Below are 117,103 nucleotides of genomic sequence, written 5' to 3'. Positions count from 1 at the left end.
GTAGCCTTGCATTTCATTGTTCACCTTGTTAAAAATGACATTATGCACAAATGAGTGTAATAATATACACTGAATGTTGTGGACTTTGGGGAAACAACGGTGGTCACCAGGTTAACCTTCCCATTGTAGATTTTCATGCAGTAGTGTATACAATAATTACTTTTGGGACATTATTATAAAAACAGCATCACTAACATAAATAAGTAGATGGCTTATATAAATACAACTTAACTAAAGTGCAATTTAAAACTTGTATGTAAAAAAACAACGCAGCCAACAGTGTCATTGTAAGCAGACAAAATCAAAATGTCGTCATAAACAAACAGAAACATCACAACTATCGTCCCCGTCTTCATCATCACCATCATCATCATCACTGTCACCATCCTCATCATCAAAGAACAACACCATCATCATCAAATGAGATTTGGGAGACATCTTTTACAGAATACTGATTGAGGTCAGAGACTTATGATACAACCACTGCCACTACTAATAATTATAATAACCATCACGGTCATCAACATCATTAACATGACCAATGTTTCTTAATTGCACAACTTGTTGCAAAGTGCATGCTTGTAAGATAAAAGTTCAAAGTAAATGCTACTATATAAACACTGTCTTTGCTTAATTAGCTTTTTTTTATAATTGTGAGCTGATAAAGCCCAAAAAATAACATAACTGCTTAACCAACTGAAGCTATGGGTAGTGTTTTTTTTTTCTACCTTGTTCATCAGCTACCACATTGGTACTGGGAGCAAAAAAAGATAACGTAGGGTGTTCTAAGTCAGCACTGATGGATACATTCTCTCATCCTGACCACCATGACATTACTTACAAGGTAACATATAAAAAATAATGCAGTGTAACAGTTGTCTTGCAAATGCCTGGTACAATGAGGGAAGAGCTGTGCAGTCCACAGCTTTACTTCAAATGAGCCTGAAAGTGAAATAAATATATAAATCTCAGAATCAATTTTCTTCAGAAGTGTGTGTCACAGTTCATCATGCTCCATCATTGACTTCAGAAATTGAAGTGAGTGAGCCACTTACAAATGTGACAAGTGTGTAAGACCAGCCTTTTTATGTCTCTTCTTGAAACTGTATTATACTGTGTATCAGTTGTGTGTCTGTAACCATGTGTATACTGCACATCGATCATTTCCCACATTTGGCAAGTTTTTCCCATGCACATTCAGGACATTTTGAAGCATACAACATCAGTATGCTTCCCTGAGACAAAATAAATGTGTAATGCAGTTGTACCTTTCATTTTTACAGCCATTGAGGCTGATTGCTTTGTGTAGTGCCTGGCAGTGATTTTATCAGAGATGTGGAAATCTTCCTCTTTGAGCCTGTAGCCCATTTTGCAGAGTAAAAACCTGATCCTACTTTCTTTTTTTTGGTGCAGCTGGAAGTTGCTTTGTCTGCATTTTGCCACTTTTAGGTCACTTCAAGGAGTCAGGTCAATTCCCCTTTTATGCTGGCTGTTGTAATGATACCAGGGCTCTCAACCATCTTTGATGAAGCTGCAGTTTGTCTGAATAGTGACTGATGAAGATCTGTTACTCACAAAAATCAGTGATGGATAGACTAGACTTAATAGCTAGAGCTTTATTGCGTGGATCACAGCACATCTGGTTCGAAACAATATAGTAACAACACAGCAGCAGAGTGATAATGACATACATGTACTGTAGTAGTAAATAGTGCTACAATTGTATATTATTAAAATAACTGGTATGTCATCTTTATCACTGTATTGGGTTGTAAAGGTCTTCAGGGGAATACTGCATCTATATCCTGCGTGTACTATAGAACATAACCACACAGAAAGGATGATAGTACATCTAACCTCTAAATTGTCTCTTGCAAATCCTGCAGAGAACTCATGTCAAGCCGTATCTCTGACAGTTAGAGCAGCAAATAGCTTGGTATTTCCCCTCACACTTTCCGTATACACTGAATCTGTAAAAAAAAATGTAACTGGGCTAGTCTCCCGGCACACGGCGCTCCAGAAATACCTGCAGGTGATAACTAGCTGAGGTTTTGTAGCAGGTGTCCTGTCACCTTCACCATTATGTATGCATCATACCTGTGGGTGGAGGTGGTAATTAACTGTTGCTTTGTCTTTTTTAGAACGTTGCCATGACAGCTCTCTCTGTGCTCTCTTTCTTCTCACCTTTATTTTCTCAACTGTCATCTACTTCCAGTGCTGTTTTCCCCCGTGTGTAATTACATTTATTTCTCTTTCTATTGTCTTTAATTTAGTATATTTTGCATGTAGTGATTCTGTAACATAATAGGAAGGAAGTCAACACAGAATCCTCTCACCTCACATACCAGTGCATGTGTTTGTGTGTGTATTCATGAGTTTGGGGTCGTCCTCCTGACAGACAGCACCTTCCATCATGGTCAGATCAGGTCACAGGCTCTGCCCATTAGGCTGTGGCCTGCATGTAGCAGCACAGTGTCTCAGCTGTCATCCATCTACAGAATGTCAGTGTGACAAGCGCTGTCCACTTCGGCAGCCTATAGCCCAGGTCTGTGGCTGATTATTTTCTTGTCTTGTCAGTCAGCACTTTTTTTTTTGTTTGAGTTTGTGCCACAGTGTATGTATTCAGCATTTTTTGAGTTTTTGTCACAGTGAGTTTTTGTCACAGTGAGTTTTTACTTACCATAAAATACAATGTTTTATGGTAATAAAGAGGCATGGTTTACATCATAGGCTGTGTACTTGCACATCTGGGTCACATAACAGTGATATATAACAAAAGATGTTTCCTGGGATTCATTTAAACTTTGTTTGAAAAAGTAATAAATAAAGAAAATTTTATTATTTGACTAAAAGAGACAATTATATTGTTAATCGCAATTATTTCCAGCAAAATGTTTAATTGTTACAGGCCTACTTAAGTGTTGTTCCAATTGTCTGAAAAACTGAAGTGATCTTTGTGAGATCGACCCTTGGAGGGCTGAAGGAGCGAATAAATGATGGTTGCTCCAGTGGTGGATATCACCCACAGTGCATTGCAGTTATGCATTTGGTGCAAGAAAATATGTACAACCGCTAAAACTCCTGCTGCTGACCACCAAAGAAGGAGAAGATGAATATATAGATTTTTTACTTTTTTTATGTTAGCTTGATATTTTACTGAAACATGTAATATAACTTATGTCAATTAATATTTACTTTATACGTTTTATTTACTAGATAGTTGTATGTGTGATTTCCAGAGATGGGAGTAAGTCACACATGGGCAAGTCACAAGCAAGTCTCAAGTCTTAACCTTCAAGTCTCGAGCAAGTCCAAGTCATTTTTTGTGACAATCAAGCAAGTCACAAGTCAAGTCATACAAAAGTTTCCATTTTTAAACAAGCTAAAGACAGTGGTTATGAACTGCTGGAGTTTTATTTGCATTTTTTCCTACTCAATATTCAACAGACGTTGCGTCCAAGCCACAACATCCATCCATCCATCTTCTTCCGCTTATCCGGTATCGGGTCGCGGGGGTAGCAGCTCCAGCAGGGGACCCCAAACTTCCCTTTCCCGAGCCACATTAACCAGCTCCGACTGGGGGATCCCGAGGCGTTCCCAGGCCAGGTTGGAGATATAATCCCTCCACCTAGTCCTGGGTCTTCCCCGAGGCCTCCTCCCAGCTGGACGTGCCTGGAACAGCTCCCTAGGGAGGCGCCCAGGGGGCATCCTTACCAGCTGCCCGAACCACCTCAACTGGCTCCTTTCGACGCGAAGGAGCAGCGGCTCTACTCTGAGCTCCTCACGGATGACTGAGCTTCTCACCCTATCTCTAAGGGAGACGCCAGCCACCCTCCTGAGGAAACCCATTTCGGCCGCTTGTACCCTGGATCTTGTTCTTTCGGTCATGACCCAGCCTTCATGACCATAGGTGAGGGTAGGAACGAAAACTGACCGGTAGATCGAGAGCTTTGCCTTCTGGCTCAGCTCTCTTTTCGTCACAACGGTGCGATAAATTGAGTGTAATACCGCACCCGCTGCGCCGATTCTCCGACCAATCTCCCGCTCCATTGTCCCCTCACTCGCGAACAATACCCCAAGGTACTTGAACTCCTTCACTTGGGGTAAAGACTCATTCCCTACCTGGAGAAGGCACTCCATCGGTTTCCTGCTGAGAACCATGGCCTCAGATTTAGAGGTGCTGATCCTCATCCCAAGCCACAACAGTTTAAATGTATACAGATAAAAGCACAGCCTAAAACTGATATTAGGCCAACAATAAATCAACATACATATTTGTTCAATATGCCTCAAACATGACATCAAATCATGAAATTCATTCAAACAATTCAAGTATAATGGTTTCTACGTCAAATAATATTCTTCAAACATGCCTCACTTTTATGGGACAGAAACACATCCTTTAATCTTTCCTTCTCTTAAAGAAAAAAAAAACATATTATTTAAGAGTAGCTGAATCCCACCACCTTTGCGTAATTTGGAGAGATTGACTGAGTGTATTTATCACATGGAATGAATAGTATATGTTAATATTTGTCAGTGTATTTGTGAGTGAATGTGTGCGTGTTTGAGAGAGTGAGTGAAAAGTTATTAATATTGTGTGTGTGTGTGTGTGTGTGTGTGTGTGTGTGTGTGTGTGTGTGTGTGTGTGTGTGTGTGTGTGTGTGTGTGTGAGAAAGAAAGAGAGTGCAGTTTGTGTTGTGTGTGTGTATGTATGTATGTGTGTACCTAGTTTTATTCGCTCTTACCGCCACCTTGAATAAAGAGGGGAGGGTGTGCTTATTCATGGCCCAAAACTGAAGGGAGTTCTGTCCATCATAAACGTCAAAATAGTGGTTCAGCTGAATATGGGGACTGGAACCTGAATCTCTCCCGATTTGAAGTGTCTGATGAAATTCGACGTCGTGGTGGTTGACGTCGGACAATTTTGTACTGCAGACCTTGCAAACTGCCGTTTGTTTCTTCTTTGCCTGGTCAGATGTGTAATCCTTATAGCCAAACTTTATTATTTTCGGTGCAGAGGGATCCATGACGTTAAGTTACTAGCCGTAGCCAGTCTCGTTTATTGCAGGTCTGCTGCTGCGTGCCGCGTCATCATATCAACGGGTTCCGCACATGTAACAGCACTAAAATCGTAAAGTTAACTCCTCCTCAATATCAGAGGGGAAAAAATATATATTTATTAAACAGAAAGTCAAGTCATTTCAAGTCATTTGACTCAAGTCTAAGTTAAGTCTCAAGTCATGAATATCAAGTCAAAGTCAAGTCGAGTCTTTAATGAATGTTTATCAAGCAAGTCTCAAGTCCTAAAATTTGCGACTCGAGTCTAACTTGAGTCAAGTCATGTGACTCAAGTTCCCCATGTCTGGTGATTTCTTTATTTACAACATTATTTGTAAATGCATGGAAGAAATTCAGTTTTTGCGAGATGTAAGCATTAATATCAAATATATATAACAAATAACAAATTTCTAAATCTGAAACTCCTGCAGCTGGTTACCAAGTCTCATTGAAATAAGTTTGTAGGTATTTATGAAAAAAGCAGTAATAATACTTTTTATAAAGAATATTTGTATGCGCCTTTAATATAAGAAATAGGCCTATACTGTACAACAGGGACGTCGTTAGGCCTATTTTAGGGGGGCTGAAGCTACCCCAAAATGTTCCTAAGCCCCCCCAAATAATAAGAAAAATAATAATTAGATTTTATCTAGAATCAATCTTCCTTCACCATTCATCTGTTGGTGTCACCGTGCACTGCAGTCTGTTTTATTTTTATTTCACGAACTGTCAACTGGTCGAATTGGCAGAGTTTTAGAGAGAGGCTCACGAGCGGCCGCTTGCACGGTAACGGTATGTGGACGAGCGAGGTAGAGAGCTACTGAAGAGAGAGAGCGCCAGGCAGCATTAAAACAAAGCAGTAAATCAGAGAAATAAAATGTTGTTTTCGCCGATTTATCACTCGAAATGCAACTGTAGCAAGTATCTCACTATCATTAACGTTATCCAAATTCATAATTAGAAACAACAAATAATATATCCAGCTACAAAAAAGCCGGAAAGTCGAAAGTTAGACAGAAGTACAAAGAGTCAATGGCTATGAAGATGATATACCGTCTTGTCTCTTCTCATTGGTTTAAACTGGCAGCTTTCGGAATGCTGCAGACCGCTGTGTTGCAAGTAGCTGCAGGATTTATTTTGTCTCGTCGCAAATCTTTGGTCTGGACTCGCTACCCCACACACAGTGAGTGATACAGAGTGAAATTGTAATTTGTTGTTAATGACTTTTACTTGCTTAACTTTAGCTACATTTACTTGAGGTAAAGATAAAGGAATATTTTAGTTGGCTATAGAAAACATTAGTCTAGCTAGTGTAAACGAGTGAAATACAAGAAATAGCTCGCCTAGTAAGGTATCCGAAGCTCTCTATTCTTTACCATTAATATAGTCTGCTATCTCTATAGTATTAAAAACAATATCAGTCCCTAAATATCATAGTGTCACTGTTAATGCTATTGTACCAGTATATCCTTCAATTTATTGAACAAATGGATACTGGAAGATATTTTAGGAGAGAGAGAGAGCCTAAACTAAATTATTTCATGATATTTATTATATATGCTTGATTCTGACCAACTTAACTTTCTGCATTCCTTTGCTGTAATAAATTAAACAAGTATGTAGATGTTGCCTTAATGCAGGCTATATATGAGCATACATACATACATACAAACATACTAGAACTTTTATTCATCTCGCCATCAGGTTATTGAATTCAGACATACTTTAAATCCTTGTCAACCATCTTGCAACGAGCTAGTTCAGCGTATCATGCCTGACTGGAGTAGTGTGTTTTTCTTTAGTGGGAAGTGGGAAGGGCAGACAGCATGTTGCCTGTTTCGTCATTTGGGCTGCCTTGTTGAGTGCAGCGGCACTGAGAACATTATATTTCACACAATTGAAGCTCTTTTTTTAAAAATGAAATAGGATTAGTCCAACGAATCGTTCGGTTTGTAATGCGCACCTAACCGAAAGCCTCGTACCGAACAGTTCAATACGAATACGTGTATCGTTACACCCCTAGTAATTAAATAGTCTTATAATGACCTGCAACTTATCTAATAGAGAGAGGAATTAGGTATGGTATTACTTTACCACACATTTACACAGGCAGATAGAGAGTGGTTAAGTCTTAGCCTAAAGAAGAACTCAGCAGGAGCACAGTCTGGCCTAAGTAAATCTCCCCATGCAGCTTTGATGTATTTAAAAGCTAACTTTAGAGTTTGTAAGTAAGATTTTGCAAGGGAAAGTTTTGCATAGCCTGGGGGCTAAGCCCCCCCTGTCTTTCAATCCTAGTGAGTGACGTCCCTGCTGTACAATAAGGAAATTGCATGACATAAGCAGACATAGAATGAACATAAAAACGGGGATAGAATGCGATAATTAGTAGAAAATAAATAAAACGCATTTGAAGCAGTAGCGATAAGCCTAGGCCTACAACTGGCGGTCGATCTGTATAGTTTGGGCTGAAAGTGAACGAGGGCAGGTGTGTTCCATTTCACTCCACCGCTCCTGCCCTGCCCATTTTCCCTCTGCTCTCCAAGTGGCCTCCGTGCGACGTATGCTATGATGTCATACCAAGGGCTGAGGGGATGTGAAGGAGGACATGTTGAAAAATACTAATACTAAAACTAAAACTATTGAAAAGCAGCCTTAGATTCTGTTTTCACTACAAACTAAACCACACTATTTATTAATTAATTAATCAGCAAATTATTCACTGATAAAAATCATTATTTGCAGCAATAATATTCAATGTCTATCAGTCCAAGCTAACCACTGACACATGCTATTGTTTTTGTCAATGTACAGTACATGTCATGCACACTATAAAAGTTACAATTTTAAAATAAACATTAAACAACTAGTAGCCCTACTTTTACTTGTGTTTTTCTTTGTTGAGAGAAAATATATTTTAGACCCAGGCCACCCAATTTGGGGCCCTCGGGGCTAGAAGGGGGGCACGGGGTGGCACTGGCCGCCCCTGAAATATAATTTCATATATTTCATAATCTGCATATCAAATATAATATCAAGATTAAAGGGCAGTGTTATTATTTTTGAAATTGTATTTTTGCATAATAAATGTAAATTTTCGTTAAAATATAATACATTTTCACATAACATCAACATTTATTTGTGGCCCATGGCCTTCCATCCAGATACATTTTTAGCCCTTTATATGAAAGATTTTGGGCACCTCTGTTTTAGACCATAGTTTGTTGTTTTGTATTGCTTTTTTCAATAAGATGAAATCAGGCACAACAATACCACAAGCACAGCCTCAGAAATTAACCTGCACAATACCTGTCTTACATAGTCTGAAAAGCAAACATAATAGTCTTTACATAATTTGTTTCAGTGCTATTGTGTTAGATTGCCTAACATTATGTGTCTGTCGCCTGTACGTATCAAGTATAATTTGTCACATTAAAATGATGATTCCCCTCCCTAGTCCACTGCCACTATTTCCTGACAAAGTAATAAAAGGAAATGGCTGCCCGTGGTGAACAATTTAATAACCAGGAGAGCAAATATTAATGTTTGAAAGTAGAAGTGAGATATCGTCAAAAGGTGAGCGTTAGTTTAAGAGGGAGGTGACGTTTGAGTGATGATATCTGAGGTCTGTGAAAGCTCTTCTGTGTCTGTTATTGCACTTCAAATGGAGAACAGAGTGGATGTAGACCAGACATGCCAACATTAACATGCTCCTGGAAATCACTCATGGTTCCTTTTTTTTAGGTCCATTTTGATGATTGCCGGTAAGGCTCAATCACTTGTTATCGATAAAGATTTTCAACACCTTACAATATGTGATTGTTTCGTCCATATTTAACCGTCAAGAAGTTGCTTAGAACTGATTTGGATTTGATTTTACAATCATATATCGTGCTAAATTGCAGAGCGATCCAACACAAGGCCAGCTCCGATGTCAGAAGAATGATATAACAGCATACAAATGGTGGCTGCACAGGACATAAGCCTGTAGTGTGATAAATCTACAGGACCATTAGACAGATAGCCAATCTAAATGTTACAAGGCTGTGAGGGCATGAGTTGATCAACTTTGCCCTCATAGATGTTTTATTGAATTTTGCACACAACACCTCTACAACTACACAATAAGCCACACACCTCACATCATACCGACTCTCAATTCTGCTTCCTCAAAAAAGGCAGATGTGTTTTCAGTGGAGCTGAAACAGATGGGTCGATTGACAGAACATGTTGATACTATTAATAATACTATATATTTCAATATGTCACCTTGGGCTTGTGGAATTTGTGATGGGCATTTCTACTATTGTCTGTTTTTAAATCAATTAATTGAGTAATCTTCAGGTAAATTGCTAATTCAAATATTTCCTAGTTTCAGCCTTAGTTTCTCAGTGATTTCTAGACAAAAACTCTTTGTTGACTTAAACAAGTATTATTTATTATTATATTATGTTATTATTAAATAAACTAAATGTTGTTGATTTTTTTTAATTATTATTATTATTATTATTATTATTATTACTACTACATTGGCCAACTTAATTAATTCCTAGAGGGAAACTAGTGTGGTCACCCATGCACAGTAACAAATAGCAAAAGATACAGAAGTCACAGTCACAGCAGACAACATATGCAAGAAAAAAGTCTGTTGATGAGCCATGGTCCCTCCAGCTAAAAGCATCACAGAAACTTTATTGTATTATTAACAAAATACGTTCCTCCAAGCTCTGTGACAAATATATAATCAACTTTCCTGCTATTGACATATAAACTTCACTAAATCAAACTGACAAAAAGTACACACTTCTTAGAGAAGAAGTCTAAAAGTCTTCGAAAAATTAGTCCCAAAATCACCTAGTCTCCTGCAAGACCAGTACGTTTTTGTTTTACAGTCTGAAATTGCAAATGAAAATAAAGGCCACTTAATTGAGAACAGAGTTGTGCCAGTGTTTTGGAGGACCAATTTTGGATGTAATATACACATGTGATGGGCAGACCAGCTATCAGGGATTTGCCCATATCACAGGCAGGATTAGAGCAGTAGCCTATTATGTTTTCATTGATGTCCCCAAAGATTCAATAACAGATAAGGCGCCCATATTCAAAGCAGTGCTTGCTCACCTTCTTCTGTGTCCTTGGCATAGGCTAATTCTCACTCATTGTGGCATGTTTATGGTGTGAAGCACAGGTTGACTGCCAGGTTACAGAATTCATCTTTTACTTTGGAATTATGTGTGTGAGGGGGCACTTTGCACTAGAGTTGTCATAGAGATTACTCACTTACTTTCTTTCTTTTGTTCTTTTGTTTTTTTTATCTCCGAAGGAGAGCAGCAGTACACAAACAAAAAACACTGAACAAAGACTAGTGCAGCAATCTATCAAAATCAAAAACAAAAATAATCAAATATCAAAACACAAGTACTAATAAGAGTTTAAAAAAAGTATGCCCTTTGAACATGCATGCATACAGTGTGCAGATTCAGTGTGCCAAATGGAGGTTATTATAAATTATATGTACAAAAGATAAATTGCACTTTGCCAGAGTTACAGAGAATGTAAGTGTGAGTCCAGTTACAGTGAGTGCAGAATGACCTCAGCAGCCTCCAAGTCTTGGGACAATATATACTATGAGGCCACAAACATTTGTCAGAGATTTTGACCTTATTGTTTACTGTGGCAACTATCCCGTTAATGTATTTGGGTGTATTCAGTCATTGTGGGCAATGTTAATTGAATACATAGCCCAGCTAGCAGTGTGGCTGTATGGATCATAGCATTGGTCGGTCTACCGCTTTGGTTCAGACTAGAATATCAACAACTATTTGATGGAATTTGGTACAAATATGCATGATGCCCAGAGAATGATTTTTTATGACCAGCCTCATAGAGCTTCTAGCATGGCTATAGACTCTTAGTCTTGTAAATTGATGTATATTGAATATACAGGATTAGGCAAATAAATATATTCCTCTGATTATTTAATACATAATTTCATACGTCAGTTTTTAATTGATTTTAAAGAATCTAAATTAATAAAATTCAATTTTATTTATAGTATCAAATCATAACAAGAGTTATCTCAAGACACTTTACAGATAGAGTAGGTCTAGACCACACTCTATAATTACAAAGACCCAACAATTCCAATAATTCCCCCAAGAGCAAACATTTACTGATATACATCACAATATACTGTACTGGTAAATTATATTTAAAATTGTATATACTGCAACAGAGGATTATGCCCATACTTTTTACATTTTTAAAAGAATACAGTAAAAGTGCAAAAGCGTGCACACGGACCAGCAGCCACCACAGTATACTTACAGTCATAACATAAGCCCTTCTCACTGCACAGTTACAGCTTAATTACAAACTCTCACTGCTTCTTGATGGAGATCTGCAGTACAGTCAGTCAGTAGCTGGTGAACTACTCCATGACCCATTATCATCTCTGTAGTTGTGCATAACTCTCAAATACAAGTACGGCCACACCATATACTGATCATGACAGCATGGCATACCCCCCGACAGCTGTTCTGCTGCAGCGGATGTCATGTTAGAACTGGTAGCTTCTCTGTTTTGATGAATTAGTCTGCTGCATAATTTCAAATATCTTTATTGGTCTCCTGATATCACTGCAGCTCACTTCAGGCAAACAGCTCACACTACTCACATAGGCTCCTGAGCATATAAGAAGGCAATAACATTAGATGAGCGTGCAATGGTGAGTTGTTGACAACAATCTATCTTTGAATTCACCCTAAAATATGTCAACAATCAATGACTAATTTCCTGTTGAGATCTTACTAACTAGCATTTTATGGTGTGCTATAGGAAAATAAATATGTATTAGGCCCACGTTTACTCTCAGTAGATCACTAGGTGTCTGACTCCGTCTCTCTCTCTCTCTCTCTCTCTCTCTCTCTCTCTCTCTCTCTCTCTCTCATGTCTTGATGTCTCATTAGTGGTGTGCTCTAGGGTTATTGATCCCTGGGAGACGTTAATTACATTATCAAAGCTTGAGTTGTATCTTTCGATAGTAAACACAGGAAATGAGGATCTGAGGCTTATTATGTTTACTGTTTTGAATCATGTACTGGCTTGAGCCTCTGTCTGAACCCTGAGTACGATTTCTTAGAAAATACTAATCGATTAGTCTACAGGCAGTATTAAAAGCTCACTGCATCTCATTTTATGACCATTTTCACAAAAGGAATAGCTTTTGCTTCCTAACTTCCTCTATATTATTTCCATTATATTACTGCGTGTAAAAAGTTACCTTCTTTTTCAACAAATGTGACAATCATTTTTTTTGATTTCTCGTTCAGGTTATGCTCATCACAGTTTCTAAGAATGGATCACTCCAACTCTTTCTTTCCCTAAACCAATCCCAATTCCCAAACTGGATATCTGCTGATACTATGTACCTATCTAATAGTCCAAAAAGTAAACTGGGATACCACAATATGTAGACTATAGTAACATAACGCTTTAATTTAACATCGCTTCTCAATTATAAATGGGGCCGTTCATACACCCAAAGTCTTTTCAGGCTTGTAAACATAAACTATACAATTTTTGCAATGTAAAAATGCATCAACCTCAGGTTTTTAACAATATCCAGACCTGAGGGCAGACATCACATTCAGCTTTACCAAACCGAAGAATTTCATAATAAGTAACATACGAAACAACTGCTTTTATTCTGCATCGATAAATTCTGGCAGATACCCAATACATTTAATAAGGTGAGTGTGTTATGATATGTGGGGAATAGTGGATCCAACCGCAGAGAGCAGGCGAGGGAACGTTTGATCTTGAGGATTTATTTAGACAAAAATAACAAAGTACTCATCAACAAAGGGAGTCCTGAGGCCTGTACTACGAAGCAAGATTTGGCGTTAACGAGCTAACTTCAGGTTCAACCCAGGGTTTTCTGTACCACGAAGGTGGATCACTTGTTATCGGGTTCAATCGCCGTGGTAACTCATGCTGAACACCTAACCTGGTCGGGAGCAGGTTATGTTGGAGATTAGAGATCAACGGTGTAAAAGCACCGCCTACTGACCAATCAATACTCGACTGATAATGACGTCTATGGGGTGCCGAATGTAAAAGTTCAGTTAGAATTTTTTAGCTGATAAATTTTCAACATTTAGCTCACTTTCCTCACATTTAGCACATTTTCCTCACATTTGAAATAGAAATTTTATATATATATATATATATAATATCTAAATGTTAAATCTAATATGTTATATCTAAATCTAAATGTTAAATGTAAATCTAAATGTTAAATATATATCTAAATGTTAGATATATATTTAAATGTTAAATCTAAATGTTATATCTAAATGTTAGATATATATCTAAATGTTAGATATATATCTAAATGTTAAATGTTAAATCTAAATGTTATATCTAAATCTAAATGTTAAATTTATATCTAAATGTTAAATGTTAAATCTAAATGTTATATCTAAATCTAAATGTTAAATTTATATCTAAATGTTAAATGTTAAATCTAAATATTATATCTAAATCTAAATGTTAAATTTATATCTAAATGTTAAATGTTAAATCTAAATGTTATATCTAAATCTAAATGTTAAATTTATATCTAAATGTTATAACTAAATCTAAATGTTAAATTTATATCTAAATGTTAAATGTTAAATCTAAATATATCTAAATCTAAATCTTAAATATATATCTAAATGTTAAATGTTAAATCTAAATGTTATATCTGAATGTGTCGCCAAGTGTAAAGCTTCACAAGCAATCTAGCTAGCTCACACACTGCAGCCGACATGTCATCTGAACAGGCAATTCGAGACTGAACAGCAGTAGGCCTGTCACACTATAGCCACATGTAAGTAGTTTTCAATACTTTGGTGACATTACCGTATTTTATTAACCTGAATTATGTTGCTATATTAGCTTGCGAAGGAGCTATTTGTTGCTAACGCTAATTTATCTCAAAAAGCAGAAACGTTAGCTAACTACTGCCAAGATATGATTTCACTAGAGACCAGAGAGGTGTTGTAAGACTCGTCAAGTGTTGTCATGTGTTTACACTGTCTTACAATGAAACCATATCTTGGCAGTAACATTAGTTAGCTACTGCTTTTTGACATAAATTAGCTAGCTAACATTAGCGTTAGCAACGGATAGCTATTTTGCAAGCCAATAAAATATAGCCTTGGCAAACAGAATTAAGGTTAATAAAACACGATAACTAGCTATGTAACCAGTATTACAAACTTCTTACAAGTGACTGGATTGTGACATTTTAGTTGTGTTCGGATGAATATGTTGGATGCATAACTGGAATTTATCCATGCTGGGCTAATGTTAGATTGCTTGGGAAGGATGACGTTAGTCACACACGGAGATATGTAATTCAAACAACGGTATTGTGATTAACACAACTATTAATGTCTGTAATATACCGGTCGGTCAATAATATAAAATACTGTAGATCAGTGCTTTCCAATCCTTCTGGTCTGAGGTCCCCCACAGCCCTGTCATATAAACTCACATACCCCGCCCTATCAATTCCCAATGTGTTCACACTATTTATTATATTAAAGTGAATATTCTTACATTTTCATGCAATTAAACTGTAAACATTTAGGTTGGTTTGGTCAGAAATTCTACTAACTAGACCTTTTACTTGAAGTGTGGTTAATGTTTCAAAAGTCATCCATTACTTTTAGCTAATCATTTCAACTGTTAGCTAAGTCAGTGGGCCACTTTTAGCTATTTTTTTCTACCATTGATTACTTCGCTATATGTTTTAACATATGTGTTGAGCTGTTTTAGCTGATATATTGTTTTAAATCAATCATAATTCAATTATTATTTTGATTAGTTAAGCTGCTCCACAATCTTTCCAAGTATCCACTGGCTACAGCAGAGATACCCCTTGCTGGGGCATCACGGCAGGTGTTGTGTCAAAGAATGTTTCCCTGTAGATGTGTTTCCTGCTACTTGCGATCTAATTGGAGACAAACAGCCAATCAGAATTGACCTTTTGTGCAGTGCGATTTGAAGCCACTGCAGTGGGCGTGGTTTCCTTGGGGATTTGAATATTTTCTAAATATTTAGCTTTACACTTGGCGACACATTTAGATATAACATTTAGATTTAACATTTTACATTTAGATATATATTTAAGATTTAGATATAATATTTAGATATATATTTAAGATTTAGATTTAGATATAATATTTTGATTTAACATTTAACATTTAGATATAAATTTAATATTTAGATTTAGATATAACATTTAGATATAAATTTAACATTTAGATTTAGATATAACATTTAGATTTAACATTTAACATTTAGATTTAACATTTAACATTTAGATATTATATATATATAATTTCTGTCTCAAATGTGAGGAAAATGCGCTAAATGTGAGGAAAGTGAGCTAAATGTTGAAAATTTATCAGCTAAAAAATTGTAACCGAACTTTTACATTCGGCACCCCATAGGCGTCACCGTTCAAAGATCAGCTGGAGCTCGGTGCGCGGAGAGAGAGAGGTGCGCTCATAAAAGTTAAAACATTTAGAGACCGACAACCCCGCTAACATTCCCTGATGGGTATTTTTATGAAAGATATAGATTTTCAGCGGAGGGAATTGCGTATAGGCTATTTGTTGGCTTCTTGAGCCGTGTGTTGCCAATGCGCACATCGGTTTAAATTATGTTTTTATGTTGTTTTTTTTTTATTTTCTCTCACGATCGCGTACCACTGCCAGGGTTGCAACTGAAATAAAAGCCTAAAGCAACAACAGTTTATGGAAAGCAAAAGTGTAATTATATATGATCAGATCTTGTGCCTGACTGATGGGGAAGTGACCAGTTTAGTCTAATGTATTGTAGTGGGTGTACTGTACTGTATCTTGGCCAGAATCTGCCTTTGGGGGGAGGAGGGGTGCATATCATAGTGGGGGGTCTGGGTGTCCTCCCCAGGGAAGTTTTAAGCATCAACGACTTCATTTCCTGCATTCCGATACACTTTTATGCACCAATTTATGGTGAAATACCTCCATTGAGGCTGTGTGAAGAAAAAAGCACAGATGATAATTCAAAATATATCAAACATATAATGGAAAGTATGTTGTTACGTGTCATTGGGCATTTTTAAGTGGGTATATGGAAATCCTGGAGCTTACTATCACGTAGACTACACCACTGGAAGTGATATTGATAGGATAAGCGTTATGATTTACGCATAACAGCGTCAGCTTTTTTGCCAGCTTTCCTTCCTGCATTTTGCCTGTAAAACCATGTCTGTGTTCTTCATATTTATGTAGAATTATAGTTTGCTCTTCTTGTTTAAAATATGCAGCTCTGGTAGATGTTTGTGATTGGTCATGCTGCGCAAACACCGCCTCTTTTATGTGAACACGCGCACCGCTGGATTGGTAAACCCTGGGTTGATTGAACTAGTTGTTAACCACCGGCGTGACACAGGTTATGCAGGACCGCGGTTGTTAGGTTAGGTGAAGCCGGATAACTGAAATAAATCCAGGGCATGTTGATCTTGATTCGTAGTACAGGCCTCTGAGAGGAGCAGGCAAAAACTAATCTCAGAGTGTAGAAACCAAGAACAGGGAATCCAAAAAACAAAGGTAGTGCAAAAACCAGGAACTGCTGACAAAAAACTCCAAGGACAAGAAGACAGGACTGAACACGACTGGGAACTGACATGCTGACACAGTACGGAAACAACAATCTGACAACAGACAAAGGGAATGCAGAAACTAAATACACAGGGTAAATGAGAAAACAAGGAACAGGTGACACTAGGGCTGGGGAACAGGTGCAACACATTAGGAGTGGGCAGAGTAATCAAAAAAGGCGGGAAAACAGGAAGTAAAACTAGATAAGACAAGGGAGAAAAACAGACTATCAAAATAAAACAGGAAACAGAACTATAAATTAAAGCTGCAAGCAGCGATGGACGGGCCCTCGCTCCTCTGCGCGCGTCGGGGTCACCGGCGGTAGCCGCTCCTTGCGACCGTGCATTTGCGCGGCACTCAGACACCACAAATCGTCACCAATGAAAAGGGAACTCCCTGCTGCGTTCAATGATACCTCACACAAGACTCTACCTTAGATGGGTCAGCATTTATGAAAGGGGGCGTGGCTTGAACATAGGGGGCGGGCCAAACCATCACCAATGAAGAAGTAACTCTGCTGAGTTCATTGATACCTCACACAATGGTCAACCTTAAATCGTTCAAATGTTATGAAAGGGGGCGTGTCTTAAGCATAGGGGGCGGGCCAAACCATCACCAATGAAGAAGCAACTCTCTGCTGAGTTCAATGACACCTCACACAAGACCCTACCTTAAACTATTCAAATGTTATGAAAGGGGGCGTGGCTTAAGCATAGGGGGCGGGCCAAACCATCACCAATGAAGAAGCAACTCTCTGCTGAGTTCAATGACACCTCACACAAGACTCTACACCATACAGTTCATTAGCTGTGAAAGGGGGCGTGGCTTAAGCATAGGGGGCGGGCCAAACCATCACTAATGATGAAGCAACTCTCTGCTGAGTTCAATGACACCTCACACAAGACTCTACCTTAAACAGTTCAAATGTTATGAAAGGGGGCGTGGCTAAAGCATGGGGGTCGGGGCAAACCTTTACCAATAAAAAAGGAAGTCTCTGCTGAGTTCATTGATACCTCACATAAGACTCTACCATAAACGGGTCACCATGTATGAAAGTGGGCGTGGCTAAGCACAGAGGGGCGGGCCAAACAATCACCAATGAATAAGGAACTCTCTGCTGAGTTCAATGATACCTCACACAAGGGTATACCTTAAACGGTGTAAATGCTATGAAAGGGGGCGTGGCTTGAACATAGGGGGCGAGCCAAACCATCACCAATGAAGAAGGAACTCTCTGCTGAGTTCATTGATACCTCACACAATGGTCAACTTTAAATCGTTCAAATGTTATGAAAGGGGGCGTGGCTTAAGCATAGGGGGCGGGCCAAACCATCACCAATGAAGAAGCAACTCTCTGCTGAGTTCAATGACACCTCACACAAGACCCTACCTTAAACGGTTCAAATGTTATGAAAGGGGGCGTGGCTTAAGCATAGGGGGCGGGCCAAACGATCACCAATGAAGAAGGAACTCACTGCTGAGTTCAATGACACCTCACACAAGACTCTACCTTAGATGGATCAGCATTCATGAAAGGGGGCGTGGTTTAAGCATAGGGGGCGGGCCAAACCATCACCAATGAAGAAGCAACTCTCTGCTGAGTTCAATGACACCTCACACAAGACTACCTTAAACGGTACAAATGTTATGAAAGGGGGCGTGGCCTGAGTAAGTGGGCGTGGTTATATTATAGGGGCCGGCTCATTATCACATGTAGACCACACATTCTAAGTTTCATGTAAATCGGATGATGTTTGTCATATAAGGCGCATTTCCTGTTGCCAGCGGGGGGCGCTATGACCAAAAGTCAAATATGGCCTGTAGGTGTCCTCAGGCCTGGACCCTTGTCAACCGTGAGAATTTTCGGGCAGATACGACAACGTACACTCAAGTTACAACAATTTATTTGTTCATCGCTCAACACTCAAAATGGCCGCCACGCCCACACCGTCAGACGAAAAGTTTTTCTTTTAATAACTTTTCATCTTTAAGGTGTTAGGATGATAGAGACCAAGTTTGAAGTACATCGGATGAAATCTCTAGGAGGAGTTCGTTAAAGTATAGCACCTTGACTTTTAGGCCTACTTCCTGTTGCCACTAGGGGGCGCTATGACTTTAAGTAAATATCGGCCTTTATTTGTCCTCAGGGTTGGACTCTTATGAATCCTGAAAAGTTTCGAGCCAATCGGACAATGTACACTCGAGTTACACCCACTTCCTGTTTCGGCGGCGAAACGCACAAAATGGCCGCCCCGCCACGGCCATGCCCTATGACGAAAAGTTTTTCTTTTAACAACTTTTCATCTTTAATGTCTTAAGATGGCACAGACCGAATTTGAAGTTGATCGGATGAAATCTCTAGGAGGAGTTCGTTAAAGTACGACATGTGGAAATGGCCAAAATCGCACTAATTTCGAACTTTGAAATCAAAATGGCGGACTTCCTGTTGGGCTTAGGGTATGGCTTCAATGACGTTTTTTGTACATCTTGACATGCTACATATGTGTACCAAGTTTCGTGAGTCTACGTTAAACGCACTGCAGGGGCTCAATTTTTTTAACATTGTAGGGGGCGCTAGCGAGCCATTTTTGCGCGCCTATTCCCGAAACCCTTAAAATACGTAAATTTTCACCAGACTTGATGCGACCGCCAAATTTGGTGAGTTTTTGAATATGTTAAGCCCCTCAAAAAGCCAATTCATTTGCCAGGAAAATAATAATTCCTTCAGTTTCAATAGGGCCTTCGCCGCTGTCGGCGCTCGGGCCCTAATAACCCCAACAGAAATATACACAACAGGAAACAGAAATATACACCACCATAACAGAAATATACACAACAGAGAACAGAAATATACACAACCACGACAGAGTGCATCCCTAACAGTTTCCCATAATCCAAGGTGGTGTCTTCACATTGTCCATAGTCCAGAGAGATATAGAATAGAGAGATATAGAAGATATAGAATAGAGAGAAACAGCAAATAATCTTTTAGAAGCTGGAACCAGAAAATGTTTGGCATTTGTTTTAGTCATGCTAACGCTAGTGGCTCTAGAGATGGTCGGTCGGTATAATTTTGTACAGACATTCATGTCCCAAGAGGATAAAACTTAATGACTTTGGTGATCCTCCAACTTTTCCTCTAGTGCCACCAGATATATTTTGGCTTTTAGTGAAATATTTTGACAACTATTGGTTGGATTGCTGTGAAATTTAACGCAGACATTCATGGTCCCCAGAGAATTAATCCTAATGACTTTGATGATCCTCCAACTTTTCCTTAGTGCCACCAGATTAGAGCTGAACATCGTTGCCCGAACCCGATGGGTCACGATGTTCATGTTTTTTTATAAAATACTATTCTATGGCTTTTTTAAATAGTTTGACATACATTTAATGACATACTATACTATGACTTTTTATAACATACTATGACTTTTTATGACTTTTCATGACATACTATACACTAGACACTCAATTTTCAAATCTCTGACATGACTTAAAATGATTGTTTTTTTTGGAAGGAAGAGAAAAACATACATTCAGCAACGATCAATACAATGTTGCATGTGTTGGAGAATGTTCAGCGGTAATGTAAGGTGTTTATTAGGGTTTAGCATGTAAAAACACTGATTCAAGTGTTTTCCTCACTGCATCAGAATATTGGCTTCAGCTTCTTCCGTATGATCTGCACTTCATCATCAGATTATCACCAACATCGTGCCACTTTGGAGTGCACTCTGTATCAACAGCCCACTCCTGAATGAAGGTTAAATTACGTAAGTGAGCACAGATTTCTGATTATTGTTCAGTGTTGCTTGCCCCCTTGCAGCTGTTATGGGCAGAACCACTGTAGCTTGTGCTCCTGCAGTGGGTTTAAAATTACTCTGTGACTGTGTCTGAGTGAAAGTGACAAGATAACATTCACTGCCTCTTAATTGGCTGAACAAAAGAGAAATATTGACAGTTTTTTTAGGTCAAGTGTTGAGCTGTCTATCACACTTGTCGCAGAGCCAGCCAAACTCTGAGTGTTCAGCAGCAGAATTATGATGGTATTTTAGGTGGGCTGGTAGACCGGTCAGCAGTTCGATCCCTGGCCCTGCTGTACCATGTCGAAGTGTCCATGGGCAAGACACTGAACCCAGAATTGCTCCCGATGCTGCGCCGTGAATGTGTGTCAATGTTTGGATGTCGCTTTGGATAAAAACGCCAGCTAAATGAAATGTAATGTAGGTGGAGTTAAAAAAAAACAAAGCACCAACACAGACTTGTCACCATAATCACTGTAGCATTTCATTTTGAACCAACTTAACAAAATGATTGAATGTGCACACACAAAAGTATATATCTCAATAGGTTTTAAGAAAGTTGATTATGTGGACTGTTAAAAGCTATCAGGACATGTGGCATAAAAATGTCTAAAAAGAACACTTTTGTCGCACACTCCTTTGCCACTACGTAATGTCTTTAATATCAGCTCCTTTTTTCCTAAATTGACACAGTATATTGTACATTGATTTGAGACGAGTGACAAGTGAGCATGAACATGCAAAGAGAATCCCAAAGTATTTCTTGCTACATTTGTTCGTGAATGATGATGTACCAATATATAAAAAATTAAGACATGTACTGTATGAATACAGCTCCTTTTTTCTAACAGATCATACAGTACAACAATTTTATAGTAACAAAATAAATCCAAAAATCAATGTCATGCATCCATAACAAAATACTATTTAGAGATCACTGCCACACAAACATGTTTCTCTAACAAAGGCAGAGAGTATATCGCTCAGTAAATTACTAAAGCTAATTGCCCCTAATTAGAAAGCCTTGATTAAGGTGCAGCTTCTGATTTAAGAGGAAGCCAGTATTGATGATGCCTGTTTCTCTCCATTCTAATAGTTCATTTTAGTATTCATTTCCTTTTAATTGTTCCTGTCAAAAGACCTTGTGCATAAATGAAAGCCATTTGTGCAAAACTAAACCTTTCTCTGCATATTGCCAGTGGCATTACAATAATAAGAGGAATGCATTATTTTTGCTGTACTTAAGTCTTCAACATATGATTTCAAGGACCAACAGATATAAGGTTTCCTTTGTCCCTGCTGTCATTCACGTGTTAAACAGTAGATAGTATTAAACTGTTGTCTGTAGATTGCTCATTTGCACAGATAGCTTAAATTGTTTATTTGTACTTTGACCTAGACGCTGAAGAACCTCCAACTGAACCACTTTGTTAAATACAATATGTCTTGTTTTTTGTTATTATTGTGTACATCGGTGTTTATGTGTTTTGTATGAATCCAAATTTCCCTGCAACAGACAATAAATATACTTTGAACTTCTTCAAGAAAAATAACTTGAAATCTAACTTGCCACAGCTTTGATTGATTGCATGTACATTTGTTTTTAGCCTAAATTAAACCTCAGTACAGCCGCCATTAGAAATCAAAGGTTAGAAGACCCAACTGTGTGTATTTTTACAGCAGCATGCCGTGTTCCTTCACTGTGTGTGCGAAGTAAAGTTCTCAAATGGACAATTCTGCTTCTATATTGTGTAATCTGCCTCATGACGGTGACACATTGTTTTAATTTACAAAACTGTGACAATATTTGAAAAATGCTTTTAATTTCTGGCAGCAATAACTACTAGTCTTTTAGTGCTCAATTTAAACTTACAATAGTGGTGAGGAAGCATATCCGACACAACTTCCATTTCCTCACAAACTCCATAAAGTATTCAACTCTAATCATTTTGGGGTGGCCTGTTATGGAAATGCTATAATTAGATTCCAGTGCTTGAGAGGCTTGCAGGGTGTTGATCATTGTTATTTCATGAAGCATACAGGGCTGTGAAACTCATCCTTTCAGACTAACCATTTCTACTTGGAGACAACTAACCGATGTCCATACATCATTTGAGGGATTAAACATATAGTAAGGTAAGGTAGTAACTGTTATTTTTATAACTGCAACATGGTATTTTCTTAAACCACAGATTCAGTATGTTGACCTTATAATCATGTTATCCTTTACAAAGAGAGAATTGAGATGAGAGATGTTTATATCATAGGGGGAAAGTGGCATGTCTTCCACTGAACAAAAATGGAGTTACGGCACCCTCTGGCTCTCACAACATCTATTGCACATCTGTCCATCCTGGAAGAGGAATCCTTCCTCAGTTTCTCTTCTTGAGTTATTATTCCATTTTTCCATCATTAAAGAGGTTTGTTTGGGGAGTTTTCCCTTATCTGAAGCGAGGGTCGAAAAGGAAAGATGGTGTCTTATGTTGTACAGATTGTAAAGCCCCTTGAGGCAACTTTATTATATTGGGCTATACAAATCAGAATTGACTTGAGTAAATTGTCAATAATATTGCATATCATTACCAGTTGTTTTTATAATTTCTTTATGCCTGTGCAAGCATCAAACCGCAAGGTAAATTAAGCAAATCTTTTACATCTAACTGGATGTTGTGCGAAAATGCAAGTCTTCCTTTAAAACAGTCTTCAGTTGAAAGCTTATGATAATGTGTTCTTTCATTTTCCGTTCCTTTCAGATCTCTTTTCATCTCTAGGGGAAGAGGCCAGGGTCCCAGTGAGCACAAGATTCAATGAAAACCTTTAACACTGTGTCTTTCAGCCCAAGAGTGAATAGTCTTGCTTCAGTACAACTCCTTGGAAGGCTTTGTTAGCATATGTGCATGTTGGTTTTGTTGTCACAGAGAAAAACAGAAGAATAAAACACACTAACTGTGCTGTTACCTGGAAACGTCAGACTTTACTGGCCGGAAATTCAAATCAGTAGATATTCAAGAGCTCTTAAAGCTTGAGATCCAATTTGCCTGGTTCATCATGTCACTTAACACACTTATTCATGAGAGGAATAATAATAATTCAAAACAAAAGATGGGCAAAAACATATATTCACAAAGCCAAGCATCCCGACAGGTTGATTACAGTTTATGAAAAATAATGAAACACTTGGATAAGATGCGAGTTTAAAAAAGTATTTATAATATGATACAAGGATATTTTGTGCAAGAGGTTGTTGGGGCTGTGAAACCTGTACATTATCAACAAAGCACTTAAAATTCGAGAGCAACCTGAAAGCAGAACACGGCTAGTGGGCCATGAATGTGTCAAACGGCTAACTGTCAAGATACTAGCTGTAATATTCAAATGGTTTGCACCGGTATACAATGGCTGTATAGGTTTAGATTACATATTTATATAAAGTGCAAAAGATACAAAGACTTCCAGCGAAGGTCTGAAGTGCTTTGTGACTGAACCCACCACCACATGCTGAAAGCCCTCTCATCATATGGCCGGGTGGTTGGGCAAAAATCTAAAAACTTGGCAGGGCAGCATCACAAACTGTTGACAATAGTCGAGCTGCAGAATATATACTGTATTAAAAAATGTATGAAAGGGTTACCAATTTGTGCAATATATTGAATCTTACAAATATAATCCATTTGAACAGTTGTGAAAAAGTTAGCTAAAATTCCCCCTTTTACAATTATAAATAGACACTTGTTGTTTACTGCCCCTTCTACACTGAAGCATAGCACCACAGGCTTTCATTTTCCAACCTTGAAATGAAATAACCTGGAATAAATGAGGAGGTTCATTCTTATATAAGGGGATTAAGACATCTTTGAAATTAAAGATATTAGAAAATATATGCACTGTTAGTGACTAGATTACATGTTTTGTTTATAGTTCATAATTCTGGTTTGTCTCTAATGTTTTAAGGTTACAAAAAGAAAGTGAATTCAGCATCACAGTTGAGTCTCAAGAATACAGGAGAGCAAAGAGGCATCAAGCACTCCATCAAACTCTGTCCAGCACCTCTCCATGTCAAAACACCAGCAGCTGGGGTTTCTGGGGGATTATCTAGGTCTGCTGGGAACCCTGTTGAAAGACAACATAAAATGATGAATAAAAATAATTTAACATGCAATGTCAGCGTACAATGTGGATGTTATTAAAAAAAAAAATAAGCTACTAGATGTTATAGTACAGTGACTTTTCTCCTTACTGAGTTGGTTCTTTTACGTTTCCAGCAGTCTGGATTGAGTCTTTTCTGCTCCTCAGCCAGAGCCTTGGCCTCCATGGTGTACATCCTCCTCTCCTCATTCTTCATCTTCTTCCACTTGTCACCCAGGATGACACTAATGGCTCTGGAATTTAAGGTGAGAGTCAGAAGATCAAGGACTTTCATGCCATAAAAATGTTATTAAAAAAGATTTAAAAAGTCATAGTATAGTATGTCATAAAAAGTCATAGTATAGTATGTCATAACAAAAGTATGCCATAAAAAAGTGCCATTTAAAAGGTCAGTAAAGTATGCCATTACAAAAAGGTCACAGTATAGTATGTCATAAAAACTCATGAAACATATTTTTTTTATATTTTATATGGCCTTAATTGTCGCTAAATTGATTTATCAACCTTTAATACTTTTTAAGACCCTGAAAAATGACAAACGATTTGATCAATTTAGGCCTTTAGTTTAAGGCAGGGTTGCCAACCTCAAGAGCTGAAACAGGGACCTGTGGCTTTAAATGAATAATTGACCTATAAACATGTTTAATGGTCCAAAAAAATATAATTACATTGAAGACAAAGCTTGATTATACTTCTACCCTAGAATGATTTTGAAAGAAACCTAACACTAAAAAAAATAACATTGTCTTGCTGTAGCGAGAGAGATCTTCTATCTCACATGCAGTGGAAACCACACTGGCTGAGACATGATTGGCTTAAAAAATTGGTCCAAAGATGCATTGCTCATGGGCTCTTTAATGGTGGGTTTTAAAGGAGAGAGCATTACTCATTCAGTTTTGCTACCAAACAAACCAAGACCATTGCTGTGTTACTTTATCCCCAACATTGGGGTCTCATCCCTATTTTCCAGCGGGCGCGTCTGTGCTCTGTGTTAAACTACAAAGCTTCACATATAATGACATGGACTTTTAATCTGTCACTTTGGGCTTGACAGTTCTAGCCTGGTTCACTCATTAACAATCAACACAAAGAGGGTCTCTGTTTTTAAACTGTCAATACACACTGGGCCAGATGTACTCATGCTTTTGCGCCCACTTCAGGCGTATTTGTTTCGTATGATAAAAGCATGGTGAGGTATGTACAAACAGGCCACACTGAGGTAAAGCGCAGACTGCCTGTCTTAAACTGAAAATGGCAAATTGTGCTTTTCCGTGTCATGCATATCCATTCATTGGAGGGTCTAGGGGAAAGTGGGAGTTTCCCATAAAGAGATGGGAGGGGAAGCGTAAAGTGCGCCTAATTATGTATTCTGCGGTATGTACAAAAAACGCCCATGAAAGCCACAGTGGTAGACACAGTGGGCCAGATGTACGTACATTCGCAAATGTACGTACATCTGGCCCACTGTGTCTACCCTCATTCTCTAACAGTACCTCTGCTTCATAAGCTAACATGTCAACACAAAACGAGACTGTGCTGTAACAGTACGGTCATATTATACTTCCACCCTACGAATTTTACTCCCTCTCTCATTCAGGCAGGTCTCTGCTGTTTCATTGTGATCTCCAGTCAGCTCCAATGAACTTGCAGTCGGACATGTCCACGCTGGTCAAAGAAACACTAGTTTACGTTCAACTTCTGGGATTGCTCCTGTGCAGCAGGAAATTCCGCCAAATGCATGTATTTTCCGTTTCCTTCCGCTTTCTTTGTGTTGGAATTTTAAATTTGGTGGATTAATGAAGACTATTATTGACTGATCTCTGCAGGGTAAATTGACACACCTGTCCAATCTGAGTTTTCTCTTGCACGACTATTTTGCAGCGGCTCTGTGCGGAGCGCCGCCCATGACGATTCTGATTGGTTTAAAGAAATGCCAACAAACCAGAGCATGTTTTCCTCCCATCCTCGAATGCCATTTGCGCGCTTTGAAGGAGGGTCTGGCAAAGCGAGACTAAAGAAACACTGACGCAGTGTGTGCCATCATGCTATGTACATTACACAACTAGACTACAACTGTCAAAAGACTTTCATAGACTGTTTACTGTTTGTGATCGCTCTGCTAAATATTTATTTACTACACACACCTGGACCTGTGACATCACATCCTCTTTCAGGAAATTATATTGAACACAAGGCTAATGTGAGCGTACTTAAAAATGTGACATGGTAATATAGAAATTCATTAGCCTAAATTAGATAAGTCTGCGATACAAAACACTATTTATAAGTGCACTGGATCTCATTGACTTTTGCATACCTGTTGTCCTTCCCAGGATACATCTGTGTGTACTCCACTCTGTACTTCTTGGCGAAGAGCATGAAGGCATTCATTGGCCGCTTGCATTTTGTAGGCGTGGCACCACTGGCTGTCCCTGAGGTGTGGCTCCTGTTTGATTTGCCAGTCGAGGATTGTGGAGAGCTGGAACGCTCAAGTTTATCACAGTCTGGACTGACAGCACCCCCACTAGACAGGGAGGTCCTGCGCTGACGAGCCATGCTGCTGAGAACATACACTGCTGAGGAGTCTAGTGGGGTGAAGTCATAACTGCAGGAGAAAAGAGAGGCAGACATTAATATTGTGTTTTGTTAATCTATCACATTTTACTGCAATTAGTTTTTTTTCCAGTGTGTACGTGTGCTGTTTGTTACAAAATGTCACCTTGTCACTCGTCAAAAAATGTCTCAAATATACAAATACTGGATATGTAAATGATTGTAGATTTGCTATATAATGAATAACTGCAGTAACATATTTATAAACCAGTTATTTTGTTTTTAGAATACACACCATATTTTTAACTCATTTGTTTATTTTATTTAAAGCGATATAGAAATCATCTATATCTTCGCACTTCTAATCGTCTTGTACGATGATTAGACGTCCTCAAACGTCCTCAAATGCCTTGTTTTGTCCACAACTCAAATATATTCAGTTTACTGTCATAGAGGAGTAAAGAAACCAGAAAGTATTCACATTTAAGAAGGTGGAATCAAAGAATTTTGACTGAAACCGATTAATTGATTTTCAAAATAGTTGGCGATAAATTAAAAATCGGACAACTAATTGATTATTGCTTGCTTTTCTATTTAGCTTTCGGTCTGCAACTTTACTGATTTGATTAAATTCCACCGCTCTCATAGTGTCACTTTCAGCCGCAGCGGGCAGCTGTTTTCAGTGAAAAACAGCAGGAATATTGTGTTCAAATTGTGATCCCCAAGTGGCCAAAAAGGTTATTGCAGGTTCGAAGCTGAGAGGAGCTGCAGTCAGGTGACAATTCTCTGCACATGTATATTCATCACTACGAGCGACCCCTTTCAAACTGTCACATTGTCATTTTATACATTGTTATATAAATATATAAATTACAGCCACTTTAAGTTTAGTTATAGGAGTGTACCTTCTGAAAGTGTCAAAGACGACAGAGTCATCACAGTTAATGGCTTCTGGGTGGTTTGGTGGCAGGCACACATTGCCCAACTGCATCTCATAGCAAGGGATCCCATGGTGCACCACAGTAAGGCTCGGATAAAAGGAAGACCACCCTGAAAAACACAGATGGTAAATTACAGATTACTTTGATCATAAAACTGTTTATTTAAGCAAAAAATGAAGTATCTTGCATTTGGCAAACATTTGGTCAGTGGAAGCTTCTGTTGGCAAAGACCAATTTCACATATTACAAAAAAAATGTTTTTGACATTTTGCCAACAAAGCTGGAGAACACAACCTGCAGTCAATGTGCACTGATTTTGAACAGAAATCTAAGAATTCTTTTCAAAAGATTTTATTTTACCTTTATTTTTGACAAAAAATGGGTGATCCAATCGGCATTCGGCTGTTAAAAGGCCGTCATCGGGTGAACCAGGGTCAAAGGTCAGTTTAAGAACTGCCTGGCCAAAAGATAACGTCTCTTCGTGGCTCACCAACTTCAGCCCCTCTAAACCATATCTCTGTAAATGAAGCAAAATAAAAAAAAAATGGAAGAAAAGGCTTTACTCACCAGCAAGATGAGCTTGTGGACCTCACTAACAAAGAGGAATTGGTGTTTAAACTACTTGGTGCCTGATCACTTGGTTTCTATGATACTAAGAGACCACCACTGCAAATCATCAAGGATGTTTTGTTTTATTCATGCACTTAGTTACTAACTTTCTGTCCCTCCACTGTCAACCTGGCTGCCACCTTGTGGCCATTACAAGCCATTCAATTCAATTCAATTTTATTTATAGTATCAAATCATAACAAGAGTTATCTCGAGACACTTTACAGATAGAGTAGGTCTAGACCAAACTCTGTAGTTTACGAAGCCCCAACTATTACAGTGGTTGCCTCAAGAGCAAGCATTAGCAGTAGCTATTGCGACAGTGGCAAGGAAAAACTCCCTTTTTTGTTAGGAAGAAACCTCGGACAGACCCAGACTCTTGGTAGGCGGTGTCTGACGGCACCAGTTGGGGAAGTGGTGAATGGTGGCAATAATAGTCATAATAAAGATAGTGAAACAGTGATCACAATGGTAGTCATAGTAGTTCATGTCATAGTAGGGCACAGCAGGGCGTTACGGGGTGTAGTGTGGCACAGCAGCCTGGGTGGACGCGGTTGGACGCGGCAGGATTAAGTCCACTGACATCACACTGCATCATGCATTCATCTAGTCATTAATGCAGCAATACTAAACATAAGGTGTACACAGCAGTAAAGTATTCCCAAGTATAGCCGATTCTTATGAATAATTTTAAGAAATACTAAAGTCACTACCTTAAAAGAGGAGGACGATGGCATCATGGTTTCATCATCTGAGTCATCATCAGAATCCCTGAGTTCATCAGCTTCCTGCCACTCCACATTAGGACCTCGATGGAAGCGCAGGCGAGTTCCTGAATATCAACACAACAATGTGACATGATAAATAAGCAAATGTGTGTTGATAACAAGAAGAGAATGCTGGAAAATGGATGCAATACTGCGGTTTGGACACCTGAGGTCAGAATTTCTTTACAAATTTTTGCTTGTACAAATGTTTACTCATGCTCGACCTGGGGTCCGTTTCAGAAAGCAGGTTTAGTGAAAACTCTGAGTTTGTTAACCCTGAGATGAGGGAAACTCTGGGTTTTCCGTTTCAGAAAGAGAGGTAACTTAACCTCAGAGTCAGTTACTATGGTTACGGAGTCTGTGAACCTAACCTGGTCGGGAGCAGGTTTTCTTCAAGAAACCTTGAGTTTCTCTCAGTCTCCTCCCTCTGACACAGTGTCAGAGGGAGGTGACTGAGACAAACTCAAGGTTTCTTCTCTCTCATTTCCTCATTCATTCATTCAGTCTGTATCAGGTGCATTTTAATGCAGTTTGTTATCTGCATGAATAAAAACTTAATAAATAAAACTTATTGTTAGGCAGATTAAAACGTTTTTTTCTCAAACATGTCATGTCCTTTTGTCGACGATCCCGTTGATGAAAAAGCTGTATTAATTCACAGAGAGTTTACATCGGGAGATGATATGGATATATATATATATATATATATATATATATATAGGCTAATATTATAAGTTAACTGTGATTAAATATGAAATTAATACACTGTTAATGCTTACACATTGACTCAAGCAGCAATTTTCTCCCACACCAATTCTCTCTCTTTTGCAGCAGCAGCCGCTGTACTTTTTTAACGAAATACATGTTCAAACTCGCTGTTTGTGCGCATGAGTATTTCCGCCGACCCGTTTGTTTGTGGTTGTTACCATGTTACCATTCATACTGCCTTTTTATTGTGGTGGTGGTGCACGCGGGTGAACCTACTCCGAGTTGATTGAACCAACTCATATCAGCTGTTCTGAAACCGAAAACTCAGAGTTTCCCATCTCAGGGTAAATCAACTCAGACATCAGGGTTAGACTCAGAGTTTGTTAAACCTTCTACCTGAAACTGACCCCGGGTTGTAAAGAGAGGAGCTTTTTAGTGTTAAAGGTGCTCTAAGCAATGTTGGGTGACGTTACTTCTTGTTGACATTCGAAGTATTGTCAAACAAAACTGAGGCTAGCTCGCCCCTCCCTCCTCCTCATCCTGTCCCCTCCTCCTCATTCCGTCCTTCCGCGCACTAACCCCCCAACCCCCACCCCAAAAAATCCTTCTTGTCGGTTATTGGCTGGAACGCTGGAACACTGTTTGTTATGTTTCGTGGTGCCGGTTGGCACAGTTTGTTTTTGTTGCCGTTTGTGGAGCCTGAGCTGTCTACAGAGAACGCGTTTTTTTACAGTGTGTTCAGGGGACAGGCAGCTCGCGGATAGTGAGGAGATGTTTGCTGTATGTGACAAAAAATGTTGTAGCCTAAAAACGCGTGACATCGCTTAGAGCACCTTTAACAAAAGATTAGCGTCTGCACCTCTACAGCTTCAGTCCAAAACGGTCTTGATTACATGTCTGGTTATCATAAGCACACTTTGAGGGCAGAGCAGTTAAGCAACCAATCAGTACCGTTTTGACCACATTAATTACAGATCTATTCACAAACATTCCAGAAGAGTTTCCCTTAGGATAAAGAATATATAATTGTTTCTCAACTTATATTTGTTTTTGTTTTTAAATGTGTTTTACATTTGTGTTTATACATTACTGATGTAGATAGATTTAAGAAATCATGAATGAATGGCTTGTTTTCTAATGGGGAGTATGTACTTACACTAGACTGTGGATTGTGCATTTAAGTTATGAGGCATAATTCTTAAGACCATTTTTTTCTTTCAACAAATTCTTAGAAAAATGTAGGTTTCACTTCAATGTTTCACTTTAAGGTGTTAAGTGTATACTGGTGGATGCATACAGTATGTACATGGTTGTGTACATATGCACCTTTAAGGAAGCAATGCCAGGCTGTGGAGGGCCAGTTATGAGACCAGGCCATGTCTTCATCATCAGAAAAAGATGAGGACATTGAGAAAACTCCAGACTCTGATTCACTGCTAGCCTGTTGTAAATAATAAAAAACATCTTACAATGACATCAGTAAAATAAACAATTTTTGTATACATGTCATACAGAATGTTCTAGGAAATAATCACTGGGTCTGCAAAAATGGATGATTTTTAGGTTTTCAAAGGTGAAAGGTTACCCTGACACGCCTGCGCTCCCTGAGGTGGCCTCTGGACGGGTTGGGTGCACTACTGGCTAATGGGGGACGGGCGTAGGAATGTAAACTATTACTGTTGCCAAAGATGTGGACTGGAGATGATCTGGAATAAAATGACAATGTCATAAATATATATCATGGTCATATATAGTCATTGGCTACACTTTATATTTTCAAGTAAAATATAAGTGATATTTATAATCTACAGACAGCTGATTAATACGTTGTTTAGCACCAGCAGGGGTATTCAACAACACAAAGTTAGCCAGGTTTACTGTGAAAATGATTTTGCAATATCCTGGTTGTAATAACGTAAACATGTTGGGTTATTTACTTCAATAAGTGCAAAAAACTCAACAGAATTTTAGAAGATATTTCATAACATTTTATACATTATTTGGCTAATTTGCCAATCCTGCTTTGTGGAATACCCACCCTGGGGTACTACGTACTTATGTGCTAACAGGGGTTGTCAACTTCTCTTTGAGTTTATCGCTGTATGCACTCATCAGACTGTTGATTTTCATGGTAGTTGGCCTTGGTACGAACCTCTTATGTGGGACGCTCTTCAACAGGGGGCTCTGAGGACTGGTGGCAATGTTGGCGAGCTCAGTGAGCCAGTTGGTGTTGGGGGAGCAGCTGAGCTCCTGGTGAGACACCCCTGCTCCAACCTGAAATAACCCTGGAGACCTCTGGTCCTCTACCTCCTGCAACTCTGGCATGTCATCTAGGGAGAAGTCAACAATAATATCCATAATTGATGTAGAAAAGTTCAGTTTACTTAAATGTAGAATGTGAATTTTTGCTGGTTTATGATTTTACCATAATCCATGTGGCACCCAGGTGAGGAAGGCAATTCCTCGTTGCACTTGAGTGGATCGAAAGACTCGTCCATTCTCACAATGTTCTGTTGTTCCTCTATTTCTTTTAACAGGTTGCAGGTCAGTTTACTCAGCTTCCATCGTCATATTCTGCCACATCAGCTGATTTTATGCTAAACAAAAAGGGACAACCCGAGAGCTTTACAATCTATTTCCAATGCTGTTTTTAAATTAGACTTAAGCAATAACGACATTTTTTGTAATTGCATACATACGTCTGAATGGTGTTCAGCGGTTTTTTGTTGTATTCATTGACATAACGAACGGATCCATAGAGTAAAAAACATTACACATAATCCGTAAAAGGTTTAGTCCGCGGAAAATAAAAAAAAAATACCCCAGGCAGTATGTTATCATAGCAAGACATGTCATGCATTGCATGCATCAATGGAAAATGTATGAAGCTTTTAGGGATTCCTTTGTTCTGAATCGAGACAGTATACCTCTGTGACTAGTCATGTGACCCGCTGCGTGGAGGCCTTGTTTATAAACTTAAAAAAGGATCTGGCGCATGCGTACCAGAGCTCATTCATTCATAACTGCGTAGCAAAAGTGAAAATTAACAGAAATTCCGTTTTGAAAAGTAGCGTAATAGAGGCTCGAAAACACGAAGTTGAAAATGTTTTAAAGAATATCAATGACAGGGTAAAATAAAGTCTTTGTCTGATATATTTGGCGTCATGCAAAGTATTTTTTTTAAAAATATAAATATATATATATATATATATATATATATATATATATATATATATATATATATATATATATATATATATTAACCTGGGAACATAAAATGAATCAGTTCACAAGGAAGAACTAACGGTTGCTTTCTGACAACCCATCATGGTCGCTGCAAGCTCTGACAAACCGTTGCTTAAGACTTCGTAAACGCGGATATACGAATGACATAGTTAGCTAACGTTTCAAAATGATTATCAAGTATAAAAGACAGTTTGAAGCTCGGGTCTACTGTTTTCCCACTCCTCAAAATCAGCAGCAGCGTCCTTAGTTCAAACGCGGAGGCTGTCGTGTTTAGTCTTATGATCTAGCTAGCTACATTGTAAACAAAAGAATGTCAACAAGTTGAGGCATGACGCAACCTCTGCCCCGTTCAAAATGAATGACACGAAAACCCCGAGGCCTTTAAAGGACATTTTTACACGAATCGAGGCAGATTTTACCAATTGAAAGACTTGTTTTGTATGTTTTGATACACAAAACTACTGTCGGTTGGGCTTGTTACCACCAAAACAAGCGTCACAGCAGAAAAAAAAACATAGTCGAGTCATTCGACATCAAATAAATGCGTGACAACCCCGCTAAAACACCATGGTAGAACTGTAAAGACACTGATCACACAACGCTTAAGTTAAAATTGAGTTCGAACCTTTAATTTCTTCGAAAAAAAAGTAGTCAACTTCCCACTTACCAAACCTTGTCGCCATCAAGAAACTCTCTGGCATTCACTCGAAGGGTGGGAATGAATGTTTCCAGACAAAGCCTCCCATTGGTGAATAAGAACGTCAATAACAAGAATCCGGGTATTTTATTGGTCGATACTGTTGAGAAAAATATTGAAGGTGGAGCCTAGTTTGTTGATCATCGTATGATTGGATGAACGTTCATGCCTGTTACTACCCAGTAACAGCTGATTGGCAATGACAGGAACAATACATTATTTTTCTATCTTCAATGTTGATACTGTCTATGGTTGCAACTACAGCAAGAAGTACATTTTTACTCACATTGCTTTCTAGATTATTTGTCCTTTCCCTTGTACATAAAAACAATTGCTTTAACTGTTTTATTACAACATATAGTTAATGAACGACTGTAAGGAATGAATGAAAAGCTTTGAAAGTGTGCTATTCCATTATAGTAACAAATACTTATGTAACACGCAAATATAAAAAATGTTCTTTAATGACATGAAAAGTGAAACATGCCGTACTTTCGTCAGTATTATGGGTTTGCCTTAAAAATTACCAGCACTACCTGCACAAAGAGGGGAAATAAATTCAGAATGTTTAAATGTTAAACCAGCTTTAAACAGTTTAAGCTGCAGTAAACCACAGACAAAATACAGAAGACTTCAACTAATTTTTAAAAGAGAGAAGAGAGAGAGAGGAGACCCACTTTAGATTTCTGTTTAGAGGGAACATTGAAATTGTTGGCAGAGGTAGACAGCAATAATGGATATCATAATCATAATGTATGTTTCACTGACACATAAACAATATGACTTAAACTTTACATTAAAACACAGAAAAATCAATTGTTTCAAGACACTGCCTATAATGACTACAGTCTAGTGGGGCAACTAGTTAAATTAAAGCTGGGCATATATAATAACAGTAAATACTCAGTTTTTAATTGTACAGCAATGTGTTGTATATTCTTACAAAACTATCAGCTATCTTTCTGAAGTTTTTCTTTGCAAAAGCATAGTATTAGGCTAACAGCCACAAATACACACTTACCAACAATGATACAGTTTATGAACATGTATTCAAGGGATTAAATCTTATAATAAACATAAATTAATTTTGTAAAAGTATTAAAGTACTGCCAAGTCTACATTCTGTTGTGATAAAAATGTGAAATATGTCATTATATTAACTTATTTTACACATGTTTAATCCTTTCTCATGTTGGGGCAGTTTTCCTCATGCTGCGAGTGTTAGTGCTCTTGCCAAAAACAACAAGAGATTGTGACATATTTGCTTACACTTATCCAGTAAGAAATTAGTTTTGGCATCTGATTTTGACCAACAATGTAAACAAATGTGCAAACAATATTATACTGTAGGTGTAAATATAATACTGTGGAGAAAAGGTGAGGGTTAACAAAACGTCTGACACTGACAAGTTTAATGTTCGCTTACATTTTTAGGGTGAGAGTCGTGAGAAATCTAATTCAAACAAGCGTTGAGCAATTCTGCTTTGGCTTATTTTACTTTCGTCATAACACTCGGTGGCAAACTCTGTTAAAATGAATGAAATGCCTGTTATTTATCTGACACACAAATGTTGAAGTGGGTATTCACATTTGTTGTAAGAAAAGCCATTTAAGTGATTATGGGGGAAAAAACTCCATACAAGCCTCTTTTTATTTTAACCACCGATTCATGGTCCATTGGAGCTGTCTGATGCACTTTGTTGCTCAATATCAGTGCTACTTCCAAACAGGGTGACCAGCTGCTCCTCATAGTTAGCAATGTTTCTCTTCATGATGTCCATGCATGGGCCCAGCAATCTCTCGAAAGCTTTGATGTCCATGGCTGATTAAAAAAAAAAAAGAACAGAAGAGAATAATAATGAGTGGTATACTGAGAAGTCTACATGCTGGACGCAATAAATGAATAATCATAAAATTGCACAAAATATACCCAAGCATTTGACGGTTCCCACAGCATAGGCTGATGCAGCTCTGGGCTTGTTTGTGACGAGCGCCAACTCCCCAAAATACTGGCCCCTAGAGCATGTGGCAATATCCACCTCCTCATCCTCCTGGTCTTTTTTCGTCTGGCAAGAAAGAAATGCACACTTTAACATACCAGGACACGCAAACAAAGTTTTCTTTCACACTTAAAAATGAATGGTAGACTGGGCAAACATACCCTGCTTCTTTTCATGGTGATTCTAACTTGGCCAGACTCAACAATGTAGAAGCGATCTGCTAAATCACCCTGTAATACAAAGCCCAAAAAATAAGCGACTCAGTGTTTATAAATTCTCCATTGCATCAGAAAATGAAATTATCAATCCAAGAACAGATCATACAAAGAGATTCATCACCTGAGCAATAATCTGCTGTGAATCACTATACACCTTGGTGGATATTACATCCACTACCTTCATTCTCTCTGAGAGCTGTGGATGAAAGGATATTTGGTTAACAATGGTTTTACTGTAAATGCATACTGCACTTTCTTCACACTGGAGGACAAAGCTAATCTTAACCTCTAATGATGTAAGCAGTGGTAACGTTTCAATGAACGCCTCATACAGCCTCCTTTTCTTGGCATTGTTCTTCACTATAATCCTCCTGAATGTCAGACGATCCTGAAACACAGATTCAAAGAAAAGGAAAACATTCAGGTGCATGTGAGACACAGTGTTATCCTGCCTCCCTGTGTTTTTGGAGTATTTTTTGAGTATCAAATGCCCCTCTCTTTTCTCTTGCTGTAAAATGTTACTTATTGTTTGTGATGACTCATAATACACATAATGGAGAAATAATCCAGGATGCACAGAACAGAAAGTCTTGCATCACCATCATTTTTATTTGTTGTGCTTACTTTCCCTGCACCTTTTAAAAACTCAGGATGGCTGGGTGGTAATACTCATTTACATTTTGCCCACAGCTCGAGACTGTTCTGGTACCCTTTCACCTGACAATAACGCATATGAAACAACATTTGGCAGTAGGGGGTGCTGTAAACCAGTTGTTAAGTAAGCAGAGCATCTCCTGGAAACCATTACACCACTCAGGATAACTCAAGCAGTAGCATATAATGATAAACCTTTAGAAATATCTCAGTTGTATGTTATTTCAGCAGGACAATATATAATGATATATATTTTAGAATCAAATAATGCCCAGCAACATGTAGATGACAACATGCAGTGGTTAAATAGTGTACTGTAGGAAACATACAAACAAGTTCCTTCTAGCTGGGAACAAAGAATTCCCTACCAAATTACCAAACATGGCTTTAACCTTGTGATGATGTGGTCAGTAGAGTGCTAGGCCTGAGGACTTAGCGTACTGGAGCTTTAATATCCAACCAAGCTGCCACAAAGGTAACTGTATACAATTTGAATGCCAGACTTAAATCAGACTCTAATTAAAGCTCCTACTATAAACTACTGTTTGCTTAGAGGCCCTTCAGCAGCACTGTCCCTCCTCGACCTCTGGGGATCGTCGGTCGAACAGGACTGGCTGCTTGTTCACAGACTCAAACACGCACTACAACAGGGGTCAACAGGGGATACAGATGCAACCTGCCCGGTTTGCACACAGATGACATAACAAAGCTGTTACCCACAGTTTAAGGGCACGACCCTCACTGAGTCATTAATAAACAAGCTGCTTCACAGATCGAGTAGCAACTGAATATTCACAACAGCTGTTTTGGACAGAATTTATAAAGTTGTTGGATGTTGTTTAACCAAAATGCTGAAATTGGAATAACAATTAAATAAAATTAGCAATGCGGTTAATACAATTGTTTTCACCTCGACTTGTGTCTTCTCCATGATGGTGTCGACAGCCCCAGTTTTCACATTTTGAACATTTATAACATGTATAACATAACAATTACAACATTTATAACATCTTGAGTACTCATTTACATATGTTCATCTAAGGTGCTAGTACTCAGTACTTACTTCTTGTTGCATTCAGTGGGTTTTATACAGTATGTTATCTCAGTCAGACAACATGATCCCACCTACTGCATGGTGCCAGGTGCCAACACTGCCACAGACAACCTGGATATTTACTGTAAATCGTGACAGCACTGACAGCACAGCATGTTATAAAAACCTGTGCACGGAGCCAACTGTGCTCTTGCATTAGGAATCCTGGTTTACTCACTAGGCACCAAAGGGCTCCAGGCGAGGTGGCGATTATTGTGGCTGCCCTGGGGGTGTGGTACATCAATGCCAGTTCTCCAAAGCTGCCTTGATTGTCGTAGCAGCCTACAAGCTTGTCTGTGCCATCAACCTTCACGAAAATGTTAAACGTCCCACTGAATGAAAATACAAAGGAAAAATTGACAATCAGAAAAATAATAAACAGAGGGCAGCCATATTGGTGTGTCCTGAAATCTTAAGTCAGCAGGAAATATATATATATATATATATATTTCCTGCTGAATATATATATATATATATATATATATATATATATATATATATATATATTAATGTTTAATGTTTAAATTTAGTTTGTTTGTATGTATGTATGTATGCACCCAATAACCAAGGCAAATTCCATGTAGTTCCACTACTGTGGCAATAAACTGCTTTCTGTTTCTGTTTTCTGTTTCTGAACATTGATTTTACGGATTATTTCACAAATATATTATTTTTTTAAGTTATATATAACAATCAACAATCAGATTCAAAAATAATGAGCAAGCCATGTTGTGAAATCCACATGCAAGATCACCTTTCAATAACATAAAAGTTGTCCCCATCATCATCTTGATCAATGATGTGCTCCCCTTCAGTGCAGAACTTCTCAAACATGGCATCCAGCACCTGAGACATCTCTTCCTGCGATTGTGTGAAATATTAGTCAAATATATGAAATTCACGCCTTGAAACAATCATGCATCACTCAGCGAGCTGTTTTAGCTACTTGAAAATAACCATCTTTACAAATCATACATAGTGCACTGAGCTGCAGCAAAAAGCTGTTGGCCTCAGGCCATGTTCTCCTTTGTGTAATTTAAGAGATGGCAGAGCACAAACCAGAGGACTCCAGAGTGCTTATGGTATAATCCACTCACCGGATCCAAATTCTTAAACAGAAGAATATCCCAACATGCTTGCTGTAGTCTCTGTCTCTGCTCATCGGTTTTTGGATGGGTGACCTACAAATTGAAGCACAGGTTTTGTGACATGACTCTATGCTTGCCAAAACATTAACGTACACACAGAAGACTTTATAATGTTGACTCAGTTGTTGATTCAGATAAAATTCTAATTATTTGTGGTAAGAAACACAGTTTACCCTTGGCTCTTTATCCTCGTCATCTTCATCAGGATTGAACGCTTCAGCACACACTGCATGACAGAGATCAAGCGGACACTCATTACCAGAAAGCAAATTCATAAAATAATTCCAATTTCTGACAGAACCTTTGGAAACAACAACATTTTAACTCAAATGCTTAAGAATGAAGCTTCTTATTCAAGTGACCCAGCAGCAAAAGTCAAATCCAAGTGGTTATTCTGCAGTCTCATGCAATAAATCTTTCAATAAACACAACTTTTCTTGTGTGGGGCTTTGGGGGATGGGGTGACGGTGGTGGCACTCGCACCGCATTTCCTTCCTGTGTTTTAACAGCAAGATACTGTAGTAATAACATACTTTTATTTGAATAAACCTAGCTTCTTACAGGACACACAAATACTTTATATTTCAATTCATAAATGTGGGAACCTTCACTCTGATTTTGCAGAAACATAATGCTTAAACCCTTGCAACCTTGTTGATAATATATATATATATATATATATATATATATATATATATATATATATATATATATATACCCCTGTATCAGTATTTTATTAAATATTTTATTTTATATACGTACAAGTACTCTTACTTTGGTTTAATGTTTAGTCTACTATGTAGAGGATGTTAATTTTTCCATCTGAAGTGATAAAAGGTAATAAATATGCCTCAAGTGTTACTAAATACATTAACTTGCTCATACTTTCCATTCAGACTGTCAAACATGCAGATATATCAGTCCTAATACAGCAATTTTTGCTAGCCAGAATGTTACTATTATGAGGAGCAAAAGATTATTATTAGTAGTAGTACTTGTCCTCATCTCCCTACCCACGTCACTTACTGATATTATTAACCAGACTTGAGACAAAGTGGTTTAACAAACTCTAATAAATCAGCTCTACTATATAAGTTAAAGACAGTGAGAAAAGACAGATGAAAAGAAATGTCCTAAATCACTCGTATTACTGAAGCAAATCTGACGTGGCCTCAGTATTCATGTGTCAAAAAAGTTGAATATATTTCCAGCACTGACAATGTCCAGAGTTTTCCTCTTGACAGAACAGGCTTTAAACAGCCAGCAAATGACAACTTACCTGATACTCTTCTGATGAATCTGTTCATTACCGGGGCTGCAAAAACATAGAACATATTAACGTGTTGGATTTCATTATAAAGTTATCTATGTCACAGTAAGTGAATCATTACTAAAAAAGGTAAGGTTAATGCGCTGTGTTTCTGCATTAGTAGTACATGTGTAGTGGAATACATCCAGCCCTGTGCTTACTAAGGATCCATATTCATTTGGGTAAAACCTGAATAAGGACAGCTGCTTTGAAGTGTGTTTGAATCAAATTTGAATAAGAAAAATATTCAAATGTAAAACACAGCATAAATTGCCAAGCTCCAACACAATAGCCTCAGTATGTTATATCCATTAGATAGGAGGTCTCATCCATTTATAGCCTGTCAGCCAATGTTGTCTGAGGAGGCTCATTGGAATATCATTAGACAAGGCACTGGAGGTGTGATGGGGCGCAATCCTGATCCAAAAATACTACAATAGTTAGTTTATTGACTAAATATACTGTAGTAGTCCTTATGTAACCATTGCAGCCAGCCTTGCAGACCCTACCACTCATTGGGATGCTGTGTCAGAGCTCTGGGTTGCTATGCTACTTGCTGCACCTTATTGCAATACTGCACCGGCCACTGTGTTGAACATGACCACATGTGGAAGCACAAATTAATCTAGGGCGGTAAAAGTCATATTTTGCATTGCTTGCATCAAAGCAGAGGGTTAATGTTGTACCTTTATCTGCTTTGTCATATTGTTGATACACCAGGGCCCATCAGGCCTGCAACTGAAACTGAAAATATTGAAATGATCTAGAGGTGCAGGGTCTGTCTAGAAACACACAGTTCCTGCTTTACAGCTGTCCTTATTACAAAAACGTGTCTGCACAGATGAAGCCCAAGACACGTTCATTAACCGTCATTCAGCCTCCGTGACCATATATGGCAAATGACAGAGCCGTGGTGGATGCAAGGTGGCGAGCGCTGGAGCATCACAGCGCTTATTCTTATTCTCTCCCACTGAACAGAAGCCGTGCACACAGCGATACATGCTCATTGCTCTAATTAAATTAAGGACATCCACTGTCACACACCCTCCTGACATACATTGAATCTATTACCTATGAATTCCTCGTCATCGTCGTCCTCCTCCTCCTCTCCGTTTTCCGAATCGATCTGCATGGCTTCGTCAATGAAATTGACAGCTTTTCCCAGTCTTGGGGCCGAATTTTGGTCATTGCCAAATGAGGCCTCTTTGGTCTCGCTTTCCTTCAGCTGGGTGAAGTACTGTAATGCAAACTCGAGCAAATCCCTGGGCTGATTCCTCAAAACTTCCACGGTAAAGCTCTGTAACAGCTCCGTCAGTCCTTCAGGAATTTCTATACTCATTCCTATTATCAGTCTATGAATGTGGACAAAACCGGTTTGCTGCGAATTTAAAATAGGCCTAATCAAACCGATAAGATGAAATAAGCCAAAATCAGCAAACGGGTGTAGTCAGGCCACCCAGTCAGCAAGCCATCCAGAGCGAATCCTTTCTTTTCCTTTAATGAAAATGGCTCTGGATTTCGCGTCCAAGCATCTTCTGCTGCTTCTGGCTACAGGAAACCCACGCATGTGACCCAGGAATCCATGGCAACCACCTATCCAGGGATTGCGTATGAGCATCAGCAGCAACAGCGCAGAAACTGCAGTCAGTCGCAAAATACAAATGATGGGAAACCTCGTATCAGCGAGAGATCGACTTTCACCGAGAGATGAGATACATGTTGTCTAGTAGGCCTAGTAAGTTTTAAATTTCTTTTTTTTATGGCCAACAAATGTGTTTATTTTCACTGCTATCCAATGTCTCACTTAATACATAATAAATAATTCATAGTCTAATGAAAAAAGGGCATATAGCCTACAATAAAATACAGCAAGCAATAATAGCCTTACTAAATATAAAAATGTGTTATCATAGATAAATAGGACATGGGGGGGGGGGTATATAGACATATATTTGCTATAGGCCTAGGCCTAAATAATCATTAATTTACTGTACAATCGATCAGCAGGTAAACAATTAAACCGCTGCTATGTACAGGAATAACAGTAAAAAAAAAAAACAGTCTTGCATTCATACTCGCTTAATTCCAATCATTAATTATATTCATAAACTAATTAACAGCTGTAAGACAAATGCTCATTACAGAGAGACTGTAATAGCACCAGCAGTTTAGGGCCTATTTCTTGTTCCAGAGGGAGAACATTTAACCCTTGTGTTGTCCTCGAGTCAAATTTGACCCGTTTTCAAAGTTTTTATATCAGAAATATGGGTTTCTTTGAACCAAAATGCCCAAAAATAACATGGATGCATGGATGTACGTGATCTTTGCACGTAAAATTAATGATTACTTTTATTGAATTTTGGGTGTTTTATTCAATTTTATAAACATGTTTAAATGGTTTTAAAACAGTATTGTGACTAAACTTTGACATAAACCAGTCTGTGATTCACTCAACATCCTTTGATCTTAACTATTAGTCAAAATAATTCATAATTTCTGTTTTTTTAACTCAAAAATTAGGTATAATGTAATTTAAATTAGGTTTATTGATCAAGAATTTAAAAAATAAAACATTGAAAAAAGTGACAAAAACCTTTTAAAAAGTGTCAAAAGCATAAAAAAGAGCCAAAAACACTGGAAAAAGCGTAAAAAAATTCAAATTCACTTTTGACCTGGATGGACAACAAGTTCATGGTCGACGGGAAGACAACACAAGAGTTAATAAATCTGATGCATATTCTAATGTCATGGGACCTTTCAGAACATTGTGAGTCCCAGGCAACTACTGTATGCTGCCAGAAAGTTCCAATCACACCAAATACATTTCCTTGTATGTGAAACCCTACTTGGCAATAAACCTGATTCTGATCTGAAGTAAAACATGATAGTCAACACACATACATATAGTTAATCATTTACATGGAAAAGCTGTGACAAGTGATGCAGTCATTTGGGTTTTAAAACTATTGATCAGTACATCAGTAATTATGAGTTATGCTTCTGAAATGGATTAAACAGCACTTTTAAGAACCTAGACCTTCCTTTACACTTTCTCACAATAGAAGAAAACCTATTTCTGGGATATACATGTGCCCTTAAAACTGTAAACTGGTTACTCTTTCTCCAACTGTGCTCTCAAATGTAACTACTCAGGTTACTCAACTCTGAACTTTAAACACAATACAGCTAATCAGGGAGAAATAGAACAGATTGCCAAATGTGCAACAATCCTCCTTTGTGTGTGCCACATTGTAGGGATTATCATGCTGCATTGGACTTTCATGGTAGAAAGCAGAGGGCAAAGAGAGATCAAGGAATAATTTTACAGGTAAGCAGCAGGAAATCACTTGAGGAAGTAAAAACAATGTACCAAAAGAGCACAGCTATTATCTGCCATGGTTGTCTGTGGCTTGGCTATGGGACCCCTCCCCCTTCTGTGGCCCATATCTGTCGCTCTTTATTAAGAAAGCACAACATTTTCTCACTCAGGCGAACATATGGGAGCACGTCCGTGGAGTGACCTATAATGCAACGTTGCTGCAGCTGCTTAGCTGCTAGCTCCCACACTCACCATTCAAGACCTTTTACTTGGACGTGTGCGGTACGAACCCTATCACGGTACCTATACTGTAGTAAGAAGACATCAGAGACAGGTGTTAGTAGAGAACAAGCACTGTGCATCAGCACTGCTCTCTGAACCGTAGATCCTGAAGATTATTTATGCTTCTCAACAGACCAATGGAGCTTGCAGCTTTGGAATTATAACACTTCAAAATGCTAAGAACTTCTAAATCATCCTTAGGTTGCACCAAGAGTTTAGATTTTTATTTACAACGTGCAATAAAGAAAATAATGAATAGTTAAGTTTGTGGTTTACTGTACAGGAATTGGTCTCTATAGACATAAGGCTCAGTATTTACACTGTATTACAGGAGGCAGTCAATCTGTCGTATTTGAAGATTAGTTGAGAGATGTTGATGACTGATGAGAATATACACTCTGTTTATTAGGCAGTTAAAACTAATGCAATCTAAATAAACAAATCCTACCTTCATGAAGGTTATAATGCTCAGTTTTTGTTAATTCATATTTAGCCCACCTACCTTGATGTCTAAGAGGTGAACACAATTGTAAAGCCACCAGCAGTATAACACAATACAAGCTACATACAGCTTACTAAGTGACAATAAAGTTGAGTCAACACCTCTCTAAAGCACTTTCCACAAAGACTAAACAATTGAATTCTTCTGAATGTACAATACATGCTGCCATCTGCAGCTAAAGACAAGCAGTGTAGGGTGAAGCTACAATTCAAATTAAACTACAACAGAAGCTTTAAAAGCTATTTTACTCAATGTTAATGGCTCCGCATATTCTCACCAACCAAAGCTATGTATGAGTATGAGAACTACTGAGAGGTATAAAACAGATGTGACTCATGTAAAACAAATGGACAGTATCTACCATTTCCAATAGCCTCATTTTTGGTAGCAGTATGACTCGCTTAAACTAGCTTTCAGCTTTGGGTATATAAACTCTAAAAGACAGGGTGTGGGAACTCATTCATTTCAAAATGTGGGCTAGCTCTGCCAATATTTTACACATCCAAAGGAAATGTGCTGACTGGGTAATACCCACACATCTACCACATCATGCGGAGTGTTTCCTTACTTTCTCAGCAGTTAATATCTGCTATAAAGCCAAGAAAATGCAGCTCCTGATACTTATTATGGGAAAGATAATGAAGGGGATGCTTCTTCACCAGACCCCTTTAGCCTCTTCAATGATGTGAAGTGCAGTTCGTCTTAGCTTGTTTATTGTACAAACATATTAAGACATCAGACTGAACTGCTTTAAATATTTTTTTTGTGTGTGATTTATATAGTTTTTAGTGAAATATCACCTTTTTATGACCAAATAACAAATTGTAAATAAAACCTGTTCATTCACTAAACATACATTGTGACTGATAAAAAAAATATGATGTGATTAGTGACACTGAAATAGTAAAATGACTAAAATTGTGAGGTAAATGAATGATGTCTGGCTGTGATAGGTAATATGGTTCTTACTACAGTATCACTTTGAAACAAAGAGGTGTTTTCCTCACTTCTACAGTGCTAATGTTACTGTGTTTGGGACAGTGTGAAGACACATGGCTGGATACTACTCTAAAAATATAGTTTTACAGTTTCTGACTGAATGCCAAGTTTTAGCATTGCACACAATATTAAAAAATAAAATGGTCAGAAATCTTGCCTTTTAGTAACAACTGTGTAACTAACTTTAGCCTATCTGTAAACTCAGCTATCTAAAAGTGAAATATGATAAACTACAGTAAACACTGTACTAAAGCAGTCGCATACAACAGTCCTGCAATAAATCCTCCTGTCATGTAGGTTACAATGTTCAGATTTTGTTGATACTGTTTTAGAGAGGTGTAGGTTCAACTGTATGGTTATTTTGGAGGCTGCGTTTGTTTGTGTTGCCATTGAATTTCATTGCATTATACAGAGAGCTGTTTTTGTTATTTAGCCTATCCTCATTGATATAAATGGGTTGAAATGCCTGTCAGTATATCATTTCTAACCGTCATGAAGGAAGGATTTATTGCAGAACTGTTGTATTAGACTGCTGATTGACTGATTACTTTCAGCAAGGTGTACCTAATAAACTAGCAATGAGTGTAGTTGCATGCAAATGTTTTGTCTTCTTTCTTATAAACACACCCTATGGTGCCATTCATATTTTCAAGATGTGGGGGACTGTGCCATCTACTGGGCATGATCTTGTAATGCAATGTTAAATACATTACATCATATTTTCTCTTTACATCAAACAATTCTGGTGAATCATTCTGGTGTTTAGTCAGATCATCCATTAAACAATGGAAACACCTGCAGATCCATTTCCTGAAGCCCAATCACAGTGTGCTGGAAGGAACACACGTTCCATAAGAGATGCTTTGAGCACACACAATGATTAGATCCTTGCAGGGGAAAGTGGTCAACATTGTAAATATTCAGGAGATGCCAAGGTATCTCATTGTATATGTGGCATTACATTAAAACTGAAACATGAAATCATTTTAAAGTTTTTCTTTTCTTGTTAGCATTTTGCTAGCATAGGATGATAAAATTGACTGTAATTACAAGCACAATTAAGTGTATCTGGAGATGCCTGCAGGTTATATGTCACTCATTTTTAAATTGTGCAAAAATACATATTATTTAATAACAATTGTTTCCTATTGTGCTTTATTGTAGTAAAGAGGCTTTGTAAACCATAATAAACCTGGGCCCGGCTTGGGTTCATTAATGTCTTTCGAGTTTCCACAGCAGACAGCTGTTGAGATAGGCCCATACAATTTGCTCTTATCAGATTTCAGAGTCGTAACCAAACCACACAGATGCTGATAAGTCTCACCCTTTCCCTCACACCTGGTCTGTATTCAGTTTCTGCTCTCCCAGTAAGTGATTGGTTAGAGCCCTGCTGAGACATATGTGCTCCCTGATATGACCACATTTCTGCTCCCAGGCGGTGGGTGGACCGTCCTTCCAACAACTTGATTCCAACTTGGACTTGTATTTATACACCCTTTTGGTGACTGACAAACTACAATAACAGTGAAAGTATAGCACCCAACAACTCTGTCAGCAGTTGAGTGACTCCTACCTGAATAAACTGCCTCTCGATAGGTTTTGTTCACTTTCTATAATGAGAGAAAGACCATCATTGAACTGCTGTTCAATGAAGACACAGTACAGTAGGCACCCTCTGCTGTATGTAAAGCCTTACCGGTAGGATCTCTCGATTTGGAGGGGCTGTAAAGAAACCAAAGGTGATCAGCCGTGCCCAGTTGCTTACAAGTTTTAATCAAATGTTATGTATTCTGCCTTAAAATAGCAGAACACATAACAATGCAAAATAGCAATGCTGAGAAACAAGAAAACATTTCACAGCAAAACAAAATGGAATGATGACAAATGCCACCTTTTTTAAAAGTTTCTCTGCATGATTCTGCAAGTCATTAAATCATTCAACATTAAAAATGGCAAATAGCTTTCACCATAAGATTTCAAATTCATTTATTCACTTACAGTTTTGCCTTTTCTTCCTTTTGTCTTGGTTAGCATCAGGGAGACATGCACAGCAGTGTTCCAGAAGGTAGGCCAGGACAGCCAGTAGTTTGGTACCATGGGTAATATATACAGTACCACATATGCAGTACAGTAAATGTGTTGTCGGTTTAGGTCATATACAGTGGATGAAATAACAGACTGCAGTGAAGATTGTTCCATTATTTTGTTTAGTTTTAAGAAAACCTCCGAGACTATTTCTGACGACGAAAAACTAGAAATTTGAGCTCGTCGATTCAAGGTTTTCACCCTAGATGATCCATGTGAAAAACATTTTAGGTTGTGCAAGAAACTGTTTTTATCTTGTTGGAAAGACTGAGTTGATATTTTGTATTTTTCAGTATTTTGTTGGTTTCCCTTGGCATATTCAATTTTGCTAACTCAAAGTGCTGATGGACAACCGGCTCTTTGTACCTACCAAAGAATCTGCCATGCACTTATAGAAGTGCAAATTTCAGTTGTTATTCACACACACACACCACAATAATCGATCACCTTCATCCACAAAGCAATATGTTGCTTTTCCCCCCTTTTTACTTACATAAACATCTCATTTATGCTTCTAAGTCAAAGCACCTTACTTTCAGTTGCTTGTGCATTTTTAACATCAAACACATGTGTCCTTTTTCCAGGAAACATTTATTCGATCAAGAGACAGGATCGCTTCTTTCCATAAACAGGTCAGTTAAATATTAACAAATTTACAGTCATGAGGAATGTAATAAAAAAACAAAACCAAAACCAACAATGATCGCCTTTAAAAAACCCAACCTAGGGATCCCACCCAGGATAACGTCGACCACGGTGGCGCTGGAACAAGACTCAAACCCATTTCCAGCTCCATTGTTACATGCTCTTCTATTCAGTGCTTCACAGTTCATCTTTGTCTGATTTTGTCTGTAAGAAAACAAAATTAAAAGTTAGTTATGAAGAAACAGCCATAAGAACAAAATACTCCCGATTTCTTTACTTCACATCCTTAAGATGCCACAGCATGTTAAGTCCTCTCACCGTTTCTTCATCTTCGTCGTCTACAATTTCCTCTTTATCTTCAGAGTCGTCCTCTGCTGGCTCCTCCTCTGGCTCTTCTGGCTCCTCCTCTGGCTCTTCTTCAATCTGTAGAATAGTTCATCATTTTTAACACAACAGCCCCACAATCTTTATCCATCACTGAGCTGACTTAAAATGACCCGACTGGGCAACCGGAAGCAGGTAGAGAAGCCTAAAAGTTGAGGTGAAGACTAAAACTGTGCTATGCAAGCGTTTCCAAAGTAATACAGAATGTGGTAGGTGGCATCAACTTGCCTGTTCGTCCAGGGGTACATTCATGCTGAGTCGGAGCATGCGCTCTATCCTCTGTCCATAAGCCTTTGTGTCTGCAAGTTGGTAGCCTGAGCGCAGCGTGGCCGTCTCAAACAGAACCACAGCCAGATCTGACGCAGTCTGGTCCTCACTGTCTTCCTGAGGACATAACATTTTTTTTTAAATAAATAAAAATCAATTATTTGCTCAGATTGGTAAATTTTATGTCAAAATAAATGCTGCACTGAAACCAATTAATACATGTTATCATAATAGAAAATGATTATCACTAACAGAATAACTGTGTTACCATGTTAGACATGCAGCTATGTTAAACTTGTTGAAAAACTATGTTGATGTACTATATTGATGTGAATGACCTAACATTTTTCTTTTTGGTAGACAACTTTCAAAAGGCAAGTCCAGCGCCACTTTATACAAGTGGTAAGTTATTTTATAGAATTACACAATATGGAATCATTAAAATAGTACAAAGATAGAAGTGACAGTGGAGAGACTTACATTGACTCTGTTAAGCATCTGCTTGATGAGGGGATGTTTTGGGTTGATTTCTAATGTTTTCTTCTGGCTGGCGTAATAGCTGAAGGAAAGAGGAATTACCATGTAAGCTCAGTCAACAGGCAGGCCACAGCATGTTATACATTTGCATTTTACAACCATGACAATAAGCATCAACATCACTGAAAAGCACAGGGTCATTACTCACTTTGTGGAAATGTCTTTTCCTGTCTGGTAAGCCTGTGCCTTCATGATCCTCTCCATGTTTCCTGACCAGCCGTACTGGCTGGCAACCAAAGCGCAGGGTGAGTTGGTTAGCCTCTGAGAGAGGATAGCCTTCTCAATCTGTGGGAAGGACAGCATCATATTAAATCGTGTGACGATGGAATAGACGTAACTCCGCAGCTGCAGCCACGTTTTATCACGTCTGTGGCTGGTGTTTATTTCCTATGTCATGAATATTACAAAACTAATTCACTACCTTGTCCTTCAGGGCCTTGTCCTTCAGCCAAGTGGTGAGAGGTTCATACTCCTTCTCCAGGGCCTCCCTCTTCTCCTTGGTCTTATCACTCTCGTCAAATTTAACACCCTCTTTTGCAACGTTCTGGAAGCGTTTTCCATCAAACTCGGGCAGTGCCTGGATGCAGTACTCATCCACAGGCTCTGTCAGGTAGATCACCTCATAGCCCTTCTTCAGCAGCCTCTCCACAAAGGGAGAAGACTCAGCCTGCAGAGGGAAAAATAGGACAAATGATCAAAGCCAGGCTATTACATTTACACTGCGATTTACATAATTGAGCATTTTAACCTGACCAAACAACATACATGTATACAAATACATCCACTCACCTCCTTTCTGCTGGTACCAGCCATGAAGTAGATCTTGTCCTGCTTCTCCTTCATGCGCTCCACATACTGCTCCAGGCTGGCCACAGTTGTTTCACTGTTGGAGGTCTGGAAGCGCAGCAGCTTGGCCAGACGGGTCCTGTTGGAGTGATCCTCAATGACACCCAGCTTGATATTGGTTCCAAACTCCTTCCAGAACTTATCGTTGTAATGCTCCTCGGCAATCTTCTTGATCATGTCCAGAGTCTTACGCACCAGCTTCTTGCGGATAACCTGAACAGGGGGGAGATGAGCTTTACATCTTTTGTCACTTTCCCTTTGGATTTAGTTTGATATTCCTTATTCCTAACCCTCTTTATTTTATTGATTTTTTTTAACTTTGCTCTCTTCCCCTTTCTTCTTCCTGTAAAGCACTTTGACTTTTTATAATGTGCTAATCAAATAAGGTTCCTTTCCTGCTTGATATCAATAGTCTTTTTGCATCTAATTACAAAACATTTATAGACCAGTCAGTAAAGACCACATACATTATCATACAGTGTTTCCCATACATTGATCTATTTGTGGCAGCACACCACAGTATCAACTTTGACCGCCACACTGTTTTTTTTTTTTTTTTTTACTATTTAAAATGGGTTAAAAAAAAAAAAAAAAAACTTAGAGTTGTGCTCAGCACATTGACTCACTCAGCTCCTACTTGCCCTGCTCACTATTGAATGAAATGTTATAACACTAAAAAGTGATCTTTACAGATAAAGTAAAAAAAAAAAAATTGGTATTTAGATGGTGTTTTATTAATGTTAGAGGGGAAACTCACCTTAAGCAGTTTGTGTTGCTGCAGAGTCTCTCTGGACACATTCAGGGGAAGGTCATCAGAGTCGACCTAGCAAAATAAATTTCTATTATTCACAGCGCACATGCTATCACGGAAAAGACCAAACAGTTCATATTAGCACATGACTGTCTCAAGAGTTAAAAAAAAATAATAAATAAATCACTCACCACTCCCTTGACAAAGTTCAGGTACTTGGGCATCATGTCGTTGAAGTCATCTGTGATGAAAACTCTCCTCACAAACAGCTGTGATAGAAAGACAGAAACCAAGTTGAGGGTTTTCCTGAATATCATTCTATAAGCACAATACAATCCCTTAAAATGATTACTGAAGTCTGCTTGAGGAAAATACCTTGATGTAGTCGTTCTTCTTGGAGCCATACTCGTCAAACAGGCCGCGGGGGGCTGCAGTGGGCACGAACAGGATGGACTTGAAGGTAACCTCACCCTCAGCCGTGAAATGGATGTGGGCCAGAGGGTCTTCGCTGTCCTGTTAGCGGAAAACATATTTTAAATGAATCAAATTAAAACATGTTGAGCCTACAAGGAAGGCACAAAATCTACAAGTGCTACTGTTTAGGTGCCTACCTTAGAGAATGTCTTGTAGAAAGCGTTGTACTCATCCTCCTCAACCTCCTTCGCTGGTCTCTGCCAGATGGGCTTGATATCATTCATCAGTTCCCAGTCCCACACAGTCTTCTCAACCTACAACAAACGAGATAGGACATTTTCAAAAATGGCCCTTCTTTGTAAAACAAAGAGACCAAATTATTTATGTATTAAAATGACCAAATGAAATAGCATCAACTCAGGCTATGGCATAATCAAATATGTTTTACTGCCTCCATATAAATCATATTTAAAAAACACACACACACACACACACACACACACACACACACACACACACACACACACACACACACACACACACACACACACACACACACACACACACACACACACACACACACACACACACACACACCTTTTATGAACCTACCTTCTTTGTCTTAGGCTTCTCTTTGTCCTCCTCCTCTTCCTCTACCTCAGCCTCCTCTTCAGCGGCTTCTTTTTCTGGTTCCTCTGCTGTCTCAGCATCTTCTTCGATGGGCTCCTCAACTGTCTCAGTCTGGGATGTTGATGGGAAGAAATTATGTAAGGGCCATTTGTTTACTTCCACATTTTGTCAGTTTTATAACATAACTTTGCTGGGAACAAGTGAGTCAAAGTGTGGGAGGAAATGTTTCAAGTAATCACCTTGCTGGCCCAAACGTAGATGGGGAAGTTGATGAACTGAGAGTATTTCTTGACGAGGTTCTTGATGGTCTCCAGCTCCAGATAGTCTGAGGCCTCCTCTTTCAGGACAAGTCTGAGGTTAGGAAAAGATGGGGAGGATTACATTTTACAGTCAATACATTTGAGAGGTGTAAAGAGCAATATAACCAACAGCAGTTGATCATAAAGTTAAAAAAGTAGCTAAAATTGCTATAGGTTATTTTAAGATAATTAAAAACAAAACGTAAACCCACGTGATGGTGGATCCCCTGCCCAGTGTGTTCCCGCGGGGGTCCTCAATAACAGAGAACTGACTAGAGTCCGATTCCCAGATGTGCTGGGTGTCATTGTTGTGTTTGGATGTCACAATGACTTTGTCGGCAATAAGGAAAGCAGAGTAGAAACCCACACCAAACTGGCCAATCAGCTCAGAGGTTGACTGTTCCTCAGCCTGCACATCTGTCATCTTGTTGAGGAACTCACTAGTGCCGGACTTGGCAATGGTGCCCAAGTTCTTCACCAGCTCCTCTTTGGTCATTCCAATACCAGTGTCAGTGATGTGGAGCATGTTCTTCTCCTTATCAGACTGGAGATAGAAATAATACAGTTACAGACAGAGAAGACAAGAAGGACTGCAACATACAGTAAGTATACTTCTTGTGCATACTTTTATTTTGATGGTCAGCTCCTCATTGGAGGCCATTGCATCCTCATTGGTCAGAGACATCAAGCGGATCTTATCTAAAGCGTCAGAGGCGTTGGAAATCAGCTCCCTAAGGAAGATCTGAAACAGATACAAAAATCATTTGATCATTAGTTTAAGATATACAGCCATAAGGTTGATACAATAATCCTGCCCAGTCTGAGTCCAACCAGCAGACACACCGTGTCACCCCCTCCCCCAGATCTCAAACAGTGAGTGACATCAGATGACAGAGACCCACTGGTGTGACGTTAAGTTACCCAGTTTGTTTATTAAGAGGCGGCTGATAGTAACTGTTCAATATTTCAAATACAAACTGGATTCCATAAAGTTTGGTACGTGTCAGTTTAAATGTGCGCCTTGGTGGCTTTATTTTTTATTTTATTTTTTTTTTAAATGATGTTCATATTGAATTTCTTGTTCTGTACGGCCTGAAATATTTTACTGAAGTGAAATAAAAGTGGCAATTTAGTCAGATTACAGGCTAGGGTAATGATATAACTATGCTTTAATTAGTTTCATACACACTCAGTGACCATTTTACTAGGTACATCTGTAAAATCTAATGCAATAAACTCAGCCATACATTCTCTTTATAAAATATACTAAAGTTCAGTTTTACTTGACATTGTCAATGAGGTATTTATTTAACTATATGCTTATTATTGAGATGGTAGCTTGCAGTGGTGGATTTTAATGTATTAAGGTGGTTTTAATAATATGCCCACCCCATTTACAAACATGTGGGGGGAAAAAGAATATTAGATAAAAACACAATTCAATATACCACTAACTAGGGCATCAATTATAAAGATATCATTGAATTAACACCTCTCTGATACAAGTAAATCCACCAAAATCAGTTTGCAAAACTGGTGATACAGTACATCAAGATCCCATTTGTTCCTGCTCACCTCCTTGTTCTTGTAGAGGGAGTTGATAATCAGCTTCATCATACGACTGACTTCAGCCTGAAAGACATGTTTTTCTGACTTGTCTCTGATTTCCTTGATCTGAGCTGCATTCAATCCATCCAGCTGGATAGCCTCCTCCTCTCTGGGGACAGTCCGATGCACACACAGACAGGTGAGATCAGGGAGGTGCACAGCAACAAATCATAGCTGCCAACAAACAACATGCAAATTTGTTCTCCCCTCTAGGGATCTGCATCTTTAGTTAAAGCCAAGGCACACAAGATTCCGTTGTCTTAATGAGGGATGTGCCGTAAACGTTGCAAAGCTTTGCCACCACTACAATTCAAGGGTTGCTATGAGCATTTGTGTGCACAAGCTTGGTCATGTTGACCTTGTACTGTTAACTCTAGGTTTAGTCGACCTTTCCTCATAGGGACAACCACATTTCACTCAACAGGCATATTCTGAAAAGATTTGAAGTGACACTTACCTCTGCACCACCTCATCATCTGTTCTGGAGCCATCTCTGCTTTTACCTAAGTCCTCTTCTACTGCCCCATCGATGTCAAGTTCATCCTCTGCCTTTACAGCAGCTGCCAAGGGACAAAAAGTTGTTGTTTGTAAAGATTACTTACAAATTACTACAGGTGTATCTAGAGAAATATTCAGCATTTAAGAACATTTAATTTAGAATGAAGCTCTGCAAAGGCGTGATCGAAATCGCCAAATAAGTAAGGCGCAATGTTAAACAGGCTGGCTATTTCTTAGCCAGAATATGGATTTTACATGTATACAATAGCAACGACTTAAATGTGGATGTTAGCTAGCATCAAAAAAACGTTACCATACATGGTGTTCCTACTAGAAACGTCTGGAAAGGCGATAACAATAACGGATACTAGCGTTGTTACAAGAAATGTGTTGAACCAAAGTCAGCCATGCTGTCTATCATTAACAAAGAGAAAATGAAGCTTTATAACTATAAATATATGAAGACTAACGTTATTAATGAATGAGCTAAAAATAAGCACAAACGCAAGTTAACGCTAGCTTACTGGCTAATGTTAGCTAAAATGTTGGGTAATAAAAAGTGAGACGATACATCAAAATCTTTCCGATAACGTTAACGTTACTCACCAAAGGCAAAGAGTGCGAAAAGAAGACCTATCACGCACACCCGTTTCATTTTGAGGTAACGTTATTGCTTGACTGCCGATCTGCAGCTCCTGAAACAAAATCTGGGAAATAAGTGCACGCAGCACTGCCTTAACAAGAGAGACTAACAAGCTACCTCTTCCACCAAAAGAGCCCACTCTATTAAACCCGTGACAACCGACCAATGGCTGCGCACCACGCACAACCTTTGGCCAATCACAGCCGAGTCTCCTGTACATGTTGTCCAATCAGATTCATCAACATAAGTCAATACCCGAAAATCGTGGCTGGACACCATTGGCCAAGAACGAATAATCAGCACATCACTTCCTAAAATTTACTTATGGGAAAAAAATCTTTGTCAACACGTTAGTTAAACTTTGATTTTCTTATGCCATGTCACAGCCTCTGAAGCTGTAGGACAATGAGTATTATATTGACATTGACATCATTTGTCACTTACTGTAGTATTATGTCTGTGTCTGTTTCAGTCTAATTTATATAATGTGTATCTACGTATATGTATATGGTATAGTATCAATGCATTGCCATTCAAAGTGTGGATTCATTGTACTTAGATATATGCAGCAATGGAAGCATTCACTAATGATGACTACACATTATCTGCACCACTGATCTCTGTCCACAAGATGTCGCTTTTAGTGAGTTATGCAGATGATGGCAAACCGTTTTGTTTTTAGTTTTTTAGTTTTTTTTTTTTTTTTACAAATACACACTCTAAACAATTTGTGAAAATCTGAGATTGTGTCATACTAATGTCACTAATGGTTGGATGTAACATTATCATACAAATATGCACATTATTATGCTGCTTGTTCAGCCTGTCTGATGGGTGTGTACCACGGTTGTGTGAGTATAGGATAAGGTTACAGTTGCTAAATAGCAGTTATAGTTTCATTTTGTGTGTGCGTGTGTGTGTGTGTGTGTGTGTGTGTGTGTGTGTGTGTGTGTGTGTGTGTGTGTGTGTGTGTGTGTGTGTGTGTGCGCGCGTCATTGGCCCTTTGATAACACTTGAAACCAGTGCTTACATCTATGGCTGTATACACTTTCATGCACTAAATGGTTTTAACAAAGCATAATATTTTTCCAAAAGAAACCCAAACCCTTAAATATGGAAGCCAATTTCGAGATTAAGTCATAATGTAGACTTTCTATGTCAAACTTAAGACTTAGTCAAAGGTTTGTTATACAGTTTTTTACTTATCAAAACAAAAGTGATACTAGGTCAAACTTTGAACTTTAAAAGTCAAACCTATGTGATATTAAGATAATTAGAACGATTCCTCTCTAAAGATCCTAGATAATGAGCTAGAATCTCATAATTCTTTTTAATTTCTGTCAGATACAAATCTTTTTTATATATGCTATAACAATAGACTAGAACGAGGCATTTCATAAGTGTGCCAAAAAAACTAATTCATGTCCTAGTATCTGTCATAATTTTGCTTTAAAAAAGTCTAACATTTGATTAATTATCTCATTATTAGGACTAAGTATCTCATAATTTTGATTTAGTCATGAGATACTAAGTCATAATACAGACGTTCTAAGTCAATACTATGAGATTCAGTCAGAATGATGATGTCATTCCTTTTTTTTTAAGATTATTTTTTGGGGTATTTTAGGCCTTTATACGACAGCTTAGACATGAAGGGGGAGAGAGAGGAGGAATGACATGCAGCATAAGGGCCGCAGGTCGGAATTGAACATGCAGCCGCTGCAGGGAGGACTGAGCCTCTGTACATGGGGCCCACGCTGGTGAGCTATCCAGGCACCCAGAATGGTGATGTCATTCCTAACGGTTTATCTATTTTCCGGCTTCCATACGTTTAATTATTTCTGAAATAATTTTCTTATTTCAAATATCCAGAGAAAGCCTGCTGGCCGTTGCTTTACAGCAATAATAATAATAATAATAATAATAATAATAATAATAATAATAATAATAATAATAATAAGAAGAAGAAGAAGAAGAAGAAGAAGAAGAAGAAGAAGAAGAAGAAGAAGAAGAAAAAAGAAGTAGAAATTTGTATAGCACCTTTCATAGAAAAAAGGTAGCACAAAGTGATTTAATAATACAGTAGCTCGGTATAGTGGGTCCTTTCCTGGGTTGATGCATATTTAATGTATCTGGTACATAGGCTGTAAATATGATAGGCCTATTACATCATTAAATTATATCATAACATTTACAGTCTATGATCTGGTAACATATCGCTGCTGTTTGGTGGACAGTAGGAAGCAACTGAACTCCAGACAAGTCTTATAATACATCCCTGCTCTATGCTCCAGACGCACCAGCCTCTGATTCGCTGGTTGGCTGGGTCTTGTCAAACGCGGAAGTGACGTATAAAGCAGGACACTGGTATTTATTTACAGACGAGCGCGGCATCAACTGCATGCATTCATCTGTGAAAGTCCCCCGCGACACACGGGCTGCCACCCTAAAGATTAGAGTCATGGCGCCCTTGTCTTTGTCCTTGTCTCTTCTGAAGCACAAGAACTGTCTGCAGAAGGCGAATATTTTCTGTAATGTATTACAGACTTTACACCACCGGCCATTCACACCTCGCTTATGGAAACGGAATTTTGGTGCGGTAGCCCATGGAGTCGGTCAACTCCTGTCACAACAACCTAGAGCCAAAAGCTACGCAGCATCTGTTTGTAGTAGCTCTTCAGACGGTCAGGACATGCCAGAGAGGCTGTGGTCTGTTTACAATGAGACCAAAAGGCAGACTGAAGGTATGGACACTGATAAAACAGCAGCATTCCATTAATATTATACAGCACTGCGGTATATACAAAACTGTTGTTGCCTTATAAACCTGTTATGACTAATGTTTCCAGCAGATTAATGCACCGACCAGTTCTACAGCCTCACATTTAGCAGCATTTCAAACGAAAAACGCGTCCTGAACATACCGTGGGCTTGATACATTGTAGCTATAGCTACAATGTATCAAGCCCACTTGATACATACTTTATACTGTAAAACATAATGCAACTCAAGATTTACCTCCAATATCTTATTTATTATTATTTAGGGATCAACCGATACTGTTTTTTCAAGGCCGATTATTAGTAGTTAATGAAACCGATAACCGATATTTTTAACCGATATGCATTTACAGTGAAAATACAAATCTTTAAGTCAAAATTAAGATTTTTGGAATGTTACAAACTGTAACATAAAACTTTGTTTAAATGCTTTAAGCAATTATTTAATAAATTAGAAACTTTCAACATCATACACAGTAAAAGATAGTCAGATAGTTTTGTGGGACATTAAGTCAGACTCACTGGTGAGTGAAACTGAAGCAGAGGGACAGACACAGAGCTGTAGCAGAGCCAAAGTAACATACTTTTTAATTAATTAACTTTATCGGTTATCAGGCAAATAAAACGCTGATACAGATAATTTGCAGACTGCCAAAAAACGGCCAGGGCTGATAAACTGTTAATCCTGGATTATGCATATTTAATACATGCATCTGGTAACATTTCACATATTTTTAGTGGATAGTAGGAACTGAAGAGACTGAATTCCAGACGCATCATAAGTTCACACCATGAATACGCATATTCATTAGAAAGCGGTGGTACTGAGAAATAAGTAACAGTATTTGCAAAAGTCTAATGTGCAGGTACTCCATATCGTTGTTTACTGGCCTTATTCAGAAACCAAATCAAAAGCCTTTATCCACCACCTTCAAGACAGTTGTACTTCTGTCCTAAGATACACCATATTAACAAATAATGTTCCCAGATGGAAGGAAACAGCAAAATAACCTAATTCTCTCCTCTTAGGTTTGATCCCAGCCATTGCTGCCAACTCAGTTAACCCTGACACCATTTTTGCAAACAATGAGATGAGCCTGCGGGACACAGAGATCTATGGCTTCGACTATGACTACACCCTGGCGTTCTACTCCAGGAACCTCCACACCCTCATCTTCAACATAGCACGCGACATTCTCATCACTAACCACAGGGTGTGTGACCAGCGTGACCCTTTAAAACCTGGCAATTTAAACTTATTTTTCCCCCAGATACAGACAGGATCATTCTTCTCGGCTGTAATTGATTCGTAAAATAATTGAACTACACACAAAATGTAAAAATAAGAGCAGGATCCCACTTGAAAAATAGTGTCACTGTGCCATTGAGCTAGGCATTTAACCCCACAAACATTTTCAGTAGAGCTGCTAAAAAAGTAGAAACAATATGCGAGTAGAAATTTGTGTTTATGGCTGAATGGGTTGGAAGGAAAGCATACTTTATATATCCCTCGAGGGGAAATTCACACACATACTTGAGGAAATATCCCCCCACAGGACCTATGGAGAGATGTCAGAGCAAGGGGGCTGTCTCATAGGATGGCACCCCGCGCATTTGGTGGTTCAGTGCCTTGCTCAACCTTGGAAGTGCCCAGGAGGCAAACTGGCACCTCTGAAAGCTACCAGTCCACACTACATACTTCAGAGTGGCATTTGAACTGGTGGTTTCCAAGCCAAGTCACTACAGACTGAGCTACTGCCACCCCAAGTTAGAGTGCTTTAATAATAGGCAGTATAATCACCCCACATTTAAGGTTGAAACTGGGCTACAACTGTGTTGCACCATCCAGCACTGTTTTTACCTACATAGGGCCTTGTGGTGTACTCCATTGCAATCCAATTGTTTTATGATTCAGTAGATCTAATGCCCTGTTTTGTTGTCACTGCAAATCTTATACCAATTTTTGATTTTCTATTATATTAGTATCCAGAGGGTCTGCTAAATTATGAGTATATTCCTAATTTTGCTGTCAGAGGACTTCACTATGACGTTCAGAAGGTGAGAAGGTCTTTCCTTATCTAACTCAAAAACTAACAGTTTTATATTTTAGGCTTATTGCTTATTCATGATAATTTTTGTGGACATATTTAATGACTTAAAACAGGCACTGCTGATGAAGATAGATGCTTTTCACTACATCCAGTTGGGAACTGTATACAGGTATATGTGCACTGTGTTACTTCTCACATCAGGGTAGTGGGTAATAACTAATACACTGAGAACACTGTGTGAGTATAACATGCTTTTCTCATCAGGCTACAGATTTAGACAGTTAAAGGCAATCATTCAACATTTCAGACTACACATCTTACAGCTTTTCTGGAGTTTATCATCATTTTAGGAAGTTGCACATGCTACAAATGACATTAGTGTGAATTATATTAATGTCAACGGATTTGATATTTTGTGTTTCTTCTACAGGGGTCTTCATCCAGTTCCTGATGAGGAAGTAATTGCCATGTATGACGGTTGTCATGTACCTCTGGAGAACATGAGCGACTTCTATGGCAAGGTAATGAACATTTCCTATCTTATCAATGACAAGATGGACGCTACAGAAATAAAAACAACAGAATATAATGACGTTTATCACTGTCCTGCAGAGTTCCCATGGCCACACCATGAAACAGTTCATGGACATATTCTCCCTGCCTGAGATGAGCCTCTTGTCCTGTGTCAATGACTTCTTTATGAGGCACAATATCGACTATGAGCCAGTGCATCTCTACAAAGACGTAAAGGTGAAATATCTTATTATTTGTCTACCGTCTTTGATCAATGCTTTGGGAAAATGGCATACAATATTTGCAAAATCTGACAAGTTGATTCAGCATTCAGCAGCACTCACTCATTATTGTATTACCCATGGGTCAATGTGTATAGAGACATTAAATCCAGCCATATGTACATGCATGTTAATGTATTTACATGTTTGCAGTGTGCTGTGATGCTCAAGCCATTCGATCCCATCTTAATTTTAGCTCTGAAAACGGTGTCTAATTTTAGTTGAGTAAGCCCGCCTCCAGCCATCTGCGTCTGTTCTCTGGTGGCTCTGTTGCGTCAAAGGGAGAGGGGAGAGAAATCAGCGATGCGTCTCCCTTTGAGGGCAGCTGTCATGCTGGTCCTGTCTATTCTGTGTAACACTGTAGCGTGTTTGACAGATCACTGTCATTAAAAGCCCTCACATACGCTCTTATTTCCATGAGTGCCTCTTATATGTTTTCAAGGACACCCCGCTAAATCTTTTTTTCCTGCCGAGCCTGATTTATTATTCAGCATTAACCCTGTTTTTTGCTCACTTTCCTTTGACTTTTGAGTACATCAAATAATCTTTGTGTATGATAAACTTCCTTTAAATGTGCGACTTTGCAAGGGAGAGTATATTTACTCTTTTTTACTGATTCAAAAGCACAGGTTACACTTTTGAAAATGTGGTGGAAACTTACTCACTGTGTCACCAAAATAACTAAACTCCAGGGTCTGCTTTCTTCATATTGAATTTGTATTCAGAGATGCACTGTCTTTGTGCTTCCAAGTCAACAGTTTATATACAGAGCAAAGTGTTGCTACTGGAGCTGAATGCTAACATCGTGTCACTGAAGTCATGACTTCCTGGCTGAGGACTGTTTACTATTTCCTCTTCACAGGAAGCCATTAGAGATGTTCACGTTAAGGGCATTATGTACCGAGCCGTGGAGGCAGATATTGGTAATGTTCTTTGATTTATATTACTTTGTTTGAGATAAAAGCAATTGTGCTTAGTTGTTGTCAAAACATAAACAATTAATGTAGAAATAATGAGGATGTGATATAGAAATAAAAAGCAGTTTTGTCTGTGCAAATTAAATCAGCAGCACCCACCTTCCACCCTCTCTCTGTTTTCCCATTTCCCAGAGAAATACATTTGCTATGGTGAGCAAAGCCACGCCGTGCTGAAGAAGCTGTCAGAGCATGGAAAAAAGATGTTCCTCATTACCAACAGCCCATTTGACTTTGTGTAAGTGTGAGCAAACAGAGTGCAAGTAGTTGTTGCTGTGATTAGTAAAACATGTCTTTTATCAGTGTACTAATATTAAATGGGTGCCACTGTATAATGCCTTAACTTCCACACATCAAAAGGCTTTCCATCTGCAAGTATTTGTCATTCAAGTCATTGACCATGACCCTTTTTTGAAGTCAGGCTTGACTGTACAAAATGATTTGCTATGCATATCCAACCTAAAAAGGCTTCCCAGAACTCAGAAACATTAAACCTGTGTCCTTTTTACCAATGCAATGTTTCAACCTTGACGTCCTCCCGGATCTATATTAGTACTAACATAGTACGAGATGGACATTTTATTGCTGGTGAATCGCTGAGCCCTCAAGTCTTTTTTTATAGTACCTTTCTGATGAGCTTTAAAATGTTGCTGACTAAGCGGTCCTGTCACAAATCAAAGCCTAAAATGCCAAAAAAATCATCTTTAAAAAAATGTTTCTGACAATGTGAATCTTTGTCCTTCTCAGGGACCGAGGAATGAACTACATTGTTGGGAAGGACTGGCAGGACCTGTTTGATGTTGTGATCGTTCAGGCCGACAAACCTGGTTTCTTTAATGACAGGCGAAAGTAAGTGCGTCTGTGGCTTATACTACGTCCATGCTGTGTCTCTTTTATCCCACTAGGGGCCTCGCTGGGCCACACTGCCAGCAGTTACCAGTAGTGTATGTTTGTTTGGGAGCTGCCAATATTGGCTAAGATGTGTCTTGTGTATTTTTCCATAGACCTTTCAGGCGAGTGACAGACAAAGGTGCATTGCTGTGGGACAGGATTCACAAGTTGGAAAAAGGAAAGATCTACAAACAGGTGTTGTGCCATTCATGCCAGTTTAAAATTCCTGAAAAATGTCTTCTGAATACACCTTATAAAATACATGTTTCATTATTTTTTAAACATGTGTTTGATCTTTATAGGGAAACCTTTACGAGTTCCTGAGACTCACAGGCTGGACAGGATCCAAAGTGCTCTACTTTGGTGATCACATCTACAGTGACTTGGCAGTAAGCAGTATCCAGGCATATTTACAACAGATGACCCATTATAACTACACAAAACACTGTTTTATGAAAGATTAGAGGGGAACCCTGCTTTGACCATGCCCAATTTAAGATAAGTGTGTTTCTCCTGAATTTAAAGTGCTGACGCTAATCTTTATATGCAACAGTCTAAATCTTAACGTTCTGTTAGAAGAAGCACATAAGGAGATGCTGAGTAAATGATTGAAGCAAAACAAAGATACTTAAATAACTGGGTTGAGAATGTAATTCTTCATGCATTAAACCACAGTTACAGTAGCTCTGCATTGGGTTTGGTTGACAGGCATTTTAGTCAGTGCCTTGTGATATATCACACCTATCAAATCTACAGCAGTGATACACTGCACCTTTTTATACCTGTAACCTAGTAACCTGCCAACCGCCCCTCAAACTAGCATCAGTTGTTTTTACAATGAGTTATGACTTAGATATATGCATGTGTCTGACCAGCTGTAAATGATGGTAATTAAATACAGATGCCTTGCTGGTGTCAGGCAGCCAGCTATCAAACATGTCAACTTGTGTATTTAGAAAGATGGAACATGGCGTTTGTGGTTTAACCACAGCTTACAGCCAGCCTCTCTGGCTGTAGGATGAGATTGTTACTGCAAGTGGACAGAAGCATCTCTGAGTTACTAAGGACTTACAGGGGAGGAAGGGATGGAGCAATATTTTATTTCTGCTTCATGCAGTTTTATTAAAGAAACCCAAAAAATGTTCTCATTTTCCTGGATCCATTTTAGCAGTTTGTCAGTGGCCCGTCTTACATACTTCTTACTTACTGATACAAGGCTTAACTAACCTGGGCTCATAGAACGAACAAAACACAGCTACTAAAGGCTAAACTATTTTTTTTGTTAGTATTTACAAAAGTTGTGTTGTTGTGTCTAGGGCTTTGACGGTATAGTTTTTTTCTTACCGCAGTGAAGAAGCAACGTACCACTGCGGTATTGCGGGTAACCGCAACCCCCTTACGAGAGTAGCGTAAGTTAGAGCGAGAATGGCAGGGTGCCTTAAGTGAGTGACGTCAGTGCCCGTGTGGTCGCACAAGGAAAGCGAGCGGTAACGGAGAGTAGCGTATGAGTGCCGCTGTGAGTTGTGAGTTGTGTCACATGTCAGTACTTTGGCGCTAACTACATTCACTGAAAGACCTGTCGAAACACACTTCCATTTTACAGGGTTTCCGCGGGGTCTTAAAAAGCCTAAAAAAGTAAAAAAATTCCAAATAAAAAATGTAGGCCTTAAAAAGTCTTAAATTTGTATTGTGTAGGTCTTAAATAACTTTCAACAGGTCTTAATTTTCCTACGTCCATGTAACGCTACCTCTAATGCTCATTGAAATGTTCCCGCAGCACTTTAGAATGTTTTTTTTTATTCTGTGGGGTTGTAGTTCTTTCTGTCGCTAGTCCAAATATAATTTGCTGTATTACGAGTACAAATGAGACCAACATGCAACTTATTTTGCCAACAAGGAAATCTGGGAATTGTTTCAGACAATGTTTCTGGAATCTTTTTTTTTGATGTCGTGATATAGGTCTTACATTTTATTAATCATGGTCTTAAAAAGTCTTAAATTTGTCTTGATGAAACCTAGAAACCCTGGTTTTAATTATTGCTGTTTGCACTGGTACAGCCTTTACTTGAGCTTTAGGTGCATAACTGCAACCAATTTCAATAAAAAAAATCATCTTATTAGTACAACAGCATTGATTGTGTATTGGGCTATTAGCATTTCTAAATACATCTAAGTAAGCAACACTAGGCCTAGTGTGACTGTGAAGTCATACAGATCTAGTGTGGCATTGCAGTTGTGCTGCTGACATGCTGTTTGCTACATGGCCGGTATATACAAGGTTTATTTTTATAGCTGTCTCAACAGGTAATCATAAATGTATGACACAGTGGTATAACAGCAACAATACACTCAAATTCAGGCTGTACTGTATGATATGTACTTTAAGCCTGCAACTCCAGTGTATTGTTTATAGCACTCCCTTTTTATTGCTTAATTCCTGCATGTAAAAACATGATTCAGACACTAACACAAACAATTCTGGTCCGTGTTGCAGGATCTAACGCTGAAACATGGTTGGAGGACGGGCGCCATCATCCCTGAGCTGAGGAAGGAGATCAAGATCATGAACACGGAACAGTACGTGCACATGATGGCCTGGTTACAGGCACTGACTGGACTTATCGAACAGATGCAGGTTAGGAGACTCATAAAGACGTTTGTGTTTTTCCCTTTTTGCCTCTATCCTCAATCGGTGTGCTTAACTTCTTTGCACTGCTCCCAAACAGGTACATAGGGATCCAGCATCTCAAGCTGTCGTTGAGGAGTGGATCAGAGAAAGAGAAGCCATGAGGTAACGGAGATAATTACTTCAGCAATCAGGAGCAGCTTTGATCATTTATTGAGATCTTGTACAACTGATCAAACTGTATCTTGATGGTATGAATGTTTTCATGGCAGGTCACAGACAAAGGACATCTTCAACCCTCAGTTTGGGAGTCTGTTCCGGACGTACCACAACCCCACATACTTCTCACGCCGACTCTCACGCTTTGCTGACATCTACATGGCCTCCATCAGCTGCCTGCTCAACTATGACTTCCAGCACACCTTTTTCCCTCGCCGTACTCCCCTGCAGCACGAGTCCCCCTTCTGGCCTGAACACAGTCCTGCTGGTATTAGCGTCACCTCACAGCTCAGCAGGACCAAAGCAGAGTCCGATTAGAGAGAGAGAGAGAGAGAGGGTTAAAACATAAAGACTAGGATTGGATAATCTAAATTGCTGATTTAATTAGTATTTGTTAGGTTTTAAGATATGGCATTTTAGAAGATGCATGTGACATTTTAAGATATGTACAAACTGGTAATGTTTATTAAGCTTAAAACTACTTAGTTACATACTTCCTCTCAAAGAATTCAGTCCTAAAGAGGACCAGGGCACATGACTGAAAGAGCATTTCGACGTTTTAATTTAAAACATGGACACCTTGTATTTTATATTTTTATCACAAATAATTTGAATCATTGAATGCACTGATTGTTGTGAAAGTATGCAAACATGCTGCATGCTGCACAGTCTAACGAATAGGGGGCAGTCACACATCATGTCTATCATGGATCTGGTATCAATTGTACAAGATTATCTTTTCTTTTTCTATCATTTGCATCTGTAAAACAACAATAGACTGTCAGTAAAATGGGAATACTCAGATGTGACATTTACATTATAAATTCTGTTGCCTTAATGTATTTTTCACATTACTCCAATGCGTATATTTTTGTAGTAGCCTAATGTAATATATGGTAATCTAGCTTTTTTTAAATTTTGCATCTTAGTTATTTTCATTTTGAGCTGTACAATGTGATACACACTGCACATTTGTGTTCTAAGATCTTTGTAATCAATTGTCTGAACCAGTTCCACACAACACAGCCTGTATACTGAATGTCTTATTTTAGCACATGAGAAATGTCCGTTTGTCAGCAAAAAATAGAGCATTGTTGCTATATTTAGCATTTAGCAACTGTTGCTATTTGACTTTCATGGGTTTGACACTTCTGCAAAGAATGCATGAAATGTTTTCACAAGTGCTGGTCTACGAAGACTTGAGATGAATATATTTGATGTATAATCTGAAAAAAGGGAATTCTTAAATACCAGTGGCCAAAACCTCATGGTTTATTTGCATTTCTGTAGTAGTTAGTAAATATGTGTTGAAGTGTGTTCTTATTTCACTATTTATTAAAATACAAATGCTTTATGATCCGAGCCAAGTGCTTATATCATGAATTTAAAGCAAATTGATATGGTTGGATAATTGTTATGTAATAAGATTTAATTAGCAGGTACTGTATTTATTTGTTGAATGTGTAATCCATTTGCATACTATGCTATTTTTTCCTTCTCTGTCAGCTGTATTTAAACAACAAATAAAAGGAAGAAACATTTTATAATTTGAAAATTAGTTTTCAGGACTAATTCATCCCTCCTTTATACCCCTCAACTTTCCAATTACCATTATAGCAGTGGGTTTATTAGGATTAATCCATTCAAATCGTGTTACAGACCAATTTCCCATATTGCATTTGGGGCAATTGTCTATCAGGCAGGTGCACAATTTGATCCGAGCTGAGTGGTTTAACAGGGATCAGAAATGATAAGATCGATCACGCTGTGTCCTCTTGAGTGTCCATGGGTTCAGTCTGCCCTCACAGTTGTTTCACCAAAGCTGGACTTCATTTAGGCACCATGGACAGCAACAGCAGCTCTGGCTCTCATCCATCCATCTACGCCGAGGTGGTGGCTATTACGCCCACCATCTTCCCTCGGGTGGGCTACAGTATAATTTCTTTCATCATGTTCATCAACACATTGTTAACAGTTTTTAACAATTGTCTCGTCATAACTGTGATGCTGAGGAACCCGTCTCTACTCCAGCCTACGACCGTTTTCCTCAGCCTTGCGGTGTCTGACCTCATGATAGGCCTGTGCGGATCCCTGGTCGTCACCATCACTAACTACCACGGCTTTTTCTTTATTGGCGACACAGCCTGCGTGTTTCAAGGATTTGCAGTCAATTATTTTGGTAAGTGGAGTTGTGATAGAGCAGTTTATGTTGTATAGACTTTTTGAGAGCAATTTTGTTTTCTTTGTGCCTTGAGGTCTGTCATTATAAAACACAAACATAATTGTAAGTTAAAATATTGATCCTATTGTTTCACTGCACTTAATCTCAGAATGTATTGTGGCTTTACACACATTTATATAGGCCTCTGTTTGATGCTTTTTGAAAACGTCTCTTAATACTGTTATCAGATTTGGCAAATGTCATGTTTATTTCTTGGGGAAAAAATTGTTTTGCTGACTTGAAGTTTATTCTTTGGACACAAACTGTAATTCAAATTACACTTGGGTACACTACGATTTTCTCAGTTGATGGAGTTTGCTCAGTTGTTCTGGAGATATTGGAGATGCTCGCTATGACAACTGAACAAGCTCCATACCCTGAGAAAGACCATGAGATGTAGTTAAAATGTCCAGAAAAAGCTAGTAAGTGGACCTTTAGCTGACGTTTTTGTTTTGTTCATTTATTTCCCTTTCCTAGGTTTGGTGTCTCTCTGCACTCTGACCCTGCTAGCCTACGAGCGGTACAACTTGGTGTGTAAGCCGAGAGCTGGTCTAAAGCTGAGCATGCGGAGAAGCATCGCCGGGCTGCTATTTGTCTGGATCTTCTGCTTGTTTTGGGCAGTGGCTCCGTTATTCGGCTGGAGCTCCTATGGACCTGAAGGGATCCAGACCTCCTGCTCTCTGGCCTGGGAGAAGAGATCGTGGAACAACTACAGCTACCTCATCTTCTACACACTCCTATGCTTCATTTTCCCTACTATAGTCATCATTTACTGCTACTCCAAAGTGCTCACATCCATGAATAAGGTGGGCTTATGATGGCTTCTGTTTATTACACTTTCACACCATAAGAACTAGGCTAGATTTAAAATGCATACCCACCATCCTTATCTGTTTGCAATTTACCACCTACAGACTAAATAAGCTATTCGCTTTTAAAGGACAAATCCGGCGCAAAATGAACCTAGGGGTTAATTACATAGGCCTATGTGTACCGTACATTACCGTTCATGTAAACAGGCGGGCGCCGTCTTGGGAAAGCAGTCACAACCAGTCGAACGACGAACGCCGTGCTTGAGCTATGTTACTGGTTATTGGTTGAAGGTCTTTTTAATAAACTGTCTGTACACTTACAAAGTTCTCAATGCTTCGGTTTACATGTAGGGACCCTCATTATGCTACCGAGGAAGTGTGGTGCTATTTTGAGCCTTGTTAGTGGTATAAAAATTAGATACCGATTCTGATACCTGAACTTGCGTGTCGGCAGATACCGAGTTCGATCCGATACCAGTGTGTCATATATTTTATTAGGTTTTAACAACTGTATACTACTATCCCTGTATGGATGTGATATGATTTCTATCTTTGTTGTCGGCCTGGCTCACGTTAAACTCTTTGTGAAACATGAACAAACACAAACAATGAATGCCCCAGAACTTTCTTTGAAGCCATTCTGACGCTTCTACTGCCTCTGGAGCATCGCCTGTGGTCCACCGACTCATTGCTATCTGGGTACAGTTTGACAGTTATAATGGAAAAAGAATAAATAAACTACTTTAACGTAGATTTTCTTTAGGGCTTTATTACGTGGTATCGGATCGGTGCATTAACTCCAGTACTTCCCTATACCAGCATTTTAGGCAGTATCGGGGCTCATCTCTAATAGAAATAGCGATTTCTTTTTACTTTACCCTCTGCCCTGACGACTAGCGTTATAAACTAATTAGCGGTTTACGATGAAACTGGTCACATTCGATTAGCATGAAACATATCCCAGAGAACGGTCGACTCTGTACACATATGTAATTAACCCCTAGGTTCAATTTGCGGCGGATTTGTCCTTTAATGGGTGTCAAATTTCCTTTCTACTCGTAGCTGAACAGGAGTGTGGAGCTCCAGGGTGGGCGTTCCAGCCAGAAGGAGAATGATCAAGCCATCAGTATGGTCCTGACTATGATCATAGCTTATTTTGTTTGCTGGCTGCCCTACACTGCGTTGTCAGTGGTGGTAGTCGTGGATCCAGAGCTCTACATCCCTCCACTGGTCGCCACTTTGCCCATGTACTTTGCCAAGACCAGCCCTGTCTATAACCCTATCATCTACTTCCTTACCAACAAGCAGGTAAGCAGCTGAAGTGTATATCTGCTGTGAAATTGAAATGCAAAGGCTGAGTATGCACACAGATAGGCACAAGAAAAAAAGATTTGAATTGCACGTGAAATCAATGCTCATATATTTCCTAAATGTTGTGTCCAACAGTTCCGTGAAGCCGCTCTGGAGGTGCTGTCGTGCGGCCGCTATGTTCCCCATGTGCTCCACACTGCCAGTATCAACATGCGCTCCGTCAACTCGCACAGCAAGGTGTTGCCTCTGTGACTTTCTCTGGTGAAAACAAGAAGCTGCCATGGTTGTCAGTGTTTATTGGTGTCCCATCACGGACACAGTCACACAGACCTGCACATCTACAGGCCCATGTCTCTCAGAGAGGTCTTCACTGTAGCCCAGTGAGAACAGAATCGGCACAGAGACTGTTAGCTGATATTGAGGAGGTGGACAAAATAAATGCAATTCCAATCCATCCGGCAAAAAGTGCTTATTTTGTTAACTTGTTAGGATTATATAGGAGCAGGGTTGATTCATCTGAAACTGATTTGTTTTGGCATTTTATTATTTCATTATATTGCAAGGTATTCCTGTATTTATTGTCCATCCCATTTTTCTAGAACAATAAGAGTATTCAGTAAGATGGTTTTATTTCTGTGACTTGTGACTGTTACATTTTTCATGTTGATGTTTGCAGGTGTGTACTGTACAGTATGCATGTAGGAAATTACCCAACCATCCAATATTATGTAAATAAATGAAAATCAATGTCAACAATAGACAGCTCCATCATGTCATCAACACTGACAGTTAGGCCAAATAATGTACAACTCCTGCCTTTTGCCACCACCCACACTTCCCACACATATTAGATTGCTGCAGTGTATACAAATAACATGAGTATATATCAGTTCTCCAAAACCCACAAAATCAAAAACATGGGAAATGTAGGTGCACTTGTTAAGTGAGCCTGCTGCACGTCTCACCTTGTGCATTATAATGAGAAGTTAGTCAGGCAGTAAAAGACTTTTGCCTGGCCTACTCTGTGGTCTGTCAATTTCTTATTTGTATTATTATTTTTACATTTGTGAAGACATTTCAGAAAAGGATGACATAATGATAAAGTCTGAGCATGATTTAAACACAGGATGTTGTGTCTTACATGGCACACACCTGAGCTCACACTGCACAACAATGCATCACTGAATAAAGATGAAGTAAGAGGACACAATTACGAGAGAGTTGTAACTAGTTGTAGAGTTGGTGCTAGCAACTAGGATGATTCATTTTTGGCTGAGGATTTAATTCACTCTTCAATAGTTGATGATTTGATCTAAGAGTGACATTTATTGATTTACTCTATTTCATTGATATGTTTTTTAATTGGTTCATATTTGTTTAGGGGGGCAATTATTTGATTATATTTATTAAACTATGATTAATATTAATTAATGATTCTGTCACAATAAACCTTGCAATCTATCCTTATTTTTCCAAAAACTGACAAAAAAAATTCTCCCGTGCCAGTTTCCTCCAGACATGACGCTAAGAATTGATTCCAATCAGCCAACATCTTGTTTCTCAGAGTCTGTAGGAGCTTTGTTTTGCGAACTCCAAGCAGGTTGTCATGTCTTTCACTGAGGAGAGGCTTCCGTCTGGCCACTCTGCCATAAAGGCCATTTCGGTAAAGTGTCACAGTGATGGTTAGCCTTCTGGAAGATTCTCTCATCTCCCCTCTGGAGCTCAGCCAGAGTGACCATTTCGGTTCTTGGTTGGTCACCTCTCTTAACAAGGCTCTTCTTCCCCAATTGCTCAGTTTGGCCAGGCAGCCAGCGCTAGGAAAAGTCCAGGATGTTCCAAACACTCTTCCATTTAAGATTATTTTTGTGCTCGTGGGAACCGTCAATGCAGCAGAAATGTTTTTGTAGCCTTCCCCAGATATGTGCCTCGACCAGACTGTATAAAATAGGATGGAACTTTATTTCCCAAACTCACACAGACACCTTTTGTTCAATTATCGCTCTAAATTTCAACACTTCTCACTTAAGTTGCGTGTTGACTTTGGTGCATGCCCGTTTAACGTTGGTAAGCATACGGTGCTGTTAGCTGGGTGTCTTGCTCCAAGGCTAATCCCTTCTGTCTATTGCTAATTAGCGTGCAAATAATGCTAACGTTAGTTAAATAAAATATTAGCATTTCACTCAACGAAAAACGAGTGCAGACTTCTTGGAGTGTCTGTTGGTACAATTAAACGCACAACAAGCCACATCTGTGTCGGATATTTGTATGAATAATTCTGCGAAAGGCACAAAAGCAGTTGGGAGGATCAAGTGTCTCGAATTAGCTTAGCTGAAGTGACGGGGACACTGAGCAGAGCTGCAGCTATGCGGCTACCTTCCTGTCACTAGTCACCTGTCACCCGAAGTGACCACGCCCTTAATTATGCATTAATTAATTACGCATTGGCTTCATATTTCCATAGACAGTGAAGGAAATGGACACAGCAACGCCATAGACTTCAGCCAGCCTGGTTGCACAGAATTCCGTGAAATGATCACAAATTGTTAACAGCACATTACGTGGTGGTGGCACGGAATGTGTGAAAAATCCGTGTAGCCACCACGGAAAACAATGCCAATGTAAAGTCAATGAGAAGATGACGTAGCATTAAGAGCGACTAAGGTAGTGAGTACTATGTAAGGCCGAAATTCTGCATAAGAAGGTTGGTGGGGTGGTGGATGGGTCAAACAACAGGACTTTCACCCAGGAGACTGGGGTTCGTGTCCCGCATGTCAAGTTTCCTAAAGTCACTTCCTTCTTTTCCGTCCCGTTCTTCCTGCGTGTCACAGAACCGTAAGCCCATCCATGACCTTTTCCTTAACTTAAGGGGCCGTGTTTATTTAACGGAATTCTTCTGTGGGCCCATCACGGAATTTTCGACGATCTGTGTTCATTTCACGGAATTCTTCCGTGGGCCCATCACGGAATGTTTTGCGATTCCGTGAAACTGCCACAGATTTTGAGTTAACCTTCTAACACTGTTCTGGTCAAAAATGACCGATTTACACATTCCCTGTACCATAAAAATGACATTTTTCATCAGATTGCCTCAAGACCTTATGATATCCTTCACAAAAGGCATTTGAACACATAACATTCATTGTGACTACTTTCTTTGAATTTTGAGTGATTTATTCAACTTAGTCACACTTCTTTTGTTTACGGTCAAAAATGACCGCCATAGGAAATTAATGGGAAAGAGTATAATTTTTATCCAGGAGATAAAAGACATCTCCATACACACACTCCTACAACTTTCCTGTTCTTGTGTACCTAGTCACAGGTGCAAAGCTTCCATTTGCAAGGGACACTGCACCATGACTGCAATTTGCCATTTGTGCGTGTGAACCCCCAATGTTCGCACTCACATGCATACACGCACACACAGAAACACACACACCCACACACACACACACACACACACACACACACACACACACACACACACACACACACACACACACACTCTCTCACACACACACATACTTTATGTTGTCAATTTATGTTGTCATGTTGCCACTTGTGCATGTGAACCACGCACACACATGCATGCACGCACGCACAGAAACACACACACACACACACCCACACACACAGAAACACACACACACACACCCACACCCACACACACACACACACACACACACACACACACACACACACACACACACACACACACACACACATATGTACACTCACACACACACACACACACACACACACACGCACACACACAGTTCATGTTGTCATGTTGCCACTTGTGCATGTGAACCACCAATGTTCGCACACAAATACATGCACGCACACACAGAAACACACACACTCACACACCCACAAACAGACAGATATACACACACCCACACACACACACACACACACACACACACATTGTAGATGTTAATGTTCTAATAAGGTTCTTTTACAATAAATATTCTATTAAAAATACTTTTGTCAATTGTATTGGCATTTATGTTAAAATAAGAGCAGTTAAAACTGTCCGGTCAAATTTGACCGAAAACAGTAAATTAAGGGGGGTAGCAACAAACAGTGTTTAAAGGTTAAGGAGCTGTGTTCATTTCACAGAATTCTGTGAGATCAGGTTGACTTCGGCGGAGACCAGTGAAGTCAATTAGAAGCACTTTTCTGGTGATGGCTGCTGCACAGCCTCAAACTGAGCTTGACGACGTAGATGTGACATGAGCAACCTGTCTGAAAGTTGTAAGTCTTCTGGTAGCTGTGCCAAGAGAAATCTCAATCATTCCGAATCTTGCAGAGATGGAGAGCGTGAGTATAGGAGCTGTCCATGAGCGTTGGAGCAGTTTCTATTTTGTTCCGATGCTTTCATGGACTCTCTTTGGGCTTCTCCCTTGACTGTATGCCTCCACGACATGTCCCCCCGATTACCTGCGAGCTTCTCCTGACTATACGATTAATTCTCTACTGTGCGACAGAAAGTTGCGTGGTCATGACGCAAACGTTTGGCTATTTTTAAGAAAACAGCTGCTACAGGGCCATAACGTGAGATGCAAATTAATGGAGCTTTTTATACATTGTCGTGTTTCTTTAGAAATAAACAATGGACACATAGAGTCTTTAAACACTTTAGATGTAAAGTTATTCACTGTCAAAGTGTCGCCAAAATGAATATCAGTCAATGGAATGCTAACGGAAGGTGATGGCTTGTTAGCCCGAGAAACTCCCCATACGCTTTCCTGATGCTCGCTTACCCCCTTGCATATTTCACCACCAGCAACACAATCCTCTCTCTCTGAGCTGTGCAGGCAGCTTCTTCGACCTCATGGATTGGTTTTTGCTCTGATTGCATTATCAACTGTGAAACCTTAGACATCATGTCCAATCAGTTACATTTACCACAGACCAATCGCGGTGTAGAAACATCTCAAAGATGATCAAGAGAAATAGAAAGCACCTGAGCTAAATTTCAAGTGTCATAGCAGAATACTAAATTCAGTTTTTTCTTTTTAATAAATTTGCAAAAAAATCTAAAATCCTTATTTTGCTTTGTCATTATGGGGTATTGAGTGTATATTGATGAGTTAATTCATTTACACAATTTTAGCATTAGGATGCAGCATAACGAAATGTGAAAAAAGTGAAGTAGTCTGAATACTTTCTTAATGCACTGAAAGTAATTTCTATTAGGCTACTCTACATACACCTTTTGTAAATAATATGTTAGGCCTTTATCCGTCCCATGGCAATTGTTTGGCACGCTGGATGTAGGCTAAATATTATAAATGGTAATCTGTTTCTAAATAAAGCGCTTTTTCATTTGCAACTCTTTTGTCTTCTCGTTTCTATTTTAGCAAGTTGCTCATTATGTTGTCACAGTTTATGGTGTCCTAAAATATTTACAGTTGTATGTTTTGCACCAAGACGTTTGATGCATGGTTTTGTGTTTCCCCACAGTTTATTTTCCAGAACTTCTAGTTTTTACCTACATGATTTTGACAGATATTGGATCAGTCTAATATGTAGGATGGTCAGGAGGAACATGTATTATGTTGATCTAATCCCAAATTTGGCATAGTCCATAAGCCTGCACATTTGAAGCAAAGAGCATTTCACACTTTATCTTCAAACAGGATTACACAGTGTCATTCTATAATCCAGCAGCAATGCTCACTGTATTTCCTGAGCCAATTCAAGAACTCCCAAGTCATCCATCTGGCATGCTTGATGCAAAGCTTTTTTCTTTGTGAGGTACTGTATTAGATTAAATGGACAGCTGTTCACTTCACACACATACTGTGATGCATATCCTATGTATCACAATGCCATACCATCATCATTAGCCTATTGCATTTCTGCTCTGAGCCATTTGTTGGCTTTTTAAAGTTCTGAATCAGGATTGAGATAATAGTGACGTAAATACTTTTCAATTAACAACCATCCTTTTTTCCAGTTGTCTATGCTGTGAATACACTGCACAGTCTTTAATGAATGTGAACAGTGAGGACTCCCAGGTGACGTGCTGCTGCAGTGAAGTGATAATGAAAAGGGCGGATACTTGTCCAAGCTACAGGTTCACCCATTAACATTATTCACTCAGTGGAGAATCTCTTGCCAACAAGTGAAGCTAGGCTTACTGTATGTTCGGGAGGCGTAGAGAGAATGAAGATACTGAAATGAAGAACTAAACATGTTAAATCTTTGAACCTGGAGATGAGAGGCAAGCTTACACCTGCATGGGACTCTGGGAACAACACCATTTGGGAGGAATACACTGACATCGCCTTTGTTGTGGCAAACAGCTTGATTCTGTTGATCACTTCTGCTGTGGGGATTGCAGCAAATCTTTTTGTTATACTGGCAGTTCATTACCAAAAATCACTGCAAACTATGAATAATGTGCTGGTGGTGAATCTGGCAGTCATAGACATTCTGAGATGTGTAGTTGACTGCCCCATTCTCTTAACCATCGTCACGACTGTGTATCAAAGAGGATATGTGGACGAGTTGATCTGTGATACACAAGTGGCCTTTTTCTCTTTCAGCTGCTGCATCCAACTGTTGACACTGGCCTGTATAAGTGGAGAAAGGTACCAGGCCATTGCCCAACCCTCCAAAACTAGTCAAAGGCGAAGACGGATAATGGTACTGATTCCTCTCACATGGGCCTTGGCTATTCTGGTGGCTGTTTTTTGTGTGATATTTGTCAAGGACTCACCCGTGTATGAAAAATGCAAAGGATTATCAAGAGTAGCATCCTCCTCCTATGACACCTTTGGACTTTACATGTTGTTCCCACTTTGGGCAGTTTGCTTTAGTGTTATCATTGGATTCTATGCTCGCATATTTATCCTTGTGAGATCACACAATCGTAAAATATTTGACAGAGGTACTTTTCCTCTTTCAAAAACAGACAAAACAAAAGATAAGCAGAAGAAAGAAGAAACCACTGCGGTGGAAAATGGACACGGAAAATCAGAGCAAAACCAGACCCTGAGCAAAAGTGTTGTTCAGGTGGAACTAGTGACACAAGCAGAACCAAATTCATCCAAGAAAGATTCTACAGCTGCTCTACTGGCCTCAACAAAAGCTCCACAATGTGCCTCCATCAGTTCAGAGAATAAAAAAGAGTTAAAAAATACATTGGAGATAACTGACTTGGAAACAGAACAACATCACCCTCCTGCAATGCCAGCTGCAGTGCAGACTGAGGAGAAACCTTTTAAAACAGAGCAGTCCAATCCCTGTGGTGCGAACGTTGAAGCAAACTCATCAAATGGAGATGCTGCTGCTAGTGTTCAGAGCTCAACCACAAAGCCGCAGAAGGTGTCAAGCAATTTTGACATAGAAAAGCAGTCCAAAGAGAGAGTAAAAATTGACAAAACGCCCTCTGAAATGAAAGAAACCAGCCCCCATGTTCCCTCGTCTGCACAGTTAGAGAATACAGAATCCACTCCTGTTTTACTGATTGAATTAAAACAAGCTAAGAACAGCAATGGAGGAGAAAAATTGACTGTAGATGAAGTGTCTTCATTACCTCCCGTCATAAGTAATGTCCCTGAAACAGAAGCTACAAAACAAAACATGGAGGTGGAAGGTGCTGTTTGCATGATGCCTTCCAAAGCAAGTAAAGAGAGAGCGAAAAAAAAGAAGGAAAGTAAAATGGCAAAGCGTGCTGGCTATATTATTATAACCTTCATCTTATTCTGGCTACCATTGATCACAACTATCCTGATGAATGCTGTTCACAGAACACAGGTAAGTATTTGTGAGACAAGGATGCAAGTTTTTCTGGCATTTTGTATGTCAAAAAATGTAAAGTTTTTCTTTGTAGTATAACTTAAACTGTAGTGTGTAGTAGGGCCTCTCAACTGTTTCTGGCCCCTGAACTCACCTTTAGGCTCCAAAAACACACATCACGTCATAATGCCATATATACAGTATATATATATATATATATATATATATATATATATTAGCATGCATATGTGCTGCTTACAACATCAAACAAATTGTATTTTTTATATTTTATATCAAACTAATTCTCTGAACCCTAGGTTTAAAAGCTGTGTAATATACTGTATATTGATAGCCATTACACAAAGTCTTCTCTAATGTTCTCTAACACTTTTTCATTTTCTATGATTTTTTCAGATAACAATCATTCGGGACATTCAGATTCTGTCAGTCTCTATCGCCTGCATCACATCACTAAGTGACCCAATAATATATGCTGCAGTGAACCCTCAGTTTCGGACAGAGTTTTATAGGCTTAAAAACAAGTTTTTGTCCATATTCAATAAAGAATTATAATATTTCTACTTCTACCTACTTCTGAGTGGCACTAGACCAAATTACCATATTCAATATTCACTATGTAACTGAATAATAAAATGGTTAACATTTTTCTAGTCATTGTTAAAATATTAACTAAAAGAAACCCCAGACGTCAAAGTGTGAATTTTGATTTGGGTATAGGAGGTATATTATGTAATATGCCGCTGTGTTATCTTAGATTTAATGCAGGCTGACTTTGCAGCAGTTACTAAACACTGCAGAGCAGAGGTGCTGCATGCTGCTAGAAACAGCCTGGGCCGACACAATCAGCTCAGCAGGGGGACGCTGCCAGCATTTGTTGTCAAACAATCACTGAGGCCTGCTTGTCTGTCTCCAGAGACCCTGCAGGCAGGACCCACCACTGGGCCAGTCAAGTCCTCACGTGTCCTGGCAGCACCTAATTATTATTCCATCCTCTCATTGGTGATGATCTTTGAGTAATCAGGCAAAATGTTATGAGATCTACCTTATTGTGCTCTCATAAGAAACAAAAGACATGGGTCATTTAATGGATGTTTCAGTAGAGCTACAGTATTTATTCTAACCACTGCACCAAATGCACAATGTGTGATCATTTGTCCTTTTTCCTTACCTCTTATATATGTACTCCATGACAAGGTTTGCATTTCATTAAAAGCAAAGCTTTGCAGAATTTACATCATAATATACCAGTCTCGTTGTGTTTCCTTCCATCAATCTCATTTTTACTGACAAACCTCCAACAAGAAGACAGACTTTTAATAAAACAGAATTCTGCAATGACAGCATGCAAATCCTTAATTCAACCAGTTAACAGACAGAAATAGTATGCCAACAACTGTCAACTAAATCTAGAAATAAGAGGAGCCAACTTCAAATGCAGTTGATAAAGTTCTAAATGAGATATTTACAATATGAAAAATGTACAAAATGGCCCTTTAACACAGTGAAATTTACCAAGTCTCACTTATTATAATGAATATTATAATTTAAGAGCAGTGCAATGGAATTGATGTTCAATACTCTTTCATATGGTTTTCCAGGTCAATCTGTGTCCACATCAGGGTTAGTATAAGTTAAGTGTTGTGGAGAACATTCACTTAGATTTCTACCTTGTGACCTAATTAATATGTACCCTGTATTGTTCTCAATGTCCATTGTTAATTAATGACAGTGACTTTCACATAGATCCATACCAGGTTGTCAAATATGTAAGTTAACACAGATTTTGTCATTTTGACGTTCACTTGCACATTTCAGAAACATGTCAGGATGCGTTGTATTTTTTACTCATCAAGCTATGAAATCAACCAGTTAATGAGTCAGTTAATGAATATTCACAACAGTTATCCATTCCAGTGGATGCATGTTTTCTGAATTTACAACAGTGAGGGGACAATTAGAAACAGTGTAGTTGAAAGGTTTCAAAACAATCTATTTAACTGGGTGGTGATTGTTTCTAATATGTAAGTAGATGATTTAATATTCACAAAGATGGTCCTCAGTTAATGAATATGTGTGCTTTGTCATCAGAGGCTATCAAGAATGACCTTTTAACATCTGCCTTTCCTCCTTAGTATCAGAAGACAACAAATACAACTACATTACATGTTCAAAAATAAAGTTTTTTCAGTATTTTTAGGCAACAACGATAACCACGCAATACCAACACTTCCTTGCTCTGCTGTGCTTAATGGCGCAAGATGTGCTGGTTTGCTTTTATTTCCAAGGCAGCTGTCCACATCATTTTAATACCATGCAGAGTGTGACATCAGATGAGATCACTACTTCAAAAACCCAGATTTTATATTTATAATCCCTCTAAATTATGGCAGGTTGATGCTCGGTGGTCCCTCTCCTCAGCATCTGGTGCTTCTTGAGACCAGTTAGCTGATTAGATAAGCATGACATCTACAAGGCAGATACTCGGACAATGTTGCTCTGAGAGTATGCGGTGGTGGTGGTGGAGCCGTGTCCGTCCGATGAGGTTACCACCGGTACAGATAGGCTGACCATGGAAGGAGTGATGTAAGGTTTGTCACATTTCAAGGGCACAGTCTCATCAAGTTTGGCATTCAGGCTAGAACGGCTGTAAAAGAAACACAGGATGAAAGAGGATGAGAGGCTTGACCTTGTGAATGTATTACACAAGACTTTATTTCACAGAGTTCTTTATTCTTATACTGTACAGTATAAAAGCAACGATACAGAAATATTCATGTTCTTTGTACAGAGTAAAAATGTAAAGGAGCTTTGGCTTATGTTGCTCATCAGTTTTCAGTGTGAACCTCCGCAGCTTTTGTCAGTCTAAAGAGAATACTGTGGAGGACTGTGCATATAAAGGTTGATACTGACTATATACATCAAATACAACAAAAGAATCCTCACCTGTATGAAATCTTTCACACTATGGTAAATGGGCGTTAGTTCACCTAATTTATGAAGTAACAAGTTTTCTCACTTACCACTCGTGGTATCAAGAAATAATAGTTTTGGTTTTACAGCACATGCCTGTATTCTGAGATATCCAGCTCTGAGAATTATGCTGTGCCCCAATTTAATAGAGATTAACCGAATTTCATTTCAACTGCTTACAACATAAAAAAAAATACATTCAACAGCAACACCAGATACAGTGTCCTAGTTGCAGTGGATTATCCACATAACAAGCTGTTTTCACAGAGAGAAAGGACTATTTATTTGGTAAAAAGTAGTTCCACTGAAAACTGCAATGTCTGTGGATTAACAGTGATGGGACATGTTTCTATTTTTCTTTGAGCACCACAAACACAATTGAATTCACTTTTAATGTCTTTGGTTGGAAGCAGAAATCCCAGAGACAACCATAAATAAATAAAACCAAAACTATACCAATAGAGGTAGAGGTATAAGTAAAATAAATAAATAATTTGGCTGAACTTGACTATCACATGCAATGTGAAAGTGCCTCACTTATGAAACCCAACATGTCAAAAAGTCACACTTGCTTTGAACTTACATGTGGTCACTGTCCAATCAAAACATGTATCTCCAAAATGTAAACATTTCATTAAATAAGAAAAAACAGCTTTGTTTAAAGGTTCATGACAAAGCATTTTCGATCATTCAACCTAAGAACTAAGAGAAATGTCAGAATCCACAAAAGAACCTTCTGTTTACCTGAAACCCTAAAAACTAAATATGGAGATATTTTTCATTGGATAGTAACAATATGTTGTTTTTTCTTACTTCCTTATAATATATACTTGTTTATATATCTGTATAAATGAATCCATGATTTAATTTCCCAGCGAGGAGCAGCTGTGTGCATGCATATTTGTGTATTTGGTGTTTGTGAGTTGAGAGAGACAGAGATGTAGAGACAGACAAAAGAGCTAGACTGAGATACTACCTGTTGGCCACAGGCCTCTCTCTTATCTGTATGGTGCTGAGCTCCTGGTTGTTTGTGCTGGGCAGGCTGAAGCTGCTCTTTTTCCTGTGGCGCCGAGAGCAGCACGAGCTGAGGCCGTGTGGAGACGAGGACAGCGAGGACGCACGAGACCCTGACTTGTTCATCACAGAGATCTCCATGCAGTTAGCCTGAAACGTCTGCTCGTCCACAAACTCATGGTTCTGCAGAGGAAGACGGTGGAACATTTTGATTCAATGTTGCTCATGAATCACTCTATTACATCAATGATTGGCTCTGCTAAATAATGACTAAAGATGTTTCACAGTAAAGACTAAACAGACTGAACAGAATCCACAGCAAAATTGTTTAATAATTGGAAAATGAATCATCAAGGGAATAGAAATATATTGGCCCAGATGTTCTTATTAAGTGCCATCTGTGAAAACATTCACAACTGTTATGACTGTGACAAATGAGAATGACTTGAAGGTCAGGCTTCAAGTGTGTTTCAGGCTTAGCCAGCAGGTGGCAGAGTGACACTACGCAGAATCAGATGCATCGTGACTCCTTTCTTATACCTCCCCTCTGTCACTCCTGCCATCTATAAGGCACACCATGAGAGACCTAATATATTTTCTCAGACAACCAGCAAGCCTTTCACTGGGGGGGAGGATCATCTATAAGGAGGGACAATGATTTACTGCCTGTCCATGTCTCTGTGCAGGGTTTGGAGTGTAGAACTCATGTCACACCCAAGCATTAAAGAGGCTCTTACTGTATCTCAAAATTATAGATAGTGTTAAAATGAAGTATGCTGCTTTGTTTGGAGGGAATAATGTTAATGGCTGGCTGAGTCATGTTATGTTTAGCATGTAATGCTGGCGAGGGGACTCAACATTTCCCAGCCCCATTTACAGCTATTTTTAACTCATGTTGCATATAGAATAGATTGTGTACAGTTTGTGAATGGATGAAAAAACTCACTTTGTTTCAATTTGCAACACACTGTAACAGACTGTCACTAATGATGATACAGCACAGACATAAGTGATGCAATTTAACATAAAATAAACAATTTTTCACAGTGAGCTATTTCAAACTGTCTAAAGTCTGTTACCAAGATAATGAGAATGAAAGATGCCAAAGTGAGTGGCAAAGTGAGATTTAAGTTTTAGAAAAAAAAAAGATTTTACCGTGGTTTTCTCCAGGCAGTGCAGCAGGTGATTATGTTGGCTCTCAAAAGGAGGGCTGGGGGCCTTCGCCACCAAGGCTCGTCCTGCCTCCTTGGAGGCCTTGGAACACACAAAGTAAAAAACAACAACAGTGTAGATGAACAGGTTTGGATTTTACATAGAAACATAGTCTCAGGCAGCAGCTAGCTCTGTGATGTAGTGGAGAGTACGCAAAGCATTGAGGGTTGAAATGCTGATCTGTAGCACGGCAGCCAATCTACTGACAACCTAGTGAGATGGGGATGTTTTAGAGATGCATAGAGACAGTGGCTGACTACATGTTTGACTGCTGGTTTTACCATTCTTTCTCTGATTTGGTGAGAATAACCAAAAAAGTCAAATTAGAGCTCATTTCAGTGCAACAGCAGTGGCACACTTAGACACAGATCGAACAGATTGCACCAAACACATCACAGATTCTGGACCACAACAACACTACACACTTTGATGGAGCTCTGCACAGCTCTGGTATGGAAGGTATGTTATGTTAGTTACAACCTTGATGCTCTAGAAATAACACACAGAACACACAGCAGATCATAAACAGAGTTTAGAGGAGATGCGGGCCGAGCAGACAGCCACCATAGGCAACCTACTGTCCAGTAAGCCTTTGGTTCCCTCCTTCCCCTCCAAACACTGTTGGACAGACATGCCGAGCTTGGTCATGAGTTAGTGTGACTGTAATGGCTGTGCTCCGCCAGAAGGCAAGTGTGCCTGCCTGGCCCTCCTGCTGTTTGGATAGAAAGAGAGTGTTGAGGAAGCATGTCAATGCTGCAGCTAAGAGGTGTGATGTAAGAGAGAGGACAAATACACTGAAGCACTGGAATGACAGCAGTCCCTGTGTTACAGCATGAACAGCCCCCCCTCCCCAGTGTGTGGTGGCATGGCCCCCGAGCAGAGCGGCATGCAAGCGTCAGCATGGCCCCGGTCAGTCAGCCCCCAAGCCGGTGCTTGGTCCCGTTACCTCCTCCAGTGAGTTGATCAGGAGCCCATTTTGTTTGTAGCGCATATAGACATTAGTGCCTCGAATCTTCGCAGCGCGGATTTTACCAAGCCGAGCTTTCTGTTTGAAAAAACAGACCTCTGTTTTAGCCTCTGACGGTTTGTCTGTCACACTAATTGACTCTGGCAGCCACAGTATTTAGTAGGGAGAGGCCATGCTTAACTCTATGATTAGGAATTTTTGCCTTAGCAAACACTTTTAGAAAGAAATGCACATATTGCTATTGAAAAGCTGCTGACACTATACTCTGAAGATCATTTGTTCAGTCATTGTCATTCCCTCTCTTATTTCTTTCTCCCACTGAAATACATTCAAGGAAGTTGAGCCCACCCAATACACAGAAACACAATAAAAAATTAATATTCTGGAAGATAGTGTTTGCCCTGTCATTCTGTTACGTGCGGATAAGACAGGCAGAGGAAAGAGGCAGACAGAAGCAAAATAAAGAGAGATAGAGAGAACAGGGAAGAGAGAGGCAGTGGGAGGGGGAGAGTAAGTACCCTCTGGGCTCGCCGTTTCTCTGCCCGCTGGCTTTGGTGGTAGATACGGCTGAAGTTTGACACTATGACAGGGACAGGCAAGGCGATGACCAGCACCCCACTCAGAGAGCATATGGACCCAAACACCTTCCCCACGATTGTTTTTGGCACCATGTCACCATACCTGAAATACATAAAACAGACAACAGTGAGCACACTGTGTAGAAAAACAAGAAGAAAAAAAATTCCTTTGAAAGAATCCGCCCTGGAGGCTTGTTTCATCACGTTAAGTTGTTGTCTGTTTAATGTTATTTTTAATAGTCTTGAAATAGTTGAAGTGACCTTGGATTATTTCACAACTTAAAATACGAAGTCACACATTTGAAGTGGGTGAGGAATAAATAGGACTTTTCTGAAGTCTCCTCTTCCTGGCCTACTTTCTACATGCCATCGTGATGTTCCTCTTTTAAAACCCTGTTTCATATATAATTACACACCTGCTGGCACCGACTAATGCTTTCACATCATGACCAAATGCGCAACGTATCCCCTGTGACCTCTGTAAGCAAAACAGCTTGAGAAAGATACGGGGAGTAGTATCACATAAAGTCAAAGCAAAATGGGAAGGGAACAGTGTGATGCGAAACCCTGGAGAAAAGGTTTTTGAATGTGTGGGCCTCAGTAACAGGCACTCGTGTGATTTGTTCTTCTTCCCACATCAAAATGGACCTTGAATAGTGAATGCAGATATGCAGTGAAACCATCAAAACAATTATGTTCGAGATAAAGCGAAAAGCTACTCTTTGGAAATTGTGCACAAGCACAAGCACGACATTTTTCAACATTATACAAATGTTGAACAGGCTACATTCAGCATGAGCAGATTAATGGTTGTACATATGTCAGATGGGACTGAATCATCCCCATTAAATAGATTAATGTGCCTGTCTTCTATCAGGCAGTCGGACCTGTCTGCGTTCAAGGTAAAGCTAAAATCAAACTGTCTTCATGATCTTACTTTCTTTACATTTGCCGACATGTCCAGTGCTGCTTTCTAGAGGTGGAAATTACAAAACCCCTGCTTTGAATTGTTTTCGTTTATTCGTTATTTCGTGATTTCTTTCTTCACTAAGAACTTGCAATACCATTAAAATGCACTTCAGTGCGTACAACAGTAGATGAACCAATCCCTGTTCATAGTGACACAATGTTCAGCACTGATTCTGTTCAGTAGTAACATTTGTTGTATGTTGCTGGTTCAAACTTATACGTTCAGTTCAGTACAAAACTATATACAGACACTGTTAGGGTAAGGTTAATGGCTAAGCAGCCAACTACGTGAGACAATGTTATCGTATTGTGATTGTTTCTGTGGCTTTGTGGTCTTTAAATATACTAAAAGCTACTGATGTGTTTGTGACAATGGTGATTCAGTAGAGCTGGTTCAGTTTAAGTTGGTTTTGAATTTCAGTGTTTAAGATGTGTTCGTACATGTACTAAACACCTCTACCACTTACCAGCCAATACCACCAAAACTAACAAAAATAACATTGATAACATTTTGCTGCATTTAGACAATCTGTTGCCACATAGAAAGGTGATTATCATTCAACATCACAAAATAATTAGAGAATAAACCCTGACTTCTTCAAGGCACAAAACAGCAAATTATACCCACAAATCATATGAACATAACCTGCATGCTCATGAATAGCCATCTGCACACTTTAGGCCACAGGCAGCACTGGGACTTTAGAAAGAGAGTGCAAATAAATGATTTAGAGCATGTATGTTTTCCTTGTCTTCTAAACTTCCCTCTATGTGCTGCTGAGAACCTGCAATCCATATGAATCCATAGGATTGCAGGTGGGTGAGATGAATGATCGAGACCCTAATGCGCAAATGACCTGAGAAGACCATTACCTCCTGAGAGTAAGATGAATGCAGGTAGGAAAGGACATCAGCATTGCTCAGTGGCTGTGACAGCCGCGTGTCTCTCAACTGAGGCAGGGTAATGTGAATGTATCGCTACACGGGAGGTTGACTTTTTCATAAATTAAGTTGTCTAATGCCCACGGCCGTCTGCTTGAGTCATTAGCCTCAGGTTTCCATCACGTTGGGCCCAATAGCCTGGGCTTTTACAGAGCTTGGGCGGAAAGATGTAAAAGTGGACATTTTAATATCATGCTTGATGGGACTTCATGTACAACAGTTTGCTTTCGAGTTGCGTAATCTTACACAGATGTCATTTGTTTTACAGTTCATTACAGGTCAAGTAATTTTCCTATGTAATTACCGACGAAGCCTGACAGCAGGTGTCCATTATAGATTCCGGATGTACTGCTGAAAACTTATTAAGAGATCCACATAAAAAATGCAGCAAAGCTTTCTCTCACATAAAGGTGACTGCTCACATGTGTTTTATTCTAATGGGAGGAGAGGCAAGGTGCTGCTGGATGTAAAAATATGTCTGAACAGTCATCTGTGGAATGCAATAAATTGTGGTCCTTTCTTTTGAAAGCAAAGCAGTGAGCAGGTGAAAAAAGAAAGGAGCAAGCACACTCTGGAGAGAAACCCTAACAGTGATGGATTGTTCATATGGGGAAAGCTGAGATGCACAAAGCTCTGCCTCCTGGATGACGGCAAAGGCAGGAATTAGCAGCAACAAGAGATTAAAGTAATGTTGCTGCTTTGTTCTTGTTGTCTCTGACTACCAGGTACCCACGTTTGCTACCCTGAGCTGACATGGGTGAGACACAAAGATGGATGGCCAGATCCTTATCCACCCTGCAGAGGAGGAAGAGGAGTGTCGGAATGACTGAGTATCAATTCCCCAGTTCCACCCACCTGAAACCATACTGCGCTCGCACTCGCACCGATCTTAAAAACAGCGCATTCTGTACAATTGTCCTACAGTCAGATGACAGCATTGCAGATGAAGCCCGCCGCAGTGAGACAGACGGAAACTGGGGGTTCGCCTCAGACGGTGTGTGAGAAATGTCAGACTTAAAGGAATATTTGAATTCTAGAAGCGGGGGATGAATGTCCCCGCCCCGGCTCAGATAATAGACCAATCAAACATTCATGAGTCCCTGTATTAACCAGTGGCAGAGTTTGTGCGGTTGACCTTAAAAACGGTGTGGTATTCCATCAGGGGGTGCTCTGAGACAGATTTCTGTACATGACCTCACCGCCTCACAGCGAGTGGCGACACCAAAAGACATGGACACGCCTGGACACACAGGAACACACACACACACACACACTCACACACACGACGCACACACGCATGCATGCACACACACACATGTGTAGTCACAAGTAGTCACAAGAACATACGCTTGTGTGTGTGTGTGTGTGTGTGTGTGTGTGTGTGTGTGTGTGTGTGTGTGTGTGTGTGTGTGTGTGTGTGCATGCGTGTGTAAAGAGGCCTTTAATTTGACATCTAGTTAAACCAATCCCCCTTCCTAAACAAGCAATCTTGTTCCTTGATTGTATTCCAGAACCCTGTGTCTGAAATCTGACTGCCATCTGGTTAGTGGGAAGCGAGCGAAGGAGAAGGAAAAAAAAAGAAATCTGGATGACTTTACAGACACGTCATTTGTTTATTTCTCTTCTCAGAGACAGGGCAGGTTTTCTTTTTTCTTGAATCAAACAAAATGAAATGAAATATTTCCAGGAGCCTAAATTGTAAAGTCTGACCTCATCTGATAATTTGCACTGCTGCATCTGCTGCAAATAAATAAACCAACCTATCAAAGAGTTTGGGGGTTGGCAGGGGAAAGGCAACACTTACATAAAAACCCCTCTTAAGTGAGGAGAGCACAGGCCTAAGTTTCTGATGTAATCATCAAGGTCTAAACTTTGTCCTTCTGTCCCACCAACTCACACCCCAGTTGAGATGAACGCCAACAGATTAGCAGGGCTGACAATTAGAATCTAAGAAGGATTGTGGCAGATCTTTCAGCTGAGAGGGCTTTGTCACCAGCATTAAAATCCAATCATCCACTGGCACCTCTGTCATGTTACTTCTAGCTTCCACTTCCTTGGTTTTACCGTGAAATTAAGTCGCCTCTTGCAGAAGTCACTGTAGTAACGTGCAATAATAAAAGCAAAGGGAAGGAATGGCCTTGCAACATTTGATTCCACTGATGTTAGCGATGATGGTCAAAGTGTTCAAATGAAGAAAACCCTGTGATAAAGATACTGGAGCTGCTGAACTGTGTAGTGACGTTCTATTAAATCCGTCATGGTAAAGACATTGAATCTCATCAAACTGCACTTTGATCTACTCCACTTTGATATTTCAATGAGAAGCAAAGGAATGAAACTAATTTGATTAATACATTAAGCATTTTGATTCGTCAGCTGATTAGAATCAAGACGAATTAAGCACACTGTACTATCTCATGCATCATCTAGATACGTTGTTTCATGCCAATAATTGCTCAGGGGCCTGCCATCAGATAATCTGAATCTCAAATTAATTTTAATCTCACCTTCTTCCATGAGACTGATTTAAATTTGCACCTCACTCTGCGTTTGTTTCTTAGTATCTGCAAGCGAGGGAAATCGCTGTGAGGCACATTCACTGGACTCACTGGCATCTGTTGTGCCTGTTGTGTCACAGTGGACTAACTATGAAACGCTCTTTGAGATGCTAAAACAAGAAATTCATTTTAAAAAGCACTTTATTGTGGAAAAAATGTCAAGGTCAACCACTTTTAGTCTGACACGGCTTTAGCATTCTTTATCATTTCAAAAAGACAAGATTAGTGAATTCCAAACATGCTTTCTGCATCAGCATGTCTTTGATAATTCGGTGAAGGCATGATTTCTTTCCTTCACCAACCATCCAATCGCACACGAGCTCCCTATCAGTGCTTCCTGAGGTAATTCACTCACTCAGTTTCATAGTTCAATGGTTTGTACAGCACAGACAAGCCCTCCAAACCTGTGAGACCAAAACCTGTCAATTGTCCTGAAACTCCGATACTGTCACTGACTGTACCAATCAAAAGTTGATAATGACAAAGAGAGGCATTGAAAGAGTGCAGGGACAACGGGAGAGTGGCAAGGTCAGGAAGTATTGGATACCCTTCAAATTGGTGAGATGTCCTGCTGACGTGATGTAAAATGTGAAGCCACAGCAGAGGATCAAAGAGTGTCAGAGTGGACACAATATTAAAATGTTATCTGAGGACCTGACATAGAAGTGATGGAGCCCTACACTGACCAACCGAGAAAGGCTCCATTTCTTTACGAGTCATGACAAGGAGCAAATGGAGCAATGCTTCAAGACAAGACGGTTCTCTGTTCCTTCTCCACAAGGCTGAAAGAGCACAATATTCATCCTTGCTGACAGTTAAATAATAGATGTATCAAAAAAATGTAATTTTCCTCCTGAACTCCATCATGCTCATACAAGTATGAACTCAGAATCTGAAGAAAACGGATTACCCTGCCTGCATGTCAGCATGAGGCATACTAACATGAGTGACAAGAAGATATCAATTTTCTGTGGTGTATTTGTGAAGATCGCAAGATTTATGGAGTACTGAGGAGAGGTCTTGAGGGTTGTTGTGTCATATTAAGAACTCTCATAAAAAATTGAGTGTGTAAAAACAAGAAAGGAAAGGCTATATGATCGTTCTTTTCTGTGCCAATAGGCATCATGAATCTGACCACAGAGTAAGAAAAGAGAAATGCAGCAAACAGAGACTGCTGCATTTACAGATAAACAAGGGTAAGTAAAGGAAAACTTTCTCTGGTGTACCATAAATCTATATTATTGATGAAGCAAATGCAAATCTGTTTTGTGCTCTTGGTCAGCATGTTGAAATATTAAGCACATTCTGTATTTATCTATCTCCACCATAAACAGACTGTAAAATAAAATTGTGTAATGCCAGAGAGACTGGCAGCATCACTGGTGGGTATCACCCTGCAGGAATTTTTCAATGCAGTGGCACGGCTACAGTATGTACCACTGCAATACAATCCTTGGGGGAGATACACCACAAGGTTTCAAGAATCAGAAGCACAATAAATGAACATGAGCTCCAACATGATCCCTAAACACCACGTATCATTCCTGATGTTCTGCACTGCATCTCTGGCTGCAGCCTGGGAGCACAACATCCAAAACGCTACCTCTCTTGGGTTTGGACACCAAAGACTGATGGGATTAAGAGTGTGTGGGCTGATAGGACTCTGCTCTGATGCTATCCCTCAGATATACATCATTATAGAGGGGGGAATCCCACAGGCGCTGGGATTAGCCTGCTAGATTTTCACTGCAGGTGATAAGGGAATGAAGGAGAGGCTGGCAGAACTACACAACATAATGGGGAGATGGGAAAGCAGAGATAGGAGGAAGCCTATGACCGCACTGCCTGGTGTAATACGTGTGGTAGGAAAAACAGAGCACTCAAGTATGAGCAACTGCGAACAATAGCTACAGGGAAGGACAACTTTGAGATAGGTGAACATCACAAAAATGCACAGACTACAGTGCTCTGACTGGATGTTGAAATACAGTAAAATGAAGGGCAGAGCAGATGTAAGAGATTCGTTTTCATGCTTTCCCCAGTCCAACTGAGATTCAGTCTCTGAAGATTTGTGAAAGGCGATGGGTAGAGCTGAAGGTTAGCATGTGAAGTTCAAGGAAACAGCAGTGTCAATGTGGCTTTGATCTTCCAGCTGGAGGTTCATCGTGGAGTCTCAGGAACTACACAGAACCAATAAAGGCCAGTTAAATTCCTCTTTTTTTGCACACACAGATAAACCCTATAGAATAATCCCTCACGTATAGCTTTGGCAAAGGCACCTCATCTCTCTCTCGCTCACATATCAAACATGTATTCCCTCAGCCCTCCAAATCCCAGCTTAACCCTCACCCCGCGAAACCAGGCGGCTAGTTATCACCGCAGCTTTGACATTAGCATGCACGCCCTCTCTCATTTGGGAGATCTTCTTAAGAGTCAGGGATGATAAAAAGCTTTCTTCTCTACCGCTCTTCCATTCTTGACTTTGACTCACCCTTCCTCTGCCTGGACCTGTCTGCCTCTAACTATGAGATGGAGATGAAACGCTTCATTCTCTTTCTTTTTCTCCTCCTTTTCTATTATCTTGCAGTGCTAGCACAGCCCTGCTTGACATTTTTCTTTTCTTCTGCTCTTCTCCAGTCTCTCAGTCTACTGTACACCTGCTGACACTTAAGAAACAACTGCTGTCCTATGCAAAAAAACAGCCCTATTCCACTGCTATTATGTGCCAAGTCACATTTACTTCAGCTCTTCATTGTCATGATTACAACCAATTCCTTGTGGCAATTTCTTTTAATTACAAGATGAATGGCTGTTCTGTATTAATAGAAGTTTTTTACAAGGGTTAAGTATCCACATGGACCCATCAAATACTGTAGTATGCTATCCTGCACACAGTAGATGTGAGAGTAATATTTTGTGTGCGTCATAGGGAGGTCTGGATGATGCAAGTATTCAATCAGTCAGGACATGATGAAACTAGGTAAACTGAGTCAAGCATTGCTCACAGTCTAATTTGTCATTCCATGTTTAGATTTCTGCCATCCTCCTTACATTAGTTTAGAAAGCCAGGGGCTAAAAAATATATTCCCATAACGTCAGTATAATACTTTGATAATGCATTTACACTGCTTCGTGGCTGAATGGGGAGGGCAAAGGAACATGAAAGAGGGGTTGAAAGCACGAAGGGGCGCCAGAGCTATGGATTATGAGAGAACGTGATAATAAAATGAAATCATCAGACACTCAAGCGATTATGCTAATGAACTCATTCCATATTCATCATAGGTTAATCGGTACGCGGGTGAGAGAGTGGTGGCATTATCTTGAACACAGAAAGCTTTGATCAAGCAGGTGGCGAGTTACCTCACATGAGGTGGGATTAAAGGTGAAATCACTGACATTTATAGATGACCAATAAGAAAAACATCTGTGTTAATAGCAGCATTAGTTATGTATGACACCTCTCCTGAGTGAGAACATAGTCTCGTCTGTGAAAGAAGCTCATGCACGCTATAGATAAATAAAACTATAACAGTGTAAATAAAAGTATATATAAAAGTGTAACCCTTGTGTTGTCTTATGCCGTCCACCATGCACTTGTTGTTTTGCCGGTTTATGAAGCATATGGTTTAAATGATCACCCAATTCTGTGTAACATCTTCTAGCCAACTTCATTCCAATTTATCACCACTAGTTTTACCCTTATTTTTTGGAATTCATGGTCAATAAACCTCATTTATATGAAATTGTACCTAATTTTGGCACACTGCAGTAATATGTTAGGATTTGATGTGGGGATTTGATTATAGCTTTGTTTTCTGAGTCAGAGCTACTGATTGACAGCGAGGAGTGAAGTCATCACCATGTTGCAATTTAAGCTAGTTGTGAACCCAATTCTAACTTTGGGATGTTCTTACTTTTCATTCTTAAAGATGCACCTTGGCTATTTTACAAGATCAGTTTACTCGTCACAACATGCGTCCACTCTGCCAACAAAGCAGTTGATAAATGCTATTATTATTTGTCTAAAGTCTATAGCTTTAAAGGGAGATTCCTAAAGTCATCTCGATGTATACTAGGAACTACTTTTTTTATTATTATTTTGGCCATCATTTTCTCAAATATTTGAATCATCGTTTGGCCCAAAAAAGGTTATAAAAACAAAACAAACTTCATCACAGTTTCCTAAGGTCCAATGTGACTTCTTCAAATCTCAAAAATATTGAGTTTACCATAATGTTGTTTTTGTTTTGTATTCTGTTGTTGTTCCTCCTCACCATGGACCAAACTTGCCTCCTACTGGCGCATGCTGTACATAAGGATCAATGCAAATGATCAACTAGTATCAACCACATGAGATTTCACAGTGACCCCTGTGACCTTTTGTTGTGTGGTCAGGTGATGAAGGAGAGTAAAAACGTGAAAGTTCTTGCGGATTAGTGCCTCTGCATTGGAAAGGGGAACTGGTCCAGGAGCCTCATTACACTGACAGCAGATTAGTGCTCTGCAGTGCCAGAGCAGACGGTGCAAGATTAACTTTGATGTGCGATTCCACACAGAGCAGCCGCTGGATATCAGCTCCCTCCACCAAATGGCCTCTTAACTCTGAGTTTGCAGCGTGTGCATTCAGCAACAGTATCTAAAAATCTGCTTTTTTAACAGCCACAGAACAGAGTCACTGGATTCTGGACCCAGTGAATTTGTGCTCTTGGTAATATAACACCTACCGTAAAGAAACATTTACATGGTGTTTAATTCAAATGTGCCAGTTTTAGCATTTAGAGCTGTATTTACTGATTATTTTCAGTACCGATTCATCTATTGAGTGCCAATTTTAATTAAAGGGCCACTCCACCAACTTTACACATGAAGATTAGTTTCCTCATGATGAGGAGTACTCAGCTTGTAAAAAACACCATATGGTATGATGTCTTCTGTGGCTCTGGAGGAGCTTTCTCAAGACTAAGAGATATGATGCTGTCATAGTGGTGTCATCAGGGTTATCTGTGCATGGAGTCTTTAAATTTAAACCACACGTCCTGAGTTACAAACTAGAAGTGTGGAGTCTAAAGAAGTCGGTATTCACCAGTCAGGGAAGGATTTTTGTTTTTTGTCTCTCACTTGCCAACACTAAATTAAACAACTAAATTGTGGAAGTACCCCTTAAATCTGTTAACTGTTTTAAGTATTAAATGTAAATGTCATAATTGAAAATGCCCATCACCAGACCTGATGTCTGATGTCTTGACCAACAGTTCAAAAGTGAAAGGTTATTTAATTGCGAATTATAGAATCCAAAGAAAAGCAGCACTTCCTCTCATTTGAGAAGATGGAACCTGTGAATGCTTTGGTATCAAAACTACTGAGCTTGCATGCCAACAGATTAATCTGTCAGACAACTGAGCAAACTCTAAAGCTAAAAAAGCTAAAGTAGTAAGTGGACATCATATGGAATTGTTTAGTCAAACTACTATTCCCAAAGTCAAAAAATAACATGATTACTTGACTATCATTCTGCAGTCTCTGGGCAGGTCAATGTCACTATAAAAGCTTAAAAAAGACTTAAGGTAAGCAAACAAAGTAATGCCCAGCAGGCCAAATATATAGGATAATATGTTATGGGGAAAGGATCGATTTTCTTCATGCTCAACACCAGAAAACTTCTAGATTCTATTTAAGTTGCAACTTTAAATTGTCTACATCAGCTTTTTACACCAAACAGCTGCAGCCCCTCGTCTTCCTGTAAATGCAAAACTACACTCTCATGCAGGTATACAGTAATGCATCGCATGGGATACTGTACAGAAAGTAGATACAGAACTCAACACAGAAATGGCCTCAGATTATTTGTCATACCAGTGAAATATACATTTTAAATTCCTCATTCCTGTCTTTGAAACAAACACGTAGGTATAAATTCCAGCCGTTTAAAAAACAAAAAACAGCTGCAAGTTCAAAGGAACACTTCAAAATCTCACAGTGAAGCTGAGAGGAATGGCAGAGGTTGGGATGAGACAGAAAGAGTAGTGAAGCGTAAAAATGTACTGAGCGCTCTCTCAGAGAGTGTGGACAGCAGCCAGGCTGGCGACAGCAGCCAGGCTGGCGACAGCAGCGAGCCCAGATAACACCGAGTACCAGGAACCAGCGAGAACCTGTGGGGAAGTATTGGGAAGAGCAGCATCTCTGCTAACAGATGCTGACTGGCCCCTAGGGCAGAGTAGAGCTGCTAGCTGCAGCCATATCCACCATCTCCCCACCTGCACCACGCTACTTCATGGGCATGGGGACATCATTAATTTTCCCATTTCACTCCACAAGACTTCTCCTGTCAAATCAAAAAATGACACGAAAAATAATAACTCAGGGCCATGGGCGGAACAACACAACCGAAAGGTCATTTTGCCGATGAAAATTGGTCTTGCATCCACACAATCTATCAGTCATCAACATGCCTATATAGCTATGTCTACTTGCACAGCGGGGCTGGCTGAAGAAAGTATGTGCACTTAATGACATAACTTCGATTATTTATAATGTCTTCGTCACTGCAGAGGACAGGTCACCTGATGAATAATGATGTTACAGTAACACTCTGAAGTTAGGCGGTGTAAAGGCACAGCTTTGGCTCAACCACAGACAGCACATTCAAATGTACCGTTAACAATCGTGACTGAATGAAGGTTATTCATTTTAATCACACTACAGCACGCCCTCCCTCCCACTATCCCTGGGGATTGCTATATTTAAGCACTTTTTCATTTCTTCTCCTTTTTTTGGTCTTGGCTGATGGCAAGGCAATTGCTTTGTGGGATGTCTGCCCTTGAAGAATCAGACAACAGAAGGAGATATTTTTACATACTGTAGATGTGGAGTGAGAGCAAGTTGTATCAAATTCAACGCGTTCCTCTTTGACTGTGTAGTGTTAAGAAATCAAATCACAGGTGCTTTTTTCCAGCTTGCTTTCTAGCTTTTATTTCTTTCTTTTTTAAATGTGTCCCCTCTAAAACAGAATTGATGTTGGTTTTGTACTTATACTCTAAGATTAGCAGTCTTTCCTGAGGGAGAGAGAAAGAGTTGGAATGTTTGTCTCCCATCTCTCCCATTCATTCGCCCGCTTTCTAATTGGACTTCTCCATCTGTTGAGGTCTACAAATTGTCTTCTGGGGATGATAAAGCTAAAACATCCTATCAAACACACAAATACTTCAGGGACATACTTCTTGGAGTGCTGCCATACCAGGCACTGAAAGAGTAGTCTGTGTGGTGTGTGTGTGTGTGTGTGTGTGTGTGTATTTGCCTGTGTCCTGTGCCTGTAGCCTATAAACAGATGTCCAGCAGCATACAGCTTGGAGATAAGTAGATATATATGCTGAACCTTGATTTGAAGCTGGCAGGATTGGCTGCTTGGAAAATGAATCTACCAAACAGCAGATCTGTTGGTATTGAGTGACATACTTTAATAAGAATTATTTCACAAGATGACAAGGTTCCCAAAATAAAATGTCAGTAGTATCGACTATATGTCTCGTGCACATCTGATAAATGTTTCTCCTCTGCAGTCCCCAAAGACAATATTTTAAAATTTTAAAAATGGCAAGTTTTTGGATTCTCTTCCAATTCTTACTTGGAGTCGTTAATGATATGAGAAATTGTGTTCCCCACGCTTGTCTCTTTACATCCCATTGACTGGGAGTTGAATACTCAGGAGTGAGCAGTGGGACGTATGACAGTGTATTTATGGTGATGATTACAGCCCATTAACTTTGATGGATGCCATTTCATAGAAAAGACATTGGGAGGTGGAATGGCGGAGACGCAGTTTGTTTTCTCTCACCAGCACGTGTACACAAAAAGTTAACGGTAGCAAAGTCCATGCAAAATGGAATTTTGCATCTGAATGAGACTTCTTCACCTTTGGAGGTAATTGAATGTCACATTAGAGAAGCTGATCTGTCTACCAGGAAGCTCAGGCAGGATTCCCTCGTGACCAGAGGACAGCAAGGACCCGAGGATCAAACATCACCACACATGCTAACAGCATTTACATCATAGATGTACATAGTGTGTGTTTCCTTGCATGTGCAAGTAAATGAGACTAAGCTGGATCTGGAATTGACTGCAGTGCCTGGCTTTTTTAATGCTAACTGTCTGAGCTGCTTTCTTCTCTCTCAACTCGTTTGCTTGTCTTTGCCTTTCGACCCAAATGTGTGGCTTATAGTCATAATGAGACACACTCCATTTGTCTGTGGCCGTTATGTAAAGATAAAGCTATGCCAGAAATCTAACTCTTAAGCTCCGCCACAGGGATTACGCACAATTGGCTAAAGAGAAAAATACAAATAATAATCAACTGTTTACGGTTTTCCACTAATACCTTTAAAAAGAAGGGAAAATCCCCACATGGAAATGCAATCCTTAAGCAGTTGAGATACTCCTGTGTAGGACGGCTACAGACACAGGCAGGAAATCCTTTAGATGGGAGTCAAACCCACACTTCAATAACACCTCAGTGAACATATCAATCTACAGTAACCATCATCTATCCCATTCTAAATAAAGCTTTTTTGAAAAAAAATGTTGCCATTTTTAAGTCAATGAAATCCCACCATTACAGCATTAGAAGGCATTGACAGGATAAGGATTCATCATTTCAAGGCTTCAATATGCTTACCTGGTGTGACCTTGCTAGTTGGTAGCCTAACTTCCTCACTTGTAGTGTGTATTCACTACCTGCATATAGGCTTTAAAAGAAATACCTGAACCGAATACACAAATTATTTTGTTTTGGAACTTTTACATTCTCACAAGTATGGCTTGGGAGCATCTGGCCAGTACTGGAAGAAGTCTCAGGTTCTTTTCTTAAGTCAAAGTAGTAATACTTTAATAGAAAATACTCTGTACAAGTAAAAGTTAATTCAAAAGTTTGCTTCAGGGGTGACCTCTAGCTCACCCAGTAAGTGCATTCGCCCCATGTTGGCTGAGTCCTACAACGGCGCAGGGTTCAAAACTGACCTGCTGCCCTTTGCTGTGTGTTATCCCCCATCTCTCTCCCATTTTCATATCTATCTGCTTTCAAATAAATGCAATTTATTAAAAAAATAATTATTCATATTTCAGAATGTCCCCTTTCAATTTTTCATGCATTCATGTGTAAACAGTATTTTAACAATGTTGGTTAATGTGAGCCTAATTGTAACTATTGTATGTACTGCTGGGGTATTTTAATGTAGACTAGTGTATCATGTTTTATTTCTTGATCAAATGTTTTGTATGTAAAATCTAAATCTCAAAATAACTACAGCTGTCAAATAATTGTAGTGGAGTAAAAAGTCAAATATTTCCTTCTGAAATGTAGTGGGGTCAAAGTATAAAGCAACATAAATAATATAAATACTTCAAAATTGTACTTAAGTACAATTCTTGGGTAAATAGAGTATAATAATAAAATAATGTACTTTCCACCACAAGATCCTGCTGTGTGACAAAATGATAAAACTGGAAAGCTACAAAACAATGACAGCAAATTGTCCTGAACTGAGCATCTTTTAGCAGTGATATAATATGATCTGTGATAGCACACTCAAATGTGAAAGTCATCCAGTGTGATGGAAGAGCAAGACGTAGTAGGTCTTACCATTTTTAGACTTGTTGTACAGTTACCTTGACAGACTGTCACTACTACTAGTCTCTCTTTGCCAGACCATCCACACGCTGCGGAGTGGAGAAGGTTCTAGTCCACATAGCATCCTGGGATGGGAGAAAAACGTGCGAGAGAAAACTCAGATTGGACAGATAGTCTAGTTAGCTGTCTAAATTTACCCTATAGAGATCTGAGGACCATAGTCATCATAAATCCACCGTAGTTGAAGAAGCGGAAGGAAACGGACATACATGCATCTGGCGGTATTTCCTGTGGCACCGGAGCAATCCCGGAAGTGGAACATCAAGGATATAGACTACTACTACTACTACTGCTACTACTACTGACAGTCCAGCTCTGTGAGGCTGTACTCAGGCACAGGGATGCTTTGAGCTAAATGCAAGTATCAGCATTCTAACATGGTCACAATGTTAGATTGTTGATTTTAGCAGGTATAATGTTCACCATATTCACCATCTTAGTTTAGTGTGTTATCATCTAATATAAACATCTGCTAATTCGCACTAAATACAAAGTACAGGTATTTGGTCATAAACCAAAGAATTGGACAAATTAATATTTTGACCGTGATGCCACTTGATGAAACGTTAATGGAGTTCTTACAACTCATCCTGAGGGGAACATGAAGGTCTGTACAAACTTTCGAGGCAAGCCATCCAACAGTTCCAAAACTTCAAATGTCAACCTCATGGTGGCACTAGAGGAAAAGTCAGGGGATTACCAAATTCAGGCAGCGTCATCCTCTCTGAACCATAAATATCTGTACAAAATGTCATAGAAATCCATCCAATAGTTGTGGAGATATTTCAGTCTGGACCAAAGTGGTGGGCCAACCAGCCGACAGACAAACATTACCATTCATAGAACCATGCTGCTAGTGTGGCTAAAAAAAACAACTGCTGTCTGTTTATGCAGAAACCCTGAAAAATACTATGGTTTATCACCGTCATAGTAAATTACGCTGAAATACAGACAAAAGACAGACACTGATATGTGAAGTCTTCAACCTGCCTTGTGGCTGCTCTGAATTTACAGGTGGCGGGCACAATAAAAGCATCATCACCATTTCCCTTTGTGAAGATTTAATGCTCAATCCCTGTTGAGACTCTGGCAGTGAAGTGTTGATTTAATACTGTGGTAATTCTTTAAGACCATAGTTTGCGGTAATTCAGTTACATCATATGGTTGTGTGTGATTGACATTTTGAATACCTCCATAACAAGAACCAAAAGCTAAAAAAAGAGCACTTTTCACAAGCAGGTAGTTATTGCAGGGCTATTGTATTGGAATGCTTTATATTGTACAGGCTGTATTGTGTCCACCACCAATATACAGTAGCATATGATAGTAACTGTAATAATAGCAACTGATAGTTGTAATGATGATTGATAGCAGAATAATAACAGATATATATATATATATATATATATATATATATATATATATATATATATATCTACAAAGTCTATTGCACTTCATTGATCTATTGAGTGCCAATTTTAATTAAAGGGGCACTCCACCAACTTTACACATGAAGATTAGTTTCCTCATGATGAGGAGTACTCAGCTTGTAAAAAAAACATTAGCAGAAATGGTCAGCTGAACGTGTCTGAAGGTCTGAACTTGACGTAACATAATAGCACTATATGATCGCCAATTAATATGTCATGAATCCATCTGAGACCGCATGAAGACAGGTAAAGAAGAGGAAAATATCAAGAAAGGCTGATACACCTGTACATAAGAAATTACTTTGAGGTGAAAGAGAATAATATAGCCCTGGAGCACATGCCCTGTTTAGTTTCTGTTTGACCAAATGGCCTACATTAAGTGATATATTTAGCTATTTATAGAAGCTGGGGCAGACAGGAAACAGCTGCCATGCGTCAGGGTGACAGGCTGACATCCCTCATCTCAACAGGACCTCCCTGCCAGGCAGGCAGGAGGAAGCTCTTTATACCTCAACTGAAATGGGACATAGCCTCTTATCATTCAGACTGCATACAGAAACTAATATTCTATGGAGCCTGTGGCAAAGACTCAACATTGAAACTGGGTTAACAGTGGCATGTATGGGCAGCTCGACTTGAAGCCACACTTGTGTGCTTTACAGAGATCTGTATTCTGCCTTACAGTGAATGCTATGGATTTCATTCAAGTGGGATCAGTATTGATCATAAGGAGCTTTTATTGTAGTATCCTGGCGCTGTAAACTGGCACAAGATGCCTCAGCTCTGACAAAAATGAGACAATTCATCAGTGAAACCAAGCTTTAAGCTGACAAACAGGCTGAATCAATATTCATGACTTTGCTGTGAAGCTGTTCACGTTGACATATTATGAATGGGCTGTAAACCAAATTTCAATTAATGTGTTCACATCAAAGTTTCACTGCTCTCTCTGAAACTGATGGCAAGCTATGCCTTCTGTTTGTCTTTGGTGCATGAAAGTCTATATTGATTTCAACGCTCTTACAGGATACAAGAGAGTAACTGGTGTTAACATTACACACTATCATACAATGAAAGTGTGTCACAGTGAATGAAATGTATGCTACACATTTAAGTGTACAGACTTTAAAACTAAGGTAACTGACAAGGTAAAGGATTTCTCTCATTTCACCCAGTTTATGTTTTGCTGAGAGGTTTTAAAAACAGCACAACTTTCATTTTAAAGCATTATCTAGTGATATCACTCTTCAGATGAGGTGTCAGACCAGCAGAAGTTACATCACTCTTTGAATTCTTTTTAGTTCCCACAGCACACTGACGATTTCTGTTAGCTACAATCTCTGAATCTCTGCTGATCACAGATGTTGGCTTGTTGGCTGAGGGGCGTTTTTGATAAAGAGACAAATGTCAGGGGGAGGGATACTCACAGTCTGGCATTATAAAAGCTGGCACCGTTTCAAGATGTTGTGTTTTGCTATGCTGTCCCATGCGCCTGAGAGAAAAAATCAGTGCAAAGTGCAATTCACCCCTCCCAAACTCCTCACATTGACGGTTTGGACTATCATCACTTTCCTCATAACTTTTGTTCCCACATCTGTACTGCATAAACGGATTTCGAGTTCAGGAAGGGGGCAAAGGCTGGATTGAGTCTGGGAAATGCAGCATTATGAATGCTGGGTCAATGTTTACCATAGTGACAGTGGCATCTAAAAATAAAAGAACAACTGTTTCTCCCTCAACCAGCATTCATAACATTCCAATGCGGGGAGTAGCATAATGTTCAGACAGGCATAGCGGACATTAAAATGTCTGCCTGTTCTTTGTATGCCGATTAGCTCAAGTGTAACACAGAAGTAACAAATGCAAGGCCAGTGACTTGCATATGTTAAACTCTACAAGTTGTTTTTTTTCTAATGCTAATGTGACCGTGTGGGAATTATTCATATCAATTCATTCCTCTGTTGTTTCAACACCATGTTGAGTTGATAATTAGTTGTCTGACCTTACAGGGAAACCCTAAACCTTGAAAATGTAAACAGGTATGTGTGACTACAGTGAAAATGTTGTATTGAAAGTGAGGCCTGACTAAAATGAAAGACATGAGATGACACAATAGAATAAAGAATAACCTTCACATTAATAAGAGGGAGAGCACTCAATCCCAATTTGACAATGCTCTGATAATGGTTTGGATAGGTTTATAGAAACATTGTGGTTTGGGTTAAAACAACTACTTATTTAAGATTAGGAAACAAACGTGGTCATGGTTAAAAAAGAATGTGTTGACCCATTAATCCATCCCAACCTCCTCCCTATGTGAATTTTGTCAGCCTATGATAGTCATCTGACTTCCTCTGTTTCTCCTGTCATAATTACTATGGGTGCCAGAGGGTTTTGTCACTCGAACGTAAATGTATATTGTTTTGGGGCACTTGCTGAAACGACTAATGCTAGGAAGCTAAAGCAAGCATGTGGTTAGCTTAGCTTAGCATAAAGACTGGAAACAAGGGAAACAGCTAACCTGGCTCTGTCCAAAGGTCACAAATTCTGCCTACTAGCACCTCTAAAGCTGACTAATGTTTGTTAATCTATACAAAAACTGTAAAAATGTACGAAAGGTTAAAACGATTTCTTGACCGGACGCAGTGACTAATAGGACGCCAGGAAACGAAACACAAGCAAATGAAAAAAAAACTAAAACAGACACTGCAAACAAATAGACACAATCAAATCAAGAAACTCATTCACTAACTTGACACATAATTTATATAAAGAAAAGTGCCGCAAATGAAAAAAAAACAATTACCCCACAATTACCCCTTGTTAGTCTGCCATCATCTAGGGGCAGAGGGGTTGTTTAGTTGAATATGTTAGTCTAGCCTGCCTGACTCATTGATCCTTTATCAAGTTTGACCCCGACCATGGCCCTGAAATATCAGTATTCTAAATGTGTATTGAGAAATCCATGGCGTTGTTCGTGGTGCTGAAATAGCAGACAGATTTGTAATTGCGACTTTTTCTCTGAGTCCCTTCTGCCAAATTCATCTTAGATTTATAATATTCTTTAAACTATATAGCTAGAGGGGTGGTATTAAAAAAATACAGAACCCAAAGAGTCGTTCATGGGGCGGTTCGCATGTAGGGGGTAAACGAAACGAACCTGGTCACCCCTGTTAAAAATTAACAAATCACCTACTGATGCAAGGTGTTTAGCATATTTCTCCAATAATATTTGAATCATGATATTGCAGTATTTAAACTAAAATAAATATAATTCTTGTGTTTGTCAGTTTTTAGTTATTTGGAAAGACATCACCTTTGTTGTGTTTCTGCAATTGCAATGTGCATTTCTGTATGTTGTGTATGTATTGTAGAGTGGTAAAGATATTTTGAGGCATTGTGCTGTAGGGGTGGGTGCATCGATACCTAAAGGATTGAGAATACCGACAGTCTTACTCTGGGTATCAATACTTGAATACATAGTATCAATACATAAATAAGATTGATACAAAAAGAAAACTGAATAAACACTCTTATTAATGCATAGACTCTTTGATTCTCTGCTGTTGTTGTGTGCATGCACATGGTGAACAGTTCGTTAGCTTATAGAATTCACACAGCACACGTTTTTATTTACCATTAAAAACTGATGGAAATATATTCAGAAGTAGCTTATATATATATATATATATATATATATATATATATATATATATATATATATATATATATATATATATATATATATTTACGATATGATGATAATGTTCACCTCATAAATCATGACACGTGGTCCTCCCCTACATGAAATTACATTACCACCTTTAATAATGAAAGGTCTCAGATTTCGATATCAGTGATTCTGGCCCTGGTATTACTTGGTATTTGATTGAAACCAAATTTTGTGGTGTCACCCACTGTGTATCTCTCAGTCACCATAGCATAGCCTCTGTAGACAATTAAAAAAGTATGCACCTGTGTCAATGGAGACTAATAATAATAATAATAATAATAATAATACATGTTTAGAATAACGAACTCAGCATATAGTCTGACAGTAATTTTTTTACATTTATTGTGATCCTGACATGACAATTGTATGGATCTAATGCTAAGCACAGTGTTATCCACTTAGAATACTGTTGTACATTTCAACAAAGTGATGAGGAGGCATTATGTGTGGCTGCATACCAATCTCCATGCCCGGACAAGCCATTTTCATCTGTATGTAAATGCTGAGTATGTAAATAAGGCAAGCAGCACCAGAGGAGAAGATAGCTGTTGGGCTTGGGTTTATCATTTGCACACCATTTGATCCACTGATCTCATGGCGTACACTTTACATTCAGTATCTTTTACAACATATCAACTTTCAAGATAGGACACAGTCACATAATAGGCAATTTTTCCCCATTTCATTCATTCTCTCAAGCTGGGTCAGGGTTTCTGGGCTGTTAGATTGGATGGAAGTGGAACCAGGCAGAGAGAATACTTTCTAACAACAATGAAATCGAGGTAATGTGTTTTCTCACATATCTCCTTATTTCCTAATGCAGTAATGCTGCATTCATTCGGAGTAACTTTAATCTTGTTCTGGAAAACTCCATTAATCTTTGACGTTGCTTGCAATACAAAGAAGAAGGTGAAAATACTGAGTAGTGGAAAAAACACTGATAATATATTTTATGTCCTCACACTACGTTACCCTGACCCAAGTGCAGAACATGCCAGTCTATTTCCCTGATTAATGCAGCACATTCAAAGTGAATTATTGAAAACCCCCCCGCATGGAATGAGTGTTATTGGTGCTGCCTCGAAGACGGGTTGTGAAAGAAATCAAATCAAATGGAGGGACAGGCATTTTGTCCTTGCCATATAGATTATTTATCAATCTGACCATCCGCAGTGACGCATGCCTGCTTTTAGAGTCAGTTCACACACACAGTATCCTCACATCAACCTGGCCATAATCTGTTTTTCAGTTCAGGGTTGACTGACCACAAATACATTTTCTTTTTGACATTGTATTATTCAATAAAAAAATATATGTACTACCATTAAAATGTTATTTAAGGTGCAAATGAAAGTCTTTGAAGTTTCTACCTATTATTAATATGATGTAATAAATCTGTAATATATGAATGCCTATAAAATGTTAATCAATCATTCAACTCACACCTCCACAACACCCTTTTAAATCTCTAGCTGCCAGTATGAAACTGTTTCAGTGTGACGAAAACAAAGAGAATAAAGAAGATGCAGGGGCTTGCATATTTTCAATTTACCAGAAAGAAAGAGCATATCTGTTTGTTTTTTCACAGATTCTGTCTTTCACAATGATCGTAATCTCCTCTGAGGAAGGCTGCCTGTTCCCGCCCTCACTTTTACTCTTTCATTTCGCAATCATTTGCATGGGCAGAAAATAGCTTGCACAGAACACATTTCAGTGCCAGGTTCCCCTCATTAAGTCACCTGTCACTTCAGGACCATTATACCAGCCTCATATTAGCATCACCTCTCCTCCCCAATAAAGCACCTGGAGAGGCACTCTGAGCCTGCAGGCTAATGGCAGCCTACACATCTCACATCAGCCACTTCTGCTTTACACAGTAATTCATCACATTGCTCATAATGGATTGCTGATTTTCATAATGTGCATAACATACACAATGCCAAGTGGTGTAATGTATTCTACTGAACACAAAAATTACACCCATTGCAGTACATAATCAAACGCACCAAATGTTCTCGCTGACTGTCGTGCTCAGAAGAAAAAAACAGAGTGAAAATCTGCTGCATTGGCTGCAAGGGGCATGAAAACTTATCCAACAACACAAGTACTATATCATCAAGAATGCATTCGTTATCTCATGGGTACAGAAACAGTAAAAGGCCCTCCAGATTGTTCTTGCACATTTCCATTACATTTGACGTGTAGTAAAGGGGTTGAACTTCAAAAAGATTTGCTCTGCACTATATCGAAGCATGAAGTTAATGCTTTGCATTGAAGGCTTTGATTGAAATGGGGTTGAGGTGTCAAAACTGGAAAGCAAGATAATGGTTATACTTCTGGTGGTTTATAGGCCGACAGTGACCCTCATGTCTGTTAACCTCATCTCCTCTGTCTTATAAATCCTATCCTGAGAGGTTTATAGGTCTCACTTGTCAGGCCTTTCCAGTCGTATTTGGTGGGTGGAGCTGTAGCACAGACAAACGACATGGTGATAAATTCTGCATCTGTTGAGTGACTACAATGTACAGCCGTTTTTGTTGCACCACAGGACAATGCACATAGTAAATGTCATGACAAGCCAGTAATTTGAATTCTTCTCAGAATTAGGAGTGGCTGAAAGAAGGATATTGATATGAGGATTGGGAGAAAAGTCTGTGTGTTTGAAAAATAAATGTTTGTGTTGAATGCTAACGTCTATTATATCTATCAAAGGTAATGTCTGTTTGTGTCCAGAGGAACGTGTGTGCCTCTGTGCCACACTAAACTCTGTCCTCCCCACTCCTCTTCCCTTGTGGGTTGCGCTTGACTTCCACCGTTTTCACAGCTGCTCTCAGCAGTGCACTCCATTACACCTTAAATCACTTAAAAGATCTGAAGCAACAAAAAAAATCCTCTGCAGTTAATTTACCCTGACTGTGTGGATCATCCAGAGAAAACAAGAGCAAGAAAACACTGCAACACCTGATTCCAGCCTGACAAATTGGAATGCTATCTTTATATTGAAATCTATCACTGCCTTAAATGGACAGAATTAAATCAAGTCACAAAATTATACTCTCAGACATTAGTGCAGTTTTCAGAGATATTGCAAAACGCAATACCACGGATAAAAATCTCATATTTTACACCCAGTCACACAATTCTTGAAGATCTTGGCAGGAGCATTCTGACAGAGACAGATTCTTCTTTGTTAGGTTTCCGAAAGCAGCCACAGAGATTAGGCTCAATAAATAAAAAGGGATAAGTGGGTCTTGTCCTGTGTTTGGTGGCACAGAGCAGTAGACACACAGAGGCGTGACACGCAGCTGCACAGTGCTATTGATTCTCCGCTGGTCTCCAGGCACCCTTCCTTTTCATTCAGGCTGCCTGCCAAGTGCCTCTGAACAGGAGCCCCTGCTCTCCCAATGTCTGCACGTCTGCTTAAGCACAATCAATGGACCATCAGCTGGGAAGAGAACACATGCCACTGTCTTTACTTCCACAGGGTGTGAGTCAGGGAAATTGAAAATATATGTAGTGGAAAGGCATCATGATACCATGCAGGCATAAAGCATCATTGACTATCAGAATGAAATCAAATGCCTCAAATGGAGGTTACAGCCAGCAGCACCCCCGCTAGTCTTTAAAGAGCTTATTTGCGTCCGAATGAAAATACTACCCCATTCATTTCTGACTTAAGTAACTATTTGTTAGACATGGATACATTTTTATGTATGCTAAGATCTGAAACAAACCATAAGAATACCTCATTTCCCCTGATCAGACAAGCATTTGAAGGTTACTGGAGGAGAGTACAACAGATATTTCCCTCACTTCAGTGTGTTCAGCAGACAATGACAACCACAATTCAGCTCTACTGTAGGGTTGTATGTTTTTTTGAAAGCACAACTCAAGACAATGAAAAATCATGAGGAGCCGACTTTGTCTTTCAGTGATGGGTATTCAGCCTCTCCATCGGTGGTCCACTATGCAGCATTCTGCACCACTGCAAGGCTTCAGTTCAGGTTGCAAATCTGTCAGCCTGGCTGTCATGATTCACAATGGAGTGACGGAAACGTCCCCATTACCAAGGACATTTCAGTTTTGTTCTCCCACGACAGAACATCTTTTTCAAATCCATCTTAAGCAACACAAAGAGGATTACCAGCTCCCCAAAGATAAATAATGTACACTCTTACACAACTCATCTGCGCTTTGAATCTGAATGGAAAGCATGACCATTGCAGCATTACGTTTGAGCTGGCAGCTTCAATCACCGGATCGTGCATATCACTGATTATGCACTCATTGGTCATTTCGAGGGTGAGTGGTAGTTTGACTGGTATTGAGTGAGTGCACGGGGAAGCTTTGTATGCCATTAAGAAGACAGGAAATCCACTAACTCAGTGTCACCAGCTGCATGAGGGTTGATAGAGAGAGGTTGGCGTAGTGACAATAAACAATAACTATTATTATTACAATAATATTAAGAAGAAGATATGTTGCCTGCAGAGCTGAAGGGTAACCAGGTGTCTGCACCAATGCAAATATGAGGATCAGGGAGGATCCATATCAAACACATAAAAAAATCAAGAATATAATTCAGTTTGTTTGTATGAAGCATGAACATTCCTGTATCAGTTAAACCAAAAATAATACAGAAAAGTGTGCATCTAAACTTTATATTCACATAATTATGCCTGACACGTCTCAAGCACATACACAAGTACACACAGCCAGTGGCAATTTGTTTTGCAATGTTTGATCTGTGATGTTATGACTTTGAAATTAAAAGAGAACATTATTTCAACAGGACCTCATTTCTGTGTCATCAGTGAAGAGCAGCGCGTGAGGGCTAACATTGGCTGAGTGGCTGTTCAATCTCATACGTGCAGCAGCGAGTAAAGAAGCAACCAGGATATTTTTACATACAAATTAGAAACAGTCCGATTATTATTTCCCACTGTATAACTCAATAATAGTGCTTCAGGCAGTCAAACGCCACATTCACTTTATTCATTTGAGCCGATAAAAACCAAATGGCAGCCAGTCGGCTCATTGACAACTATTTTTCAGCACCTTGGAGAGTGCACTGCTCCAGAATGTGAGTGAATAATGAAATAATAATAATAATAATAATAATAATAATAATAATAATAATAATAATAATAACCCACGCGAGCATCTCAGCAGTTGAGTGCGTTCATCAATACAAATTAATTTGATGTAATCGTTTTAACCACTTTTAATTATTTTATGCTACATCAGCACATAGTACAGCTGACGTTGTTCATGAGCATGAAATTAGCATTCAAATATTTACTATACCTCGTTAAAGGGAGAGAGAGAGGGAGAAGAATGAGAGGCAGAGAGGAGGAGGGTGTGTGTGTTTGTGTGTGTGTGTGTGTGTGTGTGTGTGTGTGTGTGTGTGTGTGTGTGTGTGTGTGTGTGTGTGTGTGTGTGTGTGTGCAGTCTATACATCTTGTAAACTACTGCCTTTAATTCAATCACTGCACATGTGTGGCCTGTAATGCGGTATGCAGGATCTTGGCCAGTTAGGAGCTTTTTTTGGTCTCATGAGCTCTCATGTAACATGGAAATAAAAAATAAAAAGACCCCTCCGCTGTCTGTTTATTGACCACAGTGTTTGTGTTCACTGCAGTAACCTTTCCAAAAGAGCCCGTCCAATAATGAACCTTGAAAACAGACAATGACAAGGCCTAACCTTCGGATAAGGGCTGCTTGTGAGGTGCAGGCTCATTGATAGGCAGTGAATGGAGCACAGAAGCCTCTATAAAACAGACCACTCCTGCAATCATATTGGCTGAGCCGCGCTCGAGGCCGTTAATATGCCCACTAGATGCACACCTGTGGCCGCACGAGAATTAGTTCAAATAATGGCCGAAAATGTTTGATAATTAGGCTGTACGCTAATTTACTACTGCTCAAGAATTAGAAAAATGTATTTTGAAATGAAATGAAATTGTGGATTAATACATGGTATTACTTTAATTAAACAATTGACGACCTGTTTTGTACCGTGTTTTCATAAATATGGGTGTTTCATAGAGGCAATAAGCTGTTTGATGCGGTGATAAATGGTGAGTTAAAAAAAGCTTATTTTATGGACTTACAATATGCAGCCACCTACCCCAGTGTTGTCATGGTGACAATGGTGTACCAAAACGCTGCGGGGATACTGGTGAACTTGCTGGCTGTGGACCCCTTTTCTGCATAAAACATGACCGTTGCAAAAATAATGATGGCCATGGTGAGGGAGAATAGTAGGAAGCCCAGCTCGGAAGCGCAACTCTTCAAGGTGTAGCCCAGGATGCGCAGCCCCGCGGAGTGCCGGGAGAACTTGAAAATCCGAAAGACCCGGAAGACTCTCAGTGTAACGAAAGCACCGCTCACCTGGTCATTATCAGTCATGACCAGGCCAATGTAGTAAGGCATGATGGCGACCACGTCAATGACGCTCATCACACTCTTCATGAACTTGTACCGACTGGGAGCTGCTATTAGACGGAGGAGATACTCAACCGTGAATATCATGACGCACGCAGTGTCTAAACAAAAGAAGGCCAGTGCGTAACGGTCGCCACAGGACATCTCCTTTGACCTGTTGGGCAAAACCCCACACGGAACCGTCTCCACCACATTGGCCATCACTGATATGGCAATGAAGAAGCCTGTGACATAGTAGAAGACCAGTGCTAAGGTGCTGGTGTGAGGGTTTTCAAAAGCCCGCCACAGGAACTCCCGGTACGTGAGGTTCACCGGCGGTGCGTCATTGCTCATGTCCATCTCCTCGTCGTCTTGAAGCCTCTCTGCATTTTCGCGCCTCCGGTCCTTGTACTCCTCATAACAGCAGTCACCAATGATTTCGGGGATTATACCAAAGAAAGCGAGCTCCTCGTCGTACGCTGCTATGCATTCCTGGCGCGGATAGTGTAGTTTCCCTGTGCGGAAAAAATTGAGGATATGTCTAAAGATGTCAGGGTCACGGTCGAAGAAGTACTCGTTTGTCTCTTCGTGGAAAAAGAAGTCTCTCTCCGTGCTCCCCAGCAAAGTGTCCGGGTACCTCTCTAAAGTAGTTCGCCACGTCTGAAACTTGGTCCCACTCACGTTGAGGATGATGAGCCCGTCCTTGCCTTTCGTCTTTTCTTGCGGAGGGATGGGCATCGGGGTGCTCGCCACGGGCATCCATCCTATGGCCGCCGCTCGGGCGAATGGGAGCCATGCCGCTACACCTGCTGCCATGCTGGCCTATAGTGTTTAATACAACCCTGCTCCGGTTATTACAGTGCTATGGTTCAGAGATGAATTGCATCTGCAGGAAGAACAGCAGATAGAGACACTGGTGGTTAGGCTTCGGAAGCTCCAAGGCTAAACAAAATGTGAAGAAAACACACAAACCCATTTACTTATACTGCCACTGCGCTTAGCACTGTTGAGTATCACTCTCAAGCCTTTTCCTCATTGTAACTGTTCAGTTATGGAATTGCGGCAGAATATGAATTGGATTTCGAAAACGTCACCCATCAATAAGCAGGACTGAAAGTAAAAGAAAACCACCCACCTTAGGAAAGGCTGCTATTTAAACTGCATCCACGGTGAGTTTAATAAAATACCTATCCTCGGAAGAGAATACTGCAGCCAGACGATAGAGGAAAAACAGTAGAATAACGTCGCATCAACAAGTTAAACAATTCGAGCAGCAGTTTCTCTGCAAAGTGGTCAGTCGTCCAAGTGCGATCTTTTTTCTCTCTTCTTTCCATCCGCAAGGCAACGGTGCTCAGTTGCGTGCGTTTTTCCTCGCGTTGCAGCTACTCCTCAATAAACTCCTGTTCCTCTCGTCGACTGCAAGACCACCCTCCCCCTCCTCATCACCGAGCCCCGACTGTGGAGAGAAGAGAGAAAATCATATGCAGAGAGAGGAGTGGTCCTATCTGCACCCAGAAATTCCTCTGCTGCTTCACTGTGGGGAGACTAATCAATGCGTAATGGTAGTCAAAGTAGGCGGCATCTCCAGAACCTCAAGTTAACGCTTATGTTTGTGTTTCCTCTCGCTGCACACCGTGAACCCTCACAATTCGACTTACCCCAAATGTATGTCACTGTATATGATACAAATCATGAAATAAATAAGGTGTCTTATTTTCTGTGGAGGTCGTATTGGATGTGGGATTTCTCTGGCCTCATTAATGCACACAATCCTTTGAAGTTTTCCTCCTTTTTTCTTTCGAAAATCCATAATACAGAGAACAAAAAATAAGTCTAAGTTTGGGGAGTTAAGAGTTATATGTTTGCTTTGCTGTTTAAACTCTTACAGGATGCCATGCACGTGGTTGCTTGGCTATATGTATTTTAATTTCAATATTTGGGCTTAAATACGGATTTCAGACCTGTAACAAATCGTGATGAATATTGTTTCTTGGATTGCCTCGTTCTGTGATGCTGCACAACGGAGTTACACAGCTTGAAAGGTCAACATAATCGAGCACTGACATTTTCCAAAATAACCATAATCAATGAAATGTCTCTTTTGTTCTATAACACAACACATCTTGGGATTTGAGACAGATGCGTACACTGTGAAGCATGTGTTGCTGCGGGGACCGAATTTGGCTTCAGATCTATGTATTAGGACATGCAGAGCACGTTCCCACTGAGCCTTTTTCGGTCCCGTTTTAACCAGTTATATTTTCAGCACCACGGACAGCACCAAAGCTTTCAACATCTTGGCATACATCACTTTCCTAAGCCCCTGTGTGCGTGCAGGTTACAGTTTTCTGGTATCTTTTAAACTGTAGTCACTTAGCTGTAGATTTTCTCCAGCTTCAGCTGAGCACAACATGGGTCATGGTTAAGTACACACAGCTGCTGAGCTTCTAGAAAATGGACGTTCTCTTTGACTATTGACACAGTATCCAATCCTAACAGAAATTAGATGTAGATTCATTCTCTTAAAAACAAATACCACAGCTGTTGCTCTTATTCAAAGTACTGTAATTTGTAACGAGAGAAGGAAGTGGCCCAGTGTCTTGTTCAAGGACAGTTTGACACTATAAGTGGTTGCTGATGGACACATTAAACGTTGTAAGAGTCAGACCTGTGGCCTTTCGTTGTGCAGATCTTCAGCCAGTGCATTACATTCACACCCAGCCTCTGGCCCCCTCTGGCACAATGCTGAGTTTTTGTAGGATGAATGCACAGGACTGTCAGAAGTCCCATTAGTGTATGCTGAGCATGTCAGAGCACACCCAGTGTTCAGTTTGAGTAGTCAGGCCCAGGGGCTATGTATTCATCAGGGCATTTAAATATTCCAGCGGTTGCCAAATGGCACCAAACACAGGCGTCCCAGCTGAGTTGGATGCCAGACTAGTTGCAAGCTTGTCAGAGCACAGATAGCCACAGTGTTTTGATTTAAAAGGTAGTCAAAGTGGTTATTGAACATTTACATATCCTGTAATGTAAAAAGCAATTTGTTAAAAACGTTCTGAATTTCAGATTTTTCTACAAAACATGGTAATATTTGCTTTAGAAAATTAGTGTGGGTGTGTGACAAAGAAAACATACATGGTATTTTTTTTTTTATCTTTCGTTCTGCATCCATTTGGCTTCGGTTTGTAAATTCTAAACTATCTGAAATTTTAATTCTACATTATTATTTGATCTTTCTACAAGTAAAAACAACAGTTCTATCTTGTTTTTCTCATAGTACATTGACAGATACATTATATAGGACTAGTCATTTTATACGGTTGTGGTCTGAGGTGTAGTGGGATGGTCAGAATGACTCCATTCAAGGTGCTGACATACTTCATGAACATGCCGCTCCATTCCAAGAAGTTCCAAGGTCATTTCAGATGATTGGTGTTGACACAGAGCTGTGTAGATGATTTAATTACATCGTCTGTGTGTTTATGGATTTACTCTTTGGATCTAGTAATTAGCATGTGTCCTCAACAAGGTTGAACAACTCATCTGGCATTTTTGTGGTATTTTGTGTGGACATCAGTTCAAAGATGGAAACTGCTGATCTGGATGTAGATACGATAAATGCATACATCTCAACAAGCATGCAGACATGGTTTTCAGTGTTCCAGTAATAATAATACATAACCAGGCTCTTGATCTGTACAGACAGATAGCGCCTGTCAACATTTTGAACTTGTAGCACTGAAGTAACGCTGAAGCCTTTGGGATTAGGTTGTGTAACAGGATACATTTTGCAAACAGGTCCTTAAGTGTGCTTAGTGTTGTAACTCACAGGCAAGCATTCAAAACAGCACACACAGACGCTATGATAAACCTTTAGACTTTCATGCAGGCTCTCACAACACACAGACATATTTTTTGCATTTGATCCATTGGCAGTAACAGTCTGTCCACTGTAGTACACTGGTGCAGCCCACACTGCCGCCTGTTTTCTGTATTCTATATTTAGTCTGGTCCAGCTCACTGATTGAGATGATTAAACAGATGAGTCCCCTTCACTGGAGACATGCCAGGGATTGTTAAGGTAGAAGTGAAGGGGCAGCCGCCATTTGATTCGGGTCAAGAAAAAGAAACTCAAAACATTTGAAACTATTGAATTGATTTTGTAAGTTTAAGGCAGAAATAACAGCAGAATGAATCATCTGTAGTACAAATATTTGCTTCAATGCCTACAATGCCTTTAAAGACAATCATATAGGCCAATGCTCTGCACTGTGTTGGTAGTAGGACATAGGTCTGGTTTAACCTCATAATAAACTTCATTTTTATGGAGCATTTCAACGAGATGCAAAGTTCATGACAAGCGATAAAAGGGTAATAAATAAAAAGCCAATAGGATGAGCAATAAAAATCCCAGAAAGGCAGAAAAAGGTTAGAGATGAATAAAACAGGCAAATTACACACAGTACCCTATTTCAGGCCTGCGAACACCCAGGCATGTTTTATGATATGCTGCTAATGAAGTCATGAATCGTCCTAGTGACCTCTGGGCACAATGACATGCTGATACCCTCAGGTGAACAGCCCACAGCCACACAGCCCATCTCCCACCATGTCATCTTCCTCAGCTGCCTCTGCCTTTCCTCCACCCTAATGAGTTATTGACCCCTGTGGATGTGTAAAATAGACTAGGTCTTCTTGGTTCTTTATTGCACATAGCAGCTGGTGTGTTTGTGTGTCTGCATCTCTGAGTCTGTGTGTGTGTGTGTGTGTGTGTGTGTGTGTGTGTGTGTGTGTGTGTGTGTGTGTGTGTGTGTGTGTGATTGTGTATACATAAGCATGCATTCCTGTGTGAAGCTATTTAAAATGTGCTTTGATGTGTGTGTGTGTGTGTGTGTGTGTGTGTGTGTGTGTGTGTGTGTGTGTGTGTGTGTGTGTGTGTGTGTGTGTGTGTGTGTGTGTGTGTGTGTAAATCTGTAATTTAACAACTGCTAATTGTCAGAAAGCTTCAAATGGGCCATATGGGTGCGGTTCATAGCACTTGTAATGTTACCTGTGTTTTGTTTTTTTTTTAGCATTAAAAGCATATTCATTAATATAACTCAGAGATAAGCCAAATGTTTAAGCCTGTGTTACTAGCACCATTACAGGCTGGCAAAAACACAAAAGTGTTGTTTAAATATGGTCCTACTCATTAAATCATTCTATCATTTATATACAGTACATCCTGGATGGAAAACAATGAGATGGGGACAAGTGTTCCACCCACTAGTGCCTTTTTAATTATTTTTCACCTAGCTCGTTCACACTGTGTCTATAGGGAAAGTAGCTCTTGTCATCTGGTGAAGAGGTGTAGAAGGGATTAGAACAGAAAGGGAGGTGTCTGTCACTGTGAGTGCTTGTGCCTATAGCTAAAGCACATACACTGCAGCATCTGTCTGGGGCTTTGAGAACCCCTCAAGAACAGTACATCAGTGAATGATCAGCCATGAGTTTCTTAACTCTGCACACGGGCACATCGGCTGAAAAATGTAAAGTGCAGCCATGAAACTAAACTGAACCAAACTTTTCCTCACCTTGCCTTGTCAGTTAAACCTTGTAGTATTTATTTTGGCCTTGTAGCAGTACAGAAAAATACAGATGTAAGTTTATCTCATGGTGTGTAATTAAAAACCAAAGACAGCATGGCGCCCAACTGGCAAACCCTTATTGAAATAGTAATTACAAGGACATTGTATTGTTTACCGGCCTCATCTGTTAAAAACAATCCCCATGTACTGCAGAATCAGAATCAGAATCAGAATCAGAAAGGGCTTTATTGCCAAGTACGTTGCACATACGAGGAATTTGTCATGGTGTTGTTGGAGCATGTCACACATACAAATATAAGAAGGATAAAAAGAATATAAACAATATAAGTATAAACATATACACACAGTATGTATTAATAACGATAAAGTATTTACAGTGGGGTGTGGAGAGAGTCAGGATGCATTCCGGGCCTTGTTAATAAGGCTAGTGGCGGAGGGGGAAAAACTGTTTATGTGGCGTGAGGTTTTGGTGCTGATGGACCTCATCCTCCTGCCAGAGGGGAGTGACTCAAAGAGCTTGTGTCCGGGGTGGGAGGGGTCAGCCACAATCTTTCCAGCACGCTTCAGAGTCCTGGTGGCGTATAGGTCCTGGAGCGGCGGCAGATTGCAGCCAATCACCTTCTCAGCTGACCGAATGACACGCTGCAGCCTGCCCTTGTCCTTGGCAGTGGCAGCAGCGTACCAGATGGTGATGGAGGATGTGAGGATGGACTCAATGATGGCTGTGTAGAAGTGCACCATCATTGTCTTTGGCAGGTTGAATTTCTTCAGCTGCCGCAGGAAGTACATCCTCTGTTGTGCTTTCTTCACGAGGGAGCTGATGTTCAGCTCCCACTTGAGGTCCTGGGAGATGGTAGTTCCCAGGAAGCGGAAAGACTCCACAGTGTCAATTGTGGAGCCACAGAGGGTGATGGGGGCAGGTGAGGCTGGGTTCTTTCTGAAGTCCACAACCATCTCCACTGTCTTTAGAGCGTTGAGCTCTAGGTTGTTTTGCTTGCACCAGGTCACCAGGTGGTCAGCCTCCCACCTGTAGGCGGACTCGTCTCCATCAGAGATGAGTCCGATGAGGGAGGTGTCGTCCGCAAACTTCAGAAGCTTGACGGACTGGTGACTGGAGGTGCAGCTGTTGGTGTACAGGGAGAAGAGCAGAGGAGAAAGAACGCAGCCCTGGGGGGGTCCAGTGCTGGTGGTCTGTGAGTCGGAGACGTGTTTCCCCAGCTT

At 39.5% G+C, this 117,103-nt stretch overlaps 7 protein-coding genes across 13 annotated transcripts; 3 read left to right on the top strand and 4 right to left on the bottom strand.

Annotated features, from left to right (window-relative positions):
• Positions 1-16,225: 16,225 nt before the first annotated feature.
• LOC116038428 (cAMP-dependent protein kinase type II-beta regulatory subunit) lies at positions 16,226-42,225 on the bottom strand. 2 transcript variants are annotated; one of them, XR_004897850.1, is made up of 13 exons: positions 41,724-42,225; positions 40,623-40,658; positions 39,517-39,569; positions 39,293-39,376; positions 38,950-39,056; positions 38,374-38,527; positions 36,735-36,836; positions 36,570-36,644; positions 36,392-36,460; positions 36,161-36,296; positions 35,775-36,052; positions 26,733-26,739; positions 16,226-16,236 (listed from the first exon to the last, which is right to left on the bottom strand). XR_004897850.1 is itself a non-coding variant. In XM_036003113.1 (11 exons), the coding sequence occupies exons 1-11, from the start codon at positions 41,989-41,991 to the stop codon at positions 35,898-35,900; spliced, it is 1,239 nt and encodes a 412-aa protein (XP_035859006.1). In that variant the 5' UTR covers positions 41,992-42,225; the 3' UTR covers positions 34,676-35,897. The 2 variants fall into 2 exon arrangements, 1 of the variants encoding a protein (XP_035859006.1); XM_036003113.1 differs by lacking the exons at positions 16,226-16,236; positions 26,733-26,739 and having other exon boundaries at positions 34,676-36,052.
• Positions 23,665-34,308, bottom strand: hbp1 (HMG-box transcription factor 1). 4 transcript variants are annotated; one of them, XM_031282823.1, is made up of 11 exons: positions 34,201-34,308; positions 32,713-32,884; positions 32,440-32,617; positions 31,873-31,993; positions 31,614-31,728; positions 29,523-29,644; positions 28,564-28,720; positions 28,168-28,312; positions 27,027-27,314; positions 24,801-24,942; positions 23,665-24,673 (listed from the first exon to the last, which is right to left on the bottom strand). In XM_031282823.1, the coding sequence occupies exons 2-11, from the start codon at positions 32,783-32,785 to the stop codon at positions 24,656-24,658; spliced, it is 1,359 nt and encodes a 452-aa protein (XP_031138683.1). In that variant the 5' UTR covers positions 32,786-32,884; positions 34,201-34,308; the 3' UTR covers positions 23,665-24,655. The 4 variants fall into 4 exon arrangements, with proteins under 4 accessions (XP_031138683.1, XP_031138687.1, XP_035859005.1 ...); XM_031282827.1 differs by having other exon boundaries at positions 29,526-29,644; positions 34,201-34,307; XM_036003112.1 differs by lacking the exon at positions 34,201-34,308 and adding an exon at positions 34,133-34,156.
• Positions 42,226-44,652: 2,427 nt separating the features above from the next.
• On the top strand, positions 44,653-70,499 carry parietopsin. Its single transcript, XM_031283202.2, has 6 exons — positions 44,653-44,665; positions 55,102-55,105; positions 66,226-67,875; positions 68,395-68,723; positions 69,792-70,037; positions 70,176-70,499. Exons 3-6 carry the CDS (start codon positions 67,482-67,484, stop codon positions 70,290-70,292), a joined length of 1,086 nt encoding a protein of 361 aa, XP_031139062.1. The 5' UTR covers positions 44,653-44,665; positions 55,102-55,105; positions 66,226-67,481; the 3' UTR covers positions 70,293-70,499.
• hsp90b1 (heat shock protein 90, beta (grp94), member 1) lies at positions 48,412-55,533 on the bottom strand. The gene is made up of 18 exons (XM_031282920.2): positions 55,325-55,533; positions 54,678-54,780; positions 54,188-54,329; positions 53,238-53,354; positions 52,825-53,156; positions 52,553-52,664; positions 52,296-52,424; positions 51,881-51,997; positions 51,645-51,782; positions 51,461-51,538; positions 51,276-51,341; positions 50,462-50,731; positions 50,094-50,339; positions 49,821-49,957; positions 49,616-49,694; positions 49,097-49,252; positions 48,803-48,907; positions 48,412-48,688 (listed from the first exon to the last, which is right to left on the bottom strand). Exons 1-18 carry the CDS (start codon positions 55,371-55,373, stop codon positions 48,662-48,664), a joined length of 2,403 nt encoding a protein of 800 aa, XP_031138780.1. The 5' UTR covers positions 55,374-55,533; the 3' UTR covers positions 48,412-48,661.
• Positions 57,724-67,048, top strand: nt5dc3 (5'-nucleotidase domain containing 3). The gene is made up of 14 exons (XM_031283201.2): positions 57,724-58,105; positions 59,171-59,355; positions 60,125-60,199; positions 60,306-60,361; positions 60,623-60,713; positions 60,805-60,942; positions 61,849-61,909; positions 62,096-62,198; positions 62,708-62,809; positions 62,965-63,046; positions 63,154-63,240; positions 65,346-65,486; positions 65,578-65,642; positions 65,750-67,048. Exons 1-14 carry the CDS (start codon positions 57,763-57,765, stop codon positions 66,012-66,014), a joined length of 1,794 nt encoding a protein of 597 aa, XP_031139061.1. The 5' UTR covers positions 57,724-57,762; the 3' UTR covers positions 66,015-67,048.
• Positions 70,500-76,265: 5,766 nt separating the features above from the next.
• LOC116038571 (octopamine receptor 2-like) lies at positions 76,266-78,727 on the top strand. Its single transcript, XM_036003161.1, has 2 exons — positions 76,266-77,837; positions 78,207-78,727. Exons 1-2 carry the CDS (start codon positions 76,266-76,268, stop codon positions 78,363-78,365), a joined length of 1,731 nt encoding a protein of 576 aa, XP_035859054.1. The 3' UTR covers positions 78,366-78,727.
• Positions 78,728-78,898: 171 nt separating this feature from the next.
• Positions 78,899-111,866, bottom strand: LOC116038592 (potassium voltage-gated channel subfamily D member 2-like). 3 transcript variants are annotated; one of them, XM_031283106.2, is made up of 7 exons: positions 111,430-111,866; positions 109,999-111,236; positions 84,495-84,657; positions 83,956-84,054; positions 82,953-83,051; positions 81,760-81,980; positions 78,899-80,457 (listed from the first exon to the last, which is right to left on the bottom strand). In XM_031283106.2, exons 2-7 carry the CDS (start codon positions 111,108-111,110, stop codon positions 80,280-80,282), a joined length of 1,872 nt encoding a protein of 623 aa, XP_031138966.1. In that variant the 5' UTR covers positions 111,111-111,236; positions 111,430-111,866; the 3' UTR covers positions 78,899-80,279. The 3 variants fall into 3 exon arrangements, with proteins under 3 accessions (XP_031138966.1, XP_031138965.1, XP_031138967.1); XM_031283105.2 differs by having other exon boundaries at positions 109,999-111,180; positions 111,430-111,864; XM_031283107.2 differs by lacking the exon at positions 83,956-84,054 and having other exon boundaries at positions 109,999-111,180; positions 111,430-111,861.
• Between the last annotated feature and the right edge of the window lie 5,237 nt (positions 111,867-117,103).

Source organism: Sander lucioperca, chromosome 7, assembly GCF_008315115.2.
Source record: "Sander lucioperca isolate FBNREF2018 chromosome 7, SLUC_FBN_1.2, whole genome shotgun sequence".
Lineage (NCBI taxonomy): Eukaryota > Metazoa > Chordata > Actinopteri > Perciformes > Percidae > Sander > Sander lucioperca.
This window is presented reverse-complemented; position numbering and strand designations above follow the sequence as displayed.

Bases quoted from the DNA above. Each gene is read 5' to 3' on its own strand.
- hbp1 (XM_031282823.1), bottom strand. From the start codon at position 32,785: ATGGACGAGTCTTTCGATCCACTCAAGTGCAACGAGGAATTGCCTTCC. The intron at 31,729-31,872 runs GTAACCTTTCAC...TATTTACAACAG, and splicing joins GGGAGCGCAGGCGTGTCAGG to GCTAGCAGTGAATCAGAGTC. The intron at 24,943-27,026 runs GTATGCAAAAGT...CTTAAATTCCAG, and splicing joins TATCCTGGGAAGGACAACAG to AGCCATTAGTGTCATCCTGG.
- LOC116038592 (XM_031283106.2), bottom strand. From the start codon at position 111,110: ATGGCAGCAGGTGTAGCGGCATGGCTCCCATTCGCCCGAGCGGCGGCC. The intron at 83,052-83,955 runs GTAACGGGACCA...GTGTGTTCCAAG, and splicing joins TGATCAACTCACTGGAGGAG to GCCTCCAAGGAGGCAGGACG. The intron at 81,981-82,952 runs GTAAAATCTTTT...CTTCCTCTGCAG, and splicing joins ACTGCCTGGAGAAAACCACG to AACCATGAGTTTGTGGACGA.
- LOC116038428 (XM_036003113.1), bottom strand. From the start codon at position 41,991: ATGAGTATAGAAATTCCTGAAGGACTGACGGAGCTGTTACAGAGCTTT. The intron at 39,057-39,292 runs GTGAGTGGATTA...ACACAATCGCAG, and splicing joins TGTTTAAGAATTTGGATCCG to GAAGAGATGTCTCAGGTGCT. The intron at 36,461-36,569 runs GTGATGAATCTC...TTTGTATTACAG, and splicing joins CACAGCAGATTATTGCTCAG to GGTGATTTAGCAGATCGCTT.
- nt5dc3 (XM_031283201.2), top strand. From the start codon at position 57,763: ATGCATTCATCTGTGAAAGTCCCCCGCGACACACGGGCTGCCACCCTA. The intron at 58,106-59,170 runs GTATGGACACTG...CTCTCCTCTTAG, and splicing joins GACCAAAAGGCAGACTGAAG to GTTTGATCCCAGCCATTGCT. The intron at 63,241-65,345 runs GTAAGCAGTATC...TCCGTGTTGCAG, and splicing joins ACATCTACAGTGACTTGGCA to GATCTAACGCTGAAACATGG.
- hsp90b1 (XM_031282920.2), bottom strand. From the start codon at position 55,373: ATGAAACGGGTGTGCGTGATAGGTCTTCTTTTCGCACTCTTTGCCTTT. The intron at 54,330-54,677 runs GTAAGTGTCACT...GACTGTCCCCAG, and splicing joins GATGATGAGGTGGTGCAGAG to AGAGGAGGAGGCTATCCAGC. The intron at 51,342-51,460 runs GTGAGTGATTTA...TTATTTTGCTAG, and splicing joins TGAACTTTGTCAAGGGAGTG to GTCGACTCTGATGACCTTCC.
- parietopsin (XM_031283202.2), top strand. From the start codon at position 67,482: ATGGGTTCAGTCTGCCCTCACAGTTGTTTCACCAAAGCTGGACTTCAT. The intron at 67,876-68,394 runs GTAAGTGGAGTT...TCCCTTTCCTAG, and splicing joins ATTTGCAGTCAATTATTTTG to GTTTGGTGTCTCTCTGCACT. The intron at 70,038-70,175 runs GTAAGCAGCTGA...TGTGTCCAACAG, and splicing joins ACTTCCTTACCAACAAGCAG to TTCCGTGAAGCCGCTCTGGA.
- LOC116038571 (XM_036003161.1), top strand. From the start codon at position 76,266: ATGAGAGGCAAGCTTACACCTGCATGGGACTCTGGGAACAACACCATT. The intron at 77,838-78,206 runs GTTTTTCTGGCA...TGATTTTTTCAG, and splicing joins TTTGTGAGACAAGGATGCAA to ATAACAATCATTCGGGACAT.